General features: G+C 40.2%; 2 protein-coding genes across 3 annotated transcripts; both read right to left on the reverse strand.

Moving 5' to 3' along the window:
• Positions 1 to 55,651: 55,651 nt before the first annotated feature.
• On the reverse strand, positions 55,652 to 79,858 carry DEPDC1B (DEP domain containing 1B; the record flags this gene model as incomplete). Of its 2 annotated transcripts, XM_084304650.1 has the most annotated exons (11): positions 55,652 to 55,813; positions 56,109 to 56,294; positions 56,969 to 57,145; positions 58,074 to 58,240; positions 66,783 to 66,923; positions 67,381 to 67,428; positions 69,468 to 69,598; positions 70,384 to 70,511; positions 72,357 to 72,492; positions 79,183 to 79,448; positions 79,811 to 79,858. In XM_084304650.1, the coding sequence occupies 11 exons, from the start codon at positions 79,856 to 79,858 to the stop codon at positions 55,652 to 55,654; spliced, it is 1,590 nt and encodes a 529-aa protein (XP_084160776.1). The 2 variants fall into 2 exon arrangements, with proteins under 2 accessions (XP_084160776.1, XP_084160777.1); XM_084304651.1 differs by lacking the exon at positions 56,109 to 56,294.
• A 1,899-nt stretch (positions 79,859 to 81,757) lies between these two features.
• Positions 81,758 to 116,757, reverse strand: ELOVL7 (ELOVL fatty acid elongase 7). The gene is made up of 8 exons (XM_084304985.1): positions 116,731 to 116,757; positions 96,700 to 96,793; positions 92,104 to 92,294; positions 89,767 to 89,847; positions 89,311 to 89,367; positions 87,496 to 87,601; positions 84,729 to 84,865; positions 81,758 to 83,514 (listed from the first exon to the last, which is right to left on the reverse strand). The coding sequence occupies exons 2-8, from the start codon at positions 96,761 to 96,763 to the stop codon at positions 83,311 to 83,313; spliced, it is 840 nt and encodes a 279-aa protein (XP_084161111.1). The 5' UTR covers positions 96,764 to 96,793; positions 116,731 to 116,757; the 3' UTR covers positions 81,758 to 83,310.
• Positions 116,758 to 121,896: the final 5,139 nt, after the last annotated feature.

Genomic DNA, 121,896 nt, shown 5'->3' on the forward strand with positions numbered 1-121,896 from the left:
ATATCAGGAAAAAATTCTTCACAGACAGGCTGGTTAGACATTGCAATGGGCTGCCCAGGGAAATGGTAGAGTTTCCATTGGGTTGGATATTTGAGACATGTGGATATGCCGCTTAGGTGTACAGTTTAGTGCTAGAATTAATAGTGTTAGGTTAATGATTGAACTTGATGATCTTAAAGGTCTTTTCTAACCTACATGATTATGTAATTCTGTGAATACAGGATGGGTGATAAGTGGAATGAGTGCAGACCTGAGGAGAAGGACTTGGGGGTACTCATGGATGGAAAGCTTGACATGAGTCAGTATTGTGTTCTTGCAGACCAGAAAGCCAACCCGATCCTAGACTGCATCAAAAGAAGTGTAGCTAGCAGGAGGAGGGAGTTGATTATCCCACTCTGCTCTGCTCTCATGAGAGCCCACCTGGAGCAGTGCGGTCAGCTCTGGGATCCCCAACACAAGAAGGATATGGACCTATTAGAGCTGGTCTGGAAGGGGGCCATGAAGATGACTGAGGGGCTGGAGCACGCTCTTATGAACATAGGCTGAGTGAGTTGTGGTGGTTCACCCTTAAGTAGAGAAAGCTCCAGAGAGACCTTACAGCAGCCTTCCAGTACCTAAAGGGGGCCTACAGGAAAGCTGGGGAGGGACTCTTTGTCAGGGAGTATCATGATAGGGGAATGGCTTTAAACTTAAAAAAAGAAAAAGAAGAAAAAAAAAAAAAAAAGCAGATTTATATTAGATATAAATAAGAAATTCTATTCTTAGAGGGTGGTGAGGCACTGGCACAGGCTGCCCAGAGAAGCTGTGGATGCCCCATCCCTGGAAGAGCTCAAGGCCAGGCTCTATGGGGCTTTGAGAAACCTGGTCTGGTGGGAGGTGTCCCTGCCCATGGCAGGGGGATTGGAACTAGATGATTTTTGAGGTCCCTTCTAACCCAAAGCATCCTATGATTCTACAATAAGAAACGAAGGGGCTCCAATGTTTTACCAGACAACCACAAAAAGCTTAAAATATGCAATGTGATTAGTCCTCTTCAGAGCCATTTTGTTAACTGAGGCAAATAATTTAATCACAATGTACCCCTATGTGGCTGGTTAACTTAGGACTAATAAAATACCCATATAAATACTACACACAAGATTAGTTGATTGCCAGTCATAAGGCAAGTTTAAATGAAAATTTAACACTTATAGGTTAGCAATCATATTTCTGTTGACTTAATCATAAATTTAGATCTATTCCACCTAGAAAGATCTCATTTTTCTTTCTTTAATTATTTTTTTCATGTATTTTTTCCTCATAATAGCAGCTTTGTTTTTAATTTTCTACTGACAATAGAAGATTGTGCTTTGTTGGCTGCAAGACACATTCTATCAATTTGTGAGCATGGTCATACTTGGTTACAAACACCCTGAGGATATTATTTGAGAAATAGTAATTTTAAGTTACTGTTGGCAAGGTATAAGATTAAAAGCAATTTTGCTATCCACATGTTAGAAACTGTTTTGGTTTTGGTATTTGCAGTCCATTTTCCATTTTATTATATGGCTAATGAATATGAATCACAAAACAAAGCTAAATGAATATTTTTCATACTTTCTCTGCAGATTTCCAAATTTACCTGAATTGTTCTTATTCATGTCTGTTATACTAAACAGTCATTGAGTAATGCCAGCTAATGCAAACACTTGAAAAAGTATTACTAATAAATTTCATTTTTTTCCTGTGAAAGATGCATAACAAAAAATCTTGAATTGTCAGGATGAGGAAGTAGATAAATGTCTTCAATTTAAGTGCACCTTTACTGTCTAGCTTCTTGCATATCTTTTCCCAGCATACAGAGCCATTTTGTCTATTATAATAAGAAGAATTTAAAATTTAGATAGGCTCCTAATTGTATAAAAAGGTAAGTAAATAGGCTTTTCAAAGGAAATATGAGCATAAATTCCATACATAGTTTTAATCTTCAGATATCTTAAAGTGTCTAGAAGATAGCCTAAGATTTTCTTCTGTGAGTGCCCATGTTTATGTACTTGTGATCCTTTGGTGCTTAGATAAAGCCAAGTTTAGAAAATGTCCCCAGTTGCGAAAATAAATCAACATGAAATCCCAGTGTTTACAAGCCCTTCTCCCTTAGCAGTTTTATACACCAGGCTCTCTTGTTTAACCCTAAATGGCACCATCTTGGCAGATGTCCTTACACATAATAAAATTTCCTGGATGAAGTGAAGTTAAACTCAGAAATGCAAAGTCAAAGAACACAGACCGTACACAGAAACACGCATTCCTACTGCTCAAAGCTCCTCGTCCTCATTTTTGGTCAACACAATCCACAGCTATGTTTTTGTGCAAACATCTCCTCTTTTAAAGTGTTCAAATTGGCAACTGAATTGCCTCCATTAGTTTATGAGTCATCTTTGATTTCTAGCTTGCAATTAGCTTGAGACTATTTTTGTTTTCATCCTCTGCTTCCTCTAGTTTTCTCATACTGAATTGTTCAAAAAAGGGGAAAAAAAAAAAAAGTAAGCAAACAAATAAAAGCTGTGTTACATCATGGGTATATTTAAAGGAGTTATTACCTCTCAACTTCTTAATACGCTACCTCTAGGCATGCTTTTCAAAGTCTGAATTGCATTTGCAGATTCCTTTCTGCATTTTGGAAAGTCAGGCTCAATTTCTTGCCTACTGACTATTTGTTTTCTGAAAAATTTCCCCATATCATTAAGCTTACAGGATAAAAATCCCTAGATATTAAATTTTGTAACTTCCTATGATGGGTTACAGTGTTGCTGGATAAGGGAAAAGCAATTGATGTCATCTAACAGGACTAGTGCAAAGCATTTGACACTGTCTGGCACAAAATCCTTGTCTCTAAATTGGAGATAAATTGATTTAATGAACAGACCACTCAGTGGATAAGGATTAGGCTGGATGGTCACACTAAAATGTTCTGGTCAGTGGCTTGATGTCTTGGTGAAGACCAGTGAGAAGTGCTGTTCCTCAGGGGTCTGTATTAGGGCTGGCACTATTTAATGTCTTTGTCAGTGACATGGACTTTGGGATTGAGTGCACCCTCAACAAGTTTGCCAAGTTGTGTGGTAAGGTCAACGCACCGGAGGGAAGGGATGCCATCCAGAGGGACCTTGGCAGGCTTGAGAGATAGGCCTCTACAAACCTCATGCAGTTCAACAAGGGCCTGGAAGTGTTCAAGGTCAGGTTGGATGAGGCTTTGAGCAGCCTGATCTAGTGGGAAGTGTCCCTGCCCTTGGCAAAGGGTTGGAACCAGGTGATCTTTAAGGTCCCTTCCAAACCAAACCATTCTGTGATTCATTCTATGTCCCTGTGGTTCTTTGTGCTATACTTTCCATATTCAAGGATACTCTCATCCAGTTTGAATGTATTGTATTTAATATTCTGTACTACCTAATTTACACAGTTACTTCTTTGTTCATTCATGCTGGCCTCCTTCCTCTGTGTTGGGATGCATTGTTCCTGAGTTTGGAAGAGGTAATCATTAAATATTAGATAGCTTTCTTGGGCCTCCCTTCCAGTACTTTGTCACACAGTACTTGACCAAGTGGGTCCCTGTAGACGCCAATGTCTGCTCTCCTGATGTTCAGGCTCATGAGTTTACTCTCCATGCTTCTGACTACCCTAACGACCTTGAACTCCACTATTTCATGGTCATAGCAGCCTAGGCTGCCTTTGATCTTCACAATCCCCACAAACCCCTCTTGGCCAGTGAGAAGGAGGTCCAGTATAGTACCTCTCCTCACTGGCTCCTCTGTCATTTGTAGAAGGAACTTGTCAACACATTCTTGCATTGCTTATGCCCTGTTGTGTTGTCCCTCCAACAGATACTGGGGTGTCTAAAGTCCCCTATGAAGACCAGGGATTGTGAATGTTTGTACAGAGCCTCATCCACTTGTTCTTCCTTGTTGGGTAGCACATAGCAGACACCCACTATCTCACTATATTACCTGACCCTGCCCTCCCTTTAATCCTAACTCATAAATTCTGTCAGCTCCTCATCCATCCCCAGGCAGAGCTCAATGAGCTCCAGTTGGTCATTGACCTAGAAGGCAACACTCATTCCTTGTCTCACCAGTCTGTCTTTCCTAAAACACCTGTATCCATCCAGCTCATCTTCTTTACTCCCCATACTGCATGCATTAGTGTACAGGTATGTAAGAGGGGAAACCCAGCATTTTATGTTCCTAGAAAGTGGTGGGGGGGTGGGATTTCTCCATAGTGATGTATTGTAGGCATTTGCCTGCTACCTAGCAAGTGCTGGAGGTGACACCACACAAACCGCATATCACTGATTTTGTGACCCCTCACTATCGAACATATCTATGCCCCTTGTTCAGCAGCTTTCTGCATCTCACCTACACAGGGAAGCTGGTGTTGGTGAAGTTCTCAAAAAATTCACCAACGATGAATTTCAATCATATTGCATGAAAGAAGAGATTAGGGAAAAGACAATGTTAATAAGATAAGTCTAAATATTTAGACAATTTTTGTAAAGAAAAAATAAGAGGTAATTCTTCCAAGCAAATTCTTTGAGTAATTTTTCTTCTCAGTACATTTTAAGAGGAAGGCTATAGAGAAAAATACAACAAAAAGAAAGCAATTAGTCCTGAGAACACTTGAATGAGTTCAGAAACTTATTCATAGTAAGTGAAGAACTCATACACTTATGAAGAAAAACATAGTTCTCAGTACAATGGTGCTTGCCAAAATTTTTTGCTTTAGCAAATTACCCCACACATTCCCATTAAACGAATTCAAAAATACAATGTCTCAAGAGAGAAAAGAAGTGCTAGTGGTGACCAGAATCAATTGATTTCAAAATGGGACATTTGATCAAGCTTTATAGAAGGGACTTGATGATCCTCAGAGTCTTTTCCAACCTACAAAATTCAATAATTCTATGAAAAGGCCGCAAAGGGGATGCAGGAACTGGAGCATATCTCCTCTGAGGAAAGGCTGAGAGAGCTGGCACTGTCCAGCCAGAAGAGCAGAAGGCTCAGGGGACCTCATCACGGTCTACAAATATCTCAATGGCGGGTGCAAAGAGGACAGAGCCCGGCCCTTTTCAGTGGTGCCCACTGACAGAAGGAGAGCCAGTGGTCACAACTGGAACACGACAGGTTGTCTAATATCAGCAAATGCTTCTGCCCTCCTCGATCTGTTGCTGGAGAACAGAGAGTGTCTTGTGGGGGGAAGACGTGGCAATTGGCGACTTTCTTGGTCATAGTGACCATGAAGTGGTTGAGTTTAAAGTTTTTGTTGACAAGAGTTCAATTGCCACCAAATCTTCAGCCCTGGATATGGGGAGAGCAGACTTCAGGCTGCTCAGGAACTAGTCAGCAAGGTTCCCTGGGAAACTTCTTTTGAAAACATTGGTGTCCATCAGTGCTGGTCAGTCTTTAAGCACTGCCTCCTAACAGCACAGGATCAAGCAATTCCAGAATATCAGAAGTCAAGCAGGCAGGGCAGAAGGCTGGCTTGGCTGACCAGGGATCTTCTTCTGGAGTTTAGGCATAAAAAGAAAGTGTATGGCTGCTAAAAGCAGCGTCAGGCAACTTGGAAGGAATACAGGGACACTTCGCATTTATAGGGAGAAAATTCGTGTGCCCAAAGCCCAATTAGAGTTGAAGCTGGCCAGCTCTGAGGGAGAAAATAAGAAGTTCGCTTGTTTGTTTGTTTGTTTAATTTGTCAATAGAAAATGGAGGACCAGAGAAAACATAGGTTCGCTATTGATGAGGAAGGTCACCTCACAGACAAGCACATGGGCAAAGCAGAGACGTTTAATGCCTTCTTTGCCTCTGTCTTCAACGCTGAAGACGGGCTTTGCGACCCCACGTGCCCTGAGCTGGAGGACCGTGACGGTGGGAATGACAAAATCCCAACCAACCCTGAACATGTGCGGGATTTGCTGCTCAAACCTGGATCCACGCAAGTCCATGGGTCTGGATGGGATTCATCCCAGGGTGCTTAGAGAGTCAGCTGACATCATTGCGGAACCTCTCTCCATTATTTTTCAATGGTCTTGGGAATCGGGAGAGGTCCCAGTACACTGGAAGCTGGCAAATGTACCGATTTTCAGGAAGGGCAAGAAAGAGGACCCTGGCAACTACACGCCTGTCAGTGCCTGGTAAGATTATGGAGAAGATTATCCTTGAAGTTACTGAAGCACACTTGGGGGACAATGCAGTCATTGGTCCCAGCCAATGTGGTTTCATGACGGGTAGGTCCTGTTTGACTAACTTGATTTCCTTTTATGATAAGATCACCCACCCAGCTGATCAAGGCAAACCAGCTGATGGGATCTTCTTGAATTTCAGCAAAGTTTTTGACACAGCTGCCCACAGGATCCTACTGGACAAAATGTCCAGCACACAGCTAAACAAAAACATCACACGATAGGTGAACGATTGGCTGACAAATACGGCTCAAAGGGTTGTGGCAAATGGGTCCACATCAGGCTGGCGCCCAGTCACTAGTGGGGTCTGCCAAGGCTCCATTTTAGGGACAATTCTCCTCCACATCTTTAAAAATGATTTGGGTGTAGAACTAGAAGGTGTTTTGAGCAAATGTGCTGATGCTACTAAGCTTGGAGGAGCTGTTGACTCTCTTGAGGGTGGAAAGGCCTCACAGAGGGATCTGGACAGACTGGAGAGCTGGGCAATCACCAACCACATGTAGTTTAACAAGAGCAAGTGCCGGGGCCTGCACCTGCGAAGGGGCAACCCTGCCTATACGTACAGACTGGGCAATGAGACGCAGGGCAGCAGCCCCACAGAGAGGCATCTGGAGGTTGTGGTTGGCAGCAAGCTGAATATGAGCCAGCATGGCAGCCAGGAGGGTGAGCTGTATCCTGGAGTGCATCAGGCCCAGCATTGCCAGTCAGTCGAGGGACGTGTTGTCCCTGTTTGCTCTGCACCGGTGCAGCCTCACTTCGAGTACTGTGTGCAGTTCTGGGCACTGCAGTATGAAAGGGACATTAAACTATTGGAGAGCGTCTGGAGGAGGGCTACAAAGATGGTGAAGGGCCTAGAGGGGAAGATGTATGAGGAGCAGCTGAGGTCACTTGGCCTGTTCAGCCTGGAAAAGAGGGGAGACCTCATCGTGGCCTATAGCTTCCTCACGAGGGGGAGTGGAGGCGCACGCACCCATCTATTCTCTTTAGTGACCAGTGATAGGACCCGAGGGAATGGTGTCAAGCTGTAACAGGGGAGTTTTAGGCTAGGCATCAGGAAGAGGTTCTTCACCAAGAGGGTTGTCACACACTGGAGCAGGCACCCCACAGGGACATAGTCACAGCACCAAGCCTGTCGGAGTTTAAGAAGTGTTTGGACTGCAGACAGAGTCACATGGTCTGAATCTTTGGGTAGACCTATGTGGAGCCAGGAGTTGGACTCGATGGTCCTTGTGGGTCCCTTCCAACTCGGAATATTCTATGATTCTTTACTGTGGGGGTGACTGAGCAACAGAACACCTTGCCCACAGGGACTTTCCCACCAGCAACAAGGGATGAGCCCTTCTGCTGAGTCCCTCTGACAGCCCTCAGAGGAGCCGACTCAGGGTGCTCTGTACCCAGGACATCACCAGGGTTCCCTGCCTGCATTGCTGGAACATGGAGCTCCGCAGCCTGCCACCACAGGACCCGACATGTCGGAGGTTAGACAACGCCCCTAGACTGTGACAAGATGGCAAATGCCCAGCAAAGCAGCAGGCTTTCCCCTTTGGAGGGGCTGCTGTCCTCACTGGGCAGTGCTTGGGGGCAGCCCCAGAGGCCTCTGTGATGTCGCAGAGCAGCATCTGTGACTGCTCCAACCTCACCGCTCTGCACATTTGGTTCAGGACTCCTGTGAGTTCACACGCGTGGTGTGCAGGCTCCAGGAGCATCCCGGGCTATTCTGAGTTGCACCTTTGTGCATTCTCGTGTGGTGGGGTACTGCAGGTCCCCACAGCACCTGTCCTGGAGCTGCGGGCACAACGAAGGTGCCAGGGTTCTTGGCACCATCAACAGCGCCCAGACAGCTCCTCTGCGTTCTTGGACCTCCTCCTTCAGGTACCCTCTGCTAACTCCAGCCGTGCTGCTGGCCTGGGAGAGTGAATGGGGGGCTGAGATTAGGGAGCCAAGGCAGGTGCCGAGAGCAGCCCTTGTGACGGCTGGCCCACATGGCTGAACCCGGTGATGATGATGATGAGGAAGAAGAATTTCAGCCCACAAGAAGGCCCTTCAGGAGGCCCTCACCTCCCTGCAACCTCCACTCTCCTGGGCTCTCTGTGCTTTCCCACTCCTCCTAGCATGACTCTCTTGACAGGCAGGACACTCCATCCCGTGCCGAGGAGGACCTGGAGCACAGCGGCTGTACAGCAACAGCCGGCAGGGGCCAGATGCAGCAGGCGGGGCCATCCGAGGCAGCGGCAGGGGAACAGTGCCCCATCTGCCTGGGCACCACCAGAAACACCGCCTACACCTACACCTGCTGCCATGCCTTCTGCTTCCGCTGCATCCGGCGGTGGGCTGCCACCAGCTCCGCGTGCCCGCTCTGCAGGCAGCCCATCGACCGCATCCTGCACACGGTGCGAGCGGACGACGACTACCAGCAGTACGTGTGCAGGCCGTCCGCTCACAGCCGCAGGAACGCCGCCAGGGAGAGGGTCCGCAGCAGATCCCCTCAGCGCCGCTACAACCTGCGCCCACGGCCCACCAACAATGGCCCCGCAGCTGGGAGAAGGGGGCCGCAGGGGATCGCACGAGCAGACGGGGCCGGCGCAGCTCCAGGGCCCATCAACGCTGCCCCCCAGCAGGCTGCAGGGCAGCGCCCCACCAGCCCCGCCAGCGGACCCATCCTCCGCATCGGCTCGCTGCTGCTGCGGCCCCTGCGCATCCAGCTCCCCGAAACCAGTGGCCGATGAACAGCAGGGCCCTCACAAGCAGCCATGTGGGCCCTGCTTTTCCCTTTCCTTAAAATATTTAGTTAGCGATTTTCCCTTAATAATTTCTTTTCCAGTTACTTTTCCTTTAAATAAATATCCTTATCTCAACCCATCAGTTGTTTCTTTCCTTTTCTTCTTCCTCGCCTCTTCCTAGCGAGGTAAAACCACCCTCACTGAGTTTGCCCATGACACCAGCTTGGGCGGGATTGTTGATCTGCCTGAGGCTAGGAAGGACCTGCAGAGGGATCTCAATAGGCCAGATCAATGGGCCGTGTAAAGCTGTATGGCATTCAACAGGCCCAAATGCTGGGTACAACACTAGGGGCATAACGAGCCCTTGCAGCCGCACAGGCTTGGGGAACAGTGGCTGGAAAGTTGTCTGGCAGAAAAGGGCCTGGGGGTGCTGGTCAACAGCCTGATGGACACGAGACAGCTGTGTGTCCGGCTGGCCAAGAGAGCCAGCAGCCTCCTGGCCTGCACCAGAAGCAGGCTGGCCAGCAGGAGGAGGAAAGAGATCGTCTCCTTGTCCGCAGCACTGGTGACACACAACGCACCTTGTGTTCTCTGGTCAGTTTTGAGTGGTGCCCACTGACAGAAGGAGAGCCAGTGGTCACAACTGGAACACGACAGGTTGTCTGAATATCAGCAAATGCTTCTGCCCTCCTCGATCTGTTGCTGGAGAACAGAGAGGGTCTTGTGGGGGGAAGACGTGGCAATTGGCAGCCGTCTTGGTCATAGTGACCATGAAGTGGTTGAGTTTAAAGTTTTTGTTGACAAGAGTTCAATTGCCACCAAATCTTCAGCCCTGGATATGGGGAGAGCAGACTTCAGGCTGCTCAGGAACTAGTCCCCTTGTGGGCCAGGAGGGCTGATAGGCTAGATTGATGAGCTGTGTCCAGCTGTATGGCATTCAACAGGGCCAAATGCTGAGTACAACTCTAGGGGCATAACAACCCCTTGCAGCTGTACAGGCTTGGGGAACATTGGCATTGCCCAGGGAAGTGTTGGAGTCACCATCCCTGGAAGTACTTGAGACATGTAGGATGTGGCACTTAGGGACATGGCTTTGTAGTCGACTTGGCAGTGTTAGGTTGGACTCTGCGCATCCAGGTCCCCGGCACGAGCCAACACTGAACAGCGGGGGCCTGACAAGCACCAGGGCGGCAGCCTCCAAACCCATCCACCAACAGGCAGGCCGAGGGTCCTCTAGGCCTGCTGCTCCTTCTGTCAGGACAGCCCTGGCTCCGCTGCCTCCCCCATTCTCCCTTCCCTCCACACACACCCCTCCCCTCCGATGCCTCCACACCCAAATTTCATCTGGCCCAGCAGTCGCACCCCAGTTCCTCTCCTTCCCATAGCCAGGCTCATCCTGCAGCAGGTCTGAACAAAAACCACTCCCTGGAACGACAAGCAGAACTGCACTACCAAGCAGCTGTGCAGTCTCCGTGCTGGCGGATACTGAAAAGCTATCTCAGCATGGTCCTGGGACACCTGTTCTGGGTCAGCCTGCTTGAGCAGGAGGGTGGGACAACAAGACCTCCAGAGGACCCTTCCAACCTCAACCATTCTGTGGCTTTCCAGTTATTCTCCAAAACACCAACAAAACTACCTCTGACGTCTGAAAGCAGGTACCAGTGTTGATCACAATCATTTCATATAAAGTCAGACATTTCATCAACCTCTCCCCACGAGCTAATACTTTCCCCGACAGCCACGCACCTCCTTCCACCTGGGCTTCAGCTGAGCTGGAGCACTGGCCGCTGTGGCTCTTTTAGTGATGCAGGCGTCAGCCATCCAAGCACAAACGGAACCCTTTCAGTTATCACAATGGCACTCCATGGAGCTCTCTGAGACACCTGGGCACGGAGACAAGTGGGCCCACTGAGCCCTCTGCTTCCTTCCCCATCCAGCTATGCCCGCCCGCAGTCCCGCCTTTGGGCCTTCCACAAGAACGCTCAAGGGGGGCCTCACACATTTCCACCAGCATCTGAACAGCATCCCCTCAAAGCATTTGGACACCCCCAAATGCTCTTGCCCTGTAGCCTGTCATGTCTCCCACAGCCCTGGAGGCAGTGACCCCTTGAAGCCTGTGAGGCCCACCCCCCGCCAGCTGCTGCAGCTGACCCTTCCCAGCTCTGCACAAACCCTAAGCAAAGAAGTCTGCCAGTTCACTGGCCTGCATTAGGAGGGGTGCTGGCAGCATGCTGAGGCAGGAGAGTCTCCCCTAATCAGCACAGGGGATGGCACACCTGGGCAAGGTCTGCATCCAGTTACAACACTTGGGGCATTACTACCTCTTGCAGTGGTACAGGCTTGAGACAGGTGATTCTTCTCTACTCAGCACTGCTTTCTTCTCCATCCTGCTGCACTCTGCTTTTGGGCCTTCCCCAAGAAAGGCTGTGTTGAGCTTCACACATTTTTCATTTCCTACATAAAATTGTTTTCTCATGAGAAAGATTTCTAAGTAAATCACTATTCTTAGACATGTCCCTAATTTGTTTTTTTATATTTTATTGTACGGGAACTTCTAAAAGCCTGTAATTTTTATTGCAATCACATAAAGGACATTTTATAATACTTAATTTATCTACTATTTTGAAAGAGATTTTTTTTTTTTCCCCATTGACTCTTAGGTTTAGATCTCTGTTCTTTTGCATAATGAAGTATCTATACAAAGGACATACGAAGGCTTATTTGGAAATTACAAATGCTAACAGCTGTGCAATACACAAACATTCAATAAAGGAAGAACAACAAAAGTAAAGAACAAAGTAGGGTAGGCAGTTCCCACACTCCACCATAGGTAAATATCCAAGTATTTACCGCTACATTCTTCTCAATATGGCAATGTGTATTTTTACTATAGAAGTACATACAAAGATCTGCAGAGCTTTTATCTTTTGGTCAACAAATAGGGAGTCTGCTCATTCTAGAGATACAAGGTTTAATGAAAATAACCTTTACTCTACAAGCTGTTTGGGGATAAACTCAGACACATACTATTTTTCTTTCCTGTTTGACCCAGCTTTTACTGGCTGGAGTGAAGACATCCTTGTTATTTGTTCTAAAACACCTTATTTTGTAGGCATAGTACTTTTCTCAGGCCTGTGTGTTTGTGATAATTGAGCAAGGCCAGACATACTTCTGTTTTTTCCAAACTTATTTCCAACAGAATTTTCCAACTTTTTCATATCCATAGCCTGAGCGATTTTTATCCTTCCCTATGAACTTTTTTTTTTTTTTTTTTTTTTTTAAAAAGGCACAATCATCTGGAAAAATATTTTTCCACCAAGGGAATTATCTCTGTCAAACAGACAATGGTAGGCACTATTATAAGTTGCTTGTCTTAAATGGGGAAAATAATAGAAAAACAGGGGACAAAAACAATAGAAAAAATGTGGATGATAATAGAAAAACAGTGAAAGACACTAAGGAAAGTATTCAGAAACATTATTAGACCAACTTGGCATGGTCCTGGACAAGCTGCTCTAGGTGACCTTCCTTTGAGCAGGTTAGACCAGATGACCTCTAGAGGTCCCTTCCAAACATAACATTCTGTGATTCTATCTACTGTAATTAAAAGGAAACAGAAGACTGTTAGACACAGAATATGGTCTTTTTTCCTGAATTTAAATTGCACATAAAACTTTCTAGTATCATAATGGCTGGTCAGATGTTCAACAACACAGATATTCTCTTAAGCATTTAAAAGAACTCTGTCTTTGTTTAACTAAATTATTCTGTTGTCTTTCACCATACACATGGTACTGAAGCAGGAAATAAAAAATTATTCCATGTGTTTTTCTTAGCTTTTTTTTTTTTTTTTTAAACAAACAAAAACTAATTGAAATTCACTAAAAAACTAATTTCAAATTGAAATATCAAATTAATAGTACTTAACATTTACATAATTTCCATAATATTACCTTAAGAAATTTGGTGTAATAATGCCCTAAACCTTCCATTTTCTCTGAAATTCTTGTCCAAAGTCTTGCAAAATGCTTTAAATACACATATGAATAGGAAGAACCATGTTTTTATTTGAGCTTGTCCAGCAAATCTCTAAAACAAAACCTAGATTAAAAAAAAAAAAAAAATTGCACTTTACACAGTTTAAACTTTAAAACTTTAAAACTTTTTTAAACTTTACACAGGTAAAATGTTGTTCTTTGTACAGAATCTGCTCTGTACATATCAGCAGCATAGTTCTCCAAAAATGGGATTAAAATCAGATGAGTGTGAAGCAGAGGGGAATTCTAAGTCTTATTTGGAAGGAATCATAGAGAAATTCAGGGTCCAGATGGTCAGCTGTATCTCAATCCAGGCTAATGCTGGTGGTACACAGATGTGCTTTTTCAGATGACAACACACCTGTAGTGGTTTAGGGGCAAACATGTAAACCAGCTCCCATCTACACGAGGAAGTGAAGCACAGAGGCCATCATTTCATCACCCTGAAACTGGCCAACAAGCCTAGCACCATCATGTCTGAGTGACGCCAGGTCCTCCTCTTCTCAAAGATCTCTGAAGTGAGCACCTGTCTCATTGTCCTTGCAGAAAAATGGCACATCGGATAAAGGCTACTAAGTACCCTCAAACTACACCTCTTAGATAAACTTTCTTTACCACTTCTCTCATGTGAATCTATTTTCTTCTGCTGATAAATTTTGCCAAACTTAATCTGTTTGGAGTGAAATTTCGCTTAACAGATTGTTACTTCAAACTGAATTTTGGGATACAGGTTGGCCATAGTGTTTAGCGAATCTGGAAAATGCAATGAAAGGAAAATTTGGATAAATTAAACACATCAGAGATGTGCTTTCAGCTAGCCCTGTAAATATTTCAAAGTAATAAAACCTTGTGGCAGGTCAGGGAGGAATAACAGATAACAATGTCTAACATATTATATGTTATATATAACATATTATATATTATCTAATAACAGATAATAATGTCTTACTTGTTAGACATTGGAACGGGCTGCCCAGGGAAGTGGTGGAGTCACCATCCCTGGAAGTCTTTAAAAGACGTTTAGATATAGAGCTTAGGGATATGGTTTAGTGGAGGACTGTTAGTGTTAGGTCAGAGGTTGGACTCGATGATCTTGAGGTCTCTTCCAACCTAGAAATTCTGTGATTCTGTGATTCTGTGATAACTTGACATATGCACTATAGAGACCAAGTCCTGCTGCTGAGTTTTCAGAAGACTTGGATTAAGTGATCATCTTCTGTCCTATCTCAACTTCTGTAGACATGGTATCACTATATTACACAAAGACTGAGAAGGATATGCAGTTGACACATGTACAGACAGAGTTATAATGGACTGACATCCCAAATACAGACCAGGTATATATTTCCATAACCACCAGGACTTTCCTCTGCAAGACTGATACTGATTTTGAGACATGGTGAGTACTAAGGCATAAGCAGCCACAGCAATGCATCAGGGAGCCAAAGTGCGTGCAGAGAAGAGAGAAGGACTGACACAGAGAAGTTAACAGGAAGGGGAAATGGAAGACAGTCAGAATGGAAATTGGCATGGCTATTGAGATAAGAGAGTGAAAAAGCTGCGGTAGGTTGACACAAGGAAGTATAGGAGATGTTGCCAAAGGTGAGGACTGGATTAGAGTACAGGAGGAAGAGAGATACGTGGACAGAGATAGCTATAACCAGCAGATTAAAATCCCATAGAAAAAGATAAAATTAAACCCAGAATTCTGCAGGGGACTGCCCCTGAGTCACAAAATGCAGCTGAAACTGCTGCCCAGGCCTATACTCTTTCCCTTACTGAGTCATCTGCACAGTAGGGACTGGCAGTACTATCTCTAAAATCTTCCTACAGTTGCACATTTTCTGTGACCTGCACTTTGGTTTCAGAGATCCTAACCAAAATGAGGGACCAGGTGCACAACACATGTCACAACACAATGGTGATTTATATTTGTTTCCTTTGAACTGAGTATGGTGTAAATTCTTACCATTGCTTTAAATCTAGGGCTCTTGGAATGATCAAGCTTAAAATGCAATTTCATGAATGGATTAATATTATAAATGCTTTTAGCACTATGCTGCTTTTAAAATAAGCTATTTGCAGCTTGATTTACATGGTCTTATATAAGCTATTTCACTGACTTTTATTAATAAAAAGTGTAATTGAATTCCAAAATTACTGTTTGACAGCTGATCACTTACAAATCTGATGAGAAAATGAATTTAAGTAGCAACTAGGAGGGAAAAAAGGAATAATGATAAAACCAATATTTTATTATAAATTGCCATTCTATCATTATAAATTGCCATTCTATCATAATTGTATGATTTGCTTCTCAGTTCAGCTGTCTTAGTTCAGTCATTAGTCAATATCTGATCATCACAGAGTATAGCACACTAAAATATTTAGTGCAAGTATCAGCAAGATTTTACACACAAAGCGGTACCTGTAAATCCTTACTGTTCAATAGTAGCTTCAGGGCCAGAATTATTTTGCCTGGTGATGTGTATATACGTAATGCATATTATACATGTATAATACATTTTATCAGTCAGAAACAATTTTCTATTCACAGAATGTCTGTTCATGGATTAACTCCCAGAAGCAACACCAATATGTTACTTCAGATTTCCCAAGGAAACATTGTTCGAAAATTTGGACATTTGACTTTATATGCATATCAATTAACTCCCTGAAGCAGCACAATAAGATTTTTATTTTTATTTTTTTGACCAAGAAGGCAAAAACTTGATCCAAATTAAAGTACATGTGTACTACTGGATATACTGATGTTAGACATACTGCAGTGTAAAGCAAATCAATGAAAACACTCTACACAAATACAAAATGCTTAAAAAAAATCCCTGCCTTTTAAGCTGGCTATGGATTATCCTGATGAACAGCAAAAACTAGCGAGCTTTAATATACAAAGAATGCAAACTACAAAGTAGGGGAAAGTTACATTCTCAGCCTTTTCATTTTGAATCTGTGAAATGTATTTTTAACAGAAGACTAAAAGGTGTTGCACTATTGCCTAATTTCAAGTACATGCTTCCACTGAAATCATTAGCTTAACTTCTTCCATGCTTTAAAACGTTGTGTTCTTTCTTTGGGATGGCAATACACTGTAAATATAAACTTCTAATGAGCCTAGACACAAACACCTGTGGAAAAGTCTCAATTTGTGTTGTTCAACTTGAAGTTTTCTCAAGTCTTTTTGTAAAAAAAAAAAACTCCCAGAGCACTTGACAGCAATACAACTGAATCAGGAAAGGGAAGCTGGTCTAGAGCTGCACCCCCAGGGTCATTTAGCGCTACATTTGAATGCTATAGTCACAAAGCCACTGTCACTGGGTGCTGCAGAGAGCATGCATCCAACAAGGGGGAAAGCACACACAGTCCCTAATCTGGAAAGAGGAATTCCTCTTATCTGCCAGGTTTTCTTTGTGGAACTGCATTAGGCAAACAGAGGGCAGTTGGTTGGTGAGAGCAGAGAGCCTGTCAGGGAGCCAGTTTGTATAGGCTGAGAAGTTACCCAAAAAAAATATGACTGTAAAATGAAGAGGAAACACAGCTGATAGACCTGTACTTCTGAAAGCCAAACAAAATGTGGCTGGGGTGTAAGCTTGAATCCTGGGCCACTCATCTTCCATGGGAACAGCAAACAGTTTGCTGGCATGGTAATGACTGTGCCGGCTTGCATGGTGGGATGACAGCCAGGCACAACTGGAAGGGTGGCACGTCACAGGAGTCATTCCCATCAGGAGAAGAGGACAAGGGTTCACCAGGTCTGTCTCCCTTAACCTTTCAGCTGGCTTCATACCCTCAGATATGCCCATCAAGTGCTCCTGACAGACTCCAGAGCACATCACATTTAGTACTACAAAAATTTCACCTGCAGGAAACTTTCTGCAAGAAATCATAATTTTATCATCATTTCGTACGTTTTCCTCCAGAGACAGAGAGAGGTATATATATATTTTACCCTACAAAAAGCCTGAATTATATTTTAGAGCCATGGGACCTAGAGCTGCATAAGATGAGTGCATAGACTCAGGACCAGTGTGTAGTTCTTCTCTACTTTATTAAGGATTCTGACACAGCAGTCTTGCAAACAACTACCTTTTCAAATAAATAAATAAATAAATCCCAATAACAACACAGACTTTGCTTACTATCGGAAAAGCACATTCACCTTGCAGTGAATTTTGATCTCAGAAATATCATGAAAAACAAACAAACAAAAACCAAAACAAACAAACAAACAAAACAAAACAAACAAACAAACAAAAAAACAGATTTGAGTGAGGACAAATATAGAAGAAAATAAGAGCTTTTTTTTTTTTTTTTTTTTTTTTTTCCAGAACAGACCATCCTAACACTTACACAGACACAAGGTAAATTGCTTAATATCTCTGAATGTGACAACTGCGATGAGCCATGAAAACCTTCTGAGGTTGAAAAGCTTCAAATGAAGAGAGAAATTTTAAAGAAATGCCTCACATAGCTGAGAAGGATCAAGACTATCTGAAACCAGGGATTATGTTAAAAACCTTAGAATCTTGCCAGCACTGGAAAATATTTATAATGATTTTATCAGACATTAATAACAGACTTAGAAGGTGATATTTTGCTCTTAAGCTGCAATAAGACTCACTAAGAGATAGAATTAAGAGACAGTAGCTGAAGCTAGGGGAAAATAAAAGCCAAAACTATGAAATTCTTCTTCTGTTAAAAACAGCACATAAGTGCAGCATTTCAGAAAGAAGCTAGAACAAGACATCCAGAAAAATCTTCAGGCCATAAAGCATTGCCTTCAAATCTCTCAGTTCAATTGGTAAATGCATTCTTAAGTGAGGAAGACATTTCCTGGCTTTTCAATTAATGGCTTCTGAAAGGGTTGTTGTATGCATTTTTCCAGACTCTTTTCCCCATACTACCAACTACACCAACAAATGTTGCTAAATGCCCTGCAGAAAAATAGTACTGTTGTTGTTGCTGTTTTTCCTTCTTTCCGCTATTGCTGTTTTTCCCTCTTACACTCCAAAGCTGGAAATAGAAGGCCCTATAGCCCCATTGCATTGATGAAACTATTTTCTAGTCCTACTTTTTTTTTTTTGTGAATTTTAAATGCTATCTTTCATAATTTCTCTTGCACAGAAATGTTACTAGAAGATTGCTGCTTTGAGGGGAATGCCAGCAGTATCACTCTCTTCCTGTGGGTTATCCTACATATCAATATCCCCACAGCTCGACACATGACCAGGCAATTGAATGTGAATGTTTTCATAAAGAACCCTAATATTATTTCTGTGAGAACACTTCAGGAAATGGCTATAATGACTGAGGTTTATGTTCTCAAACTCTGTTTTGCCATCAGGAGTAGCTGGCTTCATCCAAATAAACTTGGACAGATGATTCAGAGCAACAGATGTTTTTCTAACAGTCTTATGTTTAAATTTTAAAAAAATAAAAATAAAAGATGTTGATTAGTAAGGCATCAGATAGATGATCTGATACGTTTTCATTTTAATTAAATACACAGCTTATCAATAACTGGTCATTTCAGGTCTCAGCTAATTGTTTTATTTACTATATACACACATGCTGTGCTATATCCACTGTATCAGAATCCCTCATAAAACAAGCCAGTAATTAACAAATACTCCCCTGTCCATAATTAAATATCTTCATAGGAAACACCAATGTGGAGATAACAGAGGCAAATAACAGATTTCACGTCCCTCAAGTCTAAGGGAAGCATGCAGCTAGAAATTTCATATACCAAATGGCTGGAACAAGGCCAGACTTTTTAATGGCCAAAGATAGGTAGATGTATAAACACACTTGTGCCAGACGCTGCAAATGCCTGGGACATCACAGATATTGCCATCTGTTTAAATGGATGGGCCACAGATGTTCAAGCCTCCATGTGAGTTCACTCCAGAAGCTGTATAAAGTATTCAGATTCTGAAAAGTGGAATATTAAAAAGCAAGCCCTCAATTTAATTTTAAGACCAGTTACGCATCTAATTTGGATTTTATAGTGTTTCTCTGTGTAATGAAGATTTATACACATAGGGATCTAACAGTAATTTTATGTCTGTGTATGCATCACAGGCTGTTGTGGTTTGGCCCTGGCTCAGCACCACCCAGCCACTTGCTCACCCTCCCCAGGTGGGATGGGGGAGAGAATCAGAAAAGTAAAAATGCAAGAATTCACGGGTTGAGATAAAGACAGCTTGTGAGGTAAAGCAAAATCCATGTGTGCAAGCAAAGCAAAACAAGGAATCCATTTACTACTTCCCACCAGCAGGCAGGTGTTCAGCCACTCCCAGGAAAGCAGGGCTCATCACATGTGATGGTTTCTTGGGAAGACAAATGCCATCACCCCTCCTTCTTTTTTAACCACAGTTCTTATTGCTGATCACAGCACCACACTGTGTGGGACATCCCTTTGGCCAGCCTTGGCCAGCTGTCCTGGCTGTGTCCCCTCCCAGCTCCTGGGGCAGCCCCAGCCTCACTGGCAGGGCAGCATGAGGAGCTGAAATATCCTAGGTTCTGTGCAAGCACGGTTCTGCAACAATTAAATATTTCAAGGTGTTATCACCAATAGTTTCATCAAATGTCCAAAACACAGCATCAGACAGGCCTCTAGGAAGAAAATTAACTCTATCTCAGCCAAAACCATGACAGACTAAAGGAAAAAAAACACTTTCTCATACACATATATCTTATCTTCCATATTGCTATACTCATGAGGCAGGAAAGAAGAGGCAGAAGGATAGAAATTAACACAGACTTGTTATCTGTAAATTAATGAATCTACAACCCTTCACATCAATACCCAGATCTCAAAGAGCTTGGGAAGGATCAGACCCCTGGATAATGAAATAAAGAATAGAAAAGATTACGTTTCAACTTCTTAACTATTAAAGATTAATTTAAAAATACTAACACATTTTGGTATGGATTGAATGAAATCTTACATTTAAAATTTAAAAACATTAAACAAATTCAGCATCAAAATTCAATTTTAAGCCGTGCATGTATCCTTTTGTATGTGTACAACACCACGCTAACTCTGTTTTGTGTGTGTGTCATTATAAATAACACATGCAAAATAAAACATTTATGCTGTAGAAATAACTATGCTAAGGAGCTTAATGTTAAGTAAGGGCCTACATTTTCAAAATTGTAAGACAATATGCAACTAGGGGAAATACAACTCACTGAAAACTTCTTGGGTCATATATCAAAATTCAGCTATTTGAGCAAGATCAATTGTATTCCTCTCTCCTATTGAGTAAGTTATCTACATACAGTGGCCAATTGCAATTATTTTCCCTTTTTTATTATTTTTATTTTCTTTTATTTATTTATTTTTTAACAATGACCATAACATTTAAGATATAAGATAGTTGTTTGGGATAAACACAGACAAGTGTAGATTTGATTAATCTGGTTTTGTTGCATTCACATCCCTTACATTCTCTAAACTCTGTTTTTCTGATGAAACTGAGTACTAAATATTTTTCAGGCTGTGCCGGCTCAGTTCAGCAAACAGTTCAGCAGCCCTGCAGGTCCATCTAGATCCTTTTCTGTTGCAGGCCATAAAGCCACCTTTCTTTTTGTCCTCCAGTTCAGCTTCTAACTTGCCCTCTGGCAACTTCCAAACACACATCAACCCTTCATGCATCAATCCACAGCCGGTTGTATACACAACAGATTCTATACAGATAATGCATAAAGCCATTTCTCTTCTTTCATCATCTTTCCAAATCTATTGCTGAGGTGGAATCATTTCATTTTTGAGTTTGGCAGCCTCCATACATTATGCTTGCAGTCCTTAGAGTGGCTCTGATAATGAAAATTCAAGAAAAGTTTTGGTTTGTATTGGTTTGGCAGAACTGGAGAGATAAATGAGAACATGATGCATCAAGAAAGTTAACAGAATATGTGTGTCCTATAATTTAGATCCTAGGCTATAGCACACCTGATCTTTGATAGCTATCCGAGCCATTCTGGAAGGTAAAGCTCCTCAGCAGGTTATTTAATGCAGAAGACACTCATTTCTAATATGGTGAACAACAAGATCCAGTGAGCCCCTGAAGGAACAGCAAGTTCTCTGCACAGCAGCCAGGAGCACTGGTACTTGGGGAGAATATTTGTGTTGCTGCCTGAAAACTGAAATATATCTGTATTCTCCTTTGTGCAGCAATACTTTCATTCAGGAAAAGCAAGCTGGGACACAAGAACAGATTATTACTCTTTCAGGTACACGAAAAGAAGCTAAAGCAACCCTAACCTTGACCCTGAGACTGTAAATACATGCAGAGAACCTGTACCCCTGTTGCTTAAGGCATTTTCCTCATACATAAAAACCGTAAATGCTCACCTGTTATGAACACCCAGCCATGCAACTTTGAATTGTATTTTGGTACATGCACTGCATGACTGTTTACAGAAAGTGACTGTAATGATAAAATTATACAAGGTTGCCAAGAGCTGCCTCATTAATAATACTCCTGAAGATTTTCTTATTCCCCTCTGGGCTAAATTGCATCACATGCTTCATTTAAGAGTATATAATTTATTTATTTATTTATTTTTGAGATGCTTTGGAGATCTTCATTTGAACAGCTAATTTTATCTTTAACTTTCCCACTTCTTCCCTTCTGTTTCCTTCTATCAAACTCCTTTTTTTCCTTGTAGATTTTCTTCTCCTCTCCTCTCTTCACATGCTCAACAGCTTTGAATATGACAAGAGATCTCTCAACAGACACATACCACAAATACATTTTTATGCTGTCTAAAGAGGATATAATATATTATTGTACTGATGTTATTACATTTTTTTCTTTTCCAATATTGTTGTAAATCTAAATGATCAGCCAGGAAGGAAGCAATACTTGTCCCATTTAAAAAGAAAAAAAAATGTTCCTGTTAATTTTCAGCTATTTTTTTTTCAAGCTCTAGAATAATCTTTATATTAAGCAGAGGTAATTCAGAAATGTATACTGGCCACCACAGGCAAATGAGAAGTGCAGTACACTTTGGACAACATTTTTTTTCCTGTGAACTTTGTGTGTTTTGCACAAAAGGTTAGCACATTAAACCACAACAACCCAGCCATGTCAATATGTTTCTTCTGTGAAACCAAAGTATTTTAAATCTCTAAAACTGAGGAACACCGGAGTATTTCCAGCACAAGCAGTGCCAGACTTTAAGTTCCTTAATGTCGTAATTCAAGCGATACTAGGTAGCCACAGTGGCATAAGGCCCTGTCAAATCCTCTACTTAAGCAAACCTCTGCTTAATTCCCAAAGCTGCCATGAATTATTAGCAGAAGCAAGGGCTTGCACTAACTGCCCTACTAAGCAATGTTCATGCCTTCCTGTGATTTTGTAGGATCACTTCTGTCAGTTGTTTACATGAAGGGCAGTGGCTAAGTTGGGCACATTGTTTTTGGAAGACAAAAGGAAGGTTTTTGTTTTGTTTTGTTTTGTTTTGTTTTGGATTGGTTTGATTTTAATTTGGGGGTGGGGGTTTCTTCCCACAGCTGACATCTGGCACAGAGGCACAACTGGAAGAAATGCTTCTACTGGCTGCAAATGGCTTAGAATTAACTGCCCATCAGGAGGCTTTGACACAGAAGCAGAGCAGGACTCTAGTGCAGGACTGAGCAGATAGTTCTGAAAATTCATAACCAAAATGTTTAGCAGAGTATTTTCCAAAGCATATCAGAGTTTTCACATAAATTATGCCGCTGCAGTGGGCACCTGAGCTTTACACTGATAGTTCACTAGCAAAGTGTGAGACCTTCAAGTTTTAAAGGGGATTTTAGTTCTTTTTATAAGCTCATCCAAATTATGTATAAAAGCGTTTATTCGTATCAATCTTACATTTAAGCAGACAAACATGCATGAATTTTGTCCACTTAGGTCAAATACCAATGCATACAACACAACCAGTAGGACTCAAGGTAGGGGCTATATACAAGCTATAACTTGGGCCACCTTTCCTTTAATTTACACAGAAAAGCCTCTGGCTAGTTCTAAACATGAATGCAAATCTGAGATTCTACTAAAAAAAAATTGTGGAAAACTTAGAAAATTTCTGAAAAATCCATCTGTCCAGATTTCCTAAAGTGGATGCAAAATATTGGAATATTTAATGTAATAGGGTACAAAACATTTCATTTGAGAAGAGTCTGTTTAGTCCAGGAGGCACTGAACTCTGAATTAAGGAAACCTCTTTGTAGGAAGTAGTACAGTGTTCGGTCCTAGTCCAGAGAAAGCCCTAATTACCCTTCTCACAACATACCTTTGCTGCTTCTAGGATCAAGCAGATGTTCTGTCACGGACCCCCCAGTGCCCCGCTTCTTTGCTACAGGTATGTCTAAAACAACATCATATCACAGATATATCCCAGGATTTCATTCCTTCTTGAGTTGCTGACCTGCTGTGACTTGCCCAAGGTTATGTTTAAACTGTGTGTACTTCCATCCTGTGCCTACCATCCTGTTTGGTTTATAATCTCACAGGGGCAGGGACAACCTTTTAATACTTGTTTGAACAGCATCCAGCACAATAGGGCTTTGATCCAGGCTCTAGGCACTGCTTGCAGTACATTAGATTCCAAATCTCACCTATAGAATTCTGTATCAGTAAAGGTCCAGTTCCTGGAAACATGGTATTAACAGTATTGAAACAGTCCATGTACTCAGCTACAGTAGAAGACTGATTTTCCACGTTACTCCTCTTGAGATCACAGCATACATGTTGCTTTAAGAAACTCACTCTAAAACTTGCATTTTTTATCCATAAGTTCATGTCTCTCACTTTTTTGAGCTCAAATAAAGTAGCAATACTCAGAGTTAAATAAGCAGACTAGATTTTAAAAAAATAAATAAAACTTTCATGGCAGAGATAACATTCATTCAAATGAGAAGTGACAAGTCACGTGGCTGTTCAGACCACAGCACCACATTCTCCAAGTTAAATGCCTCACCAAGTTGTTTCCCTCTGTTTTGCATATGTCACAGAGAAACTATGCTGGTCCAGCTTTTTCCTTCTGAGAGAACTACTTCAGATTTCTTATTTTAGAAATATACATAGAAAGTGGTAATTCATGCTACAATTCATTGGCTCACTAAATGAATACCGTCTCAGCCAAATGAATTTCACTGTGGTTTAGGTTTTATATTACATATATAAATAGCGTATATATTTACTATACCTGACCACTACAGCAGAGCTGGCAGAAGTTATCTCAGATATTACCTGCATGAACAAAACACGTTTTTGTTCAACTTCATAAAGCAACTTAGAGGAACTAAACAGTTTGTTTTGCTGATCCACTTCTAACAAAAGTACTTTCAACAGTATCACAGCAGAATTAACTTTCATTTTGTGATCGTCTGCTTGATTCTATGCATTACAATGCAAGAGGTACAAACAGCAATACTGCATTCACCCCAGGACACAATATGTGTAACTGACACACACAAACACACAATCTTTACAAAAAAGAAGTTCAATAAGCATAAAGACACTAATAAATTGTTTTACTTCAATGTTAAACATAAATTAAACAGTTAATTCTTTTCTAACTGTTTTGAAAGTCGAAAATGTAGCCAAACACTACATGAAATTAGAAATTTACAATAAGGATAAATGAAATTTCAAAACTGCATTCTTATTTTTCATGTTCAAAAGATAATGTCTTTGCTGATGAAATGCATTTACAGAAGTTTTGCAAATGCATTTTATACCCCTGGAAGCTATAATATTCAGTGCAAAGAGCAAGTCACCTGTCTGAAGAACTTTTACTATTTTAAAATTTTTTACTCACACAAATCCATCTGAAAAGCTACAGCTTCAAGAAGGAAAGCTATTAAGAAACAGTGTAGGCTTATATCCTGCTTGCAGAAAGTATGCACTTCTTAGTATAACCCAAGCTATTTACCCACAAACGCTAGCTTTATTACACCACACAATGAAATGATGTTTCCAGTGGAAAAACAAGCAATGTGGAAAGTCCTTTGCATGAACTAATGCATTTATAGCAACGAATATGACCTTGTAGCGTTTGCCAGAGAGGTGTAGTGCACTAGCTTGGTAGCTTTCTGATTTCTGATTTCAATCTGCTGCTCCATTGTTTTAAACCCCAGTCGCACAGAGGTAACACCCGTCTATCTCAGGAAACCAACAAGGGAGTCACTGTGATAACTCCATCTGATTAAACTGCAGATCTTGAACAGCATTTCCCACTGGTTTCTAATTCACTGTGAGTAGTTTTTTGTTTTCAAAATGTGTGAACTCTAACATGCTGGCATTTAGCTGGCTACAGAAACAACCCCTACAGATTAGGAAAAGCACTATAGCACCATGTGAAAAAGGGGTTAATTAAGCTATACAGTTGTTTAATATACTGGCTGTTAACACAGCTTTTTTTACCAGTATGTCTGTTCTTATTTAGAGATTTTTTTCTTTTTTGGGGGGAGAGAAGGGGGTATTTATATAGTATGCTGAGAATATTGTGCATTCCTTCAATAGTTCGACTACAATTGCTCCTGTACAACGTACAAACAGTATAGAAGCATGACAGCAGCAGAAGACACGCAATATGCATTGATTAGGTAAAGCAACATCATTATATTTGCCTACAGGAGCACAAAAACATGAAGATCAAACACAGCTGGTTTCAGAAATGAATGAACCCCAACACAGCATCATGAAGCTGCATTAGCCCTGGCAGGAGAAGAGCTACAAAGTTAACTGTACCTGAGCTGATACAGCACAGAGTCTCAAAGGTTAGCTACTAATGAACTACTTCCCAAACACAAGCATTCTTGTTTACAGTACTTAATTAACAAAGTTGAGAAAGTCAAAATTACTCACAGAGTCCTGAAGATGCAATAGCAAGCTATCTAAGACAGGAAATTCCAGGGCAATATTATAAAACAAGTAGAAATAAACATGCATAAAGTCAGGAACTGACAGGCCTCTGGATTACTGCAACTGTAGGAATCATGCTCATGCATGCTGGGCTATAATTTATGAAACGGAGCCCAGGAAACAACCAATCAGTTAGCTCCTCCTAACAAGTCCAACTGGCTACAAAAAGCTGGAAGTGCGGCACAGAACAATGAAGAGGAGCTATCCCACATATTAATCTGCTTATCTGGGATTGCTTTATGTGTAGAGAGAGGGGAGCATGAAACAAGGGGGGGGGGGGGGGGGAGGGAAGAGAAAAATCACAGTTTTGCTGTGGAAACAACAGGATAAATTTCAATCAATGGGAAAATCTTCCATTAAATTCAGATGTCTAGTATTATATTCAGACACGTGTGATATCGGCTAAAGCTTTTCAGAAGAGAACCATCCTCCTTATGAGTTGATTTTTTTTTTCTTTTCTAACATTATTGACAGAAAGCTATGCAAACAGAATTCATATTTCCTATGCAATTGTTTCAGTGCTCTCCTGCTCTTAATTTAAATATAATGTTACTGCTTAATATGAAATGTCCTTCCACAAAATCTGATTAGAGTAGGTTTTTTTTTCAGACCACAGGTGGCTGTTCATTGCATTAATGAGCAACCCTTACCGGAAAGCCATCTGCATGCTCTTAGTTTAAAGAAATGAAGGGCTTAAGATTTAAAAGACCATCATTTTCCAGAGAGATAAGGAAAGGAACAAGAATGTCTTCAATAAATAACCAAAAACAGAAACACTTGAAGCAATCTAGGACAGGACAGGATTTACACACTACAGCACATGCAGACCAAGTTGTCCCTCCTGGGAAATTCCATGGTTTTGAAATGGGGGGCTGACCAATGTGAAATAAAACACACAACACTTTGACATTTTCTACTGAATAACTTTTCTTGAGTGTTTCAAGCTAACATAAAAAATTTCATTTTCAATTTCAATTTTATAAAAATAAAAATTATATATATATATATATATAAATATATATATATATATATGGTTTCACCTAAGGAAAAATACTTAGGGATCTGACAAGACAGAATCAAATTTTGTTCTTACAGAACTATCTTCCTGTACACAAGCCTACTGAATTCTTCAAGTTGATTAATTTCTACTTACTCTCAAAAGAAGCACAAGACATATTTTAATACAGGGAAAGCTACATTTTTTTAAAGGAGCTGTCAGGCTGTTTACACAGAAATCCTAGTAATGTTGAATGAAAACAGAGATACTTTGGGATGAGTTAGCATGAACTTTACAAGGGTAGAAGTCGTGCATGTTTGCTTGTTTCATCTTTAAATCCTTTTTATGTACAGTTATTCTTCACATTTCTTCCCTTTTCTCCTTCTTCTTGTAATCCGTGCTTTAGAATCATTTCAGAAATCTACTAGGCAAAACATCTTTGATAAAATCCACTCCAGTGTTTGCAGTCATGACATTCAAGTTTGACAGTTTCTACAGATATTTTGCAGCTTTAGATATCTACCCAGGAAACAGCTAGTAGCTGCAGATGACCATCTGGACCCCCTTGTCCTGCTGTGCATCATTACTTGAATTAGAGAAATGGAAGCCTTTAATCTCATGAATCAGGTCTTTTTGCATACCTAAGCAGTCTCCTCCCCAGGTCTCCAGTATATCACTACATGTAATAATCATGAGCTATTTTAGCACTGCATCCTTTTAAATAGCTCTTGATGAAAAATTACTATAAAACACACACACACAAGGTGAAATTCAACATTCAACAAATTAAACAAGTATTAAAAATTTATAAAGGCTTCTCAGATTTGGAATCTGAGATGACTACCTTTGCAAGCCAGGTATCTAATTGGAAAAGGAAAAGGAAAAAAAAAGAAAAAGAAAGAAAGAAAAAATGAAACAGAAACATTAAGTTTCAGTGTCAGTGTTCTGGTGCCATAACATGAGGAAAACAAAGCAATTACCATCTGGTTTCTTTCCACAATAACTGAGGAACAGCCTTTTCCAAAGAAAAGGATTCACTAACCAAAGGGGTAGGTGAATATAGAGAGACATATGCAAAGGTGGTTTTTGTTTGTTTGTTTGTTTGTTTGTTTTTCAGGCTAATTCAAATAGAGCACTGCCTTTCTCACACATATAGACTTTATAGTCCCCCTTCTATCCTACCATCCACTGAGACCACAGCAGGGAGGAGGGACAGTTCTTCCCACACCTCTCTGCTGAAAACACCCCTCTTACACCTTCTGCTTCCTTTTATGAGCCCCCCCCCCACTTCAAAAGGGAAGGTGCTAGCTGCAGTTCTCTATCTCAAAAAAAAAAAAAAAAAAAAAAAAAAAAACACTCTCACCTACACCTTAAGAGGATGGCAGTCTTTGGATTTTCTTCTCAAGTTCACAAAAAGCATTACCTCCATTTCCACCAGTGCAGGAGATGTACAGCCTGACACCCACACTCAGTGTTTTGAAAACAAAATCACTGCAGTACCAAAATAAATTGGTACCGATCCCTTATTTACTGTGTAACTCTACAGAGTATCACATTGCCAGTTTTCTGTAGTTACATTTATAACCAAATAATTTACTGAAATGAAATCTGCAGCAAAGAAAAAACTTTCACTGAATAACTGGAATGTGAGAGCTAGGGCAATAAAGTTAATCCTTCACTACTTAAGATATCGTATCCTTGGCATTTCATTTTTTCCTATCTTGTTAAATTATTCACCTCCATAACAGGCACTTTCTGTGTGTAATTCTTCCTGTCTGTCAGAACTCCCTGATTTATTGCTCTTCTGGGCCTGCCACACTGGCATTAATGTCATATCTACTTGGAAAGTCAGCAACCTTAAAAATAATGCATGCCTCTGCCTTTTTTTTTTTTTTTTAAATGGTTCACCCATAAACCATTTCTCTTTGTCAATATTTGAAATACTTCTGTTAGCTGAAAACTTTTTAAACGCTATAGCACGCAGCTTGAAAGGAAAGCATATCAAGTAGGAGCTTCAACACTTATCTGCCTGGAGGTTAGTCTTTCTGGCAGACTGAAGGGAAATCCCATTTTCACACGTGGAAGTGTCTAGGCACAGTAGACTTTGAGTGCTTTGAGTGCAACTGATTGGAAGAGGCAGGCACACCTAGGCATGCATGAGGCAGCCTGGCAATTGCAGCTGGCTGCATGGGAAAGTGTTCACTGTGTCTGCTTCCTTCCTCCTCTCTCCTCAGCTAAGCTGGAACCCATGAAAAAAAAGGCTACTCATGTCAGTGGCTATTAGGTTGTCCAGGAGAAGAGTGCAAAATTATATATTATATATACTGTGTTTTAGTTTTCTCAGCATACTTCCATCCTCACTATTGGTCATGCTGCTCATCCTTTACGTTTCACATTCCATTATCCCTGCAGTTCCAAGAGTGTCTGAACTTTAGGTGAACTGGTACATACAAGCTGGAACACCCACAGCATTCACTTGGTTCTGCAGAAAGTATTTGTGCTTAGCTTTGCTTAGCTAGGATTACTTACAGTCCACCAAGTTCATATGGTTGTGATGGTAATTTTTTCTCTGCATGGCGTAGCTATACATACAGTAACCATACAGGAAGTAAGGTAGGTAACTATAAAGTCATCCCTTGCCATTCAAACTTAAAAAATATATGGAGAGAAAAGCATATTATGATTATACCCAGCTCTAAAAATGGCAGGGAGATTCTACAAAACACAACAGCACTGAAAACAGAAGGTATGAACAATGCAAGCAGTGATCTGCAGCCAGTCTACAAAAGAAACTGTTTACTCATCTGATTAATCATCAGGTATAATACACTACTGAACATAATTTGAAGAGTAAGGTTACTCTGATAATATTAGGAAACAAGTGTGACTTGAGGTATAAACAATCATACAATAGTTTAATAAACAAAACTTATTCACATCTACAGACACTTATTTTACTTAAAACAGCAACAACGTCAACAAATAGATCATAGAAGATAATTGTACTCTATATGGTAGTTTTGTGCAGGAAATCTTTTGAACAGTGCACAAAAAACATGGAAAATATGCAAGGAATGGAACATATGATCCATGAATACACTTCCTACGTCAGAAGGAGAAGGACCTCATCCAACATGTAATTGCGATGATTTAGCAAAACAGTGTGTAAAAGAATTTGAAACTCCTGCTTACAGTAAGCAAAAGTAACCTCTAGTTAAGATTACACTGTGTAGCTACAAAAACAAGTAGAAGAGAGCATTCACTTGGCAGATTTTTTTTTTTTTTTTTTTTTTTTTGGGGGGGGGGGGAATCCTATATGCATACAGTCATTTGTATCTCAGGCAGTCATTTTTACTAGTTGTTCAGAGGAATATTAACAAGCCAAACCAGTACTAAACTCACTATTAGTTGCAGAGTTAACTGACAACTTTAACACAGAAGTAATGCAAGCAATTTTCATAGATAATCAGCTTTGCATAGAGGAAGAACAGTGTTGTACAGTTTGTCTATACCACTTGTACCTTAGTATGTAAGCCTGCTCAATATTACACTGTATTGTATGGACTTCATACATACTTCATGGTACTGTGCTTCTGATGGAGACGCTTGAAAACACCAAGGAACTTCTAAGACAACACAATATTTAGTAATGATTTTTATTTTTTTGCAGTTAAAATAACTACCTATTATTGATTTTGTTAACAGAACTGCTGTATCTAGTAAGAGTGTAAATTAATTCAACCCAGAGTCCCCAGTTTGAAAGTAAATTGTACTGGATGCTTAGTGGGAAACATTCCCACCAAAAAACAAATAGGAGGTTGGGGGGAGGAAGAAGAAGGAATAGAAAATGAATAGAAAAGATAGTCTTTCTTATTAGCATCTTTTATTTAAAAAAAAAAAAAAAAAAAAAAAAAAAAAAGCTTAGATCTCAATCAGACTCTCTAGGACTCATTTTGTTTATAAAGAAGAGAAAAACCTGTGCAGCACTTTCTAAAAAAATAAAAAGATGGGAGTGAAGAATTCCTATTTCACACATGCCAATAATACAATATTAAGCAACTTTCCCATGATCACTGACTATGGAAAGGAATCCATTTCTTCCAAGACTCGCTCCAGGATTTAAGCCACAGGCTGCCCATCTCCATCACTATTTACTGCAGTGAGTTATAGCTTTTAAACTACCTGTGAAGCCAGGAGGTTATTTAAACTGCTACTGTATGACTGAGCATCCTGCATTTCTACAATCAGCTTACTGCTAAGTTGTATTACCTAGATCCCAGGCCAGCAGTGATGGAGAATTGTTAAATCTCAGTGGTCTTCTACAAAACAAAGTCGTGTTTAGACCAAGGAAAGTCCAAAGTCAAGGGAAATCAGTCTGCCCACACTGTCTGGTCCATAAATGGAGAAAGAGAATTATTCTAGAAATAGAACAAGATACTGGGACATCACTAGGAGTCTCATTAACAAGAGATATATACATAGGAAGCTTGATCCAAGGGATGGCATCACAGGAGACAAACATATCAAAATACAAAATGTATCGTCTCTCCCAGAGAAGTAAGAAATTCAGATGAATAGCGGGAAGAGAGATTCCTTGATCTGGATAAGTCTTCATAAGAAGTGGTTCCTTTTCTCCGTAGGAACCATTGACACCTGGTCAGGAATGAAACAATCTCTGAGAGCCTAAGACAGCATGCCTTTAAAAGGATGATAAACCTCATGTTCAGACATGCCAGATAAAGAAAGGAACCATCAAGTTCAGAAGCTATAAACCCAACGCGTTTACAACTCTATCAATAACCCTACTAAGCGCTTAGCTGGGGAAGTCTTACAAAGCTTACAGTTTTGTTCCTAGAAAAATCTGATTCAATTAAAAATAAAATAAAAATAAAAATAAAAATAAAAATAAAAATAAAGTTGTTTGCATTGTGAACACAAGCATTAGAAAGTTTAAAAATGCTAGCTCTGTAGTTGCACACAAAATTGATGCATACAGTCACAGCAGTAAGTTTGGAGTTCTTTGAGCATAGACAGCAACTCTGGTAGAAACCATCTATAAAGCCTGTCATTTCCAAATTCTGAACGCTAGATTTCAGAAACAGTGCAGCATTTTGCAGAGGATTTGCAGGGGAAGTTTTTCTGGAGGGGGAATTGGTGATACACATTGAGATACATATTGAGAAAAAGGGTATGCATGGTATCTGCCACTTGAAGGCTTCAGTGGTGGCTGGGAGGATCTGATGCTTGCTGGCCCATAAAACAGATTAAGCACTGACACATACAGTCACTATTTAAACATGTTACTGACAAGCCCACAGACTTGGTAGCCTGCTGGTGTGGATCACTGGGGCCGAGCACTGGCTCCCAAGAAGAGAGAATAAATGGATCCTCCCGTTACCTCTCTCCCCATCCTAACTTGGGAATCTCAGGCTCTTCTTTCATTGCTCCCAGTTGCAAAAAGTAGACATATTCAAACTATTTATTGGATCTTGGTCTCCTATAAATAGAACTAGGTACAAAACAGAGAAAACAGAGTGGGGAAGATTAAAACAACACATTTCCTGCCTAGTGCAATTCTCAGAGGTGCTGTGAGTCAAGAGATCTGTGCAGAGTGATATTAACAGCAGAAAAAAACAAGGCATTTGGTGAGACACACACACACACCAAGTTACTAGGAAAGGGAGGAGAGTGCAAGGCTGTTAGGAAGAGGAGCATTAAAAAACAAAACCAAACAACAACAAACAAAGAGCAATTAAAAAAAAAAAAAAAAAAAAAAAAACCACCACTGAGCCTGCACTTTACCTTTTTTGGGGAGCTCCATAAGTTCAATGGTAGTGATGGATCTGTGTGGGGCTGGACTCTTGCCCCAATCTTCCCTCTCACCCCCTCTGGCAGTCTCAGATGTTCTTAGTGAAGCAGCAGCTGTCACGCTGGCAGCAGCAGTGTGAGCCCAGCTGAGTTCATATGTGCAGTTATTTTAGCACATTGCCTTTTTCTTTCTTCTCAGAAAAAAAAATCTGGCAATTTAATACTTTGGATAGTTCAGCTAGAACTGGATAGGATCTCACTAAGTAGAGAAAAAAAAAAAAGCCCTAAACAGGACAGCTCTTTCAGTCCTGAAATTCTTTTTCTCAAACTGTTGTGAACAAAGGCACAAGAGATTTAAGAGGGAAGAGGTTTTTTGTTTTTTGTTTTTTGGTTTTTTTTGGGGGGGGGGGAGAGTGGTGGTGGTGGTGAAGGGTGGTGGTGGTGGAGGGAAGGGGGGTGTTTCTTTTATTTTCCTCTGGTAAGAATTGTTAAGCAACCACGTTGTAAGCAGAGCTGGTCACAATTTTGGTTGCAAAATGCCAACTGAAATACTCTTAAGAATATGAAATAACCATTTAAGAACTGTCAGTGTCATCTCTAGACCACAACCAACTTGTATAATGTTGCTACAGGAAAAACCACATTAACTCTTCCTTTTACACTCTCTTCCCTGTTGCCCTTCTCGTAGTAAGCAGTAGCCTGGAAGCTGAGCCATCGTTTGAGTCACATTTCTGTCCAATTCATTTTCTCTAAAGTCACAGTCTACCCTCCATCTAGGCACAGGTTATCAACAGCCATTTCTTGTCACAGGTCTTCCACTCTTTGCAGAATAGGAACAATTTGGAGTGGACTCTTGATCAGCCTATGTCTTCTTACCTTAGGGGCCATACCTTTCTGTCTTCATAAGTAAGTCATAACAAATTAATAAATATTCTTGTATTGTGCTGAAATATCACCAACAATGGGCAACCACATGGTAAAAATGACCACACAGGTGAAATCTAAGCTTCGCAGGCTCTAGGATTCTCTCACATTGGCAACCAGAAGATGCCAATCAAAGAGCAAATGCATAAAAAAATGCCTCTACAGAACGCACTTGCAAACTTCAGTGAGCTGTGGGGATCAGCAACATACTGAGACAAAGTTGGTATCTTAATTTATAACAACTTCCAACTAACTCTTTTCTTCCATTTATTTCCAGTCACTTCTTGAACCCATCTAAGACTTCAACATTCATAGCAAGTTGCTAGAAAGAAATCCACATCTCAACTAGAAAGACGGTAAAAACCATATCCTTTAGTTCCAAACCTGAAACCTGTCCTAGGTTCAATTGACGATTCCAAGATTTTGTATTTGATAATACAAGTAACAGATTACTTTTTTTTTTTTTTTTTTTTTTTTTTTTTCTCATTTTATCACAGACATCAGTTTTCCCCTCTATTACATTTTCTCCAGGCTGCAGATTCTGTCTATTTATTCATTTCTTACGTGGAAGCCTTTCCAGTATGCTGTATACAGCTACCAAACTAACATCTACTCTGGCATAAAAACGTAACCTTGACATTGTAACATAATCTGTGTAATTTCTATATATTCTATAGTGACAGCAAGAACCCTACATCTCAAACAACTGTCATCTCATTATTGAACTCTGTGCAGAACTGGAAAAGTTTCTAGCACTGTCCATTCTCCTTCTCTTCTACCACACTGCAGAAAGGGACAGATTCAAGATTCTCCTACAGTAATGCAATAATACAAAAGCTGCATTGTATGATTAAGAACTTTCTATGTGCTTTAGAAGACCAAAAATGTGCAACATATATGATTTTAATCTCTGCTGAAGGTAGTTTCTTTCAGTAATTCTTTTTAGCTCCTTTTTTTTTTTAAGCTTACATTTGTTAAGTCTTTTAAAAGCTACATTGTGTTGTTAATACTGTTGCTGAATCCGATATTTAAGTATTTAAGTATTGTTTAAGTAATTTCCAATATTTTTTATTATTTTTCCTATTAGCAAAAGTTGTTTTGGCAGGCAAGGCAATGGGCATAACAGTTATCTTCCTTCTGCTATCTATTTCTCAAACACTCACATGCACCATTTTGTTTTTAAATGTTATTAAAGTTACCAAAGGCTATTAGCTCCTGGCTCCAGCATTGTTCATTTTGAAATATTACACTTGCTAAACTCCTGGAAAATATATATTCCCTGAGATTTACTTACCTCATAGTTGGAAATGAAATTTGTTCATACCGTTTGAGATGCAGAATAATGACTGGTTTTGTTTTACTGTCACATACAATGAGAACTTGACCTTTGCTTTTAAGCACATGTTGAGTAGAAGAAATTATTCTTCAGGGCATCTGTGTATTCAGGCCCTTAATGAAATCTGAAGCTTTAGTAGTAAGGGAGACTATTGTTTAAGTCTAGCGCTAAATAATTAACCCTATTTCACATCCACATGCATGATAAGCTATTTGGCAGCAGGCATTAAAAGAGCAGACACCAATTTGACCTTTAAAAGTTGGTACAAATGAAAGAATTGCTAGTTCAGTCTTCCTTATTGGAAGAGTAAACAAGTTGAGACGTGATGAAAACCTTTTCAATTTCACATAATTAACACAAGACTTACAGCTCAAATTATGAAAATACCATAAATCCACACATATTCATTAAAAACTACATTGGTTTCTAAGAATTATCTGTTGTTTAAATAATCATTTTTTCTTTAAAGTATATCTGCCTGACTTGTTCAAAATGGCCTCCCTCCATTGCAACTTCTCTCTCCTAGGTAAATATGTGAAAATAGCTCTTATTCCTTGAGAAAATTATGATACTTTTGGAATTGGTACCATTTTCTTATGCACATTTTTAGCTTCATGAAAGTGTTTCAGAAATTCCTGTGAAATTATTTCTTATTGTGCTATGCCAGATCTATGAAGCAAAAGTGATCAAACACGTTAGAAGACAAAGCAGCCATTCTAATTTTATCATATCATGTTTGCCTGCAGTATTGTTACAGCTGGAGAAGAGGAAGAAGTATTTATTTTCATTTATTATCATAATGCCAATAGAATTTCCTTTTTCTTCCCCCCACCTTCCCCCCTCTTTTTTTTTTTTCCTCCCATTTTTAAATAATTTCATACTGGGACAGTCCTCTCAACCCAATTTATATCTAAAGAACTGGGGATGGTGTAGCCAATAAATATTGTATTGGAAAAGTAAAGTGACCTGACTTCCAGGCTGAAAATATATTTCAGTATCAAATGAAGCATTTCAGATTTAAAAGTTCCGCAGAGTCCGGCAGCTGGTATTCATATATTTAGCTATTTAGTCAATGCATGTGGAGCAGCAATCAACTAAACTCAGACCCTCGGTAAAGTTGCAAATAAACTAAAATTTATGGTGACCTTTTAAGTGTTGTGAAGTTTTTGGCGAACTGTCTACAAAGGGTGAAGCAACAGAGGGTGAAGATTATGTACATAAACTGAACAGCCATTCGGTCTCGTTACAAAATACCACCTCCTAATCTTTCCTCCTAGCAGAAAACATTGTGCTACACAAACACAGAAATATTAAACAATATTGTAATTTCTAAGGTCTTAATATGAGCTGAAATATACTGTTCTCAGTGTTAATTATCATGTACTACTAAAACATCAATTTCAGCAATCACCAGCATCATCAACCATCTTTCTGTGACCTGTTTATATTACGGCAAGAGAAAACAGAAGAGCACTACCGTGGTCTCCTTAAAACTAAATGGGTACAGAGTGGAGAATGTCACCTGAGTACCCTCAGGCAGTGCCTCAAGCACTTCAGCTACAATACCTACAGTTTCTCTGTGACTAGGTAAAAAGTAAGAGTCCTTCCTAGTCTGACTACTCAAATCGAATACTTAAATTAAATGCAGAATTCATAATACTTTTTAATCCACTATCTGCAGCAATGAAAGCTACTGATATTTGGAACATATGTTCAAAAGCCCAGACAGAATTTCCTTCCTGTCTTCAGGCATTCATATTTTTTGAGCTACAAAGAAAACAGGTTCCAATCACTCCTGAGAAATGCCTCAGAGATCTGTCATCTGGTAATTATTTTTTCAGTTTTCTTTCCATTAACTCACACATATTAGTGCAGACACAGAACACAACTTGTAAGTAGCTAGACAGTTATTTAGGTTGATTAGACACATCAAGCTGCATATAATAGTAGTCTGTAGTCATTCAGTCATTTTTGTTACATCACTAATGAACATTTTCAGGGAATCCTTGGGAAGAAGCCCACTGGGGAGGGCTGGAGTGGAAAAGTATAAGAGAAGATTACAGAAGTTCTGCATCAAAAAAAAAAAAAAAGCATGATCTAGATTTTAATTTTTAAGCAGATTCACTTGTCGTGTAGATTCGTTTGAACAGTCAAGAAGTGATGAATGGATAGTCTAGGACAACCAGTACTCACCCCGAGCTAACAGGAACAAAGCCATATATTTTTTAAAAGTGAAAAATACTAGGACAAGTTTTGAAAAGTTTTCCAAAAAAAAAAAACTGTTCTGTGTTTCTAAGAAAGCTGTATTTCCATGGCACCAAGCTGGGATAAATACTAGTAAAACACTGCAAGCCAAGTTAAGTTTTGTGATAGTTAGCTAAAAATAAATAATAATAATAATAAAAAAATCAAGTAAGGTTTAAAGTTACATGATAAATTTCATATGATAGCTCAAAATGTTTCACAGTTCACTCATGCCCACATTGCCCATGCAGTATATTACAAGTTGCAGGTGAGGACTTGCAGGGAGAAATAACTGGGTAGTCCTTGTATCTGTTTTGCATGGAAAGTTAACAAAATGATCTCGTTCCAACAGAATTGGTCCAGCTAGAGTCTGTAGGCTCAGCCTGTCATGAAGAATTTCATGGTCACATCTGTGTATTCTACAAAGCTAACGTTGTGACAACTCAATGAAATAATTGGCACAAAACAGGTAAGCTGTCAAGTGGCAGAAAGTTGCTTTTAGAAAAGGACAGGGTAAGAACTCAAAATGTTATAACACCATTATGCTTACTCATCTCTTAATTGTGGTCACTTGTTACCCAGGAGGACAGAGGATAAATAAGAAATGGGAAAGGGCTACCAAAGGGTTCAGAAGTACCAGAAAAAAAAAAAAAAAGAAAAAAAAAAAATGATTCAGAGAAATCACAAGAATTCTCCTTAGAAAACAGAAGACACTTAATTTGTCTCAAAAATACCAGAAGCAGTGGACATGCACTGAAATTAAAGGGCAGTAAACTGATAAAAGTGGTTTTAGTATTTTATTAATACATATTCTAATTTAATAAATATCAGTAAAGTTATTGTATGCCCAAAGTAAAAACGTACACTACTTGCCATTTTTTATATTCAGGAAAATGACTTTTCAAGTCAATTGATTACCCAAGTAAGGAAGAGATTCCCTTTAATACATACCTCAATATATGAATCATACTGGCAGCCTATTTGAAAATACCTTTCATTTCTGGTATAGAGAAGTAGTTTTTTATTTTGTTTTTCATTGGCATCAACTATTACTTAAAAAAAAAAGTATGCTAGAGCAGCAGCGTTCAATATGCTTCTGAGTATTTACATTAGATGAATACTGTAACCTTTTTAGGTGTCGCAATGGAACAGCACTAATTCTTTTCCTCTTAAAAAAAAAAGTTGTTCAAGTCAGTTGACAACAAAAAAGTTAGTCTCTATTCTAGCTAACTGACCTTTAGAGTGTATGTTTGGCTATCAAGCAGTTTTTAATAAGTATGGATCTGGCACTAGTCACATTCTTGCATAATTCCTATTTTCATAATGCATATGATGGAGTTCAAAGACCTATTAAAGAGGAAAAAAAATCAACAACATACAAAGTAGCTTTTGTCAATAGCTGAACCACAACTTTCCAGTTACTGAGTTTCCTGTGTCCCACCTTAATGCCAACAAACATCAACACAAAGGAGTCCTTCATTCCACCAGGCTAACAAAGAGCTGGTACCACTCTTTTGAACCTGCTATGTGTGTCTGTTCCCTCAAAAGGATTTAATAGCTCACACTTGTCTTGCCCTACTAAGCCAGTGTCAGAGTATGCATTGCAGGGAGAGTTTGGGAAGTCAGTAACACTGAAATGGTTAATATTGTAGGTGGTCTAAATAAAGAGCCACTTACTCCACTTTGTAAATAAAAACAATCTCTGAAAGTGGTTGTTCATAAACTTTGTAGGCAAACATTTAAATGCTTATATATCAAGTATATTTATTGATGTATTGATTGCTGTAGAGTCTGTAATATGAAACGTCTCTCATATTGGACCATTGAATTATAGTAATAAGCCACGCAAAAGGCTGTTAGACAGTCCTGTATAGAAAACAATATCTAATTTGAATAAAACAGATCTTGTTTTAGTAAAGGAGAATGGTCACCTGTCTCCTGAACAGTAGAGAGGAATTTGAGGTACGAAGACTAAAACTCCAAAGACTTTTCAAATACTATTCCACACAAATTTTAATATTCTGACAGAAAATCCACTGTAAGAACTTTGTAAGCAGTTTTAAGTTATTTTTTTCTGCTACTATAATAAATAAGTGGCTCATAATTTCTGAGTCAGATTTGTCAGAATTCAGTTTCTAGTTGCTTTTGTCTGTTGTGTTTCATCCAGTAGACAATGAAGTTTCTATTAATAAATTTTCTCTCTTCATACTGACAGAGTAATGTCTTAAAATCCTCTGAACATTATGCAACTCTTTTGCTGTGGACATCATTACTAACTATGGCAACAAATTGAAAGATGTGTCCTGTCTGAAGCCATAATAATTAGGCACAGTAAAAGAAAATACCAACCCTCACATAATACAGAAAATAAGCATTTTTTGATGTTTTAACTCAAAGAACAAATGCTTCAAGTTCTTGGACAAGCTACCTAGGCTGAAGTCAGAGAATCTGAAACTCTGTAAACATGCCCGACCTTATCTGTGTCAATTTGTTGGCATTCTTAAGACTGCTTGCCAAGAAAGGTGTTAAACTAGGCAGCAATTAGGAAACAGCTATCAAGAAATACAGTAGCTGAAGACAAAAGTGTTCATGGGAAAACAGAAAGGATGAAATAATTCAAGAAACTGCAGTCAGAGAAGCAAAGATGTTTTTGGCTTTTAAGATGCTGGAGGCGAGGAATCCATGGGCTGGCAGGTCAACATTGGACACTGCAAGATGAGTGGTGTGGCACACAAAAGTTAGTGATGAATAACTGCAGCTGGTGTAAGCTATGATGCCTGAACACTTGCCTAGAAGCTTGGACCACACTGGGTGTAAGGCACTGGTGAAAAGCTCATTTATTAACTGAAAGAGATGTAGTAGAAAGCAGAACCTGGAAGCGCATTTGTGTGGTTTAAAGAGGTGTGGCTGATTGGCAAGCCTGTCACATACTGGAGGGCTGGCAGCCCTGCAAAGGCAACTGCAGCATGGTGAATCGTGCCAATTTAGTGAGATTCATGGGCAACTGCTCCAAGCAGAGGAAAACTAATTTCTCAGTGGAAACCCAAAGGATGATTAATGTGAGGCTTTTCAAGCATTACTAGTAATGTGTATAAGATAAAAACATTATGCTTCTTCACCATCTGGGGCAATGCCTCAGAAGAACTTTCTGCAGCATAAGGACAACATGCAGTGCAGCAAAATTACAGTTTTCCTATCCCTTTATCCAAGTACCAGGCTCCAGACACAGGGGCCCTTTAGAAGGGGGCATCATATCTTCACAGTTACCCTAAAGGAAGGAGACTCAATGAAAGGGAATTCCAAACATAATGTATTCCAGCAACATCAAAGAGACTAGAGCTGCACTAAGCATCAGAAGCTTTCCATGGTCCTCCCAAAGCACAGGCAGTGAAACTGGCTCGCTGACAGAGGGAAAGAGAAGGTGCAAGAGGGTGTGTTTAAAAAAATTAAAATCTGCAATGCTAACAGATTGCACTAGCGTAGTAAAGTAGTATACTACTACTACGTACTAAAGTAGTATGCTACTATAGCAACATAGCGTACTTTAAAGAACGACAAAAGTACTAAAGCACAAAACCCATGCGATTTATTACATATATATATATACACAGATCATTCTAGCGATAATTTTTTACATAAAAAAGGAAAAAATACTACTATGTCATATAGCTTGGACTCCTACCAGTAATAAAACATCCTCATATGTTCTTTGCAAAGGAATGGCAATTAGAGACTGGATTGATTTTTGTTTGCTTACAAGAATTTGTAATCACCAGCTACAATTACAGGTCTCAACACCTTAAAGCTTTTTAAAAAAAGACTATAGTGACCTTGTTTAGACCTTAGGAATGTGCCTTGCATTATCTACATGATAGAGTATTCAGTCTCCATACTTTTTTTCATGCAACTATGCAGTAACACCAAAACAAGCCTGCCCACATACTCCCCAGACACCAACAGGCAGCTATGAGCAAATAAATGGTGAGAGAGATCCTAATTTAACCTACCCATTTGTACCTCCCAAGGATATAATCAAAATATAACTTAACATAAATAATCAACATTAAGATTACAATTAACACCTGTTAAGTTTTTAAGGCAATATAAGGAAATGTCAGTCCTACTCCTCTGAAGAGTCCTATGCTTATCAGGGACCAAGATAAAAGAGCATTTCTGTGCTTATGGAAGCACTACAGATGCAGAAGCTTACCCATCAGTCTCTTTCTTGAAACCCATAGCAGTTAACTGCAGTTTAAACTACAGCACTGTACTATGAAGCAAGCATCCATATGGAAAAAATATTGTCTGGAACACACAGAGAGGAAAATACTAAGAGGCTAAAAGCATTCTTGATGACATATTTCAAGTTTCCTCATGTTATTTAGTTAGGAAAATGTCTGTAATTTATACTTTTATTGTAATTTATGCTATTAATAATGCTTTGGTGAGACCAAAGCAAAGTTGCAACAGTGGAGATATGCCTCTCACTCCAAGAGATGATATACATGTATAACCATTCACAGTTTCATTCTTTGTTCCCGAAGCTGCTTAGTGGTATTTCTGTTTCTCTCTTCCAGTAAACTTGCAAGGGGTTTTCTGAATAAAGAACACTCTTACCATTTATTGCAAATTAACAGTTTTTTAAAAAGCTGTCTGAAGGATCCTTTCCTGCCTCCTGAGCACACATTAGCTTTCAGCATTTCTTCAGAAAGAAATGTTGAATGCCTTTTTTCTCCCATGTTTTTATATCTCATTTTGGTGAAGATAGGAACATGTCCTCAGTGGAAAATAACTCAGCCAACTACAAGTCTTCAAAGCAGTCTCCAGAAAGTAGAAAAGGGTCTTTCCTCCTCCCTGCTAAATCCCTGACTACCCAGAGGTAACCATCTCTAATTTTTAAGTCTTCCCTAAATTTAATTTTCCCGAAGAGAGTATCAAGCTAAGATAGTCTCATTACTGAATCATTTCGATTACCCTCCTGTGCATTATATTCCTTTCTGTTGTTCGTTTGTTCATGTACAAAGCTGAATGAAACCATATTAATTACTAATTGTGCCAGACAATTCATGAGGAGCTATAACATGCATCTTGACAATTAGAGAAGGTTCCACCCCCCTTCCAACAACATCACTCCATTGATTTTGTCCAAACAATGCCTAATGTCATGGCTCAGCATTCTTCACTCATCTGCTTTTTTAGCACATCCTCCTTTTTTTCTACCCTGTACTATTTAACTTCTTTTATTCTGCCAAAAACTTGCATACTGGTCTTGTGCAGGCTAACACTAACAAGGTCTTGCCACTGTTGGATGTAATTACAAGTGTAATTATGACCCTAGATGGGGAACAGGGTTCATGAGTCATGTGTGGAGCTAGGTTTGTAGAGGTCATATACAAAACCCAGTCCTTACTTTGGTAGCAGAACTTGTCTAAGTTTAATATATCAGCATTAGTAAAAAATGTACGAAAAGACAAGCCTCTGCAGGCATCCTGCTGAAGTAATTTCCAACAAGTTGTCAACTGTGTTAGGGCAAGGACTAAAGACACAGGAAGCTGACTGTGACATCGTCTTGCTTAATGCTTACCTTGCCATAGAAAATTAACTGACAGAATCTTGTATTAACAGAGGCTGTTCTTCTCTGAGCAAAGATGTATGTTGAAAAGTCTTTCCCTCTGAAAGCAAATACCTTGGAGGATAAGCGTATAAAAACAAACAAGCGAAATGCCTTTCATAAAATGGGATTATTCAGTTTGTATCTTACTAATGTGGATAGCATTCAGCCTCAAGTTTGCTCAATGCAGGTCTCAAGAGAGATGCTATTTTGTGGTAAGCCTTTAGAACTCTATAAGTAGGCATACTTTTATCCAGTCATTGAGACAACCCATCTATATCAGTAGCAGCAGCCATTATTTTTTTCTGCTATGCCCCATGACATCCTGCAGCATCATTATCAAGATACCTGACCCCACAAGCCTTAGGGTGATTTCTTTATCCACAGCGGATGGCAACAGACAATATTCTTCTCCACTTTCTAAATAAAAATGTAAATTAAGTATGACAGAAATTCTTCAAATAACACACCACAGATAATGCAAAAGAGATCCACATATCATTTTCTTATCCATTTATTGTCCACGGAGGGCTAGAAAATTAAAGTCCTTATGATTTCCCTGTCCTCTTGGGGTGATATATCCCTACCCTCTCAGGACAAAGTGGCTCTGTCTCTGGCCTGAAAAATTCTTGAATGATGAATCAAACTGAAGGTCAGAACAATGTCTCTCCTGTCTCTTTGGCTTTTTAATGTTGCCTGTTTCAACAGAGGTGATATTTGATATTTATCCATTTTTTTTATTTATTTTATTCTTATTTCTTGCCTTATTTCTTACGATGATCCTATGTCAAGTTGCTTCCCCACTAATTACCTTGAAAAAATGTGTCATACATGAACTTTTTTTCATAGTTAAATACTGGAAATCGGAAAAGAAATCAGTATATGTAATTTCTTTCCAAATATAAGGTTACCACTCAACATAACACTATTCAACAGAAGCCAGAATTTTTCATTCTTTATCTTGTAACTCATGCAAGATTGTAATTGCTTTTCTTTAAATATATATTTACACTTCAGTTTTACTAACCTGTATGACACTTAACTATGCAAGTTAGCTCATTTAATCTATATATTATACAATACTTTGTTAAACCTGTATTTGGATTCATGAGCTCTTCAGGTATTCTCCCAAACATGTATTCAACACACTTGTGTATGAGGACACAGCCATAGCTTTGAATTAAGCTGGCAGTAACAGTCCCAAGAAAGGTCATGAGAGTTAGGACTTCTGAGTAAGCCAGAGACATCGCCATGGCTCGGGCAGGTTTGCAAGCTGCACTGAAAGCTGTTTCTTCACTATTAGCATCCATGTTACCACATCAAATTACATTCATCGTGTTATAAAATGCTGCAGTCTTACCTACATTTGGCTTCACAAACTTTAGGAAAAAATAGCAGGTTGATTTTTTTTGGATGCTAAAGTTCATCTTGGGCTTTTGTTACATGGAACAAGAGAGAGACTCTGAAAACAACTCCTTTTGGTTCAAAACACAGGAGATAAGTGCTGAAACTTACTGAAATCAGCAATAAAACATGATCCAGTTGGGATTAATTCTTTATGTAGCTGAATTTGCATATAACGACTCCCATCTTAAATAATAATAATAATATAATAAGCTGGCCAAGCTTTCTGTATCACTCTGCTTTCAAATTTAAAATTCATTTTCAGGGTTTCATGGTTTGAGGCAATAACTGCATTCATTAATACAAACCTGAAAATTTATTGACAAAATGAGGTGAGAAGTACAAAGAAGACTGCAATACTTGGTATAATGGATTTTTTCTTGATATTGAAAGCTTGACTTCCAAACAAATCTCAAGGCAGAAAAACATATTTCATACCAATATTACAGAATTTTACAGAATTGATGTTACACCTGAGTTTCATTAAAATCTAGATTTAAATGTCTAAACAAAGATGTTTTCTTAATGCTGCAGTGTTTTTCAAAATAAATAAATAGACTTGGTAAAATAAACTTCCTAAATAGTTTATAAATTGTGAAGAAATGATTTTCCTAAGTTTATTCTTGCCTTTACTCCTATATTTTGCATTGAAGACTTCGTTTGCTTTGATTCTATTTCCTGACACAATGAAAATCTACCAGAAAAATAATTGGTAGTTTCAGATACCTGTGAAATGAACAAATAGGCTGTCTTGAACATATCCTTAATTATATCCTATCAGTCAATATTTTGCAGATATTTTGAGCATGTACATATACAATACCGATCATATATATAGAAAAACTTGGCAAAACATGTAGTAAAGCAGGGTGCCAGGTTCAAAACTTCATTCTTTTTTTCTTCTTTTCTTATGTTAAGAAAACAGACGCTATCGTGGTACAAACATTATTATTCTACACACAGATGAATCTACACATCATCACAGAATAGCAGATGAACCTGGCTACAGATGAACAGAAAAACAACAGCTGTTCTGACTGAAAAGAAGTCATGAGAGGAAGTGAAGCAATTAAAATTTGAGTCTTTTTGACTCTTAAGCAATGAAAAAGGGAAAAAAAAAATCTTAGTAGTCTGTCTTGTAATGAGCTTGAGTTAAAGAAACTCAGGTGACTATTTCCCAGATGAGCCTATTAAAACACTTCACAGGTGAGCACATAGCCTAGGGAATTCAAATCTGATTTGTCTAGTTCACTCCATACTCTTAGGTTGGTTGTTGTTTTTTATTATTATTATTTTTATTTTTATTTTTTTATTTAAAGAAAAAAAGAAATCCAAGCCTTTATAAATTTTGAAGTGCACACTAGTTAAATATCATAGCACATGCTGTTCTCCCAGGCTGAGGTGTCTGATATCTAGTGCCCCACATTCAGGAGCATGTGGTACTGCTTCTCCATACAGATTTACACACTGACTCTTGCATTTTTTTTTCAAGTTATGTAAGTCACTCCTCACCCCTAGCTAGGAAAAAAAAAAAAGCATTACCAGAATTTTTGTTTTGCTTTTGTTTTAAATATTCATGTTGCTAATTTGCCTTATAAACCACTATCCTCAGTTTGAAAGAACAGAAATTGCCTGTTTGTTCCTGTTTAACTCAGATGTGTGGAATTCCAGGAGTAACACATCCTGGGTAAAAGCACTTAGATCTTTTAAAGACTAATGAGATTTGTAGACAGCATCCCAGAAGAACCTGAGCATTGTTGTGTACTTCCATTTGCCCAAATTATTTCTTTGATGAAAGCTTATGCATCCTTACAGATGTAGATGTCTGAAGAGGTTTTAGCTGAGGCTTACATACCTGTGTGAAGCTTTGAAAAGCAGGTTTCTCTGCCAAAACCAGACCAGGCATTCCTGTGCTGTATTCTCAAATGCAAGTGTGGTGCAGAGTACAGTGTAAACACCTCAGTGATTTTCCGCTTCAGTAGTCTATGTTCTGTTGGGTTAATCGGTTTTGGCACACCTGGACCCAAGCTGATTCAATTCAGAGAACCAGTCTCTGCACCTACTTTTGTTTCTCAGTGTTTAAGAAAGGCTTCCTATTTTGGATCAAAGAGTTGCTTACATCCCTGGATTTTCTATATAACAAAAAGTGGCTGGCAAAAGCCAGTGTGCAGAGGACAAAATATGCCTTCAAATAAGAGATTAAGACAGAGGCAAGAATTCAAGAGATGGTGTGCATGATATAGCGACAGTTACTCGTGCAACATTCACAATATCTTTCCATTAAGTTAGGGCCTAAATACGTAAGCACATACTATCGGAATCCATAGGATGCCCAAATCATACAACACTGTTTTCATTTCCATGGCATGAGTGGACAGGAACAAGAACAATAACATGCACTGTGGCTGATTAACATTAAATAGGGTTCTTCATCTTCAGACCTTGGCTTTCTTATTCTCCAACTAACAAACATTAAGTGTCCTCAATAACCTGCTCAAAAAAGGAACACACTACAGCATTCTGGTCACAGCACACTAATATGAGCTTCCATTTCAGGAAAAGCTTCCATTTTAACAAAGTTACTTTATAAAAATGTTCTTGAAATAGAGATAAAATAATGCTCTCTGGCTGGCAGTTTCTTGGAGGGTTTGTAACCATCTATTGCAAAAGAGAAAGAAAAATGTAATAGCTGCTATTGCACCAAGCTGATCTCACCTCCTTGAAGGCAAATTAAAGAAAAAAAAGGAAAAACAAGAAAGCATTAAAAAGCAGTCTCTGTTCCTGAGGCTGATTTTGACTTGCAGCCTTGCTGCTGAAGAGACACTGAATATATTTTTATTAGCTATTCCAGAAACTCAGAATATTGTTCTCTTCTCAGTGTTTTTTATGTTTAAAAAACAACTCCAGAGCATTAGTAGCCCTATTTCACAGATTAAAAAAATAGTACAGTAACAATAAGGGAATAAAACATCTTTGTGACATTCAGAAAACAAACAGGATGTATGAAAAAGGCAACATGTTTTCTCAGTTTCCAATGTCATGCTCTAGTCATTAAAGCAAGTTCCATTGCAGAAGACTCAGCTGCAGCTTTGACAAGCCTGTTATTGCATATTCACTTCTGCTGCCTAACTGGATAAAACTACTTTGGACCTCTCTCAAGTTCCACAGAAAATTGTGTTCAAGCTAGGCAGAGCAATTTTATCAGCTGTTGTTGACTTTGCCAGTTGAAACTGAACTTATAAATCAGGTAGTCAGACAATTTAAGACAAGATTGCCACTACTACTGATGAGGACTAAAATGTGAATTGTCAACGCTACATGCAATTAGAGTGTTATGCTTACTAATACCAAGGAAACTACCAATGTGTGTTCTAGTATTGTGATAAAAAATAGGAATGGTATTTTACAGGGCGAACAAAACCTTTATGCTTCAGAACTGGTCCTAGGGGTGGAACCTCTCCTTTTCATCCTATCTTTCCCCTAACTTTGTTTTTTAAGCATCAAAAATGAAAACAAGATTTTTTTATGGAAAGGAAAGAAAACCTTTTATTCTTATGCACTGTTAGAAAGAAGTGACAATATCTGCCTATTCTTCCCACCTCCTTCCCCAATTTTTCTTCACATCTGCTTACACCATTAATGTTATGCAGAAATATCACTTGAAGACTTCATCATGAAGCATGCAAAATTCAAACAACAGTTCCATGTGCAGTTCAGTGAAACAATATCAAGAGGGAACACAACCAACTCTGAAAATACAATTATATTATTTAGTCAAATCAGTAAGAAGGTATATTAGTACACTAACAAGGCTAACATTTGAGAGGTAACAATTTTACAAAACGATAGAGCCCTAGTATGTAAAGACAATTTACAACGAGGTATTTAAGAAACCATATCTAGCTACAACACAGTAACATCACTCAATTCTAATTAGCAGGAATATATTTCATAAAATTCCAAAGGCTTTTATCATAACTTTACTTATGCTCCTTTTCTTTGATTATATGCCTTGAAAAATGTCACAAGGCTGACCTCTGCTGGGTCATAAATTACCATGCATCTAGAAGGATACACAATACATTAAACTATACAGTTATCAAGGAGAAAAGAAATTTTTCATAGGATCCCCAAACAGTTTGCATAGATTCCAACATGAAAAAAGACATTCTTCACACAGTTTCTTGAAACAAGAAAGCTAACATTCTGCAAGCCATTGTATCAGACAAGAGACTAGCAAACCCACTACTCATTCTCTCACCACTCTTTGAACACAAAATCATCTACAGAGAGGACTGCATTTCATGAGATCAAATTTAAAAGCTAGCACTGCACATCAGCTTTGAAATAACATAGCAAATCTTAGTCATGCACAAGGCCAGATCCTCATGCAGATAAGTACTTAAGCAAGGAAACAAAAGAAAGATCTACAAACATGTAAATGCATTAAATTATGCCTTTTATTCACCGTCAGAATCAGTCTAGAAGTGCCAAGGTCAGTCCATCCTCTCTTCAGCAGGCAAGCTCAGGAAACACTGCCAGAAGCTTCTCTTATATTGCTAAAGTTTCAGGGAACCTTGCAATTACTTCAAACCACAATTATAAAAACAGTGTAAAAAAAAAATTCGTAAGAATATAGACAGATATAGGCTAGTGCTAAGACAAAAGACACTTCAGATTGCTTTGGACGTTCAAGAGTTGTCTTTCCTAAACATGATTTGATCAGTTCAGCACCATATAATCTTCTATTCTTCAACCTGGTATTTAAGACATACATTTTCGAATGCCTACTTAGATCACAGAGCAACAATGACTGTATTACTGGAACTCATACCAGCCACCAGACCACATTTCTATGTATCTTATCCTCTCTCATTCCCAGTGAAAGCAACTGCAGTACAGAGACATACCTCACTCTCCCTGACCAGAGTACTGTGCAGAGCAGAGCAGAGCTGATTTTCAATATCCCCATAAGCAGCCATGCCCCAACAACACAAAAGGTGATGTCTCTTTGCCTATATTTGCTGAGGTTTGGCTGAAAACCAAAAGTTAAAAGTACTGTTTTCTTTAGTTGCCTTAAATAAAATTTAAAAAAATAAATCAAGAGAGTTAACTGTTTTACATCATTTCTTGAACTCGGCAAAGCTGATGACTTTGAACAGAAGAGGGACTCCTGTAAAAATCCTTAGCACACAAGGACTGATGAGCCCTGAGATTTTGTCTGGTCTCCCATATATTAAGTCATTATGCTTCTCCTTTGCTCACCATGCCCTCAGCTAAATGGTTGCAGTAAACATACACCAAAAAGAATACCTCTGAGAAACCAAGCAAAATTTAAAATCACCACATTCCAATCATTCAGTACCCTCAATGTCAAAATAAAACCACAACCCCACCTCCCTATTTAAACATAGCTAGCTCCATTCTCCAACCACTGAGTATTGCTCCCTTCTCAACTCATGTCTTTATTCCTTACCAATATATGTACTTCTTTACGTGAATGTACTTCCACGAGCTAATCAAGTGACCTCTTGTTCCTGTTTCTCATGAATGGAAAAGACTGAAATAACGTAAATCCTCACTTTAAGGAAAGTTATTTTGAATTCTCATCTTGCATCATATACAGTTTTTCAAAAGCCTGCAAAAACTGCAATGTTTCAGTGTCAGTCACCCAGTACTGAGCGCGGAGGTCACACGAGAGATGACTCAGCTGATCTTATGTAACATCCTCCAATTTAGACCTCCAAGAATCACATTAGCCTTTTGCCTCAGTATAATGTTGGAAAGCCTTGTGCACTGGGGGAGTAAACCCTTACACAGGGGTAGTTCTACAGAACACAATCTCTACTGAACTTTTTTCTTTTTTTTTTTTTTTTAAATGACCTACATTTCCTCCTTTTAGATAATTTTGATATGACCATGCTTGAATTAATTTTTAACCTGCACTGTTCCATACTAATGCCCCTATTATTACTGTGCATTCTAAAAACACCAATGAGATTACCTACACTACCAACAGCTTTTTTAATATATATTTTCATATCCTGTTTCCTGTCCAGTGAAAACACTGACAGAAGAACCTAGTACTGATTTCCTGCAAAAATCATTGAGAGCATCTCTGTTAGTTACTATACCATTGTACTTGTATTTATGCAGTTCTTAATCACTTAAACTATTACTGGCTAATGTCAGTATTTTATCAGATGCTACTTAATGGCATGCCATAAAAAGCCTAATGTGCACAAAATTTTCAGCCGTATCTGTGGCTCCATAACTACTTATGAGGAATCCGTAATAAAACAAAAATTAGGTCTCTTGTCAGTTTACCTAAATCTGACATACTGCTATCTTACCCCCACTGCAAAATTTTCTGAATTAAAAGCTGAAACACACTCTTTAATGAACCTGCAGACCCCAACCCTAATAAAACCAAGTTCACCATCCAAGACAGTGTACTTTCCATAAAGAATTAAAAACAACATATTGACTAAACATTATATTACTCAGCATTAGATTTTTGCCACTGAAATTCTGTATCAGTTTTTTCATTCTTTTACCCAGATTTGCTATCAGATGCAATCCCATGTTCTCTTGAATAAGGAAGCATATTTGGTACTCTTCTAGTCTTCCACTTCTGCCAGAATGAGCAAGAAATTTCTCTATGCAGCCTTGGCTATCCAAAGTTCCCCCCAAAAATCAATGAACTTGAAAATGACAGCCCCTAAAAATATTGTTTAAAAATCCTGCCTCTTTTAATTTCTTCTAGAAAGGACTTCACATCCACGTATCAGCTTCCTCTCTTTTAAAGAGATGTAAGCATATCTGTTATGTTACATAGTTATGTCAGTAAAATCACATGAGAGTCAGGCACCCAAACAGAAACTCATGAATAGGACCTAAATTCACCTGTTTATAATTAAACTTGTCAACTCCTTTTTCAGACAGCAGAATGCAACACCCATTTCTCAAGTATGACTCACATCAAAAGATAAGATAAATCCAGCCTACCTGGACTTGTGCAAAGCATTTGACACCATCCCCCATGATATCCCTGTCTCTAGATCGGAGAGAAATGGATTTAATGGATAGACCACTCAGTGGGTAAGGAATTGGCTGGATAGACACACTAAGAACTGCAGTCAATGGCTCAATGTCTAGGTGGAGATCAGTAACGAGTGGTGTTCCCCAGGGAGTCAGTATCAGGACTGGCACTATACAACATCTTTGCCAGTTACATGGACAGTGGGATCAAGTGCACCCTCACCAAGTTTGCCGATGACACCAAGTAGTCAAAAACACTGGAGGGAAAGGACGCCTGGACAGGCTTCAGAGGTGGGCCCATGTGAAGCTCAAGATGTTCAACAAGGCCAAGTAGATAGTGGATCTGGGTCTGGGCAATCCCAAGCACAAATACAGGCTGGGTGGAGAAGGGATTTAGAGCAGTCCTGTGGAGAAGGACCCAGGAGTCTTGGTTGACAAGAAGTTTAACCTGAGCTTGCAACGTGCACTTGCAGCCCATAAAGCCAACTGTACCTTGGGATGTATCAAAAGAAGCATGGCCAGCAGGTAGAAGGAGGGAGGTGATTTTGCAGCTCTGCTTTGCTCTCAAGAGACAATACCTGGAGTTCTGCATTCAGCTGTGGGGCCCCAACAAAACAAGGACATGGACTCATTGGAGTGAGTCCAGATGGATGGCCATGAAGATGATGAGTGGACAGGAGCACCTCTCCTGTGAAGACAGGCTGAAGGAGTTGGGGTGGTTCAGCCTGGAGAAGAAAAGGCTCTCCAGGGAAACATTACAGCAGCCATCCAGTACCTACAGGAAAGGTACTAATAAAAGGGGGGGCTACAGGAAAGCTGGGGAGGGACTCTTTATCAGGGAGTGGAGTGACAGGACAAGGGGGAATGGCTTTAAACTAACAAAGGGTTGGCTTAGATTAGATACAAAGAAGAGATTCTTTACTGTGAAGATGGTGAGGCCCTGGGACAGGTTGTCCAAAGCTGTAGATGCTGCATCCCTGGAAGTCTTCCAGGCCAGGCTGGATGGGGCTTTGAGCAACCTGGTCTGTTGGGATGTATCCCTGCCCATAGCAGGGGAGGTTGGAACTGGGTGGTCTTTGAGGTCCCTTCCAGACCAATCTGTTCTGTGATTAGCAGCTAACAATGGAAGCTAGTACTCCAAGAGTGACTAACATCAGAGGATCAGAGCAGAAACAGAGACATGCAAACCAGAAGATTTTTCAGATGATTTATAATTACCTTTGGAGCTGTAGTGAGCTGTCTTTGTCAAAGTAAAGAAAGCAATGTAGCAAACATCAACAAAGAGGAATGTTGAGCAAAGTCCCAGCTCCCCTTCCAAGAAAGGAAGATCAATACTTTATCTCTTTTAGGAAATGATTGAGCAGAGCTTTCACAGCTGTAGAAAGTAATAGGTTAGCAAAAAAGTTATGGTCAAAGTGATGCTGGAGAAAAAGGGATTGCTCTGCTGGGGCAAAACTTAGCATAGAAAAAAAATAGATACAAAAGCAAACCAAAATAAAATATAAAATAAAATAAAACCTTTAAACCCAAGATTCTGGTTCTTGTCCAAAAATCCTAACAGTAACTTGACACCTAATTTCCTTACAGTTTAGGCTTTGGTACTAAGGAGTTAAACAGCATTGTGCGAATCTAATGACAAATTAGCTCCTCTTTACATATGAACTTAAAAGTGGTTATTTAAGATAATGCTCTTAGATGACAAACATGAATTTATCATCCTTAAATCGGAAGAAACAGGCAACTAAACCAATAACATTTACCTTTGAGTCTTCCTCCTGCTATGTTTGAAAAGGGTGCCTACTAAGACTTCATTTAGTGAGCCTCTTCAGTAAACAGCCACTGAGATAAGCAAAAGAATGTCTGGCCTCACAGTTCAAGGGAAATAAACCTAATAGATCCCAGGTTGTTCAGTCCTGGCAACATCAAGACACTGAAGGTTTTAATACAGCAGTAAAAGTTAAATTCCTGAGAACATTAATATGAAACTGAAGTTTCTATTGACTATAGTTTAGGGATATAAAGTGTTGTGGTTTTTTTCTTAGACAGTGAATCAAGGTCAGACTTCTCTCAGCTAGCTTTCAAGAAGCCTTCTACACAAGTGCAGTTGACCCACAGAAATGTCTGTCCTGGTTTCAGTTAGCACAGAATTAATTTTCTTCCTAGTAGCTGGTGGAATGCTGTGTTTTGGCTTAGAATGAGAAGAGTGCTGATAACACCCCGATGCTTTAATTGTTGCAGAGCAGTGCTTATACTAAGCCAAGGACATCTCAGCCTTTGCTCTGTCCTGCCAACGGGCAGGCTGGGGGGTGCAGTAAGAGCTGGGAGGGGACAGACCCAGGACAGGTGACCCAAACTAGCCAAAGGGGTATTCCATACCATCTGACGTCATGCTAAACAATATATAGGGGTGGCTAGCCGGGGGGAGGGGGCCGGACTGCTCGGGGTTAGGCTGGGCATCGGTCAGCGGGTGGTGAGCAATTGCATTGTGCATCACTTGTTTGTACATACTATTATTACTTTCGTATTATCCCCATTGTATCATCATTATTATTATTGTTATTATTATTTTTGTTATTTTTTTTTCCTGTCTTATTAAACTGTCTTTATCTCAACTCACGGGCTTCACTTTCCATTTCTCTCCCCCGTCCCAGAGAGGGAGGGGGGAGGGTGAGCGAACGGCTGCGTGGTGTTTAGCTGCCGGTCGGGTTAAACCACGACAATGTCATATCTTCAACTTCTAACAGTGGAAACTAATGAGTGAACTCTAATTGCTGTTTAAAACAGGTTAAGGAAGGCTATATGAATAGTAGGAGTGGAACAGTGGGGAAACAATTCAACGTGACACTAGAAGGGGCTTATCAGCAAGCAGTGAGATTACTTCTTACAAATAAGATAGAATCCTACCTCTCCTTTGCAGAGAAGAGCAAATGGCAGATGACTTAGGGTTAGCTTCCTCTTTTTTTAAGCAAGAGACTTTCCTAATAGCTGTTCTTATGCTTCGTGCGTTACTGTCGTAACCAAATGATTATACAAGTAGTCTAGTCAAAGATAACTGCACATAATCATATACAGCACACTATCACAAATTTGAGGTTATGTCACCTTCAGAGACCTAGAACAAAAGGTAAGAAGTGGCCTCAGTCTAATTTTAATATTAATATTTTCTTAATATCAAACAAGAACAAAGTTCTTTCGTATCACTTTTGTTTAAATAATGATATGAAGTCCAAGTATGAAGACAGATCATGGAAAAACACACTGTTCATCAAAAGCACTATACCTGAGAAACATTGCAGTCTGCTAAGTCATCAACCTCACGATATACATCTTAAAGCTTATTGTCTGGTTAGGGGGTTAGCAAAGTCAAAATGCTCACTGCTTCATTCCACGATAATCACCTTGCTGCTTATTAGAATTTCAGACATAATTTTTGAGATGTCAGATATCTTCTCTACTGCATAAACTTTGTGACATTCAGTAAGGTATGATATATTGTTCTTTAGAACTCTAATGGATAACCTGAAACTATCACTAAGTAAATACCTGAAAACATTAATGCTTTAATTGCTCAGAGGTGCTGTCACAATCAAGGTATACACAGTACAATAGGTTTAATAATGTAAAACAAATGAAATCATTAAACATAAGAAATGTAAGGCTTCAGATTTTTCTCTGAAAATGTGTTCTATTGGACTGGCATCAATTTTTTGTCCAGCAATATTTAGTAAGAGTTATGGAAAAGAGTTAAAAGACTGGGTTGATTAACAGACTAGGTCTGCAATAGTGAAATCCATGGAACTTCAACAGGAGTTGGGTCACGCTATAATGCATCATAAGAATTAAAATTAAGAATGAGTCTTTACAGTTTTCTGAAATAAACCTTACATATTAAGAACACTAGGCTAGCGTACACATTATCAAAAAATCCAGTGTTTCATACTTATTCACTTCTGTACATAATATGAATTTCTCAAGCTACTCGTGAATAAAGGCCAACTAGTTTACATAAGAGATTCATCTTCAGAAAAAAATGCTGCTCGCTAACAACAATATCACACAAATACATTTAGACCTTGAAATAAACTACTGACAGTGTACCTTATCACCCATGTAAGTTAATCATCGAGTTTTTAAAAAAATACAAAACATTTTAAAAGTGTTTTACAAAAATACTGATATTGGTTCACATTTCTAACTCCTCAATACTTTCCTCTTCTTTTGACCTTTTTTTTTTTTAATACAGTCTCAACAGTATCCCCAATACTCTTTTTTTTTTTTTTTTTTTAAAAATGAGTTAATTACATGCTGCTTAGGCTCCTTTTGCATAAGATTGACTGATATGTTCTGACTCAGTTCGATGATGTATTACAAACCGTTCACATCCGAAAGCTTCTGGTTCTGTGAAATGGTTGAAAAGGCTTTTTTAAGGCCCACATCAAAATTGGTGGTTTCTGTTTAGATTTTTCAGGAAATAGTACTGCTTCAGTTTCAGGGGTAGGAAATCGTTCTTTATACACTTCAGGGTAAGATTTCTGAAACTAGAAAAACACATTAATTTAAAATGAAAAATTCACTAACACTTGGCTTATTAAACAATGTCACCTCCATTTACAGAGCAAAAAAATTCCTCTATCAGACTATACAGAAAATTAACTGATATTTTCCAATATGGCTTGATTCATTACAGTACCTCTATTAAAAACAATTAAACAGCAGTTTAATTGCCCAAATATCTATTATTTTAAACCTCTATATTTGCCTTCAATACTTCACACCTAAGTCCTCATAAAGAAGTTTTAAAAAGTCAGTAAAGACTGAGGAAGAATTATTTACTTGTTTGAGCTTCTTCTTCTTGTCTTTCACAGATATTTCTTTGTTCATTGCTATTTCTTCCAATAAAGCTGCCAGTGGTTCTTGAGAGCCAGTCGCCCTTTGGTATTCAAACTCATCTGTGCTGATTTGGTGACAAAAAGATGGAGCAGGAAAAGTTGCATCAGTGTCAGCCCCAGTATATTTTATCTGTAAAAAGAGGAAAAAGAGCTGTTCTCTGCAACAAATTTGCAAAAACCAGCCTAATCGAGTTGTCCATCATTTAGGGATTAATAAAGTCATTTTGGTCATTAAAGTCATTAAATGTTATTCACAGACATTAAATGGAAAAGGACAAGACACAACAAATTGTACTTATCTCCTGCACTATTTGACCGAGTGCTAGCAAGTCAAAAAAAAAAGTAACAAGATACAAAGGAAGTCCACGTAACTCTGAAAAAGTTACAAATGACTTACTATTTCAGTAAAAAAAAAAAATGGCTGAACTAAAAAGCAGATTTAAACAAAACAAAACATGGCACCAGGAAAAAGAAATAAAGTTATAAAAAAGTTGAGCAAGTATGGATGGCTCTACAAGATTGGGATTCCATTCCTGGAGAAGATGATGCAGACCAAGAAGACCAAGATAGCAACATATTTAAGTTTTTGTCTTTTAGTCATTGCATCATTCAGGATCAGCATAGTTTCATTTAAACATGTTGTTATGATTGAGTATCAGCATTCTGAATTAATTAGCTCTTCAAATGCTAGCAGAGACAGAACAAAGTGTTAGATCTGTCTTGTTGATCTGTAAGATCAACTGAAGACCAGAAAGCATAAGCACAGAAGCACAGAGACAAGATTTTTTTCTACTTGACACCTACTTGGACTCTTTGGACATGTACAACATGTTCCTCTATAGATGATTTCAAGGAAGAAGGAACATTTAAGATCTCCTGATAATTGTCCATGAGAAAAGATACTAGTTTAGCAGCAAGCAATTCATCCAAGTCCATTTCATCTTTAGAGCAAAGAATGCAACGGGAAAATGCCTGAACCATCTGGAAAAAAACATCATTATTGTATATTTTTCTGTTTATAGAGAAAAATAAGTTGTCTTAAAGAGATAGTTTTAAGAAAGATTAAAAGCACTATGCTTACCATACTTCTAATGCATCAGTTAAAAAAGTGCATTATGTATTGAGACGCTGCGTGGATTGAAAATGGCTCTTGCCCCATAAACATAATCTAACTCTTGATTTTTTGCATAAAATGGCTGAATTCCATTTTATTCTCAAGACTTCATCAAATAGGCATTCCACACTGCTTTTCCATTTAGATAGAGCAAATATATTTTCAAGATTTTAACACAGCAATTGAACAAAAGTTGCACACCATACGGAAAACCTGATGCCATTATTTTCAAATCCAAACTTCATATCCAGCTTAGTACATGTAATCTCATACCAAAGTGTTCAGTTACAAGTCTTCTGGCTATGCACCAGTCACTTGACCTTTTAAGCACTGCCAGCACACAAGTTGTTCTGTATTGTGTCATAGATTACACCACTAAATTAAAACTTAATACAAAGTACTTGTAAAGGATTGTAAAGGATTCACTTCTAAAAATAACATTTAGATTATAATGTAATTATTCTAATCAAGTACAATTTAAAGTTAATTAAATTATAACTTTATAGCAGTCAATAATTTAATTATTTTAATCAAATACCATTCATTATTAAACTCTTAATTGCTATGAAGCAAATCTGGATTTCTGAATGCTACTATAGGATTTTTATGGACTGGCTCTCCAGCCAAGTCTTCTGTTGTCCTACTCCATGCAGAAGACTTGAAAGTTAGCAAAAAGACTAGAAAAACTATTCATCAAATAAGCAAGCTGTCCTTTGTACATACTCTCTAGTAAGAATATTTTATCTGTTCTATTTCAAAAGCCTTGTCCAACTTTCTGCCTTCCACTATACTTACCAAGGTTCTGGTCCTCACTGATTCAGAAAGAGGTGGCAAATCTTGGTTAAAGCTAATTCTTGCCATCATCCTCACCAACAGCTGTAGTTTCCTCCGATTTTCTGGTGGCAGCAGCAGACAAGATATTTGGAGAGCTTCTATAGCCTTGCTGTGTTTTTGCAACAGACCTGGTTTATACAAGATCAGGAAATATGGCAACATTTCTCAATTACAATTTTCCTTAAAATTTAGTACAGCACTTTCAAATCCATCTCTAAATTCCTTCCCCACATACTCACAACTCCATTCCCCAAATAGTCTAGAAATATATTCCTAGAACTAGACTCACTTCACACTACTCACTTTAAGTATTTATAGGACGACATTCCGATACATTAGAAAATATTAATTATCATAACCCAAAGCTGCAGATACTAGCAAATATGAGCTACAATATTTTAGTTCATCCTTTGCTTATTTATGACACTGAGATGTATGCGCAGATGTAGCAACTGTATAAAAATAGTTGTCTGGTGCAACAACCTGCGAACCCAAACAAAACATGTTCTCATACTTCATTAACAATAATGATGATACTGGCATGTTCCTCAGACCTGTATAAGTTGAATTTGTGTTCTAATTCTACTTAAACTCTTGCGAAAAAAATAGTGTAAGCACACAAGATAAATTTGAAGATTGGATACAAATGGTAAAATCTGGAGGTAATCTGGTAAAATCTCTATGCACCTATAAATAGGTTTTAACTTCAAAATATCATCCTCTTTTGGGTTTCTAAGGCTCATTCCAAGGCTCAGTGAAGGAAGCATGTACTAGACATTTGCTTAAATAGAACTAGTATCAGATTAGAACAGCTGTCAGAAGAAAAACATCTGATTGACTGTGGTTTCACACTGATAGCTAGCTAGGCTCCACCACATGGCTCTCTCACTCCCCCTCCTCAAAGGAAGAGGAAGAGAAAATACAGTGGAAAGATAAAACTTAAAATAAGGACAGGAAGATTGGTTATGAATTACTGTCACAGGCAAAACATACTCAGCATAAGGGAGATTAATGCAATTTATTGCCTATTACTAACAGACTAGAGCAGTGAGAACTAAAAGCAAACTGAAAACATTTTCCTGCCCCTCCATCCATTCTCTTCTATGTCTTTCCCCTAAGTGGTCCAGAAGAATTGTGGCTGCAGTCAGTCCCTGATGCTTCGTCTCCTCCACTCCTTCATGGTCCCTCTCTGCCCCTGCTCCCCGTGGGGTCCCTCCCATGGATGCTGTCCTTCCCCAGCTGACCCTGCGGGGGCTGCCCACAGGCAGCAGCTCTTCAAGCTCTGCTCCCACATGGCTCCATCCCACGGGGTCCATCCATCCCCCAGGAGCAAACTGCTCCAGCACGGGTCCCCCACGGGTGGGTGGCAGCTCCCCCCAGATCCCCTGCTCCTGCGTGGGCTCCTCTCCACGGGCTGCAGCTCCGGCCCGGGGCCTGCTCCTGCGGGGGCTCTCCATGGGCCGCAGCCTCCTCCAGGCCACATCCACCTGCTCCACCGGGGGCTCCTCCACCCATGGGGGGGCTGCAGCGTGGAGATCTGCTCCATGTGGGACCCATGGGCTGCAAGGGGACAGCCTGCTCCACCAGGGGCCTCTCCCTGCACAGCCCGCAGGGGAACTGCTGCTGCTCTATGCCTGGAGCACCTCCTGCTGCAATGGCCTGGGGGCTGCAGGGCTGGTTCTCAACCCTCTCTCCCAGCTTCTGTTATGCAGCAGTTCTTTTTCCTCCTTTCTTCAGTCTGATCACCGAGAGGCCCAACCAGCATCTGCCCAGCAGCAGGTCCCTTTTGGAGCCAACTGGAGCTGACTCTGCTCTGACATAGGGTAGCTGCTGGGCTCTGCTCACAGAGGCCACCCTGGCAGCCCCTCTTGCACCAAAACCTTGCTATATAAGCCCAGACTGAAGACCAACACCAATTTTCTATTAAAAAAAAAAAAAAAAAAAAAAAAAAGGAACAAGACAACAGAAATGCACCTTTTCCATATAATTATGGAATAGTTAATACTGGATGGCACATGGCACCTGTGGAGATTCTCTAGACCTCTCCTCCCACTAAAAGCAGGGTCACCTCTTAAACCAGTCAGGTTTTGACTCACTTCATAACTTGAAGTTCCACAGACTCTCTGTGAAACTTTTGCCACTTTGACACTTTTTTCAGATTAAAAAAAGCTATGTTCACAAGTATAAATGGAATTTCCTAAACTTGCATTTGTGCCCATTGTCTAATTTTTCTATTGGATATCACTAATAAAAGCCTGGTCCCCTCTTCTTTACCCCGCCCTACATCAGGGTCATATACACATTAAGAGAAGGCTTCAGGGAGGGATCTTATTCAGTCCTTGCTCTCAGCCTTCCCAGTATAACAGATGCTTCAAGCCCATAATCAGTCGTCTTTATGGACCTTTGCTGGACTCACTCACCAGTGCTGACTACAGAGTAAAAATCGGCTTTTTCAGCCTGATGGCAGCTCTTAATGCAGCTAATACTTCTTTGCCACAAGGACACATTGCTAGCCATTGGCCACATTGATATCCACCTGGACTACCAAGTCCTTCTCTGAAAAGTTGCTTTGAACCCAGTTACCCACTGCATGTATCTGGCACATAGTTAATCCTCCTCAGAAGACCACCGGGCGTTTCCCTTTCTTGATCATGAGATTCCCATTTGCCAATTTCTTCAGCCTGCTGGGCCCCTCAGAGTGACAGTACAACCTCCTGCTACATTAATTGCTCTTCCACATCATATGCAAACTCGCTTAGGGCACATGCTGTCCCAAACAGGGACATGCTGTCTCAGGTCATTAATGAAGCGTTAATAACCACTACCAGCAGTGTTACCAATTCCCTGCCCTCCCACCGCAGTGTACTGCCTAGTGACTGATCCACAGGTAGACTTCATGCCAATGATCACAATCCTTTGAGCCCAGCAATTTAGCCAGTTTCAGATCTATTCTACTGTAAACTTATTAGCCTGTACCTTGTCAATTTACTTAATGATGTGATGGGATACACTGTTGTTCAATATGAACAACATTCACTGCTGTCCCCTCATGTACTGTGCCAATCATTTCCACACAGTGTAAGAAGAGGAAGTTGTTCATTATTTAAAAATGAAATATACAATAGAATAAATACAGCAAGCAAAACAGACAGTATTCCCAACAAAGAATGGTAAGTTAACTATAGTTAATTGCATTTTCAAAGCAAAACTTTTTCTAAATTCAAAGGAAGCTTTGGCATATACACTGGTGCCTACATTTAGAAGAGGAATCCAAGGAATAATAATCATAGAATCATAGAATATCCCGAGTTGGAAGGGACCCATAAGGATCATCAAGTCCAACTCCTGGCACCGCGCAGGTCTACCCAAAATTTTAGACCATGTGACTAAGTGCACAGTCCAATTGCTTTCTAAATTCAGACAGGCTTGGTGTAGTAACTACGTCCCTGGGGAGCCTGTTCCAGTGTGCAACCACCCTCTCGGTGAAGAACCTCTTCCTGGTGTCCAGCCTAAACTTCCCCATAATGATCATAATGAGATTTATACATATAGAATCATACATACAGAATCATTACAACCTATGCAAAGAGTAAGTTTAATCTCATTAAGTTAGTAAAATATCTGATGATCACTGACAATGACCACCAACACCTCGGTCATATTTCCTTAGCTAGTTTGAATGCTATTTCAGCATTTCAGCATTCCTCTTGCAGAATTGCTCTAGACAGTCACTTCACTCAAAATGAGCAGTGAGTGAAACACGGTCACACAAGACACCTGTGATTTCTGCAAAGAGTTCTCATGCTTTAACATAAAGATTTTAAAAATATACAAAAAAGTCACTTCATAGCTACATCAATGACTAAAAATTATGATCTGCTAACACTACTTTGGCTAGACCTTAAGTCTTCCATTAAGCAAAAAATTTACACACTGAAGGAAGAACAATAAACCTTGTAGAAAGGCTGCAATTCTATTATCAATTCTAATATCAAAAATCAACAACTTGAAGACTGAAATCCTTGCACGTAAATTTCTTAAGACTGAAAATTATTGCCGGTTTTGAAAAGTCATGCTACATTAAAGAGTACAGCCACAGATATGGATCTGTTTTTCCATGATTTGTAAATGCACAGGTTGCTAAGCAATTACTGCTTCAGAGGCAGCACTCAATACTAGCAAGTCACCACCGACACTTATACAGGAGAGTACTGTGCAGTGTGCATTATCTTCTACACCTACCTACAGCTTTGTAAGGGTCCATACCTTAGCCTCACTGCTGAGTGAGGACTGTGTTATGTAGTAGGCAGAACCCCAAACTCTCCTCTTTCTCTCAGCTCAGAAAGAATATCCCTCCTCCCTCAACCAAGAAACCCAGCTCTAGTCTCAGAAGAAAGAATGCAAGTCATTAGAGATAACCTTGTTAGCACAATAAATCACATATTTTCATCTTTTACTTCACAGAATGGTTTGGGTTTGAAGGGACCTTTAAAGATCCCAGTTCTGACCTACCATGGGAAGGGACACCTCCATCCACACTAGGTTGCTCAAGGCCCCATCCAGTCTGGCCTTGAACACCTCCAGGGATGGGGCATCCACAGCTTCTTGGGCAATCTGTATTTACCACCTACTAAGTAAAGAATCTCTTCCTTGTATCTAAGCCAACCCTCAGTTAGTTTAAAGCCATTCCCCTTTGTCACTCCACTATCACTCCACTCCCTGACAAAGAGTCCCTCCTCAGCTTTCCTGTAGGCCCTCTTCCAGGTACTGGATAGCTGCTATGATGTTTCCCTGGAGCCTTCTTTTCTCCAGGCTGAACCACCTCAACTCCCTCAGCCTGTCTTCACAGTAGAGGTGCTCCAGCCCTCTGATCATCTTCATGGCCCTCCTCCTGACCTCACTCCAACGAGTCCATGTCCTTGTTTTGCTGGGGCCTCAAAGCTGAACACAGTACTCTAGGTATGGTCTTTCAAGAGCAGAGGAAGGTGACAATCACCTGGGGACCCTGCTGGCCACAGTTCTTTTGATGCAGCCCAGAAAGCCATCTGTACCCTGGGCTGCAAGCAGACATTGCTAGCTCATTCATGTTCCATTTTTCTATCAACCAACACCCCCAAGCCCTTCTCAGGGCTGCTCTCAACCCATTTTCTATCCAGCCTGTATTTGTGCTTGGGGTTGCTAGGACCCAATGAAGGACCTTGCACTTGGCCTTGTTGAACCTCATGAGGTTCTCACAGGTCCACCTCTCACATCTGTCCAGGTCCCTATGAGTGACATCCACATCCCTTTCCTTCAGTGTGTTGACCACACCACACCACACCGCTTGGTGTCATTGGCTGAAGATGCCCTCAATCCCCCTGTCCACATCAGGAACAAAGATAATACCAGTTCCACCACAGACCCCCGAGGAACACCATTTGTCATTGGTCTCCACTTGAATATCAAACTGTTGAGCAGAACTCAAAGTGTGACCATCCAGCCAATTCTTTATCCAGAGTGTTCCATTCACCAAATGCACCTCTTTCCCACATGGAGACAAGGATGTTGTGTAAGACAGTGCCAAATTCTTTGCACAAGTCCAGGTAGATGACATCAGTTGCTCTTCCCCTACCCACCAATGCTGTAATCCTGTCACAGAAGGCCACCAAGTTTATTAGACATGATTTGCCATTGCTGACATGAATCCATGCTGGCAGTCCAGCAACCTCTGTTCTCAGTGTGCCTTAGCAGTTTCCAGGAGGATCTGCTCCATGACCTTGCCTGGCACAGAGGCGAGACTGACAGGCCTGTAGTTCCCCCAAATCTTCTTATTTTTCCCTTTTTAAAATGAGTTATGTTTTGCCTTTTTCAATCCCTGAGAACATCACCAGACTGCCATGACTTCTCAAGTATGATAGACAGTGGCTTAGCCACTACATCCACCAGTTCCATCAGATGCATCTCATTGGGTCCCATGCACTTGTGCACCTTTAAGTTCCTTAGCTGGTCTTGAACCTGAACTTCTCCTACAGTGGGCAGTTCTTCATTCCCCGAGTCCCTGCCTTTGGATTCTGTGACTTGGGTAGTGTGGCTAGATAACCTGTAAGTGAAGATTGAGGCAAAGAAGTCATTCAGTACCTCAGCATTCTCCATATCCCAGGTAACCATGTCCCAGGTAACCCAGTCTCCTGTTTCCTTCTTGAGGGTGCCCACATTCCCACTAGTCTTCCTTTCCTGACATACCTATAGATTTTCATGTTACCTTTGACAGCCCTGGCCATATTTAATATCACTGCTTCATCTTTCCTAACCTGATCTCTGGCTGCTTAGATAATACCGTTGTACTCCTCCCAGACTTTGTCCTTGCTTCCACCCTCTATAAGCTTTCTTTTTCTGTTTGAGTTTGGCCAGGAGCTCCTTCTTCATCCATACAGGCTTCCTATCATTTTTACCAGTCTTCCTCTGTGTTGGAATGTATTATTCCTGAGTTTGGAGGAGGTGATTCTTAAATATTAACCAGTTTTCTCATGCCCCTCTTCCTTCCAGTGCTTTATCCAATGGTACTCAAGCAAGTAGATCCCTGTAGAGGCCAAAGACTGCTCTCCTGATGTCCAGCGTTGTAGGCTTTCTCTGCATACTCCTCACTGCCCTAAGGACTCCACAATTTCATGGTCACAGCAGCCTAGGCTGCCTTCGATCACTGCATTCCCATAGGCTTCTCCCTGGTGGTGAGAACAAGGTCCAGCATAGCACCTCTCCTCTCTGGCTCCTCTATCACTTGGAGAAGGAAACTGTCATCAACATATTCCAGGGACATCCTGGATTGTTTAATCCCTGTTGCACCTCCAACAAATACGTTTTTAAAGTTCCCCATGAGGGCCTGGCCTTTTGCATGTGAGGCTGCTCTTGTCTATAGAGGGCCTCACCCACTTTTTCTTCCTTGTCAGGTGGCCTGTAGCAGACATGCACTATAACATCACCTGTCTCTGCTCTCCCTTTAATCCTGACCCATAAATTCTCTGCAGATCCTTATCCATCCCCAGGAAGAGCTCCATGAGCTCCAGCTGGTCACTGACAGGATAACACCCCCTCCTCATCTCCCCTGCCTGTCTTTCCTAAAGAGTCTGTATCCTTCCATTCCAACACTCCAGTCACAGAAGCCATAACACCATATCTCTGTGATGCCAATAAGATCACAGCCCAGCAATTACATGCACGCCTCCAGTTCATCTTATTTACTCCCCATACTATGTGCATTTTGTAGAATCATTGAATGGCTTGGTTTAGAAGGGACCTCAAAGATCACCAAGTTTCAACTCCCCTGCCATAGGCAGGGACACCACCCACTAGATCAGGTTGCCCAGGACCTCATCTAACCTGGCCTTGCACACCTCCAGGGATTGGGCATCCACAACCTTTCCAGGTAACCTGTTCCCGTGCCTCACCACCCTCTGAGGGAAGAATTTCCTCTTAACCTCTAACCTAAATCTCCCTTCTTTTAGTTGCAAAGAGGTCACTCTGGAACCTTTACTTCTGTAGGCTGAACAGCCCCAGCTCTCTCAGCCGTTATTTGTAGGAGAGGTTCTCCAGCCCTCTGATAGTCTTTGTGGCCCTCCCCTGGACCAACACTAACAGATCAACCTCCTTCTTGTGCTGGGGGCTCCAGAACATGCATTTGCATAGAGGCATTTAAGTTGGGCCCCTTATTTGCTTTCTTACTGCTAGTTCCAAGCAGTTTTGAGTGCAAAAAGGAGAGTTAGGCTCCATGACAGGAAGCCGAATTGTCTTCTTGGCCTCCCTCTATTGGCTAAATAAGGAGCCTAAACAAAACAAAGTAGGCTGGAAAGAATTTTTAAGGATATTACCAAGAATATCTATTGTCTAAGATGGAAGTCAAACTATATTCAATTTGAAGCAAGATTGTCAACTAGATACTAACAAAGTATTAAAATGTCAGTTATTGTTAACGTGGTTTGCAAGTCTCTGTACTTACTGAAAGAGTGGTATATAACCTTAGCAATTAGTCAATGCAATTATTCTGAATTTTTTGAACACCAAAGTTTATTAAATGCAATGTTATCCCCTGATTACTATAAAGCTCAGGAAAAATGGCATGCTACAAAGTGTGTTTCCTTTTTAACTCAGAATTTGTTCTTTCCTGAAACACAAACAAAATGTAATCAAATATGTTCGTATTTACTGTGTCTCATTGGGCTATAGGGTAGGTGAATCCATTATATCAAGCCTTAAAAAGTTGTAGTTAAAAATTACACTGTTCTTTTTTTAAAGACATAAACTCACTATAGTGCTAAGTTGAAGCATTGAAGGATGCTAATTTCCCTCAAATATCACATTTCTAGGGTTAAAAACCGTCCTTATAGCCCTATTTTTTAATCTAAATTTCATCATTTAATCAGAATTTATCTGTTAGGTGCGGCAGTGTTAAGCAATGACTAAAGGACTTTAAAAATTGGTTTAAGAGTCTTCTGCCTCTAGTCTTTATAATGTAATCAAAAATAGAAGAATAAAACAGTTTTGAGATATGAAATCACTTTAAATAGTGAACTGTTTTCTACGTAGAATGGACAGGTTCTGGAGAAATAAACTGTGATGCTGTTTTGATTATGGCAAATTAATCTCAGGTTGTTAATTCAAAAGAATATATTTTTTGTTAAATCCAAGACCACTTACCTAACACACAAACAAAAATATCAAAAAAATTAAATGTAAGAAGTGGTTCTTTCATCTGGCCAAAGTAGTCCACTATAGTTTTGAAGACATCTCTTTCAAATCCTGAATATGTAGGCTGCTTCAAATCTGAGCAGCTTGGCCCTAAAAAAAAAAAAAACAAAAAAAAACAAAAAAAAAAAAAAAAAAACAACAGTTAATTTGCAGCTACCAACCAGGTCAGTAGCTTCTATTCCAGACCATATAAATGCAAATCATAGCAAAAAAAACACAAATGCTTAAACAAGCTATTCAAAATAACTTTTTCCTTATATTTCCAACAGATCTAGTGAAAGTACACATAAAAGAAATACAAGTAGATATGAAATAATATTAATAGGATCTTTACACATTTCATGGAAATAAACTGCATTGTCAGGAGAAAATATGCTCAATATTCTTTTCCAACTTCGCTTTCAAGGCCAGGATCAGAGCAAATACTGACTGTGAATATAAATTATATATGATAAAGTGGTAAAGGAACAGTCAGTCAGTTCAGTTGATTTTTTGAATGGGCTTTTAATATTTTTCCATTTTACTTATAATTTTCCCATTTACTTACAATTTGCTAGGCATTTCATTGCTGACAATATCCAGTGAGGTAGGTCCTCTGCATAGGAGGAAAGACATGGAGAAATATAAAGGTTAAAAAATCCAAGACACTTGTTAAACAAACTCTAAACAATAGTGAAACTGAAAATTCATTGCATTACTCCTATACGTAGATTGATTGCAAAAGTATATTATTCCTGAATATATAAATATCTCCATCATATAGTTTGAACTGGATCTATACTATAGCACTTTCAGTACTCAGTATCAGTTACACTACTGCTTGTACAGCTCAATCAGCAAAACCAATCACATAGTAACTCCTTACTGTGCCTTGTAAAAAGTTAGACAAACGCCTTCAAACTACATCTTCACTACTGCATTACAATAAGTTGCTTATTTAGCACTGAAGATGGTGAATAGCACTTACACATTCAGTTCTGTCATTTCTGACAAGGGGAAGATAGAGGATAATATCTTGAAGTGCTTCAATTGTTTGGAAAATGGACATGTATATGCTCTAGAGTTGTTTATTTCCACAAACCAAGTCAGGTTCCTACCTGATACTTCACTTCTCTAGAGATCTCATGGAACAAGGTGGTAATATATTCAGTAACCTATCACAACAGAAGTGCTTTCATCTCTCCCTGATGAGCAAAGTAGTTTTAAACTTGGTGCTAGTTTCAAAACATGTTGAATGAAAGCTCAAAAATGAAAAGATCTAAGCTCCATGTGTATTTTGATGCTCTCTCAGTTTTTACTAAACATCGCCTTTATGTAGACACTCCAATTCAGGTTAGACTTCATACACTCCATACAAGGTCAGAGTTCTTCAGCCTAGCTTGACAAAGTTGGCTTCAGATGAAAAATATCCCTACCCTTGTAAGTGAAAACTTGCTGCTCTTTCATTCTTTCAATGCTGATGTGGTGGTTTCACACAGGTAAGTAATTAGAGTCATGTGGTGAGCTTCTCACTTCCCCCCCCTCAAAAGGAGAGGAGGAAAAAATACAATGGAAAAGGGATCAAGGGTTGAAATAAGGACAAGAAGATTGCTCATGAATTACCATCACAAGCAAAACAGCCTCAGATTAAGGGAGATTAATGTAATTTATTGCCTATTGCTAATAACAGACTAGAGCAGTGAAAAGTCAAAAACACTTTTTCTCCCCATCCACCATTTTGTACCTCCTTCCCCCCACACACACAGCGGGACAGGGGAACAGGGGCAACAGTCAGACCATCGTGCTTTGTCTCTGCCGCTCCTTGCCCCTGACTCTCCTTCTGCTTTACCAGGGGGTCCCTCAAAAGGCATGCTGTCCTACCAAAACTGATCCTATGTGGGCTTCCCACAAGCAGCAGCTCTTAAAGAACCATTTCAGTATGGGTTGCGCCACAGAGTCCATCTTTCAGTAATGGACTGCTACAGCATGGGTCCCCCATAGGCTGCCACTTCCACTAGACCTCATGCTCCACCAAGGGCACCTCCATGGGCTGCAGTGTGGAAATATCTTCCACTGTGGTACACCACAGTGGGCAGGAGGACAGCCTGCTCCACCATGGGCCTCTCCACTACAGGCTACCAGAAAAATTCTGCTACAGCACCTGGAACACATACACCTCCTCCTTGGTGTCTGTGGGGTTGTTTCTCTGGTTCTCACTCCACTCTCCAAGTGGTGGTAGCACAGCAGGTGTTTTTTTCTCTCCCTTTCCTAAATCTGTTCTCCCAAAGGCCCAACCAGTGTCACTGACTGGATCAGCTCTGGCCAGCAACAGGAACCTTTTGGAGCCAACTCTTGGCTAACATGGGGCAGCTGCTGGGCTTTGCTCTCACTGGCCACCCTGGAAGCTCCTCTGCTACCAATGCATTGCCACATAAATCTAATACAACTACTAAAGCAGGGATATGTTCAAGAGTAAATATGGAAGAATAAACACTGATCTTTGTTATTTGGACAATAGCATAGTCAGTAAAAACTCTAGTATGTTTGTATAACCACTTCTAAAGATGCTACATGTTAGTATAGATTAGAATTCATGTTCTTTCCTTAAACCAATAAACTACAATATAAAAAAGTGAAAATTTCTAAAATACTCACTTGACTTGTCTTCTAAAATGACAATGCCTTGCTTATTGACATTGTATGCATTTTGGACAATATGCTTTGAATTCACAAGCTTTGTGTCCAACACTTCATCCAGAGAATTCAAACCCAAGACCTTTTGTAGTCTGCAAAAATACATAAACACATCGTATGTACATCTGATCTGAAAGAGGTAAACATAGTATTACAATATGTAGTTTTGAAAGGGTATTCTTTCCATTGTCTTAATCACGAACATGTAGAGGATACAGAATTTAGACATCTATTCTTCAATCACTTAAATTCCTATACTACTGCACCAGATCAGGTTTGTTACAGAGATAGTGTGCCAAGCCTAGATAAAAAGAACACATTAGTAAAGACTCAACTGTGGTGTAAAAATAACTAATGTATGTTTTTGCAGGAGGAAAAATAATATTCTAAAGTAAAGCTCTAAATTTTGCATAAGATAATTCATTCTGAAAAGTGTAACAAATATCTCAAAGCTTTCTCTACTCAGATATTATGTTTCTTATATTAAGTATTATACTTGTCATTAAATGGTGTCACGATATCATACCTATACAAGAGTGTTTCAGTTTCATGAAAAGAAAAAGATTAGCAAAAATGTGTTTAAACAAAACAAGCCCACACAATAAAAGGACTTATATACTACAACAGGAAATAAAAATTCAGAAGGTATTAAACAGTTTCCTCGTGGAAGTTATCTGCTGAATTTGATAGACAAATAACAGGTGGTATAGTTAGTCTAGCCACTATGACTTTAATGGCATTAATGAAACATCAGTGGATGAAACTATAAGTACTGCTAGAGAAGGCAAACAATATACTATACTATAGAGTCGCATCCTGTACATTGCATGCTATACAGTCTTACTCAAATTAGCAAATGACTAACAAGTATGCTCACCGTGACAAAGTCATGGACTTCCATATCTCTTCTATATTTGCTTGTGTTAACTCCCTACGGAGAACAAGTTTGCATGCTGGTACTTCCCCTATAGCTATGCTGTGACGCTTGTACCACATTTCAGAGTTCTAAAATCAGAAGAAAAAAACACTTCTCATTAGCTGATGATTTTTCAAATATTAAACAGTATAATATTTGTGGTAGAGCATGTTTCCTACTGCAAGTGATCTAGTTATTCTTAAGTTTTGGAAAAATCTCCAGAATGCAAGTATTTAGGTTTCACTGATGTTCAACATATTTTCTCTTTTATATAACATCTCCAAAGCGGAAAAATCACATCACTGACCATTAAAACTCAGGAGTCAATGGTGCCTAGTCCTCTCTTCAGAACCTGGCCCTGATTAAAACCAGTTCAAGTCACTTGTTTTTAACCACCATTCCACCATTATAACAGGTATGTAAAAACAAGAATGAAAGCCTGTGCAACTCTTTACTCAGCATTCAGATCCCAGCCTGAAGCTTGAAGATTGACATCGATGTCTCATTATGTACACACACAATACAAATTGTGTCAGCAACATACCTTAAAGCAGAGCTCTGGATCATTCCTGGTTACTGTGCTTTGACTTGCATCACAACCATCCTAGATCACATTAACAGTATTCCTTGTGATTACAACTAAGCCACAAAATGCACTCCAGGAACACACCTAATTACTCCAACCACTAGTCATGTCATGAAGTGACAGACAAGAGCTAGTTTGAAATAACACCCTCTGAAATTGGTATCTGGCTTTCCATATCAGAATTTCACTACCAAGGTCCATGTCTATCAATTCACACACAGACAATAGGTGCTCCGATTGATGCTGCAGCAATTTATGGTTTGCTTAAACCACTTCCAATTACCTGTCCACTTCACCCTTCTACTGGAAGCTACACCTTTTTTATAAGACAGCCAGCAGAAGCAACCTTATTCCTCTGCCACAGTTTCTTCAAGTTATAGTCCTGTATATTAACCAAATCTGCCAATGAATATGCTCTTTTTGAGCTATGCCAGATTTCATGCTGTCACATCCGAGACAGATGTAGATAGGCAGACCTTTGCTAACTCTTATCAGGGGAATAATCCTTTTCAGGGAACAGATGTTTAGTTTATTCAGGACCTCTAGATGTCCAGGAGAATAGTGGGAACTAATTTTCCAAACAGATCTCCAAGAAATCCAAAGCTAAAGCCCTGCACTGAATAGCATTAATAAAAAGGCCAAAGTTATCAAAGAAGTCCCAGCAGTTTACAAAAAGGATGTGAACACTCAGTGTAAACTGGAAGTTTGGAGCAAAGGTAATGCAGGAGGCCTATACTTTTAGGATGTCAAATTAGTAAGAAGTGATACAGTTTTATTTTACTTATAAAAGCAATTTTTTTTCAATAACTTTGCAAAAGCTGCAAAATTTGGTTTGGATCAAACCAAATGAACACAGAGTACAATGATTCTCCAAGCTCAAAAAAGACTGACAACAAAGCTGTATTCCTTTTTAAAAAAAAGAAATTGAAGTTGTTGAATTACCAACAACTTCACAGTAGCTGGAAAGGGAGTAATACTGTATATATTCTGCTACATGAAGAATTTGAATAGGAGTTACATTGTAGGTGACGTTAAAGGAGCTATTTTGTTAACAGATGCTTAGATGTGTTACTGGAATTAGAGCAAACTGAGAGGTAAACATAGTGGTAAATGCAACAGTGCTGAATTTAGGATGCCAAGGATATTACAGTCTGTAGCAGAAAGAAAACTTAAAACCAACATCCTCAGCAAAAAATTAAGAACAACTTCATTTCACATACATTTAAAATAAAAGTATTTTACTTTTAAATCTATAACCAAATATTCTGTGCCACAATGAAGAAATCATTGGTTGAAATTGCTTTCCAAACATGCATATGTCTGGGGAAATGAAAACTGAATATCTTACCATTGTGACAGATTTCACCGGGATGTGTTCTTGGGAAACGCCAACCTTCGTTTCATTCCAGTCTGGAAATTTAATGACTTCCTTTCCAAATGAAGGTTTCTTTGGGTATGGCTTCAGAGGTGAGGAAGGAGGAAATCTGTAATTGGAGAACACTTTTAAAGCTTCTGAACTCCACACTATTCAGTATTTATCAGTGTAAAACCATGTACTAGACCTTCACATGTGTAAACACAGCAAAAGCCTTAGAGATGCACAATGCAACTTACTTGCCTGAAGACAGGTGTTGAATAAAAGTTCAGACATCTTAAGATATCTCATTTAGCCTCCCTGTGTTGCTCCAGAGTAGTTCAAGTCCTTTGTACAGCCCATGACATATCTGAAAGACTTGGGTGGACATTTGATCTCCCAGCATGTCTTAAATAGCACCGGCTGCTTATACTTCAACAACTGACCCTGGTCTTACCTAAAAGGTGTTGATTCTGCTGAAAAAGCGGTAGATAGATTTCACTCATGTCATGTGCACTGCTAGCACGCATATCCTAAAGCACATAAACGAGGCCCAGGCAGAATGGCACTTTCCGCAACCTGGTCTAGTGGGAGGTGTCCCCGCCCATGGCAGAGGGGTTGAAATTAAATGGTCTTTAAAGTCCCTTCCAACCCAAACCATTCTGTGATGACTAAGTCATCTGATTAACACTTGGATTTAATTAGAATGCATGCAAGTGTCTACACAAAGTTTTGTTCACATTACCATGTTCTTCTGTGTCTACATGCTTTCTATGCGAAGACCATATGCAGCAGTTCTGGATTATTTTTCCAGCTGTTTGTGCAGGAAGATCATTTGCCATTAAAGGCAATTCAAGAAATAACTTGAAATTGGCAGGAAAAAAACCTATAAGCTAGCTCTTGCAGATATTGGAAAACAAACAACTCCAAATCACATTAAACTCAGCCACATCTTCAACTTGACCAGAATTAAATTACCTCCAAAACTAGGCCAGAGCACATACAAAGGAATAAATGGCAACACATCAGAAAGAAAAATCTGTTTCATAACATTCTTTATAAGCAGATCTCATTTACCTGCACTTCTATGTTTCAGAACCTGAGTTTCCTCACGCTTCAAGAAATTGCTTCTGCCTCCCTCATTCCCTTGATCAGAATGTAAAGGATGCTTATGGCAACAAGAGCCTGTACACCACTGCATAGCATAAATTCATATCTTAACAGAAAGCTTCCCATGCTCAAGAAATGCTCAAATTCTCTCTAAAATTTAACCCCAGCTCTCAAGGCAGTTCCAACATTCTATTAGTTTTCAAATTAGATTTCTCTTGTAATTTTATTAGTCCGGTAGCAATATACTGCATGGGTTAAACTCCTTATGGTTTTGACTATGCAACACTGAGCCCATTTGCCATGTTCAACAAAGCTCTTCAAGAAAATCTCTGTGTCACAGGGAGGTATCACTTATGACAAACCCAGAGGCAGGTTAGGAAGCATCTTTCCTGGAATTTACTTTGTCTTTTAAAAGTACATTGCAGAAGATGTTCAGCTGTGTTAATTTTTATTTTTTTTTTTTTTAACAATTATTTGTTAGAGTTTAAGGCTATAACATCTGTTGTCTTTTTCCTTTGCTTTACAGTATTCTCAGTAGTTTCCTCTTTTCCTTCAAGTTCATTGTAACTTCTAGCTTTGTCACTTGCTACCCCACTTCCTCAAAGTATCATCAGTAAAGGAATGAGTTCTTACAACCAGAAAAGTATGTGCATTCCTCCTTTTCAGGTATGACAGCAAGGTGCAGATAGAGCAAAGCTTTTGGACGCCCAGCGAAAAGCCTCTGGTTTTATGTTTAATAAAATAACATTAGCTAAGAGTTAATACCTGGGGAGCATGCCAAGATTGACATGTTTTTCAACCAACAATACTAGTCTTATAAGCCTAGAGAAGGAAGAAATAAAGCTACTTGTTTTTGTCTAGAGTAAAGGCAATGTCAACTAACCTTGAATTGATGGCGTAACAGATGCCACAGATGAATTCCCAGAGGTTTACTAGTAGTGCGCATGTACTGACCCTTTTGATTTTATTAAAATTGCTCTGATTCCAAGAAATGTAAAGCCTGAAAGCTTCCAAAACTGTAACATATCATTGTTATAGACTACACTGAGCCAGTAGGTCAGACTCACAGACAGCCTTCACTTATTTTAGAAGCCATAATAGTTTTTTCACTTGCATTTAATAGTTTTCTAACATTCTCAGGCAAACATTTGGCAACATCTGCTTTATATTTTTTTTATGGAGCGAATAAGAGAGGACAACCACAGTTGCACAAGAAATTAAGGAAAGATTCAACTACCTTGTTTCCAATGACATCTCTGCAGAGTACAATTGCAGTTACAGTCAATTACCATAGAAATATATAGAAAAGACGTTGAGCACATCAAGCTTTAAAGAGTAAGGATTACACCAACAGAACTGAAAGCTCCTTGCATTGCTACTGAGAACATGGTGAGACATGCATTTAAAAAATTAACATTGGGGATATCCACCAGAGGGAGCTGCCAGGACATTCAATAGGTGAGTAAAAGCATTCTGGAAGAATGATGTTTAGTTCCAAAAACAGGAAAAAAGCATGTTTTAATACTTAAACACCGAAAGATCAAGAATATGATTAGCTTACATATTTTATTTATGCATCACGAGTGGTGGAAAAAAAAGATGGCTTCTATTCAAAATGCATGAAAGGTATACAAATTTATTTTAAAAATATCTTACTATTCAGTTAGTCACTTAGTTGCCTTTTGAAAGGGAAGTGGAGAAAAAAGTTAAGGTAGTTATCACCACAGAGCTCTCTTGTCTAATAGCAGAATGTTAGGCAGAACATAGAATGAAAGGCGTAGAGATAATTCACCCAACTCCTACAGTGACCTCATAGAAGTCATGGCTGAAAATACAAAGAAGAAATAAACAAAATTTGAATAAGTCATGATTATATCACAAAAAACATAACCCCCCAAAACACCACCATCCATTACACAGAATGTACATATATAGCAAAATACAGTTGTATATATAAATATAATTAAATTCAGAAAAAAAATGAATTTTATCTTTTGACAAAAGGGAGTGAAAGTCTGTGAAGAAAGAAAACAATATTCAACATGTATGGCACCTCTGTGCAGATAAAGATGCCCTAAAAAGAACAGAGAGCAGGACTGGGCTAGGAAGTACACGGAACCAGTAACACATCTATCAGAATGAGCTCTATCAATGACTAATCATTTTAATAATGTTTCAGAACACACACTGCTTTTCTGTCCTTCAAAGACTAGGGGATAGGAGAAAGAAAAGGAAGTGATGGTCAGTGAAAACCCTGAGTCTGTGTTTGCAGGACACCTTAATACTCAAAATGTCAGACTGCCACCTTTTCAATTTTGAATGAAGAGCTAGTAATGTACAACACAAGTACGAGAATGTTCTGTTTGTGTCATATTTATCAGTTTACAGAATCAGACACAGAACACTGGTAGAAAGAATAAAACACTTCACATCAGAACATAAGCTATCAGTGGATGAAACGTATGCTGTGGTAAAAAGATCAAAGGAAGCCACCAGGTCTACAAAAGCTATATTTGCATCCCCCACGTGGTACAACCCATAGGTTCACAGTCTCTAAACTTTCTCCTCACAACTTACTTGTCCCTGATTTAGTCAGGGCAGCAGAAACAGAAGTAGAAACAGAACCCTCAAAAGTTTCAAAAAAAAAAAAAAAAATGGAAGGTACATTGTACTGCATTAGAAGTTTTTTTCCCTGCACAGCTTTCATAAAGCCTGTAATACACAATAAATGTTTGTTCATTGTCTTTTGTATTATAAAAACAAGGAGTTCTGTTTGAGGAACGGGAGTTGTGAAAACTCCTTTGCTAGACACTATGAAAATTCTTTTGCTTAATGTAACAAAATAGAGAACCCCCTCCCCTTCTCTCCTTCTGCATCTCAGTTGCCTCTTTTGTTCAAAGACACAGCTGCAAAGTTCATGTAACCATCTCCTGATAAGTTGCTAAACTAGTGTATCAACATCCTGCATTCCTGTCTCACGCTGGGCCAACATGACCAAATAAAAAAAAGAAGTTGAACCACAACGCGGAGGAAGACTACGGCCTTCATCTTCACGACCACCAGAGGGACAGAGACGACCCCCTAGCAACAGTGCGCGCAGTCGCAGAATATACCAGGATGTGCTGCGTAATCCCAGAATTACCAAGATATAAAAAGGGACCCTGGCAGGGGTGAGGTGCGCGCCGTTGGTGGAGCCGAGACTCCCCGGCCGCCCAGCGCTGTTTTGCTTGCTGTTGCTTACTCAATAAATTCCTTTCTATTATTAATGCAATGCTCTCTGAAAATTAATTAAGGGGGCAACTTATAACAAAGCCCAATCTTGGAAGGAGACATGCGAGAATACTAGCATAAACAGAATAAATAAGTAGTTCTTTTATTTCTTCATCTGCAAGCAGACTTATATCTGAATGTTTTAAGTTTTATTTGTACACTGCTTTACCTGAGCTTCTTCCAATTTGAGGACAGTTTGAATGTTGGCGGCTAATCAACAGTCCTCACCTGGAGGATAAAATCCGTAAGGAATATGGATCCTACAGAGAATGGACTGGAGGACATTGAAAGGATTAGAGTGCATCTTCACAGATTCTGTCATTACTTGGGAGCAAGTATTAGAAGTAACAGAAGACTGACAAGTCCAGTAAAGCAAAGCTTGTGAAAGCTCTCTAAGAAAATAAAACCTAAAGCTAGAATTCGTAAGATCTAAGATAAGCTTGGAATCAGTCTATTGCCCAGTACCAACACGAAACATCAGAGGACATCAATTATTATTCATTTGTCCTACTGTTTCCACATCAAATGTTGCTTTAAATGAAAGCATTCCATTCTTCTTCTAAAGGATTGTTTGTGCAACCAGTAAGAATTGTTTGTACAAACAACCAAAGGATTGTTTGTACAAGCAATAAAGGTTGTTTGTACAAGCAGCAACCTGTGCCCTCCCCTTACTCTCCTCCTGTGTTTCTTCAAAACCCCTCTTCTTCCTCAGCACTACTGCTCAAATACACACCTGAAGTTATCCATACAACCAAGTTTGCAGTCTTTCTATTTCATTTCATGAACATAACCCCTAGAACCACCAAACCAGTATGATGAGAAATGTGATATCAATCTCTGTCCTCTGTCTCTCTGAGGATTTTCATGCTACTATCCTCTGCTCATCTTCCCAGCAGAAGGTGATCTGTAGCTTAAGAGACAGCTGCTTTTCCATTTCTGTTTAAACCAGCAAGAAGCCCACATCACACCCTCACATTTAACCTTAGATCTTAACTTCAAGCTGGAGTCAGAATCCCTACAGCTTGTTTTCTATGCCTGTCTTCCAACCTCAACTAGTCAATGATTACCTGAACTATCCCCTCCTACGGGAGCCATAAACAGATGGCAAGAGGAGAGTTTAAGAAGAGGACAACACACAATACTTAACAGAGTCCCTACCCAGCCTGCAGTCATTCTCAGCTCATAAACTCCACGAGCAGCATGTCATTTGTAAATGGAAAATATTTTGACAAGTTCATCCAAGAAAGTCTCTTCCAAAGTATCTACATGTCACCGGGTCCTTAGAAGTTGTGTGTCAAATTTCAGAATTTAACATTTCCCTTTACTATTGATTACATTGAATTCCCCTTTATGGAGCTAAATGAACGATGTCACAGCACAGGTGCACAGCAAAGCAAAAAAGCTTAGGCATCATTTTGCAAACAGATTAGTTAAAATCGCAAATCAAAACAAAAATCTGTCTTTACATGAAATGAAAGATTTGCTTTTCCATGTATTAGGTTAAAAGAAGTAGGTATAAAAAATCATTACAAACTATTAATACAAAAAAAAATCTGTAAGAAGAGGACTAACAAGTAGAAGTGTACCATTATTGTTTACCTATTTTCCTTACAGATCTGCATGAAGAGAGCTCCTACTACCTCAAAAGAAGACTCATCACAATATAGACACACCCATGCTCAGGCTAATGCTAATTTTAACACTACTGAACAGAACAACAACAGAAAGTACAAATTTGGAACCTGCATCTTCTTAACACCCAAGCCTTAACTGAAGTAGTAGGGGGTCAGAGAACAGCCTCCAACGCTGAGCTTTCATCACAAATAAAATTGTTTTCCTCTGTTGACAAACCACAAGTAAGAAGGTTAAACAATCTCCTTTAAACATGAGCAAATACAAATTTCTCAGTTTCAAAAAATATCTTATCTAAAGGATACATTGATGACCTAAGGTATACAAAAAAAAAAAAAAAAAACAATTGTTATGAATAACTTTTAACTTCACATGTCTCTCTCTTCTCTCAGAAGGAATAGAAACTTAGTACAAAGTAGCTATGGGTGGGGTTGGATGCTCAGTCCCATCCTGACTTTCATCAGCACCTTTTTCACACAGAGTTTCAGTCACCAACAAACCTGATGTTTATCAACAGCAAACAGAAGTCACTACCTTCTAAAAGCTGCAAAAGCTTTTGCTAGTATTCATCATATGAGATCAAGTTAAAAGTTCCCTAAAAAATATTTTTTAAATAGAAATCAAACAAACATTAAATCTGACCCTTGTCATCACTAGGGAGACAAATGCCTTTAAGAGGAAAGAAAGGAAATAAAACACTGATACCGTTGCAACAGCATTTCTCAAAAATATTTGCAAGACTAATAACGTAAGTTATTAATGTATTCATAAAACCTAAGGTTTGCAGAGTCATCATCTATAGGCTTACCTGTACAAATGGCCATCATCTTGGAAATCCTCTTTGCCCCATCTTCCTTTAATGTCTTCAATAACGTGGTTTTTCAGGAACTTTTTAAGCAGCTTAACCGTCTGACCGCGAGTCACTTCGGGGCCGAAGTTCTGGTTGGAGCCGAGCAGCTCGTGCAAGCAGTCCACGGCCTCCGAGGCTTTGAAGCAACGCTCGTAGCTTTTGAAGCGGCAGCGGTGCTTCCGTAGGGGCATCGCGGCGCGGAAGAGCTCGATGATCTCGTTCCACTGCCAGAGGGGAACAAAGCAGCCCGTTAAGGGGAATGTCGCTTGGGCTGGTGGAAGGAGCTGAGAACTCAGGCGGGCGTGAATGCGGCAGCGCCTGCTTTTGGATCAGCTGTGCTGGCAAGCGCTCCGAAACGCGAAGCTACGCTTTAAATAGCTGAGATGTAGGAACATAAGAGGGGGAACAGGGGAATCCACAGCCCCGTGCTGCCCACAGCCGCACCTTTAATCCCCCCCCTCCCCCATTTTCCCATTTTAGGGCTTTAAATCTCCTCCCGGCCGCTCCCGGGAGACCCCCACACACCCCTGGGCGGGGACGGAGACCCCCCAGAGCCCGCAGCGGATCCCGGCGGGCGCCCACTCACCAGCCGCGTAGCGCGGTAGGGCCCGGGGCCCACCAGCCGCGCCGACATGCTGGGTGTGAGGGGTGGGGGGGGTGCAGGGGCCGGGCAGCGCCGTCCCCTGGGGAACCACCGGCCGCACGCGCCGCGCCCGCCGGTCGTTTGAATCCCGGCCTGCTGGCAGCCGCCTTTTCTCATTGGGCGGCCGCCGCGCCACGTGACCCACTCACCGCCGCCTCGGATTGGTGGAGGCGGATACGGCCTTGCCCCGCCTGGGGAGGGGGCGGGGCTGGGCGTAACGGCTCTCTCCTCTCCCCCCCCCCCCCGCCCTCACCACACACACACAGAGGCGGGAGGAGGAAATGGCGGTTGCGGGGCAGGGCGGCTCCTGGCAGCGCCCGTCAGCGGGGCGGCTCGGCTTCCCTCACAGCGGGCATTAGCCGCTGGTTTTCCTTTCTGTGGCTGAGCAGCAAAAGGTTGAGGACAGGGAACCAGGCGTTGGCTTGGCAACCGCGCAAACCGTAGCAAGGGAGGGTGGGTTCGCGCTGTGTGATTAGCGCCTTGGTGATAACGTACCGCAGCGCTTTCACTAAGTCACAAAAAAAAAGTGGTAATTTCAGCACTCAGTTTCTCAGGAGGAGCTGGTACGATCAGCGTTCCTCCTGCACCAAACCTAAGGAACACGGCATCCCAACACATTTCCCCTCATTCTCCATGTTCACTGCACACTTTGTGGTTTAACTGAATGAGGCACTCCACTTCCCACTGTCACCTAGGTGTATAATACAATTTTTAATTACAAAAAAAATGTAACTGCATGATTCTCACAAGCTACAACACAAACCTTTTGTATTGAAGCCACTAGGGTAGCTACTATATGCAGCCTCTTGCCATACACCCATACAGCACACTGAAAGAATGCATTTTCTTCCTTCAAATGCTTCATAACGCACAGAAAACTAAACCATTGTGCAAGAAACATAAGCAGGATTCTGAAGTGGTACTTACTGACAGCCCGCAGACTGATCAGCATCTCCAGTTTCTGCTCCTGCATATTAAAACATAATCTCAAGTTGTAGAAGCAGTTGGCTGCTGCACAAGTGCTGGATTTGGAGATTTTTCCTGGCTCCTCACAGGAGGCCTGAGCAGCTCAGTTTTGACCATGTGTATTCTCAGACCCTACTTAAGTTTCAATGAGTTTGAAGAAGTTTGTCCTAGACCAACAAACTACTGTCTGGCCCCTTACAGCAGTAGGATGCATTCCTTTTAGAATGCAGCTGCATACTCAATTTCTCTTACTTTTGATAAGACTTCCAAGTGGTTCTGACCTCTGCATTTTCTATTGCTGCAGTGGGGGGAATAACTACAAAATGGTGGGCCAAAACTAGGGACTTCCACACCTGCAGTGGGTCTCCTGCAAGCCTACAGCATAGTCTCTCTTCATCAGTACCTAGTTTTAAGGAAAAAAAAAAAAAAAAAAAGCAGCAAAAATAGGCACCACTCAGGCTTTAAAAAGAGACAAAGCCTTTTCCACTGCTTGGGAAAAAAAAAAAAAAAAAAAAAAAAAAAAAAAAAAAAAAAAAAAAAAAAAAAAGCACTAGACCCCTATTGACAAGAAACAACCCCCCTCCTTTGGGAGTTAAGGGTGTCGGAGGACTGGAGTCAGTAATCAGATTTCCCACTGAAAATGGTTGTGGCCCCCAGTCAGCATCCTGGCTGTTCTGCATTCTGTGCTAAAGCACCTCTCTCACTCTCTCAGGAAGCTAAAACACGGAGCTGAGGATTCCATGATTAAGCACCTAAAAAAATGCAAAAGTCATTATAATCTGATTTCAATCAGCCATGAGAGTTGATGGCTGTGTGGATTAAATGGTGGAAAGATATAAAATATAAATTATTTTTTATTTGTTTTATAAAGATGACTTGTATGTAATTCCATAAGAATTATTTGCAACACATATCCATGATAAAGTTTAAATTCTTTTAGTATTAACAGTACACAATAAATGTTTCTACACCTATAAATTTATTGAGGTAACAACTTATTTTCTTGGAGTTTTACAACAGGGAAGCAATTGAAACCTGCACCAACATTTCGGATATTTGAAAATCCTGTAGATCAGGTCAAGCACAAAAGCAAAAACAACAAGCTTCTTCTCTGTTAGTAGTGAACATAATAGAAAACAATACATTTAAAGGTAACATGTTAATTTAAACACCTCTACCTCCTGAGTTACAAGTCTGATGCATAAACTTAATAAGCTGCATTTGTATTGTATGAGTTTATGTGCAAATAGCTAGACTCTTTAATTTCTCTACGTGTGTGCCCTTAACAATCTGCCATGTTTCCAAAAAAACCACACTGATCAATCTGATACGGACTCCACACGTGCCCTACCACCTCTGCCAGCCCCAGTCTCAGGAGTTCAGAGAATGTCTTGTACTTTTTTTTTCCTTGTTTGACAGAACAGAGGCAAGGTAGCCAGTGCTACTTAACAGAGAAATCTTTACTTTAAACTTGAGTTGTTGAAAACAAATAATAATAATAAAAAACAATAAGAAAACCCCAGAAAGTCTTTCGAGGCATGTATTTCAATAGGTAATGGAAATGGAAGAAAACAGATCACAGTACAGTCATGGTAGCTAACATTTAGACTTCAGTTAAAAACGTTTCTTTAAAAGATATATAAGGACTAAGATTTTGACTGCTGAATTACATATTTATCCCCACTAAGCAGTCTATCCTACATATCTGAAAATATACTGATAGATTAAGATTACTATAACACTTTGGTGAACAAATCACTAGGCTGTTTTGATCATTATACTACAAGACAGTTTGGTTAACCCTCAAATTAGTAGGCTTCCTGCATTTAGGATAACTTTTAAATGAATACAAATTTCCTACATAAATGAATTAAGTTATCTCAAAGAGGGTAGGCATAAAAATTTATCTTCAAATTAAATGCCATACTTTGACAGATTAACATACATTCCTTTCTTTAAAGTAATATTGTTTTTAAATGCATAATGCTTATATGTATTAGTTATATTAATAATAAGCTTTATATTCAAATACTGTATTTATTGAAGATTCATTCTTTTAATAAATTGTAGCTGACATTCTCAACAACTTGTAACAATTAAGGTCATTTTTTTTCCCCCTCAATGTTCAAAGTACTTTGTACTTGTCATACACACTAATTTTCTCAACAAGTATCTTTATTTTCCTGCATCTTCTAGATAGAGATCATCTATCCATTCATTTCTTGCAGGAAAGACATAAACAAGTTGTTGAAAACACTTGTTTTTTTTTTAATTCAGAGATACATGCTCTTCTACCCCGCCCCCCAAATTCGGAAACGCAAATAACTTATGGTAAAAATACAAGTTCTGCTTTGGAAGAAAACATACAAAATATACACAGTGTAGTGTGTGCACCTAAATGTCTTGATTGTCAAGTAGCTCAAGTTTTCACTCTGATGTATACATTTTTTCTTCTTTCTTGTAGACAACAGTTTGTTTCACTGATCTTTGCTGGTGCCATTTCTTGTTGTCTTTGGTAGTCGTTGTCCCTTTGTGTAAGCATGGTACCAGAAGTGCAGAAACAAGACTAAAAACATAGAACCATATAGCCAAATAATAAACATGAAAATCGGATACTGGTACGGACAATCATCCATGATGTAGATTTGCCCTATATGGACTGTAATCATAATGAACTGGACCTGCAGGAAAAAGGGAAGGAAAAATATTCATTTTAAAAGAAAGACAAACTTCCTACAGACATTTAAAAAGATTTAGCAGAACTTGCATTCATAAAAAGTTGGGGGCAGGGGCTTTCTCAGCTACAGATAGGGTCACCATTATTGACCCTCTCCCAAATTGTTACTGCATTGAAAAGCGCTTCCACAGAGTAAAGAAAGACGTATTGTCCAAGGACAATACGAAGTACAAGCAGCAATGAGAAACCTGTGCTAGAAGAAAGGGAGTCTGCCAGTTCAGTAAAGAAATAAGTAATTTGACTCGTTTGACCAGTGACAAATGGGATATTGCTCTGAAAAAAAAAAAAAAAAAAAAAAGGCCAGAAAAAAAAATACACATCAGGATCTGTGAACATGATAGTATACAGGTCAGAGGTGAGGGGAAATTCACGTAACACAGAGGTCTGCAGGTCCCAAAAAAGCAATTTAAGGGGGGATTTAAAGAAATTCGACATGTACATTAAGTTAATAATCCACAGGTAATACCGCCAAGACAAAAAGCCTCTAAACTTATAAATATTCAAGCTAAGTCATTCCTAGTTACACAGGGTTACGTAAACAAAGACCAGACCTGGTGCAAGCAGTTACAGCCATGGCTGCTTCTCCCTGCTTCTTTTGCTCCTCCGTGAACAGGCCAAACTGATTGTGTAGCCAGAAGTTGCATTTTTTTAAATTTCTATTAAAGAAGCTGGGTGTGAAAAAGCACCCATAGCAATAACCACTTCAGAGTGATCTAATGCTAATAAAACACTTAATGTAAATTCTCTACACATAATTTCTATGAAAGAATGGACATGACATTAGGAAATACTTCTTTTTCCCTGCAGTCATTACTATTTACATGTAGGCTCTGTACATTAGTTATGTTTTCTTGGTGTAAATTTATATTCTAGTTATTTTTATACAGCAGATGAGTTTTGCATGTAGTATTCAGTGAACACATTTAACTGAAAAGCTTGTGTCTATGATTTTATGGTGAATGTTGAAGTCAGCAGATTTAAATAAATAACTCAACTGGGGCTCATTACTTTTGTTTTACTCATTTAAAACATGAGTAAAAACTGTACCAACTGTACTGACCACACAGATCAACATTAAAGAGTACAAATTTATTGCACTGTCTGCATTAGCCACAATCAGCTTTGGGAGATGTTCAAGTCAAAGAGAAAATTACTCACAAGTTGTATAGTTGTCATGTATTTTTTCCACCACAAGTATTTGTGATAGGCTGGTCCCAGAGAACAGATGCCGTAGTAAGTGTACATGACAACGTGTACAATGCAGTTCAACAAAGCATGAAACGTCCCTAAACCACCTGTAGAAGGAATATAATAAAGTAGTATTATTGCATCAGGTTTATTTAGGTCATTTAAAAGCCACCTCAGGTCCTGGTAGTTTGTTTTGATTGAGGAAAACAAACAAAGACCACAACAAATATAGACTTCAATTAATCGAAGTATTTAACCAGAATTGGGTTGACACCAATTCTGAAGGATCTTATCACACAGGTTTATCTAAGCTATTCCAAAACAGCAGTAAATTGATCTGAGCTAATGACCTTTAAAAAAAAAAAAAAAATCACTGACTTCTCAAAGTGACATATACACATGAAAGGAAGCAGAAAGAATTTTGTGGAAGCAACATTCCTCCTGTTTTACACCTACTTTCTGAGCTACATGATGAACTTTGCAAAGTTTTAGAGGATAAGTAATTCCCCAACAGAGATATCCAGGGAACGAATCAGTTTCAGACAGTAAGTTTCTGGAATCATGATGTAAGTGAAGGCCTCACAAATCCACGTTCCATCTCAAAAGCACACATACAGCGGAAAGGAAATTTAAGGCCAACTAATAACCCACCTTGGGGCAAACTCATGACTGAAACTGGTAAGATATTAAACAAAGCGAGTGAGGAATTTTTTTTCCCCACTGATCAACAAGGGAGTTAGATGATGCTGCTCAAGGTAATTTTGTTTTAAAGAACATAATAAGTTATAGGTTAAAATGATACAAGGGGTGGCTGATAAAGTATTTTTAAGATAAATATGAACATGAAAATATTGAGCTTCAGGAAGAAAACAAAATGTTATGAAAAGCAGACACTTAGTGAGAAATATTTCTTATCCAAAAGCCAATTTGCCATTAAGAATCACTTCAGTTAAAAATAAAGCTTATTTTGTGATTTTATTAGCTCACACTAGTCTTCCAGCTTGATAGATCATAACTCTTCCAGCTGTGATCACAAACTTTCTTTGAAACTTAGTTATTTGTATTTTTGAAAATAATTCGTGTTCTCGCAGTCCAAAAAGTACATACTTTTTTTGGCCTGCACAGTGAATATTCAAAAGAAAAAATAAATAGTTAAAGCAAAGAGAGAGAAGCAATAGTACAAGAATATGCTCCAAAAAGCAACACCACATGTAATCAACATCTTACAGTTCTCTATTTATCAGAAGAAAAATCAGTATCTCCTTTCACAACCCCTTTTTTTTTTTTTTTTAAACACAGGTTCCAAAGCTTGGTTAGTAGAGACCATAGTGCCACTATTTAGAAGGAAGTACAAGCAGTGATGAAACTGAATACAAGATAATCATCAGCAGGATTGAAATTCTTGGGGGAAAAAAAAAAAGTTGTCAAATAGAACAATATTTGGAAAGATCAGTATAAAGATAAGCAAAAGAGCTGCAAGAATAAATACAGCTCTTCAAGGTTGAGTATGACTATTACGAGCAGAGGATAAAACAGACCTTGCATAATTTGTTGAAATATATGTCAGATTATCACATGGAAAATTTGAATCTGATGCAAAATCAGAAGCCTGTATCTAGTATACTGATCCAATGTCCAGATAAAAGGCAGGAAGTTAATCACCTATAAGTGGAAATTTTTCAAGGTTGAAGAGGAGAGAGTGCTAGTTGCTGGGATTCTTTGCAGATCTGTAAACAAACTGAACTGCATGCTGAAAAATCTATTTACAGTTTCCTCATTAACTTAAAATACCAGTTTTTCATCAACATTTGAGAAAGACGTGATCAAGCTTCCTAATAACAGGAGCTCAACAAAAGCAGCAGAAGTATAGCCTTTCATACACTAGCAAAATCTGCACACTGGACTTGTTCAAAAGACACAATCTACAGCTATCCTAGACCGCTTACAGATATCCTGGTCTGTTTTTAGGGCTTATTTTCACATTCATAAAACAAGAACTAACAGATCAGATGTAACTACCATGTGCTTACCAGGCTATTCTCATGGCATGCTATATTTATTAGTGTTGTACGCTAATTCTATAGCATAGAAAGATGCATGCACATAGAGCAGGAAAGGAGAAAAGTGAAGCTATTCTGGAGTGGACAGAAGCTCTTACTTCATCACAATTCAAATACAGGTAGAGCCTAACTTTCTATAATAAATAAGGTCAAAAAAACATGTCTGTGGTTTTCTGAAAACTAAATAAAGTATTAGATGTAAGTAATCCCCACTTGTTCTGTGGCTTAAAGACAGTAAAAATGACTGCTGAAACAGCACTTTAAGGATAGTAAAAAAAAAAAAAAAAATGATGAGAATGTAGTCCTCCCCTCCAATTCAATTCTTATGGTTTGAAGGAAAAGTGTCTTTGAAGAAGTTTCAGAGTATCTACCTTACACCACTTTTAATTTTTCAATCACATTTTTTTTTCATGTAATATTGCTCTTTGTTTATGGTTTTCTCCTGCACACCTTGTTCCCTCAACTCTGCACAAAATGATGTCTAAGAAAAATGAGTACCCCCCACCCATTTAGATAGTTGTCTTGCATGGTGATTTCAGATGTTACAAAAAATTCTGAAGACATCCAAATTTAAAAATGTTGGTGTTTGCAGGAATTTTTAATCTGTTCTTCAAATATTTGTCTAGCATGTTTTTGGTACCAGAAGATATGTAAAAGTTGAACTGTCTCTTCACTACCTGCAGCAAATTTGACTCCAAACCACCAGGTCCATGGCATGATGGAATGATGAAAGACATGCAGGAATGTAACTTGGCTGTTTTTCTTACGTAGCACAAAAAATATCTGAAACAGATTTTAACAAACAGAATGTTATAGAATACTCAAGCCCAACATACTAAAAGAAAATGTATGTATCTATGCTGGTTACTCACTACTATACACTTAAAAATTCTTCACAGCTGCAGTCTAGGGAGAAGATGGGAAACATCTGACTAATTTTTGAAAAAAATTAAACCAGTATTAAAACCCACCTGTGGAGTGAAGCCAAAGCAAGCTTCAAAAGCAACTGCCCACAGCTGAGCAATGAGTGCAATGGACAACGTAAAATGGACTTGCTTGGGCTGAGAAGTATTTAGAAGCATCAGATTTTAAGTCTGCTGAACTACTACTACTAAAGGAAAGACATTTGAGAAAACTAACTGAAGGACTAACAAGAGATACAGACAGGAGTAAATATTAATTTAGAGAAGTAGCCTTTATTATTACTACTGACTTAGCTACCCTTGGAAAAAGACAACATCGGGAAGTATAAATGTAACTGTTCTTTATAGATATTGACAGGCCACACTTAAAAAGACAGATATTGTGAGAAATGTTAAGGGAAGACAGATAAAGAAAATTGTATAAGAAGTCAGGTCACGAGCAGGGTGGTATCAGATGGCAAAGAAAGTAATACAGAAGAGAAGTCTAGCATGCTATGGAAAACATTTGGAAACAGATTATTTAAATACAGTTAATAAATAACTTCTGCAATAATACCAAAAAGCTGCTGAGAAACAGGTACCTGATTGGATAGATTCAAATAAAACAAATAATAATAAACAAAAATTTCAAGCCCAGGGCTAATTAAAAATGGGCAATCTAACAAGAGGGTAGTACAGAGGACTAAGCCAGTCATGCTTTTCCAGTTTTAGCATTCCTGGCACTTACATTACCATTCCATTTGGCCCAGTCAGTAAGATGTTGAATCATGACTGTTTGTAGATGAAAGTTAGATGGCTAACTTCTCTTGCGGGGTATAGAACATCCCAGCTGCTCATGAGTCAGCTCCTGAATCACTGCTATTGTGCCCGACACAGTAAGATAAACGAAATCACAGCTGACTCCAACATCCAGAAGCCTGTTTGAGAACATCTCCACCATCCCTAGTAGGTGCCAGCTTCAGGAAGAGGGGAAGGCAGATGGCTAGTGGTGGTGAGCAAGGTCTACATTCTGCTTTAATGCACTGCAGCTCAGACTTCTTTTGAAACTGCTCAGAGTGCAGGCCAAGTACCAAACACATCTATGGTCACGGCCAACAAGGTACTTACAGGAGTTTAGAGCAGGTAGTTATGACAAATTATGCTGTATTCAATTCTGTTGATACAAATATTCCAAAAAATGAAAGATAAAATCTGAAGATGACATGGAAAAAAGCTTCAATGTAATCAACACTGATTTATTTTTTTTTTAACTTGACGTGTTGAGACAAGCATTGCTGCAGCACAACAGGTTAGTGTATTTGGCTGATAAATAGCCAAGTTATCAAGGCTTCCAATTTTTATTTTTTTTTTTTTTAAAGATATATTCTCTAATATTTTCCCTGATAAATAAGGAGTGACAGTGCAATGGGAGAATAAGATAGTAAGGGTAAACAACCTGGTGGTATTCTAACAGTGAAGGTTGGAGGAATAATGAAAAAGCAATTTATGCTCTCAGCCCTCAACAGCAGTGGTTCTTCTACTGTGAAAGGGAAACATCACTACATTGTTTATAAGGCTACAAATACTTACGGTGTCTAATAGTTCAATGAATTTGGAAAAGTAGTACAACCAACAAGTTCGTACCATCTGCAAGAGTGAAAAACAGAAATTGTTAAATCCTAATAGTCATAATTAAAATTAAGAAGCTGCAGGAGAAGTAAGAGTATAAAATGAAAATAGAGAGAGAAGTGGTGTCTTGGTGATGTGTAGGTTGTTTGGTGTTGTTTTCTTTTTCCTTAAAAAATTCTTTAATTGATAGAGAATTTTAAAACAAAAAGGAACAAGCCAACAAATAGGTTGCCTTTTTTTGGCAAACAGTAAACCTCTACAGTTAAACTCTAAGCATATTAATGCTTTATATTTTACAGTAAGGCATTTTTCTTTAGAGCATTCCACTCAACAGCAATAGATTTGGCTGTTCAAAAAGCATTTCCAAAAATAAAGTCTGTGTAGCATAACAATTTGACCATGCATTTGGCAACTTACTCTTAGAGCTGTAGGTGACCTCGAGTAGTCAACAATATCACAGCGGAATGAGTACCCAGTGGCCCAACCTGACATGAGAAACTAGAGCAAAGAAAAAGAAAAGGGCATGGATTACTTTGTGTCTTATGAAAAATTCATTAAATTCAGATTATTATTGCAATCACTAAGCATGAGGGGAAAACAATGTTATAAACTTGTTGGATCAGCAACTTTGTCAATCATCAGCCTCTGTGTTGACTAGCTACCACAAGATCATTTGCTGCTACAGATTGATTAATTTATAATTCCATGACCACACCTATGGACAAGAAGCTTCTTTCTACACCCATTATGTCAGCATTAGTAAATGAAGAGGAGAAACAGCTGCATCTCAACACACATGCTGGCTAAGCAACCTGTTGTGTAAATCAGAACACAAAAACAAGTAAACCTTTTAGAAATTTTTGAAAGTTATCACAGTCAAATATCTTAGTACTCAAGAAAACCATCACAACATAACAACATAGAAGTAGAGCTTAATACTTTAAAGACAAAGAACAAATCAATATGCACTATATTTTTAGTATCCTAGTTCCTAAAATCTTGCTTAGTTGAACGGCATGATTCAATGAGTCTTTCACTAATACGATGGATGAGAAGCTACTGTTTTTACAATCAAGAGCATATGTACAGGGCAGGACTATATGTATCATCATTTAATCATTTCTCTTGATCATTTGATCTTTTCTCTTGGACTATATTAGAAATCAAGACAAGAGCGACATTGTTAATATTGCACTTGGCTCATTCTCCTACCAGCCATTAGGACAACTGTGTCTTATATCAGTTAAAGAAAAGAAAACCCTTGTCATCAATTGATCATAACCCACTCATGCATGATATGAGGTTCAGCTCGTAACAGACGAAGGTTTTTAGTCTATGACGTTAAATGTTTTAACTTTGTAAAGAATCAGTTGCTTAAATAAAACAAGATTATAATGCCATCAAGATATCTTAACACTAAACCACCCACAAAATGGCTTGGATCCAAAAAGGGAAAGAATCAGCTTTTTGCTGAGAGTCTGAATCTCTGCTCTTGTCTCCCTGTTATACAGCATCTATGCACCCTTTCATGAAATTTTAAAATAGAAGTCTTGACAGCAGATTAATTGAGTACCGTGTTAGTATCAGACACTGCTAGAAGTTTAATTTAAGTTTCAGAGGGCTTATAATCAAACCAAGCTTATCACCAAATTACAAACAGATGTGTTTGGTGAATTTTCAAAAAAAAAAAAAAAAGGAAAAAAATGTAAGCATTTTATCCCAACACTTAGAACATTCGGCACGGCTATTACATGAAGTAGTTGCTGCTGCACTGTCATTTAAGTGCTGTTAAAAGAAATGTCAAGCAGTTCACTGTAACTCATGATGAGATTTATGCAATTTGAGCTAACAAAAACATTGCCAATTTTACAGGATTATATTGCAACATTACCAATTTACCAAACATAACCACATAACCAGACTTAATATGAAAAGCATCAGTACTGGCATAGGGATATTTAACCAGGCAAATGTAGACAGCTATCATGCACATAATACTATTGTTATATAAATATATTTTCAACTGAAGCAGGCATCATGTATCTTAAGGTTTAAATACTGGTTCTAAAGCTTCTACATGGTCTATGCCATTCATTCTTATGGATTTTTAGCTCTATCAACCCATAATCCTACACAATGCCAGGCTTTGCTGTTTTAAAGTCTAACATTTGCTTCAACACTTGCTATGGACTAGAGCAAAATCTCAACATTCTCTCAGAGAAAAAAAATACTTCCTGTTTCTGAAAAAACAGGCTGAAATTGTTCACTGTATTTTTTTTTTATATTTTTTTTTTTAAGAGAATGAAGGTCCCCTAAGTAGATATCATTAACATTTGCAATTTATAAGGCTGACCTAACTGAAGATTATTATTTAGAAAACATACAGTGTTTGAAACATCAGAGCTGACTATGAAGTAGTAGGGTAAAAACAATTACAACAGACTAAGAAAAACATATAGTCTACTTTACCTGCTACAACCCAGGGAAATTAAATAAGTTAAAAATCTTTAATTTTGTGCATTATATATAATGGCACATTAAGTATTTTACCATCTTTCTTTCTAAGTATGACTTCTTTTTATCAAGTATCAGCTCAGTAATTTTGTCATACTGATCACAGAAATATATATTACAACAATCAGAATAACAGTTTTGAGAATTGAAAAGTAGAAAATGCATTAATAAATTTAATAAAATTTATGAGGGTTTTTAGAGACAAAATATGTGTGTGCTGCCTATAAAAGTAATACTTACTTCGTAAGTCATGTACAAAGAGAGGATTACCACACTAAAGTTATAAAATGCCATTATCTGCCTGAGTTCAAAAGGTTTTTTGTTTTCCATGAGTTTGGGTCCCAGAGAAGTTACAAAATAGATGTAGGTTCCAATGATAAATGTTGTTGGAAAAGGCGAAGACATGAGTGGCCAGCCTTCCAGTCTTGGATCTAGAGAAGGGGAGGAAAAAAAAAATCAGATCTTTCCAGTACTCATTAAATTCAACACAAAAAGGAGGACTAAGGAGAATCTCCATCCTTTACTGGATGCGGGGGGAAACTTAGTTACAAGAGATGAGGAAAAGGCGGAGGTGCTCAATGCCTTCTTTGCCTCAGTCTTTAGCGGCAATACCGGATGTTCTCTGGATACTCAGTACCCTGAGCTGGTGGAAGGCGATGGGGAGCAGGATGTGGCCCTCATTATCCATGAAGAACTGGTTGGTGACCTGCTACGGCACTTAGATGTGCACAAGTCCATGGGGCCGGATGGGATCCACCCAAGGGTACTGAGGGAACTGGCAGAGGAGCTGGCCAAGCCACTTTCCATCATTTATCAACAGTCCTGGCTATCAGGGGAGGTTCCAATCGACTGGCGGCTAGCAAACGTGACGCCCATCTACAAGAAGGGCCGGAGGGCAGACCCGGGAAACTACAGGCCTGTCAGTTTGACCTCAGTGCCAGGAAAGCTCATGGAGCAGATCCTCCTGAGAGTCATCATGCAGCACTTGCAGGGGAAGCAGGCGATCAGGCCCAGTCAGCATGGCTTTATGAAAGGCAGGTCATGCCTGACGAACCTGATCTCCTTCTATGACAGAGTGACGCGCTGGGTAGATGAGGGAAAGGCTGTGGATGTGGTCTACCTTGACTTCAGCAAGGCTTTTGACACCGTCTCCCACAGCATTCTCCTCAAGAAACTGGCTGCTCTTGGCTTGGACTGGCGCACGCTTCGCTGGGTTAGAAACTGGCTGGATAGCCGGGCCCAAAGAGTAGTGGTGAATGGAGCCAAGTCCAGTTGGAGGCCAGTCACTAGTGGCGTCCCCCAGGGCTCGGTGCTGGGGCCGGTCCTCTTTAATATCTTCATTGATGATCTGGACGAGGGCATTGAGTGCACCCTCAGTAAGTTCGCAGATGACACCAAGTTAGGTGCGTGTGTCGATCTGCTCGAGGGTAGGAAAGCTCTGCAGGAGGATCTGGATAGGCTGCACCGATGGGCTGAGGTCAACTGCATGAAGTTCAACAAAGCCAAGTGCCGGGTCCTGCACCTGGGGCGCAATAACCCCAAGCAGAGCTACAGACTGGGAGAGGAATGGTTGGAGAGCTGCCAGGCAGAGAAGGACCTGGGAGTGATGGTGGATAGTCAGCTGAATATGAGCCAGCAGTGTGCTCAGGTGGCCAAGAAGGCCAACGGCATCCTGGCTTGTATCAGGAACAGCGTGACCAGCAGGGCGAGGGAGGTGATCGTCCCCCTGTACTCAGCTCTGGTGAGGCCGCACCTCGAGTACTGTGTTCAGTTTTGGGCCCCTCGCTACAAGAAGGACATCGAGGTGCTTGAGCGGGTGCAGAGAAGGGCGACGAAGCTGGTGAGGGGCCTGGAGAACAAGTCCTACGAGGAGCGGCTGAGGGAGCTGGGCTTGTTCAGCCTGGAGAAGAGGAGGCTCAGGGGTGACCTTATCGCTCTCTATAGGTACCTCAAGGGAGGCTGTAGCGAGGTGGGGGTTGGCCTGTTCTCCCACGTGCCTGGTGACAGGACGAGGGGGAATGGGCTTAAGTTGAGCCAGGGGAGTTTTAGGTTAGATGTTAGGAAGAATTTCTTCACTGAAAGGGTTGTTAGACATTGGAACAGGCTGCCCAGGGAAGTGGTGGAGTCACCATCCCTGGAAGTCTTCAAAAGACGTTTAGATGTAGAGCTTAGGGATATGGTTTAGTGGAGGGCTGTTAGCGTTAGGTTGGAGGTTGGACTCGATGACCTTGAGGTCTCTTCCAACCTAGAAATTCTGTGATTCTGTGATTCTGTGAAATCCTGAAGACGCCACTGAAAAGTACTTAATTCCTAACAGTTTGGGTTTTGTTTTCACTGATCAAGAGAACATTTACCTCAAATCTGCGCTGACTGGATAACAACATTTAGCACCTGTCAGATTACTTCTTCCTGCATCATAGGATCATCTAGGTTGGCAAAGACCTAGAAGATGACCACGTCCATCCATCGACCTGACCTACTGAGTCCAATCACTAAACTATGCCCCTGAGCAACACAACCACAGGGATATTGACCCCACCTCTTCCCTGGGCAGTGTGTTACAATGCCTAATCACCCTCACCATAAAGAAATTCTTTATGGTAAAAAGGACCTAAATCTCTGTTGGCACAACTTGAGGCCATGTCCTCACATCCTGTCACCTGAGAAAAGAGGTTGACACCCACCTCACTACAATCTCCTTTCAGGTAGTTGTACACAGCAATGAGGTCTGCCCTCAGGCTCCTCATATCCAGACTAAACAACCCCAATTCCTTTAGCTGCTCCTCAGAACTCATTAGTTCTTCACACAGAGAATCACAGGAAATGTGATTTTCAGTCCAGACCCCTCCTCCATGAAAAGCCTGCTTCATACACTGCTGTGGCGCAGAAGGCACAGGTAGGAAAGCAATGTACAAGCAGGTCACAGAGCCTGCATGTCCTAGTGAGACTTCATTATCCTGAAAAAGCATTTATTTTGTCTCACAGTTTAAGGCACAGACAAGCAGTAGCCCCACTTTTCAAGATCCTCAAGCCTTATAAGCAGTATTGTGTTAGATGCAATAACCGTGGGGAATTCAGACCGAGGAAACATCCTCTCATCAGTTGGTATTCAAAGATTGTTCCTAAGAAGTCCTGACACGTCACCCTCACAGTACCTTAAAACTCATAATTTTATATTGCAGATCTCCAAACGGCAAATATGTTGCAAGTTCCTCTCCAGTTATCCCATACTGATTTCAGCTACTGCACAGAGTCCTTCCCCTGCTCATGCTGCCGTTACCTCTCTTCACAGCTGGGACTGACAGACCTACCCTTAAACTTCACCTTGATCCCACTGCACCGATTTGTCATTCATCACCAAGCCTCAGCTCAAAAAGCTTTAACATTTCTCCATAACCAGGATAAACGGAACAAACTTTTTTCTAAACTGACTTTTGGAAGTTTCGTTTCTGAAAGACCCCTAACCTTCCTGTTGAGTCAGCAAACGGCTGCTTTCATGGTCTGCTGCTGGATGCTGGGCATGAAATTACATCACTGCAATTTTTGTTAAGTGTTAAAATCATGGCCAAATGTCTTAAGTCAGTGATGTTCAACCTATGGCATTCAAGCAACATGTCTTGAGGCACTCTGGTGCTGTTTACAGCTATAGTTTTTTTGTTGTTGTTGTTTGTTTGTTAAAAAAAAAAAAAAAAAAAAAGGTTGAGGAAAGCAAATTACAATGCCTTTTGCAGCCTGTTATGCGCCCCATGCTGCTGTCTGTGAGCCAACAAGTATTGTGAAACGCTGCACGTTAGATTAAAAAAAAAAATTACATCTGTCTGCATAGCGTTGCAAGAGAAGCACCCGCTCTTCACAACTGACTACTTTTTTGCATTCACCACTTGCACTGATACAACCAAAACCTTCCTGCTGGTTTTCCCATCTTGATTCTGAGAAAAAGCATGTTCAGGCACTAATGGTACAATATGCTATACCAAATGCAGGCACTGGCAGAGAGATGAGCAACTGAAATTGTGAATTCATGAACAGGGCAGCAACAATGTTCTATCACCCATCCTAATCCACTTCATCCACTGAGTCGTACTCAAAAAGCTCCCTTTTCATGTGCATGATCTGATGCTACAGAACAAGAGAAATGGTTTTCAGCTATACTGGAAAAGATAAGCTACTCATTGTAGTGATCAAACCTTAACTGCTTCTTAAGCTTTCCCTAGGAATCAACTAATCCTGTTCATGACGTGGCTACCATGATGAGGAACATTTTAACATTATGTTAAAGCAAATCATGCTCTATGTCCTCCTTGTATGAGGTGCACCAAGAGACTGCAATTCTTTTCTGAAACAAGGCTGTGAGAGTGAATTACTCTGAGGGCAAATTTCAATATACTATAACTCACCAGGATTTGTATTTCCTTTTACTTTGCAAGGGGAAAATAAAGCAACACCATACACCTAACTCAATTAACTGATAACACAACGTTGTTAGTTAATGAAAAAAATAGAGCTTTACATTCAGTGGAACAGAAAAAATAATTAAACTATATATTCAAGGTGAGCCAGAAACTCTTACAAAGTAATCACTGGCAGCACTTTAGTAGTCTGGGGTTATAGCCCTAAGTTACCTGAGTTGTTTTTTTTTTTTTTTTTTTTCCCTTTTTTAAAATTCAGACAATTTGTTATTTATAATTTAAAATGTCAGTAGGTAGCCTGGAAAGTCTATTAAACATGTACAGGAAGACAAGGCTACTTGAAGCTGATATTAGTACATCTACACTAGCTACATGCTGCTTTTCAAACTTATTGAAAGTTAGTAAGTTTTAGACTTTAGTGACTCACCAGCATCTTTGATCCATTCATCATACAGTAGCACAGCCTTTGATGTCAGATTGCTGAAGGCCATTTTCACTTGATTAAAATTTTATGATGTTGCCTGCAGGAGAAAAAAACAAAACAAAACAGAAATATGGATTTCAGTAATTAATAAAACAAAGGTGAATGAAGTGTTTTGGAAAGAAAAATCAATAAACAGAATGGAAAGAAATGGAGGAGGTTAACAGAAACATGTGAAATACAGATCAGGTAATGTCAGCTGGACAGATCACACTACACTTGATGGTGATTTATAGCTGAGCTGTTATGCAAAACAATACAATTTCGTAATCTCTCCATGCCAAACAAGGTACTTCCATGCCATAAGGCGTTATCTCAAGAAACCATGCTGTGGTTAACCGTCACAGTTAAGGGAAAAATATAAATAAAGAGCAGCTGCTAGAATTGCTTTTTATTGTCATCTCCTTTAGAAGTCCACACTGATAATGTAAAGTTCAGCTTTGCAGCATTTACTACTGAAAATGTAATTTTCTAACTAAGAAGTATTTCTAAGGTAGGTGGGAGGGAGAAGAGGTGCCAATATGTCTGCACACTTGTTTTAAATACAATAATTAGCTATGTTATAACTAGTATGCAAATCACACTCTGATGAATCAACTGTTTCCACACCAGGATTATGAAGCATCATAGTACCACCGGTAATACCATTAACTCACAAAAAATTTCCAGCACTTCCAGTTTGCCTGCAGCACCACCCGCACATGTAAAACAAAGAAGTATGGTTGTATGAATACTGATTTTTGCTTTGACATCAAGTACTCACCAGCCCTTTGCTTTACCACATTTCCCCCAGAAAAGACTTCAAAGAAAAAAAAAAAAAAACAGTTTTGAATGGTGCCTCTCCTTTTCCTATTCAGTGTTTCACTGTGCCATATGATTTTTCTCAATGCCTTCACATAATCTTCACACAATAGTCACCTTAGTTCAGGCTACACACCTTGACAATCAGCTCCTTTCCTCCGGATAAAAGGACAGTCTTTTCAGAGAGCCATCTCAGCCTCCTTCAATATAAGCCAGCTGCAGCTTTTGGGAGCCAGTTCTGTACCCCACGATACTGCAGTGCATCTCTGCTCACTCCTCAGATCTCCCCGTCTTCTCATTTGTGCTCACCTTAGCAAGCCTACACAACAATTTCCCCCATATTTCTAGTTCTAAAACTGTTCACTGCCATTTCATAGTATTTAGGCAGCTCAAAGTACACTGTATCCCACCCTTCATCACAAAATGCGACACTGACAAGCCTGACCTCATTAGTTTTCACATGATTTACCTCTTCAGTTCTCATTTTGCTACACTTGTTTTCCTGCTTGTGCTTCTGCTATATGCACCTGTACATCTCAAACTATTTCTTGTTCAGAAAATGAATGTTCCTTCAGCTCATATCTTCCAGAAATACCATCTTCCAGCATCAGCACTTCCCAGTTCAATGTCAGTGCCTTGCTGCTGACCATCCTCACATGCCCAATACTACCTTGATTTAGACAGCACCGCATCAATGCTAATTGCTGCACAAAGCATCATCAGTACAACAAAGAGGGAGAGCTTCCTATTTCTTCATAGCCATTTTTTTCAAGATGTATCATCATAATTACATCTTCCTATCTACAGATGCTGCAAAGCTATTTTTGTGCATACCAAAAAGTCAACATTAATCCAGCAAGCCTGTCATCTTTCACTAAATGATTTCTAGGCAACCATCACACGCATCATTGTAACTCAAGTAATACACTAGGCTAACAAACATTTTACATAAATGCACAATTACTTCCTCATGCTCAACAACAGAAAAAGATACACACAGCCACTAAAAAGGAGAGGACAATCCCATAATCCTCCACACAACCTGCTAACTGCAATGCTCACTTCACAGAAGTGTTATTTTTCTATTATGCTGTACTGAACTCTTCCTGCTAAGTCAGTCTCTCTACCACGTACCCCGTGGATACAGGGTGCTTCTGAGACAGCTCTAAACATTCATTGACATTTAAAGTCTTACTGAAAGCCAGAGTATTTCCGATGCTAATATGCAAGTGTACAACAGTCAATTTCTACCTACATACATTAATTTGATTGGTCTGAATTACTAACCATACAATTCCAACATCATGAGTGTGGTTCAGACACATGAGCAATGAAATCCACAGTGCAGCAACCAATTTCAAGTGATCAAATACTTCTTTTTAATATAAATTAAGTATGAATATCCCCTTTCTACACCATTTTCCATTTAAACTGGCAAACGTAGTTCAATCTATCTAGCTCCTGATGTGTTATTCTAAGCTATATTTCTGTAGAGGTTTTGGTTTCTTCATTTTTTTTATTTTATTAAATCCAGTTGTGCCTTGCTCTATCCATCTCACTTTGATGGAGATCAAGGGCACTTACTGTAACCGACAAACCATTGCCCACACATTCCTCAGCAATAGCTGTAGCCATACACCCATAGCAGTTGCATTTACTAAACCCGCCCCACACACACAATCACATTGGAGGTCAGTGAGCACATGTAGGCACACACACACTTTTAACAAAGCTCAATGTAAAGGAAGTCCATGTCTATTCTTATTTAAGTATTGTGGCATTTGATAAAAAGGGCAACATGTTATAAAACTCCGTGTTTATATAGGTTTATAAAGGAAAAAACGGTACATATAGGGAACATCTCCTTCCTTTTCTAATGGAAACCTGAGTGGCCTCCTTTTTGACAGTAGCTGAAAGTGGTTAGAGACAGATAAGTATCACTGGCAACTTGCTCAGTAAACCAAACCATGGATGATGTCAAATGAAGGTAAACCCCACCCTGTCTTGAACATCACATGCTTTGGATTGTGCTACAGTGACAACTGAGAAACCCAGCTGAAGGTGGCTGGTGCTGTGTGTGGGGGGAGTATTATAAATCTGTATTTTATAAATAATTATTTAAATAGATTGATTACAATAAGTTATCCTTAAAATGCACGATTCTTCCTATTTCAGTCTCCTGAGAATAGTAAATCAAGAGAAAAGGCATACCAGACAAGATACTTTGTTCAAGAGTTCTAACAATATTCCACCAAAAACCTGCAAACAACTTGTGCACACAAAGGCTCAATAGTTCAATAATACACACACACACACAGAGATTCACTGAAGTAAAGTAACCATGTTACATTTAATCATCACTTCAATAAAAAGTAGCTTATTGAATTCACTGTCAGAGTCTTCCTTCTCACAATCTGATGAAGATCTTAATACAACTCAAACTGGCTAGTTCAACACACTGAACAAGACCCATGCCAAATGAGCAGCCTACTATTTCAAAACATTCTGTGCAAAAACCAGAAATGCTGTGGACGTTGCCTTAAAATGGATTGCTATTTATTACAGGTTTGGGGGTGTTGATTGACTTATCCTTCTCCTTATGCTCAGCCTACAGATTGCAACCTCACAAATTCACAGTTCTTTGCATTTATCCATTTGACATGTGAACACCAGTTCAGTGTATTAGGAGTCAGATAAATGTGCTGTTGGTATCTAAAGCAACTCTTACGCTAGCCGGCCACTGGGACCAAACACTGTCTTTATATCTGGAACCAGACTACTTCCAATATGTTGCTGTTGCTCACGGTAGAAATGCAGCAGACAAAATGGCATGTCCTCACTTTTCCCATGCTGCTAGAAAAACACTTCTCTTACCCCTCCTGACCCCAGCACTCACAGTTCTTCTCCATTTAAAACATTTCATAAGAACTGACGCATCAGAGCCCCTTAGTCTTCAGAGTTTTTATGTTCAAGTCCACAACAGCTGCTAAACTGATTTTGAAAGTTTAGCAGTTCTCTCATCCTTGAGAGAAGGATGCACCAGTCACAGCAGCCAGCTTAGTTCAGCCTAAGGACACAAAGACACTTGACTGAGAAATTACTGCTAATCAGAAAGTAAGCAAAGTACAATATACAAAACTTACTACTGTAAGAGCGGGAGTAATGTCAGGAAAGACAAAGCCATTCACAACTTTTCTACAGTTGAAAGACTTAATATCAGCTTTTGCATAGAACACAAATACTTTATTTTCAAAGTGTTTTTACAGTTTTACTTTTTTTTTTTTGTACTTAACTAGCTACCTAGTTATTTCTTTGCAAGTCTACTTTTATAAACAATTTTTTTTGCATTTACTTGACTATGTCAGGATTTTTTGTTCATTTGTTAACTATCTACAAGTAGAATTTGTGACTGCATAAGAGGTATTTTATTATTTATTACATTTGCTTCACACACAAGGTCTCATATACAGGAAAAATACGTTCAAGGCCTCTTGTGTTTCGTTATTGTTGATTTTGTGGGTTTCTTTTGTTTGTTTTTAATACAAGACTGCAAAAACAAAACAAAACAAAACAAAAACACCACATAGCCACACACAAGAGAAGCAACTAGATTGTGCTTCAGAAAAAAAAAAAAAATCATTTTGAAAGACTGCTCTTTCAGAGTACAACCATATCATTGGGAAATAACCCAAAGATGCTGTGGCTTAATGGAGTTTTCCATAGTGTTTGGCAGTTTTGAGGCCTACAGAACTTATCCTCTAAACAAGAAGTTGGAAATGTTTAGCCTGAAGGCACAAAGACCTGTGGGCAGAGAAAGCCATTTGTTAATACACAGCTTTAGTTCTTCATGCTATAAAGCCATCTACACATGAAGTATTTGTTTAGCCACAGTTCAGTCAGGATAATGTATATTTAATATACATAAATGTTAACATATTTACAGAATCAGCACATCAGCACTTCTTTTTCCAATGTTCTACTTTCTGCTTGTAATAGCATTACAAAAAGCAACTAGAATGTGCTAGCAACAGGGAAATTTTTGAAATAGCATCTAGGTTGTAGTAAACTCCCCCAAAATTACAGAAGGAACACTAGCAGACTGATTTTAAAAATTGGGTTATTTTAAATGATGCATGAGAAGAAATTTACATAAATCAAAAAAAAAAAAAGTCATTTATGTTTAGCCTGCCCAGTGCAAAAAGTTCTAAAGAACATATATGCAGCTCCCTGAAGCACATGCATTTGGAAAACAAGAACTGAAATTATGCCTATGAAACCTGTGAAATCACCTATGAAAAACTTAGGCAAGGTACTCAGCTCTTAGAAAGAAATTAGTGCTATTTTTCTTTTTATTTAAAAATGTCAGTGGGAGTCATCCTGTGCACCTCAGGTCAGGCCAGCTGCACTAATATTTCTAAAGACACCCTTAAACAAATGTGCCTCCATCATTATAAGGATAGGGGTGTAAGGGAGCCAAATGATGGAACGGGCTGTGTCAAAAGAGTAAAGCCATTTGCTGGCCCCTGGTTCCCTACAACTCAGCAGACAGCTGAAATAGGTGCAGCTGAGTTAAGGCACACAGCTTTGCAGAACCAATTTCAAGTGTGACCATTACCTTTACTGGAGAGGGAGGGGTACATAAGATCACTTACACCAGCCAAGAATGTGCATTTTCATCCAAAAATGCCACATACCTTAGCAAACCATATGAGAATGCCACAAGATGACAAGTGGTAGTTATTAAGCTGTTACAAGTTTTGTTACTATGCAAAAAACATTAGTGATTCTTGTAATAGGAATTACTGGTATGCCTCACACATTCTTTATTTTTAAATGAGAACAACAAGCTTCTAGCATTCCTTGGTTTAACCCACATGAAAGATATTTGCCATTCTTTCTGCTTATTTATTCCCCCTACGTAGTTTTTAAATATTAAAACATATTGAGATTTGCTTTTAAACAGTAATTTTACAAGCAATGCTTTACACTGATGGCTACTAAACAAATGCAGCAAGCAGAAGAGCTTGACAGAACCAAGCAAAATGAAATAATACCACTGGGAATCTAACATCAGCTTTGTCACTCCATAAACCATCTTCTTAATTAATTTAATTAATTAATATTAAGACAAGACTTTCTCTTCACAGAGAAAAACTTGCTATTAGAAAGACAGAGATACTACTTAGAATCACAGAATGGTTTGGGTTGGAAGGGACCTTAAAGACAAACCAGTTCCAGCCCCCTGACATAGGCAGGGACACCTCCCACCAGACCAGGCTGCCCCATCCAGCCTGGCCTTGAGCACCTCCAGGGATGGGGCATCCACAGTTCCTGTGAGCAACCTGTGCCAGGGCCTCACCACCCTCTGAGTGAAGAATTTCCTCCTTATATCTAATCTAAACCTATCCTCTTCTAGTTTAAAGCCCCCTGTCCTACAGGCTCTGGTAAAAAGGGCCCTAGTTTTACAGGGACCTCTTAGCAAAAGACATGAAAATCTGATAAAGTACAAGCTTCAGTGGGGTAATTTTCACCCAAGTCAGATGTCAGAAACAAAGTTTCTGGAGTGTTACCCCCTTGACACATCCAGCAGGTAATGATGGCAGGACCCCCGTCCTACAGACCCTGCAGGAAGATGGAAAGAACACTGACCCACGCTGGTCTGATTTCAAAATGATAGCACAAGAAGTGACAGTAACACGGGGTGACACATTCAGGCATAATTATGAAACACTAATGCTTCAGAATCATTTAATATACCATTGTTAATTTTGCTTTTGAAGTTCACAGGGTAATTAAACCAGAACATTTCACAGATCATATCTTTGGCTTTACCTGGGAAATATCAGCTCTGCCCTTCCTATTTCCCAAGGTTGTGTTGTTACATAATTGCAGTTATTTTAACTGCTTTACTCCCTTATGCCAGGCTGCAAACAAGTACAAAATGCCTATTACATCAGATTGGTTACTCACCTATATTCTGCCACAAAGTTGTATATCACCTGATGTTACAGATTTTCCTGAGAAAAGTTTCTGTGACCTTCCTGATTCTTTATGCCTTTTCTCAACTAAAGAGGGCATTTTGGGGAAGTTTCATCTCCCAGGTAGGCTGGTAACATCCTGCTTAGCATTAAGCGGCCTTTTTGTTGTCATTAATATTGCTTGTAAGCACTGTTCCTGTCAGACGGCAGTGCTCAAGTGAGTTACAACTCTGTTTAACAGAGGGATTTAAGGAAATTTCCAGATTTTTGGAGATGTATTAGTTAAATGTTACCTTGATTAAATTTCAAGCTTTGTCTCTGAAGCCAGCCCATTCTAAAATAAAAATTACTCCTTAGTGTGCATCAACCACCTCCAGTAGACATTGGTGAGGGAAAAGCATATTTCCAACTACATGTAAATCCCTTTGGAAATAATGTGGACATCTTAAAAATAGATGAAAGAGGTTTAGAAACTGCATTAGAATATCTGCTTGTAAATTCCCACACCAGCCATATTGAGTAAAAGAATACTTAACCTGTATTGTCACCCTTATTGAATTCGTTGTATGGCACCTCTTTATTTAATGCTTTCCGTTTTAAACTAGCATCAAAACTACGATTTACCTACACAAGTAAAGTAGTCTGTAGGCAGCAGAACTAGTGAAAACAGTTCATTTCAACCACATTACATACTGGTGTTTTTTTGTTTTTTTCTTCCTGTCAGCCTACTGGATTTCCCATTCTGATGCTGGGTAAAATAAAAACCAGTTTGTATTTCCTTCCATGCCCGCACGCAATGTGTTAAAAGAATGGATACTGCAGGCTTCATGCAAGGCTGATTGCTAATGGGCACAGAAAAGCTTCTCCCTATGGGAACTGTGTCAGGTTCTTCACTGGGAATGATTACAGCCCCATTTTGTGCCTGCTCCCAGCTGATACCAAACAGGAATCCTCCTGGTCCACATACACTGATCCAGTGACCAGTGACTGCTGAATAGGGAATCCCCAGTGTGCAGTCCCATGGCAGCCCTACTGATGGTCCTGGTCCCCAGGCAGCTGCAGGATAAGCTACAGCAGCTCACTGACCCAAATGAAATCACAATCTTGGGGAAAAAGTTCCTTTTTCGGTCAGCACAGTGGCTCAGAGGGAGCTCATGCAAAGGAAGCAGCAAGACACCTGAGCTGGGAGCTGCAGGAAGGTGGAAAGGTGGGAGCTGCAGCCCTGTCACAGACATTTAAGCTGATGATGAAATCACCGGATCATCATGTCTGGTCCTGCCTGCAAAACCATAGACAATCATGTGCCAGATCGTTAGTTAAGATGTGCACGCACCGCACCTCGGCAAGCCGTCACTCTGTCCATCACATGCACAAGGAGTACTTCACAACACACGAACTGAAGCAACAAGAACGACTTTGTACTACACCATGGCAGCAAAGGATTGGGCATCACAGATATGTTAAATTACCTGGTGATGCAACTGAAAGCAATCCTAGGAACTAATCCTAGGCCCTCTAGGACCAAACAGTCCATGCAAATGTAGCCTGGGAGGAAGTTTCCTTACGAATCTGAACTCAGTTATCAATTTAACTCAAGTATGAGAAAGGCACTGGGCTGGATCCTGAAAGGATTTCCAGTTTCACTTGTGAAACAACCACCATAAACCACACACCAGTATATCTACCTCAGTTTTTAATCCTCACATTCCCACCGTTTCAGAGAAAGGCAAAAACATAAACTGGGTCAAAGCTGCTAGAATTTTAACTAGTTATTGGTGGTCCCCTGGCTTTACCAAAATCCTTTGAGCACTGGTATGTCAGCCACTCTGCCTTCAGCTAGCCTCATCTGCCTACCTGCATGCTGCTGAGAGGCTCCTGCACCTGGATTACTGCAGGAGCTCTTTTTGTTGGTCTGCCAGTATATGACTTGCACTTGGCTCCCTTGGATTTCATGCCAGCAGGGTGACAGCAGCTCACAAAGTCACCTAATCCCGCCTGCACAGTGAGCGCCATGACACGCATCCCATGACAACTTTCACCTAGAAGTCAAAATAAGGTTTGCCTGTGACGTAATATTTGTATTAATGCAACCGCATTTCCATTAGATAATGACACACCATTACCCTTATCAAAAACCTCTGGCAAATTATTCATTTAGTATTTGGGCCATATCCGACTCAGGTTAATCTCCTGCTTATGCAAAGGACTTAATAGCTCCTCCTTTTTCCTCCTTGCTAATTACTACAGAAAGTTTTCTGGTTGTATGTTTTAATTTTTATTTGAAGATCAGCTAGGCTTAGTGTCACGTTAAGCAGGCTTTCACAAAGCGAGAACCAGGGGACAAGGCAGCGGTAAGGCAATCTGTTATGTTTAGATGGGCAGCACAGGCACATGCGCCCTGTGCAACCCCTTAATTCCTCTACAAGTCGGTGTCTTCATAACCCACAGCTTTTACCCCTTCTGGGCTTCTTTGTTCTGGAGTAGGGATAATTCTGACAGATACATGAAAGTATTTGTAACTGTGGTATTTCTAAAGCATGTACACATTGTTAGTAACCAAGCAAACTACAATATAGATCAGCACAGTTTGAGGGCTAAGAAGTGATATTTAAACTGCAGTGCGTTTTCGTTTGTTTTTAGCCTGTATAAGAAATACTTTACTTTCAATAAACAATTTATAGATGAGTTCTATAAAGGTAGTGGGAGTGGAAGTGCTACCTAAATCCCAAGAATGAAAATGGTGTCTCATGACATCAAAAGTTCACATTTTAGAAGACTAAGAATGAAAGGACTTTGTGGATGCATCCACAAAACAGGGTTAATGGCATTTAATTTTCTCTCATTGTGATGATGAAAATCTCTTGTTTTGAGTATACACCACAATTATTTGATTGCTTTGATAAGAACCTTTTCAGCTTTCTACCAGACACCCATTCTTAGGGCAAAACATTCCGAACATAGGTAGAAGCATCCTCATAACAGTCCTCAATACCTTATTAACGTACCCTGGGAATGGGCAGGCCATAAGCAAAACAGACTCAGCTAATGTTGCCACATTTATGTTCAGTCTAAAGATCTCCCTACTTCTCCTGTGTTATACCATTGCACAAAGTCTGCATCAGTCTTAAACCTCCATGTAGGATGGTTTAGAATTTGGTCCTGTTATGAGCAACATTGCCTGTACCTACCTTAAAGTTACTTGTGAAAATATGAAGAGAGATAAGAGTGAGACCATCCCCTTCCTTCAGCTGCAAGCTGAGCCACTGGGTTGGCTCCATCACATCTTCTATCCTCATTAAGAGTTAACAGGTGAATTGCATGAGAATATTCTGTGTCCAATTAATTACAATATAAGCAGTTTGCTACCAAGAACGGGTAGAAAACTTAGTTTATGTTCACCCATTATTTCACAGAACCATGACATACATGTATATTGTCATTAAGTAGTCATTGTGGGGAGGACTCCACCAAAGCTGATCAAATAGAGGCAAGAGATGTAGTACTAGAGTTCATCTTGCAGAGCAGACTCCTTAAAACATCTGGGAATGAGATTTGTTACACAGGTAACATATTGTGAATCTAGCTAATACCAATGGAAAATAAAAGCAGACAAGCCTTGTTTCCATTGACATTTTGTAACCAAATAATCAATGGCAATGTACCTGTAGCTATTCAACAATGCAGAAATTGAAAATCAATAGAGAAGAAAAACAGACTATAAATTTCCATCCATGGTAGGCAAAGATGGGGACGCTGTACTGTCTTTTGTAATATGAAAATACAGCAGAAAGGAGATTCATGGGAAGAGGAGACAAATATATATGTGCATATATATATATAGTTACCTTAAAATATATATATAGTTACCTTAAAAACATAGTACTTAAGAAAGAAGCAAGCAAATAAAGTGAAAAATGTTCATCAATACTGAATGAAGAAGTATTTTTCTACAGTCATATCTTGCCTATAGTACACACTCAGCTCAGTTACTGTCACCTCAGATGACATGATGCAGAGTCACTGCCGACTTATGGAACTTCTATTGCACCGCCTGCAATCTTGCTGGGTTCAGAATATTAGTAAGCAGCAACACTGATAACACCGGTGTGGAATTGCAACACATTATTTTGTTCACCCTTTAATGCAGCAATTCTCAGAAGCTGAGTTGCTCCCACACCACTCTTTCATGCTGACATGGGCTAATTTCCTTTACCATTGTTTCCCACTGCCTTGCACTTGCTTAACCTACCCACCCTCGAGTCCTAAGCTGATATCCTCGGCAGGAAAATAATGCATTCCTTCTGCTCCAATGTTGCTTGCACTGCACTAGGCAGGCATAAATTTTAAAGGCGTATGACCTAGAACTGACACCCTCCCTATCCACCCACCCTTTTTTTTTTTTTTTAAAAAAAAAAAAAAAAAAAAAAAACTACTATGCAGCATAGCGGACACGCTGTTGCACACTGTAAACATCAGCAACTGCATCCTCCCTAGCAGGCTCTTCCAAAAGAAAGCTGGGACCAGCTGTGTCCACAACCTTCTGCTGTGATGCACGCAGCACAGCCGCCAGCCCTGGGAAGCATGACACAGGCTGCTGAGCACTGAGAGGAGATGGCAGGGATTTTAGGGCCATTTTTGGAGGAGCCACTTTAAAGGAAATCTGTGCTCAGCATTGTTTTTAAACTAAAGTATCGGAACACGGAAGTCTGCTGTCATTGTCATTAAAAAAGAGCTACTGCTCACAAGTTCATTCTTGGCACATCAGCTGATGTTGTGAATGTACTTTCTGGAGTGCTCCAGGAAGTTACTGTATGGCCACATCCTAAATCTTTCCAGTGCAGTGGTGATGATTTACAGAGATGCAGTCCCAAATCATCAAGGGATGTGCAATGAGATATAAAGGCCTTCTCTTTTGTTCATTTGTTTTTTAAATCAACATTCTTCAGCATGATGAAAGGTTTAGTTAATCAGCACAAAACATAATCAGAAGTATTAGTGTCAGGCAACCCACGAAGCCACATTATGCTGTTGCTTGGAGATTCAGGCCTCTCAGTCAGAATAACCAAGCAAAGCAGTAAGAACATGAACAGACTTCTAGTTTCTCCTAGCAGCCCTGTTTTTCATCTACACCCCCAAGATCTCCACTTGGAAAAAAAAAAAAAAGGTAAAGAATTGGTTTACACTTGATCAGAGTTCACGCGGAAGAGCAATACAGCTTTAGAAATTGATTTGATGTGGAAATGCCTTACAAAAAAGCCAGACGTTTCCCAGCCAGCACTTGCTGTATTCTGTCCTCAAGGGAGGAATCACGGAGGGGTGGAGAACAGAAGGCAAAGGGATGCCCAAACGTCAGGGACAGCTGGAGGAAGTGACCCTGCAGACTCACCCTATAGTCAAGAAAGACACTGTCGAGATAGTACAGTGCTTATTATACTTTTAGTCCAAGGGTGAAAAGACGGAAACAAGTATTTTTATAAACTCCCACTTGATACCATTTGAAATCTGTATAAGCTTCTGGGTTCCACCCAGGCAGTCTTGGATGCTGCTTGCAGTACAGCTTGGTCAATAGCTTTCCACAGCACCTTTCCCTTTTGAGGTGACTGCACCCCTTACAATGCTATCCAGTTTCCCAGAGCTTGGACACAGGACATGCATAAAAGAAAGGGAGCACCTTCATTTTGGCTTGGCATTAAGAGCAATTCTAGAAAAACTTCTACACTTGCTGTGCAGGTAACTTTCAAAGGACTACAGATGTGCTGGGCATCCAAAGGGTTCCTGTGAAAGAGCTGTTGGTCAGGACTCAATTAGAAGTATGGAGCAGAGGCATTCACAGCTGCCTACTAGTATTACAGAGAGGAAACATCCAGTCCAGATGAATCAGAGAAGTGGACAGCCTATGGAGAAAAAAGGAAAAGGGCAAAGCAACGCTGTGTGGGACAGTAGCCAGAAGACAACCTACCCTCAAAAGTTTACATGGAAACAAGTCTCTCCATCAGCTAAAAATATTAACTGGCTTCTTAGCAAAGGGAATCTTGAAACATTTTTAGAAATCAGATATTTTGAATAAAATTCAGGTTCAAATGGATATGAGCTTTTTGTTCTACTTCCAAGCAAAAAATATGCAGTAGTGTGCACAACACCAAATGTCAAGTAGAGGCTGATATTATGGGCAAAATATGTTAATGACATGACAGAGTTGTGACGGGTGACTTTTGCCCCAGATCTAGTTACTTAGATCTTACTTGCTGTGCTAATAGGAACTTTAAAGTCTTCAGTATATTGCACTTTCAGGAAGAGTGTATGAAACAGCATTGTTAGGCTGGAGTGTCTTCAAATTAGTTTAACACTGATTAATAACTTCACAAAAGAACAGAATGAAACACCACATTACCGGACAGATTTATCACAGGTGTGCTGTAATGCACAATTCCACCTGGGAGAGATACTGAATATTTTCCACCTTCTATCAGCATTTTCCACTACCACAGCAGAACGCAGTTTTTATCATCTTCCCAAACACTCAGAGACCACCCAGGACCATGACACATGGCTAGAGTTTAAAATAGATCAGCTCAGCTAGACAGTGGGTAGGGATGAACCAGGCCATATCAACCACACTTATTTTTCCCCTGTTTCTGATCCTGAAAGATTGCCAAATACAAATAGCTCAAGAAAAAAAAAATTAAAAAGTCCATCAACAAAGTGCATTAGGCAGTGGACGTGCCACATTAGAATAACGCAGGAGACAATAATACTTTCAGTGCAGAAGCTTGGCAAGAAACAGAGTACTCAGACTAATACTGACGTTCCTGTAAAACAACAGCACATGAGAAACACTCAGCATGCAACAGCAGGAAAGGAGAGGAAAGCTGGAACGTCTCCAGTAGAAAGAATGAGCTTATATCTACACATTTCTGTTACCAAAAAAAGTCTGAAATGGCATTTTTCAGGTAGAGGTTTCAGCGTTCTGTGGAGGAGGTCAGCGTGTTTGGTTTATTCTCTGTGCAGAGCAGAGGGCAGGTCACTAGAGAAAAAGCAGCACTTTTTTCACTTGTTGGCACAGCAAAGCTGTGAACAAAACTGAAGTGTTGGTGCCAGCTCAGTATTCCAGTTACCATGCAAAACTACCAGGCCACACACCACTGCCTGAACCTAGAGCAACACCACAACCCTCGTCACTCAAGCAGGTTTCTAAAGACAGTGGTTTGTCTCTTCTACCTCACCTCCAGATGATTTCACTGTTAACACTCAAACCAAGGAATTTGCTTTCACCCACGCTCACTGCGCTCCACACACACGATGCAGCTGCAGGTTCATTCAGCTGACTGGGTCCACACAGTGAGATGCCTTCCCTCTGGTGGGTGGAGGACTGGACCTCTTCCCACAGCTGTTTTCTCAACAGATGAGCCAAGGTCACACAACTTCACCATCTGTAAAAGCAGCTCCCTTTCTTACCACAAGCCCGTTTCGGTTCAGTTAAGCTTTGTCTGATGCTCCAACACCTTGGGTGACATGAAAGTACACTCCTCAAGGACACAGATGAAGTGTCTACAGAACACCAAACTGCACAATCCCCACAGGTCCAGAGGCAGTTTTCCATTCAATAACTTTAAATGTAGGTCAAATGGAGCACCTAAGCTGTTTAGTTTTAAAATACAGTAGCAGCTTCCTTTCAATGAATTGGGAAGAACTCCAGATCAACTCAGAACTCCCTCAGGCCAATGGACTGATTAGATTTTGGGGAGCAGTTTCAGGATAACATGAAACTCGGATGGGGAACTTCTTACTCCATGACATTTCAGGCATTCATGAAAGGAGTTGTTGAAGGGAGGCAAGGAGACCTTTAACAGCTTATAACTTCTGCACTCCCTCCTCTCAGCTTTCTCCCTCCTCCAAAATATAGCAGTTGTGCTTTTGGTTAGAACTTAAAATGAGAGGACTTCTTGACCACCAGAGCTATGCGTAAAACGATTTACAGCCATTCTTTACAGTTTTATTACTTCTTCATGGAAAAACAAACTCAGCCTCCTGTAACAACTCAGCTTATTGCAGAACAAAAGGTGCTACAGAAACGAAGTTGTTGGCACCACAGTAGTAATACAAGAGGCAGAGGGAATTAGCATCTATAATAAAGTCCCATGAAACATGGCTCAAAAACAGTTTTGTGAAAGGTTTAATTTCAAAGTTGGTGATCAACACCTCACTTACTACATCACTCTTTTGGCTTTTGTACATAGTCTCATACATCTTGTCATGAGTGATAAGGGTGGACAGGGCACTTCCTAAATGCATTACTGTAATTTAATTAAAAGCTTGTCAGGCCCATTCTGTACAGTTAGAAGTCTCAAAAATGAGCCTTTTATTTCAGTACAGAAAGACAAGCCACAGAACTCTGAGTACAAAAGCGATTAAAGAATGTAATTCAATCCAGATATTTCCAACTGTACATCCAAGCAAATAAAAAAGGGATTGTCATGGATGACATAAATGTAAACACTGTGAAATACACTATTCTATTGCAATGTATCTGGACGTAAGTAATTTTCACCTTTACAGGAGAAGGCAACATTATGAGCTACTACTGCTTTGAACAGACAATAGACATTTCTATGTAGTCCATCCCTATCTATTCATAACACCACAGGGCAAACAAATACCACAGTATCTGCTTAACAGAATAAATGAGCGTATCTGACCTACAACTCTGATACTCTTGACACTTCAGCCAATACCTTTTAATTAAAAAGAAAACTAGAAACATTTTACCAAAAGAAAACAAGCGAAAATACTACCTGTTAAGTCCTTACCACAAAAAGACAGACATATGAAAAAAGATTGTATTTCAAAACTTTACTGAGCAGAAACATTTTTCCCCACTCCAAAAGATATTTTCTCCTCCAACAGCAGCAGCGGCTCTAAATCAAGGAGTTTCTTCTTTCTGGTCACCTTGCACTCTGCTCTGGTACACATCACAAAACATCAGCTTCAAACACTAGAAACATGTTCCAGGCACTTTACCTTGTAAATGATCAGAAAAAAAAAATAATAAAAAAAATCAAATAGTTGTCACCTCAGATAACTTTCCTGAAAGAAAGGGAAGAGTACCAATATTAAATGGACCCATACTCTAAGAGCATACAGAGAAGCACTGAATCAGGCTTTTGTGACTTTGTTTTAAGCCATTTTGGGATTGATGATACAATGCAAATTATTTCCAAATCAACAGACAGATCTTTGTGTTTCAAACCCCAGCAGAAGTTGTCTCCTCCTTTTGCTGGGCAACAAAAGAATAAAAGGAACAGAGTTATTCTTGGTGAGCTATGTTTTTATCTCAGACATACCCGTAAGTCCAGCGTACAGCCCCTGGGATAGCAAGGGTTTCTTCAGCTTCCACCCAGGAGAAGCCTGGAGAAAGTTACTAACTTTTTGCACTGTACGTAGTATTTGTTTGCATGTGTTTTAAAAGCACACCATGCAGATTTATAACCACATTCACACCCCTTTGGTGAGGTACTGCTTTAAAAAAAAAAAAAAGATTTTGAATAGAGGCTCCAGGCACCGGGCCCAGTGTGCAAGGCACCGTATCAATATAAAAGATAATCCCGACTACAAAGAATTCACAATACAATTAAACGCCCACAGGGAACACACAGGAATTCAGAAAGCTGCGACAAGAAGCTTCTCTTGAGCACAGCAACTCTGGCTGTTTACAGGGTAAGTTTTCAATTAAAGAGTGGTTTTAATGGGACCAATGTCAGCTTAATCAACTTCTACCCCCATTACTCACTCCTAATCCCACGTCACTCTTTACTCACACTGGAACAACTGTTTTTCTCACTGCGTAATAAAACAGATTGGGAAGCACATCAAGGGCGGGGGGGGCAAGGCCACAGGAAAAGAAAGAAAAAAGAAAGGTATTTTTAACCTAGAAGAGTTCATCAGAATAGTTCAGCACCGGTCCTCTCCAAGGGTCAAAAGCACTTAGGATAGAAGAACGGATGGTGCCACTGCAGCAGGAGGTGGCATGGTTAGGTGAGGGGAGATAAGAGTCAGCGTTCGCTGCTTTTACCATGATGAGTAACACGGCCCTGACACAGTGGAGAGGAGCAATCCGAATACCATTGCTCCTGGCAGATACGATGACTCACTGAGTTTATTTATTGCCACCTGAATTCATCCTCCCTGTGACATCCGTGCTACTCCGTGAGTGGCACCCGGAGCTTACTTTGGGCTGGATAGGCTCTGTGAGTGGTAGTTTACAAGAGATGAGATTTCTGTGCAAGCTTTGGATTTCAAAGCTAAAAATCTGGTTCCTCTGATTCTCCCACAGTACCAAGATAACAAGGCCCTGTTTACACCTGTGCTGCTCTAAATTCAGTGTTCTGTTCACATTATCCAATCTATGAACTGCTTACAGGTCTTCTCTAGTCAACATCTTAAGTAATAAAGAGTTTTCTGTAACCACCATAAACAGAGCGTAAGTAGCAAAAGACACAAGGAAAAAAAAATACACACCAACAAACACACGGTAAGCATTTTACTACATGATTTTAGGGGGGGGGGGGAACCCTGCACTATTCAATGGCCAGCATTTAACACTGAAACCAAAGACAGGTAAAGAAAAGAGACATCTGAGTTCCTCTGGTGTCTCTTCTTAGGCTAAACTTTCATATTTAATATCAGCTGAAGTAATCCCTATTACTTCTGAGATTTCACCCAAGTATCAGAAAGATAGAAAAACTCTTAACTGCTACATCATCTGCTACTTCGCAAAACTTCTTGTAAATTGAACATGGCAATTGAACAGGCTCTGCAGGACAAAATTGCACTGCGTGTCTCTTTTTAGCTTTCATTTTCTTGCCTTTTAAAGGAACTACTTAAAAAAAAAAGTACAATCAAGCCTAAAAAATGAATTATTTATTTTGTTAATGTTTTTGTTCAAATATTCCAATATTTTCAAGTAGGAAAATGTTCACTTTTCACCATTTAGGCTGCATTTGCCCTCTGTAGCTGCAGCACTTAGCCCGGGTACCACAGAAAAGCACCTGCAGGGGCTCCATAGCCCTGCACAACCACCCACCTCTGAAATAGTATTTAAAGTAAATTTAAGCGAGCAGAAAGGGATGAGTATTAAATCTCAAAGCAAACCATGACGGTTTTTCTTTTCTTATATACTTTAACTCTTTTTAAGCTATAGGTTCTCTGCAAGTCTCTCGGTGCTGGGCTCCCAAACAGATCAGCTTCCTCCTTAATGTTCAGAACTGCTTTTTGAAGTATAAATTGTAATAGAGAAAAAGGTAACCAAGTATGTCAGCCCTTCAAACTTAAAGTGTTCTTGGGAATGGGGAAAGAGATGAAAAAGCGCACCTGTGAGTATCACCTGCTGTGAGTTCAGGAGAGAAGAGCAGGACAAAAGCTGCTGCAAGGGACAGGGGTACAAGGGACAGGTAGCAAGAGGGAAGGGGCACTTCTCCCTTCACAGCTGCACAGGATTTGGGAAGCAGCTCAGTGCTGCAGACATCCCCTAGCCTGAAACCAATACCAACGCCAAGCTGTGAAATTATCTTTGCAGAATCAGGCTGCACCTCTGAGGACGACGCCAGCCCTTCCATTCATCCCCGCCTGCCACAGGCACTCGCCATACGTGTTTTACAAGAGGTCCTGTCCTCTGTCTGCTCCGGGACAAGCCGGCGGGGAGCTGGCACAGACCCTGCCCTGGCACGGCCGGGATTTGGGGATTTGGCCAGCAGATGGGGAAGGGGAGATGGGGAAGGTGCAGGGCAGGATCCGGCTCCCTTTGCCTGCCCGCCGCTGGGCGTGGGAGTGGCGCAGCAGAAGTACAGGGTAGGAGGGAAAAAAAAAAAAAAAAGACAAAAAAAAAAGTTTCCCAGTTTCCTGGTTTGCTGCGGGTGAGAGAAACAAAGCCAGGAAGGGCACGGCACAGTCAGCAAAGACAGCCGAGTCACGTCAGGATAGAGAAACGTACCTGATTAGCTCTTTTGCCGGTATGCAATTAGTTGATAGACATTTTGTGGCATTAGCGAGCCGCATAACGAGTCAAATCCTATTTGTCACGCGTTTTCCTTGACTAACGCCGCGGCACCTTCCCTGGCACATCCCGGGAAGGTGACTATCTCTTCCTGCACCCTAACCTGCCTCCTTCCTCCCGAAAATGAGCCTGTAATGGAAGGGCACCCCGCAACGAGACGCCGCAAAAAGCCCTGCTGTTCCCCGCTCGGGCGGCAGAGGGGCTACCCAGGAGGACTTTAAGCCGGGTTTTCGCACCTCGGGTCTTTCCTTGCACTTTCTCCAAGCCACCAAGCAAGTGCAAGGCGCTCCCGCCCCCCAGGAGCACCTCGCACACGCAAACGAGCGGCGGCCGTGCCCCGGCAGCCAGAAAAACCCGCCCGGGCTTCTCCCATAGGGACAGTCGCTCCCGGGTCTGGGGCGCAAAGCGGGGAGGAAGATTCCCGATTTGCCCAAAAAGCCTCATCCGCGGCATGGGGGGGTCCGAAACCCGGCCGAAATGCCGCCGACCCCACAGAGCCCAGGAGGCGGCAGCCGCCTGCCCCGCTCCCTCACCGCCCGGAGAGCCCCCTCCGCCGGGGGGAGGCAGCGGGACAGGCGGACAGACAGACAGAGCCGCCCCACTCCCAAGCGGCGGGACGCCGTCCTCCCAGCCCTACATTTTGGGATCCTCCCAAGCACGTGGAGCACACCTCTCCCCCGGGGCTGCTCCTGCGGAGCGGGGGTCCTCAATTCCTCGATGCCCGGCACCGCTCGTGGCTCCGGGGGTTGGGAAAAGGGCACTTTTTGGGGAAAAACAGCCCCGGAGCAGCCTCCTGAGCAAGGCGGAGGCCGTGCCCCTGCCTCACCTCCGGCGCGGCTCCTTCCTCAAGACGGGGCGACGAGCTCGGAGCGGGGGGCACGGCCGGGAAGTTTGGAGGGCTGGGGGCTCGGGGGAGCCTCAGAGGGCACCGGCACCGCGGAGCGAAGCCGGAGGAGACGGCACAGCGCGGGGAGAGGCTGGGGAGGGAGCCGGGACGGACGGACAGAGGGAAGGAGAGGAGCAAGCAGTGATTTTGGGGCAGGGCGGGTAGGAGCCACCCCGTGTCCCGTCCCACCCTCAGCACAGAGCCGGTGGGACTCCCCCCAAGCCCCTCAAACCTCCCCAAAGCCCCGAGCCCCCCGCACTCACACGGCAGCGGCACGGCCACACCTGTCCCCGCACCGCCGGACGGGACTGCGGGGCGCCGCCGCGCACGGGCCTCCACAGGGCGCGCGGCGGGGGGCACGCCCACGCCACGCCCAGTGCCACGCCCATGCCACGCCCAGAGCCGTCCCCCCTCGCCCCCGGCAGCCCCCGACTCCTCCCGCTCCGTTCCTGCAGGCAGCGGGATGCCGAAAGAAGAGTAGGAGGTCTGGGGAGACAGGGCAGTTGACTGCGTTAAACATAACAAAATAATAATAATAATAATAATAATAATAATAATTAAGCCCAACCGCCCAGCTCCAGCCCAATACCTCAAGCCACATCTTCCTCCCCAAAATATTGCGGGACACAGAGATTTTCCTCTCTCAGGACCTAATTGGGATGAAGGTGATGTTCCCCGATGACTTCCATCCGCAGATGTGAAGGGCAGAATGGGGGGTGATGAGGAATTTCCAGATTTCCAGGGTGTAAGTAGGTGATCCTTTTTTTTTTTTTTTTTTTTTTCTGTCATTCAGCCCACAAATATGTAACTGACAGGTTTTGAGATAGATAGCAAGGAGGTAAAAGCTTGAGTCAAAATAAGAGGCAAAATCTTGGAGGAAGGAGAGGGTATAATGGCAAAACTGAAGGAAAGAGGCAAACACCTCTTGCAACTTGTGGAAAAGCATAAAAGGAAGGGGCTGAGAGTGGATGGTGTTAAACTAGTACAATGTATAAATGCAGAAGTGGCCTCTGAGTTGGGGGACACCAAACAATTCAAAACTAGGAGTCTGAGGCAGCAAAAGGCAAAATAACCATAGGAAGCCTTTTGCCATTGTGGAAACGTTAAGGCTAAAACCAGGTGCTGAGGTGGAGATGGAGAAACAACTCGTAACAAATCCTACAAAAGCTCTCCATTGCTGAGCAGTTGATTAGGCTGGAGATTAAGAGGAAGACCCTGAGGTTTTGGGTTTACTTCATGCTCCTCTTGGAATTGTTAAGATTATGACAAGTGAGGAAATCCTGGCACTTTTGAGAGGGTATCATAATAAGATTGGGTTTGGCCAAAAGGGATATGTAGAAATATGACAGTCCATTGAGCAATACTGCATGTCTCACCTAGGAGGGGAAAATCACAAAACCAAATTAAACAACCCCATTCCTCCCTCCATCCCTTAATGTTCAGAACTTGGGAAGTTTTCCTTGATTTTTTGGTTCAAAACTTTTTCTTCTTTTTTTTTTAGACATCAGCCAAGAAGAACTACAAACAGACCTTAGGAACCGTACGTCCCTGCTCAGGCAGAGCTTTTGGGAGCGTTGCGACTAATAAGTCTTGACTTGTCCAGAGGGATGCGGCTATATGGCTCAGCAAGCAACTAATATTCCTCATGTGTTGTAATATCTACTTTCCCATGCCTGATAGGGCTGCCCTGGCTGTGGCAAAATGGGACACTGTGGTACATAATAATAAAAAGTAAGTAGGTCACCCAGAGACTTCCAGATACAAGGTTGCTGCCATTAATGGAAAAAAAAATATTAATATATTGACAGCAACTATGAGATACAAACAAGAAGCTCCGGCACTTTTGATGACAGCAGTGTTAGGAACAACTGCTACTGCTCTCTTCGGAGCCTGATAACGAGAGCAAGTGGCCTCACCTTCAGTGAGGAGCAAAGGTAGTCCTAAACATTGGGTCGGGAGGACAGGAATAATGGTTGACCTGCTCACGGCAGGTAAATGATTAACATCCAGTTACACGGGCAGGGGAAGGGCAGCAGGAAGGAGATGGCTGTGCCCTGCACAGAGGAAGAAAGCGCAGGCACGCCAGAGGTCAGAGGCATTTAATTTGCAAGAGAGGCAGCTTGCAGCAGCTCGGCTTTCTCAGCGTTTAGCACGTGAAAGCTGTACCACTTATCCTGTCAAGATAAGTGGTGGCTCAGGTCCCCTGCCTTTGCCATCCTACAATGGGGTGAGAGGGAAATGAGAGTAGGCACCGGCAACGTCTCCATGGATGTCCTGAGGTGTTGAAGGCTCACCTCCATGCTGCACGACAAGCCAAGCTGGTCATGCATACATCTCCCCCATGCCTTTCCCTGCTTTGTTGCCTTACCAGAATCAAAGAGCTCATACGCTACGCTCGGGTGGTCATGTTGTGGGTGAGATTGTGTTTCACCAGGCTGCTGGAGACGGGTGCTCTCCAGGCCGTATTTGGAGCAGGAGGGCCCGGGGAGCAGGAGGATGGAGGAGCTCCCTCCAGCTCTCCACCAGCGCTGGGAGCCTGCTGGAGCAGGAATAGCTGTCAGGCAGCCAGGAAGTCACCCAGAGCACACCAGCAGCTATCTGCATACCTATCTTGGAGAGACGCGCGGAAGTTACCAGGTTTTGTTTGCTTTCCTAGATATCGCCTGTTCTGCCCGCGTACTGGCACGGGTGCCCCGAAACACAGCAGCCAAACCTGCCCTCAGTGGGCTCCGTAACAGCACCAGCCTGGAGCTGGAGCTACTCTCAGCTTTTCCCTGCAGTTCATTGCAGAGAAAAATGGCCTTTTCTACCCAACCCTCAGCCCAAACCACGTTTAGCCTTCCCAAATGTCCCCAGGCCGGGCCCTGGCCTGCAGAGCCGTGCACGTTTGGGTCTGTGCTGGGCACCAGCGCTGGCCTTCCTTACAGCTTTCCTTGCAGCACCTTACAGCTTGTCACCACTGAGATCTTGAATATAGATGCTGTCTACCAACTGTTTTGTTACATGAAATGAATAGCTACTTCTTTCATTTACCTGTCTGTATGTACCTGACAGTGATGGCAGCAAACATTGCCTTCTGCAGGAGCTTGCACGGAGGAAGCCAAAGGGATCTTTTCAGGATGTGGGAGGGTTGTGGGGTCTGGTTGTTGTACCTTGGCCCTGACATCGTGCCATTTCCAAAGATCCATCCGTGAGCTGGGGGTGTAAACACATCTGGAAAAATAACTTCCCTTAGGAGAGCAGTGCTCCATGACTGCCAACACAATCTAACACGTATTTTAAAACAAAAAACAAACAAAAGCCTTTGACAAAAAAATGAACGCTAATTCTGCAGAATACCTGCCCAGTGCTCAATAGGTTTTTGCTGACCAAAATATGCAGGTGCAGGAACATCACCTTGGAATACACCAGAAGGATGCAGAGCACCAGGAAGATCAATAACAAAGTACTGTTAGCACAGACATTGCCATCTCCAAATGAAAGTTAGAATTTTTGCCTGATGTAAAGTTTGCTTCGTAATATTAGAAGCAAATGAGTTGATTAGGCAACCTGAAGATAAAATGGTGCAGCCTGGGGAAATTCTTGGTGCTAGTGAGGACTTAGCTGTGCACATGACTGTGGCATGCCATGTCCTGCGCAACATCCGCAAGGATAAGAGCAAAATCTTTGCCAGGAGTGGGCTTGAGTAATTGCTGATTTGCATTTTGCCTGAACACAAAAGCGGCAGCTCATTCACCCACGTCCCAGCAGCGTGTGATGACATGGAGCTGTGCAAAGAGTTGTGCCTTCCTGGTCATTCTGGCCATAAGGCTGTGCTCTGTGAGTTTGTGTCTTCTCTGGCCAGGAGGGACAGAGCTGCCAGTGAAAAGTGCTCCTTTTTTTTCTATGTCCATGCAGAAGCTTCAAATAATTTTTCCAGTTCCAAGACATTTTGTTGTACACATGCACTATGCAGGAGGTACACCTGGGTTCAGGACTAAAAAAAGACCTTGAAACCAGAGGCCTTGGGTTACCCCATTTGTGTCACACGCAGGAGATGTCAAGGCTCAGGAGGTATTGTATCAGGGTACTGAGCAGCACAGAGAGAAATGGGCATCCACAAAACTTCTGGGGTAGTCACTGAAACCTCACCTGCCCCCTCTCCCAAAGACCAGCCATTTATTTTTTTCCCGTCTGTTCTCATATTTCTCCTGCCTGTGTTCACACAGTTTTGCATGAACACTGCTAAATAGCAGTCTTTCTAACAGCAGAGCAGCTTGTCTTCCCCTTCTCTGCCTGTCTCTGAGGCATGGACAAAACCTAAGGACCAGAAAAGGGAGCTTAACCATTAATTACAACAAATACACAGTCCATTCTGCCTTGACGAGTATTCCAGTACTCACAGGACGCAAAACTACAGTCAAATCATAGAAAGAAATTACTCTCAAAAATTCAGGCTGGGTCAGGCTAGATGTCCTTAACAATGCATTGTGTAAAGTGGATTTTTTTCTTCCTTAATAAAACTTTCTGCAGACAGGGGGTTGGGAAGAAGAACAGGAAAATAAAACCAGAGAAATAGAGAAGGAAAGAGAAAAAGAGAAAAAGGTATTCAACACCAGTTCTGTGAAAACATTGTAGCTTCTCCTGGCTGGGGTTCCTGTCTGATTTCAGACAGTGGCTATTCTCATCTCCATACTGCCCAACACAGTAATGTCACCTGTGCTTGATGCATAGGCCACAGATCAATAAGTTACTTTGAAGCTGAATGTACCCACTCACTATTCATGGAAAGGTAAACCATGGAAAAGTGTCCTTCATGCCTTCCAAGAGGCACAGAAAAGGAGACGTAGGTGAGATATATTTCAAACGGATTAGAATCAGTACCACAAGTTTCCTAATGAGGGCTGCAATACATTCAGAATAAACAAACTGATGAAGTTTAAAACTTGCTAGCTGAGATGAATAAAGTGAGATTCTAAGAATAACCTTGGAATTTGAATGTCTAATCTTGCTGCAGATTAGAGGAGTCTTTGTAGTTCATGTGATGTTGTCAGAGCCAGGTTACACAAATAAACAAGTTGTTTTTGAAACAGAGCCTCTCCACTGGCAATGCTAGACCTGAAAGGCAGCAGTTCCTGAAAATGAAATCCCATAACCTAATTACCAATCAATGTTTTATTTGTGTAACTGTTGCATCTGAAGCCATTAGGTTGCAATCAGCTATACCATAGGGTCTCTAAAACTGCTGACTCTTTTCACGTGACTGTGGTCAATAAATAGAAATCTGGATTACATTTCATAGCTAATTACGCTTCTTCTGTGGTCTCTCATACCTTTAATACAATCACAGATCATGTAGCTTAAAATAAGTCTTCTGAAATTAAAATGAAAACACAAAAAAAAAAAAAAAAAAAAAGCCAAAAAGCAAAAAAGCCAATTCTTCATATATA

This window comes from Netta rufina (genome assembly GCF_964035555.1).
Source record: "Netta rufina genome assembly, chromosome: Z".
NCBI lineage: Eukaryota > Metazoa > Chordata > Aves > Anseriformes > Anatidae > Netta > Netta rufina.

Coding starts and splice junctions, on each gene's coding strand:
- ELOVL7 (XM_084304985.1), bottom strand. CDS start 96,763: ATGGCCTTCAGCAATCTGACATCAAAGGCTGTGCTACTGTATGATGAA. Junction 89,848..92,103: donor CTTTGTACATGACTTACGAA/GTAAGTATTACT, acceptor TCTTTGCTCTAG/TTTCTCATGTCAGGTTGGGC. Junction 83,515..84,728: donor ACATGACAACTATACAACTT/GTGAGTAATTTT, acceptor TTTTTCCTGCAG/GTCCAGTTCATTATGATTAC.